The 144,179-nt window shown below is 37.3% G+C and overlaps 1 protein-coding gene across 1 annotated transcript; it reads left to right on the top strand.

Annotated features, from left to right (window-relative positions):
- Positions 1–23,579: 23,579 nt before the first annotated feature.
- Positions 23,580–122,133, top strand: LOC132649777 (cadherin EGF LAG seven-pass G-type receptor 2-like). Its single transcript, XM_060374217.1, has 22 exons — positions 23,580–23,647; positions 24,571–24,738; positions 34,285–34,455; positions 40,555–40,649; positions 43,030–43,152; positions 44,858–44,961; positions 46,527–46,672; positions 48,492–48,674; positions 52,941–53,032; positions 63,781–63,893; positions 64,597–64,742; positions 66,111–66,291; positions 72,072–72,228; positions 83,655–83,760; positions 84,324–84,545; positions 85,296–85,441; positions 104,923–105,064; positions 105,245–105,498; positions 119,333–119,463; positions 120,746–120,835; positions 121,474–121,543; positions 121,963–122,133. Exons 1-22 carry the CDS (start codon positions 23,614–23,616, stop codon positions 122,131–122,133), a joined length of 3,045 nt encoding a protein of 1,014 aa, XP_060230200.1. The 5' UTR covers positions 23,580–23,613.
- Positions 122,134–144,179: the final 22,046 nt, after the last annotated feature.

Genomic DNA, 144,179 nt, shown 5'->3' with positions numbered 1-144,179 from the left:
GTTTCTCCAACCAAGGACCATGTATGGATATAATCTAGAACCTTTACTCAGATGAAGCTCGTGGTAGCTCAATAACCAATTGGTTTCCCATAGTAAGAGGAACAGGGACTATCTCTGACAGGAACTCAATGGCAGGCTCTTTGATCTCCCCACCCCCCAAGGGAGGATCAGTCCTGCTAGGCCACAGAGGAGGACTTTGCAGCCAGCCCTGAAAATGCCTGATAAAACAGGGCCAGATGAAAGGGGAGGAGGTCCTCCCCAATCCGTGGACTTGGAAAGGGGCAGGAAAAAGCTGAGGGAGGGAGGGTGGGATTGGGAGGAAATAAGGGAGCAGGATATAGCTGGGATACAGAGTTAATAAAATGTAGCTAATAATAAAAACAATAAAAAAAGAAAAAAATGATGAAAATTTTTGTAATACCTTTTCATCTCTACCTCAATTAGGGTTGATGAGAAGGAAATAAGGCTAGATTTCTAACCTATGAGGTAAAGGTACTATTCATTTTCTGAAGATGGTAACCAATAATTAAAATTATATTTGAAGAATGGTTGATGCACTAATGGAAAAAGTTAGAGAGTGTTCTCAAGTGCATGGCATCATGGCTGTCATTAAATATTTTTCATATTCTAATGAAATTTTGTTAAATAACATACATACATGTAGAAAATATACCTATGTGTATAAAGCAACATGTTAATATTAAATGATCAGATATAGTCTATCCATTACCTAAAGGACTAATTTTTACTTGGATTTTTATTACATTTCTTTACTTTTTTTTAAATTTAAGCATAAAGAACAACTTGCAGGAGTTTTTGTTTTTGTTTTTGTTTTTCCTCTCTCCTTCCATAGTGTGGGTCCTAAAAATTTAGTTCATGTTGTCAGGCTTGGTAACAAATACTATTACCTACCAAGATACCTTGCTGGTCCATTTTAATGCAGCATAATCTCATGTTGTTAACATAAATAGTATATTTTCTGAGAAGATGTTTTTCAAAACAATGTAACAGGAAAACACAACACTAGGGTACTTTTTCTAAATATCCCAATATCTTCATTAATAGCACATGTGGGTCTTAAACCTGTTTTTACCCTTGGCCTGCAGGTAGGTACGTGGAAAGGGACGTTTTTCTGATACCTGTAGCTATATAATTCTTTGACCCAGAAAAAGCACTGGCAATAGAGAATCAAGTTGTAGGTCTTAAGTGTGCATTGCAGTGTGGAATGGAAACTGTAGTACTGAAGTTTGAAGCTCTGAACCCGGAGAGTCCCTTGTGTTCCATCTTGTTCCATCATACGAACAACGCATCTGACTCATTACTTCAGCGTCAGGTTATCCATTGAAAAGGCCATCTATTTATTTATTTTATGTATGGACATCAGAAGAAGGAGAAAAGAGGGAACAAGTCAGGTGCCTGACACAGAGGACCTCTGAAAATCTATGCCTTGCAGACTGTCAATGTAGATACTGAGACTTATGGGCAACATTTGGGCAGAGTGCAGGGAATCTTAAGAAAGAAGTGGGAAACAGTAAGATCTGGAGAGGACAGGAACTCCACAAGGAGAGCAACAGAATAAAAAAAATCTGAGCACAGGGGTATTTCCTGAGACTGCTATTCCAACCAAGGACTATGCATGGAGATAACCTAAGACCCCTGCACAGATGTAGCCCATGGCAGTTCAGTATCCAAGTGGGTTCCATTGTAATAGGAACAGGAACTGTCTCTGACATGAACTGATTGGCCTGCTCTTTAATCACCTCCCCATGAGGAGGAAGCAGCATTACCAGGCCACAGAAGAGGACAAAGCAGCCACTCCTGATGAGACCTAACAGACTGGGATCAGAAGGAAGGAAAAGAAGACCTCCCCTATCAGTGGATTTGGAGAGGGGCATGCCTGCAGAGGGTGGAGGAAGGGAGGGATTGGGACGGGAGGAGGGAGGGAACCATGGGGAGGGGATACATACAAAGTGAGTAAAGTGTAATTAATAACTAAAAAGAAAAGAAAAGAAAAGAAAAGGTCGCCTATCTGCACTGTGCTGCACTCTGTGCTCTACATGCGTCCATTCCTGGCCCCTGTGGCTCTGTTGCTGTAGCTCTGAATGTTGAAGCAGTTAGCCAAGACTTACTGCAGCTTGACAGTCTTTTCGGATGAGCAGTAGATCAGTCCCTCTGCTCTTGTCCTTAAGTTTGTTTCTCAGTTTGCATTTCAATGTAAGCTTTAGAACTTTCAGTGTGTGAGGGTTTGTTGATTTCTTTTTCATGCCTTTCAAGTGTCAGAGGCGGTCCTTACTCTCATGCCTCTGAGATGCCACTCACTAGGGCTGCTTAAAGCTGTGGGTTTATAACTGATAGTTTAGAAGACTGCAATTAACTTAAAATATGTTGTTTGTATATTTGAGATTATAAGACATCATTTTCCTTCACTGTCCTCCCTCCAAAATCTTTCATATATCTCTCCTCGCTCCCTTATAAATTCATGGCCTCTCCTTTAAATTATTGCTAATTGTTGCTACAAGAAATGAAACAATGCTTGAGAGTAGGAGGAATTGTCTTCCCCAGGGAAGAGCCCACCAATTAGTTATCCAATACCAAGTGGAAAGCTCTGAAAATATACACATAAGTAACACTGTACATATTGAGCAGGTTTTAAGTATTTATTTTGCATTATATATATATATATATATATATATATGTATACATGTATGTCACAGATAACTTTAAAAATTATTTTCACTTATTAGTGAATGTTCTACTACACTGTATGTTGTGACAAAAACTATGACCAAAAGCAGCTTAGAGAGGAAAGAGATTATTTTGGATTCCAGTTTCAGAGAAAGAGAGTCTTTGTTGGGAAAGTCATGACACCAGCCATAGCAGAAAGCAAAGATAGCACATCTCAGAAACACAAAAAACAAACAACTGGAAGTGTGAAAAGGGCTATAAACTAGCAAAACTTTCCCCCAGGGATGTACTTCCCCCAGCAAGGTTTCATCACGTAGCGATTTTAAAACCTTCCCAAATATCACAACCAACAGGTCGACCGGGCATTCATACACATAAGCCTACAGAGGACATTCCTCATTCAAACCACCACAGAGTGAGTGTGCATTTTATGCCTGTGTGAGTGTGGTTTGTGTATGTGGAGGTCAGGAGAGAAGTCTTGGGGGTTCCGTGGTGAGATCCAAAAATGGAACTTAGGTGGTCAGGCTAATGCAGCAAGTATTCTACCAGCTAGGCTGTATTCATTGGCCCTACAGTTAATTTTTTTTCTGTTGTGTGAACACCAATTTCCTTACCCATTTTAATGGTTTACTACAGATTTTGTTTGAGTTTCTCAGGCATGTTTAGATTATCATGAATAATAGTTATGGTGATCCATCTTTTCCATTAGGTCTTTGGATTGCTTAAAAAAAACAATTAGGAAACATCTGAAAAGCAAAATTTAAGTAGAAGTGATATTATCAGGCTTCATTGCCTTCTTCTTATATTTAAAGAAACAGTTTCCATCCATAAGTTCATGTTTACTACAGATACTTTTAGGAACCCCATAGTACTCCTGGTTGCCCAGGCTGTTATGTCATTAGTATGGATTTTAAGAAATTATTTTGACACCTTAACTGCTAATCTTCTTTTATGTTCTCTTCTACAATGAACAGTATGGATAGATTCTTAAATAGTGAAAGAAGCCTGCTGGCTTGGGATGAACAGTGCTTGCTAGTGATCTTACACACATCTCTGTCACTGAATTGCTGACATTCCATTTACAACTTGTAATTCTTCACGTATGGGAGAGGTTGGCTTGGAACTGGCCTTTCTTGACTGCTTTCCTGCCAGGTGTTGCCATTAAAGCTACATGATCTCTGTTCAAGTGGAAAAGTGTTACTTTTATTTTTCTGCGTGTACAAAGTGCACTCTTCTCAGCTGCAGAACTGGAGTTAGATCAATAAGCTAGCCAATAATACAGGTGAGAGAGATAACAAGTAAAAGAGAAAGAAGTCAACACACCTTTACTTGTAGATGACATACTCCTATGTGTAAAAGTCCCTACAGATCCACAAGATTATTCTTAAGCTAATAGACGTGCACCAAAGTGTCAGGGAATAAATTTACTATGGGAAAATCAGTAGCTTTTGTGTAAATAAAGACAAACATACTGAGAACAAAATCAGCATATATATGTAACTTTTTCAGTAGTTTCCTGATCCAAATATCTATAAATAAATCCAACCAAGAAGAAAAATAACTTGTATAATGAAAGTTTAAGACACCAAAAAAACTGTCTCTGACATAAACTGATTGGCCTGCTCATTGATCACCTCCCCCTGAGAGGGGAGCAGCCTTACCAGGCCACAGAAGATGACAATGCAGCCACTCCTGATGTGATCTGATAGACTATGATCAGAAGGAAGGAGAGGAGGACCTCCCCTATCAGTGGACTTGGGGAGGGGCATGCATGAAAAAGGGGGAGGGAGGGTGGGACCGGGAAGGGAGGCAGGAGGGGCTTATGGGGGATACAAAGTGAATAAAGTATAATTAATAAAAAAAATTAAAAACACAATAAATTTTGATAACAAAAGCTGAAAAGGCTTCTTATATTCATGGATTAGAAGGATTAATATTGTGAATATGGTCATTCCTCCCCAAAGCAATCTACAGATTCAGCACAGTCCCCATAAAAATTTTGACACAATTGTTCACAGAAGCTGAAAATGCAATCTTAAATTTTATGTGGAAACAGGAGGAATCTAGGACAGCCAAAACATTCCTGAGCAATTAAAATCTGAGAGAGGTATCACCAGCCCAGATTTCAAGTTATGGTATGGAACTATAGAAAACAGCATTTGACTTTCATAAACACAGACAATGATCAATGGAATAAAACCAAGGAACCCCATATTAGCCCATACTCCAACATCCGCCTGATCTTTACTATGAGGCCAAGACTACACACTGGAGAAAAGAGCACCTTCAACAAATGTTGCTGGATAACTACATATAGGAAATGGAATTCTTATCTGACCCTGCAGAAACTGAACTCCAAATTCATCAATGATCTCTTCATTAATCCAGATGTTTTGAACCCGATAGAGGAGAAAATACAAAATAAACTTAAATTCATTGTCATAGATAGGAAAGGGCTTTCGGAAGAGGATATCTATAATACGGGAATTGAGACCAGCAACTAGTTGGCTGCACCTAATTAATGTGCAGAGTTATAGTAGGAAACCACGCTTGCTCACTTGTATTTTAGAAAACAAGCCAATGAATGTAGTCTCCCCCCTGGGACATGGAGATGCTAGGAGGACACGCATGTTCTAAGTGAGATGCTTCATTGTTATCTGTTTAAATGATGTTATGCTTCACTGTTAACTTGACCTTTACACTGTCATTGTGAGGATGAAATGAGCTTGTTTTCCTAATTAAGACATATAAAGCATGTATGGCTAGCATGCGTAGTTACATAGCTAAAAATTCGTTGTCAGGTTTTTGATAGGTTCCAAGAAGCTATTCTTTGATTCCTTTTTTGTTGTAACTGAGTGTATTATAATTCTTTCACTAGTAGAATATGGTAGAAATAAGTCTATATAATGTCTGAAATACTCACGAGAGATCAAGTATTTTGTTTTCTAGATAAAATGCTTCTGGATCCTCGACTCCTAAGTTATAATGTAAATTGTCTAAAGACACATATCTGAGAGTACCCAAGACAAGTTAAGAGGACGCATTAGGAACTTTGATGGACAGTTGCAGATGAAACCATATTCCTAGAATTAGACTATGCATAACCCTAGAAATGTGAGTAAGGGAACTTCCGGATTATTAAAAATGTAAACCCAGTAGGTCAATTTAGGCACTTGAGTCAGCTCAGCTATACTGAGACCAAGTGATGGGAGCTTATTTGAATTTCAGTACTACTGGAGACATGGGTAAAATTGAAAGATAAATCTTATTTACCACTGCGTTTAGGCTGATCTGGAGTAGACTACTTAACTAGAAATATCTTACAATCACAAAAAACTTGTATAGTTTGGAGCTAAATCTAACTATAAATCTACAATTTATTTACTGCCTGAAATAAAGTAACTCAAATGGCATCTATTTTAATTTGATACACTTCTTCAAAAAATCAAAGATCAAATCATGAGTTTTACATACTCTGCAATGATTTCTAGCAATTTTATTTTCTTTAATGACTTTGCCACATGTAGGGCAAATGTCAAGTCAGTTACATTCCATTTATCTACTCTGGTTGTGGTTTGAGCCCTCCTTCTTTCCTTATGGTAGATTGTATCATGGTATTATAAGGCTCACAACACCAAATTAAAAACTTTTAAAACATGATTCTCTTTACTGAGAAAAGTTTTTCTTTCTTATATTTAGAAAAACACATATGAGTTTAATAACATGTGTGGGATAATTGTTTTCAAGCTTATTACCATGTTGAATGCTGTGTTCCATTTGTAACAGAGCACTAACAAGATTATGAACCCACATGTAAACATAAGCACAGGTTTGGGTTGATTGTCCTTATAACTGGTCATTTAATATCCAGGATATGAATGAATACGGTCGATGGGCTCAGAAGACAAGCCATGTTCTATGAACACAGTAAGTGTGACATGAACCCCAAAGCTTTATATTTTTGTGGCATTGTTGCTCAGAGCACAGCGTGTGCTCAAAACTGAAAAAGTATTTTTTTTTGTAATTGTGAAGAGGATTTAGACTTTGTTAGATATTTACCATGTCCCTGGCTTTCCAGTAAGAACTTTGCATAAATTCTCACATTTAATTCATATAATACTATCAGCCCTGCTCTACAGAAGAAGAAACTAAGGCATAGATAATTCAAATAATTTATCCTATACATATAAACTACATAGCCAAGATCCATTCTATCTGATTTTAAGCCACATCTCAGCAGTTTGCCGTTAAATTTTCCTTTCTTGCCATTTGCACAGATTTAAAATGTGAAATATTTCCATTCAGGCAAACTGTCCACTAAATGAACATCTCAAGGCATATTTGCTTTTGGATGACTGCCTAGAGTATTAATTGTCCCCAGAATTAAATTTGCATGAACATTGCTATAAGTGACTAAGATATTAGTCATAAGGTGCTTTTTGCTATCTCAAGCTTCTACTCTTCACCAAGTCTCCTGAGTCTTTATTCTGATCTCATTTTGCACCTCCTGGCTCGTACATACTTCTATGTTGAATATAAATTCTTTATGGTAAGAATGAAAAAAAAACATTAATTTTTCTGTAGGCTTAAATTAATTGTTTTAAATATTTATTAATGAATTTCAAGGACAAATACTCTGGATTTAAGAAACATGGTTTTCATAAATTGAGCAAGCCATAGTTCTAAGATTCTTTTAGGAGGGGTTTGAGATAGAGCCTCACTATGTAGTCCTGGCTGTCCTGAAATTTGCTCTCTAGACCAGACTGGCTTCGAACTCAGAGATCTGCTTGCCTTTGCCTCTCAAGTGCTGGGATTAAAGGCATACACTACCACTATCCAGCATTCTAGGATATTTTAACTTTCTGTAGTTATTAAGTTTTCTCTAATCAAGGCCTTCCAATTCAATTGTTTATGATTATTGACCAAATAGCAGACGCTGAGCCTAAGAATCCCCATAGGTTCATGATGTCATTTCTGAAAGCAAACTCTCGTTTGTTACATTCATCATCTCAGTTGTTTTACTCCATATATTTCAGCAACAGATTTCTAAATCTAATAGAAAGGAACTGATATTACCAACATACTGTTAGTTGAAGGTCATAAAGCTAAGGATCCCCTCCCCTGCTATCACAGAGCAGAACACCTTGATTTTCAGGGTCTGTGCTGCAGACATCCAGAAGGTCCCATTTTTCAACTATAAGAAGTTATAATATCAAATGGATACTTATGAATCAAGTTTTAAGAGTACACATGCACTTATGAAAGCAGGCTAACACGGTATGAATAAATGCAGAAAGCTTAATGCCTTTCTCAGTTTTTGTACATGTGAAGTAGTGAAAGCAAACCTAAGAAAAAGTTCCCGAAAGTCTAGTAACTTAATGAATATTTAGACACATGCCTGCCTAAAGCACTTAAATCAAAGGATACAAATTATATTATCAGGATAAATTAACAATAGCATTAAAAGAAGAGGTACTGGAGGGAACTCAGGCTGTTCAGGAAGTGCATCCATGAGCAAATGGATGAAAATGAGATGACTTTATTGTCTCATTTAAAATTTTAACTATCACTTGGAAAATAAGTAGAAATACTTAAGTTTTCCTATAGTTATAAAAATTAGATTTATTTTGAAATAATGACAAAAAACAATTAGGATCTTATTGACATTTTTCACTTTAAAAATGAAAAAAAAAGTGAAGATGGAAGCTGTTATATGGGAGAAGTTATTAAGTTTTTCTCTACTAGAAAATATATGGAGTAGTATTTTAAATAGACAAAACCACGAAGACTATGTTTTAACTCCAGACAGATATTTCAATAACTATTGACAGACGACCTTTTTAAAAGATAAATTATACATTTTGATAGCAATGACAACCCTTGATGGTACCTTTAAGATGTTAAGCTTTCTATAAAAAAAAAAAACAAAAACAGGAAATGTTGAGATGTTTAAATTAAATATAGCATAAAACACTATTTATCTGAAGTGGAAGAGTTTTATTTCCTTATTGAAAACTCCCAGAATGCATACTATTTTAAATTGAAGTAGTAATAAGTTAAAAATATTTGCAACTTTTCACTATCATTCACAAACTAAAGGGAACACAAATTGAGGAAAAATATTAGTAGAGAAGTTATGTCTTTGCCTTTTCCAAACAATACCAGAGAAAATAGCAAAGCCCGTTTCATAATGTTGCTACAAAATGCCCCTTAATTCATATTCCTCTGAGCCAACAGCTGGTTCTAATGGGTCATCTAAACATTCTATGACTACATGACATTGGCAGAGTGCTGTACAGCTCTGTGGTCTGGCACAGAACAGTCTTGGCTGGTATCAAGCTGGGAAAGCCACTGGAGAGACTGCCACAGGGTCAGGGTCTCACACTGCTGGGATATAAGAGAAGTCCAAACCTGTCCCAACAGGTATCACTGGCCAAGTTCAGCCAGCTGAATACATGTCTTAATAAGTTAAAAATGTTTAAATGGTAAAATCTAAACAGCTAACATACATGGAAGGGTGTGGTGGAGCAGTGTTCAGAAACAGTACTTTTGTTTTAATTACTAAGAATGAGATGGGAAATTCACAACAGAGGAGAGTAATCAGAAGGTGGCTGATAAAGATTAATGCTATGTGAAGGGAAAAACCTGAAAAACCATCAGTCTGAAGACTTTCCAAAAAGAATGACATCTTAGATGAAGGGTTTTTAGTAGGAAAATGGGGTGGGGTGAAAAGAATGGCTTTTGTTTCAACCTAGTAAAGAAAATTAATAAGCACTGTAGTATTTATAGCTCTTCTTACAGGATTTGCAGTGAAAAACTAACTACTGTGTATCCCAGACCATGGAAGCATTGCAAAGTGACTGATAGAGCAGTGTTCCAAGGGAAAATAATAACAATTTTTCTGTCAGTGTAGTGCTAGGACTTTTATTCATTTCAATATCCTTAGGCAAAGAATACAATTTTTAAACATCTTTTTTAGAAGTGCCTTCCAAATTATAGACTTAAACTAAAAAAAAAAAAAAAATCAAAGAAAATTTTGTAAAAGAAAACTATGTATTTTATGAGTTAAACTATAACTCCTGGGTTCCTAAAACAAACAAACAAACAAAAAATATAAACTCTTGCCAGGATTCTGCAAGACTTTGTCCTTTACACATTGGTTTATTCCCAAAGAAGAGAGAAAAACCTTTATTTTCTTATTATTTTTTTAAAAAAGTTATTTAAAAATCGCGTTACATTTCATCTTTCCATTTGCAAGTATATTTGATAAAACACTTCCATATAAAATACTCTTGATAAAATCTTCAGTATCTGTTTGTAGTAGCTATGGATGGTCCACCCAGAAGCTGCGCTGTCATTCCGAATAGATCCATCAGACTTATCACTGAAGAGTGAGATAGTTCCCTAGGATCAAACACATACAGATGTTTAGGACTTATGGTACAAATTAAAGGGAAGACATTGTTTTAAAACAGCCAACCTATTTAACATGCAAAGTTGTCTTTAAAAAGTCCTCCTTATGGAAATACAGCTTTCACTGAAGTTTTGCCTATGCTGGTAATCATTCTTTATGAGATTTGCCAACGTTCACTGTCTATCCCCACTGGAAAGAAAGAAAATGGATGTTTTCCATCTGCAGCAAAATAGAGTCAAAACAAATGTATTTAAATTGGAAACACTTGTGGCTGAAAGAACTGTTCTCCCTGAAAACATCTGGTTGTACTTTTAAGTCATTGCCAAATAAACGCATGCTGGAAAGTCTATTTTATGCCACACATGGTCACCCGTGTAGATGTGGCCTAAACCGGTGTTCCTTTGAGGTCAGCACCCTCTTTTAGGAAGAAAAGTACAGACTGGTGAGTGTGTAGTGATTTTTTAACAGTATTGCTGGAGTGGAAGTTACAGCAGGTCAACCTTCTCACAGATGGAGAACAGACGAAAACATGCCTGGACAGTTCTCAGGTAGACAATGCAAAGACTGAAGTAATGACTGTTGCGAGACAGCTCAAGTAACTACTTACTTGTGAACAAAGTCTGCTGTGGTGTCTGGTTTCAGCTAGCTCTGGCTGTTCTCTCTCTCTCTTTTTTTTCCTCTGTCTCTTATTTTCATAGATCCTGAGAGAGAGATTATCCACTGAAAATGTGTGAGCAAATGGTATTTCGTAATAGTTGGTTGTGTCCATTAGCTATGTGAAGTAACCGCCGAGGACCTGTGATGCGGCATTTGTTTAATCTCACTCCAGGTTGCAGCGGACATTTTTGGTTGGTGAGCAGCTTTGTACATTGTCATTCAGAGACCCGGGTTGGTAAGATCCTTGCGGCTCTCTCAGGCTGATGGGGACAGAGGTCTCTGAAGGTTCTTCTACGTTTGATCATCACAAAGTTTGTAGGTTCACAGACATATCAATGTTCACACCTTGTGGGGGATAAAAAAGGGAGGTCGGTGGGGAGGGAGGGACTTAAACAACAAAGAGAAAAGGCTCCAAGATGTCGCCTAGCTGTGTATGAGGGAAAACAGGACATTAGCACTGGTGAAGACGAAGTGGCTCTTGACTTAATCAGGAGAGTCGGGAGACGTGGGTAGAGAGATCTTCAAATAGAAAGTATTCGTATACATGCGTATATTGCATGCATATACACATGTACACTGAAGCATTTCCTCTCTCTCATGAGTATATGTGAGTGTGTATGTGTGAGTGTGTGTGTGTGTGTGTGTGTATGCAACATAATCACAATTATCTTATATGACATGCTCCTGTCCTTTTCCTCTCCTTATCACTAAGCTACTTGTATGGTAAGCTCCAAGTAGCCTTCTGGTCTACTAAGCCTTTGGTCTACTAAGCATCCTTACTGTCTCTTCCCACTATACACTGCTCCCTATTGGAAGTGCCTTCACTTGCTTTGGGGACCATCTGCCATGTTCTGTTGTGAACATTACAAGGCAAGGCAGGTTACAACTTAGAGATGCTTAAATCATGCAAAGCCGTGCTGCCAACCTGGGACAAGCCCATGAGAGCTGATTTTGGCGACGCTACCCTTGGGTTCCTTTGCGTATCTCAAAGACGTTCTCAAAACTCGACTGCCCTCTGCTTGCAACCTCCTCCTTGCTGTAGGTCCCAGGAATGTGTGCATGTGCAGACATGCCCAAATCCTTTTATTCTACTGAGCCTAATTATAAGTTGTACACATATATCATATGTAATCTTTACAATAAATGTGTGAGTATGTTCATACCACTATAACTGTTACTGCTCCCATTTCTCCAGTGAGAAGACTTAGCCTGGGTTTTGGTAGTTTCCAGAGTCTAGTGAGATTCTGCCTCAGATTTCTGAATCCAGAGTTCACATGCACACTCAATATTCTTCTCAGCTCCTTGAACATCTAGTTAAAAAAATTGAACTCTTATTTTTCTAAATATATCTTATTTTTACATAATTGCCCATTTCTTTCCTTCATATTGAAATGTCTACCACTTTTTTTTTTCACCAAGATGTTTAACACAATACTAATGTAGGATCTCATACAACTTTCAGAATCCTAGGTTCTGATTCATACACTGGAAATGAATAGCACATTGCACATGTAAGAAAATGGGGCCAAGACTGTGGTGTCTTGACTAGAAAATGCCATTAACCTGAGTTAGTGACCATCCTGTAGGATGTGACCTGCATTGCCAAATCTTAGGATGTTATGAGAGAGGCTGTGGTTTTAGACTGGTATTTACAATTATTATAATTTGAATTTTCTTTAACAAAGTGGGTTTCTCATCTGCAATGTGATCTTTTTGGCCACTTGATGATTTTATGCTAGAAAATAATGGGCTGCCTTATTCATGGCTGGTGACTTTATATAATATATATATATATATATCTTAATATATATATTATTTATATATATATTATATATATATTTATATATATATAATATATATATATCTGGTGACTTTATATAATATATATATATATATATATATCTTAATAACCTTAGCAGAGCAGTGGTGGTACACACCTTTGATCCCAGCACTTGGGAGGCAGAGGCAGGTGCATCTCTGTGAGTTCGAGGCCAGCCTGGTCTACAGCATGACCAGGACAGCCAGGACAGCCAGGGCTATTACACAGAGAAATCCTGTCTCAAAAAAGAAACAAAAATAATATAATAACTATTACGTATTTAATAGTTCATCCATACTTTTATTAAGCCACTCATTCAGCCCTATAATTTATAAGCCATTCATTATTCTATTATCCAACAAACTTCAAATTTATATATAAGGCACAAACCACAGAAAATGAAAATAAAATTATTACAATTTTTGGATATTTATAATTTGAGACAGAAAAGAAAAGAATCAATATACATTGAATTTTAGATAAATGTAACAGTAGTCAAAATTATAATGAGCTGAAGTGTAATGTATGTTCTTGACTCAAAAAACAACATAGACTTGAAATGAGGTTCCACAGGAAGCTGAGAAGTACAACCAAATTTGATTGTTTTTTATAATTGTCTGTATTACTCTGTTTTCGGCCAAATCTTCCTTTTTCTCTTTTGGGACACACTAATTAGATATATTTCATAACATATTTGGTAGCATGAGGAATTCAAGACCTGAATTATGAGATTTTTAAAAGAGCATGTAAGAAAAAAATGGAGAGAAGAAAAATATCATTTGCCTCAGTTTTCCCTCTTAATTGATACTTGCCAACAAGAGCAACACTAAGGAAAAATAAGATCAGGGGGTGCCTTTACAGTGTATTCTCCTTCTATCGAAGCTAAATTAGAAAGGTTTTCATGTGTGGTTTCTTGAAGAATTTTTGTACATTTCAGAATAAATGGTAATTAATTAAAAACACGCTGAAGAGCTAGATAACATTTAAATATCTGTAAGATCTCACAATCCTGCTCCAGTAAATTGTGTGCTCTTAAATAAACACATCAAGCAGGAAGTGGGAGGCTTCTTATTAAACATATCTTTTAGTCTGATATCTTATATGAGAGGATTCATATGATGGATGGGAATTTGTCTCTGTTGTGAGGTTAAATAATAATTCAAAGCCAATTATAAACTGCCATTTCCTCCAAAGGTTACCAAAGCCCTTGGTTCAAAAGGGCTTGTGTTCTTCAACTGGTTTTCTATTTCTTCAGGCACGCAACCAGTGACTCATAGGACAAATAGCAGAGCCAGCCCTCCTCTTCTTCCCTACTTTCCCCTGCTCTTCTTGGCTTCTAGAACACAGGCTAATTGGCTGTTTTTAGCATGGCCTTCTGTTGCTTATCTTAGTTTTTGACTTTTAAATCTGATTTAAAAATATTATATTCCAAAGAAACTAACAGATAATATTGAGAGGAGGAAAGATGTTTATTTGAGCTGTAGGTGTCATTTATTTACTTACTAAGGTTTCACATTTAAACTGGGAGGGAGTTCAAATACTTTTCTACTTGGTGTAAAGGCTCAGAACTACAATAGCTACTTTCTAAAAAATATTTAGTTTTTCATTTCATGAGGTGTACAAGTTGAAGATCCACAAAACTTTAATTTGTACATCTGAGTTATTTGAGGAAGTAGCCTATGAAACTTTTATGTTATAGCAAATATTTGTTGGGTACCTTTCAGACACCAACACATGTGTAAACACAGTGTGTATGTTATGGTTTGATGCACTGTCTCCCCTGGGCTCACACACTGAATTCTTCATCCCTGCCGGTAGCACTATTTTAGTAACTCTGGGAAACTTTTAGAGATGGGTTCTTATCTACAGAGATGAAAGGTAGGACCATGGTAGCCAGACCTTGAAGACATCTTGGGTCTTGTCCTTTTCTGACCATGTCTTCTTGTCTGCTCTGAGAACCCTGATCTACCACATACTCCATTGGCCATGATATGCATAAGTGCATGAGGCCACATGATCATGGACTGAACTACCTGACACTGTGAGACAGATGACTGGGTTCTTTTGAAGTTATTCTATGTGTGTTCTTTACAGTGACACAAGGTAACTACACATTTTAATATAGAATAAAGATAAAATACCCATGATATAAACCTGCAATTGACCTATCAATCTACTCTTTGTAGCATCGGTCACCTAGCTAGGTACAGTACATTTTGAATATATTAGAGTATCATAAATCACTTTTTTCAGATTTTCCTGAACCAATTTTTATATATCACACATAATACAATAGAATACAGTGTGAAAAATCTTTGTTATTGTTGTTTCCCCAATAATTCTTTTAAATGACTCTCCAGCCTAGAGTTCTTCCAGTTTCTAAAGATACCTTTTTGAAAAAAAGAAAAAAATCCTTCTTTAAAATAGTTTACATACTAGTGATTACTAACAGAACACAGATGCCATACTTTAGCAGTCACATAGTATGTTAAAAGACAATGAGTAATATAAAAAAAATAATCAGAGTGAAAGAAAAATAAGGAGACGAAATCACGTCATAAGGGTCACTGTAGGAAAGTAATAAATGAATCAAGCCCTGAAGAAGGTCAGAAATTAAGACTTGGGGATATCCAAGTTCAAAATGTTCCATGAAGAGAAAATGTTTAGTTTCAAAGAATGGAGGCAATAGTGTGTTTGATGTAATTTCCAGGCAGTTGGAGAATTTACTGTAAGATTCCATGTGTTATTATCCAAAGTTAAAAATTTATTTTTTCCATGGTCCATAAATTTTATTTTATTATTTTTATAATTATTTTTATTAATTACAGTTTATTAACTTTGTATCCCCCTGTACCTCCCTTCCTTTTTCCCTCCCAATCCCATCCTCCCTCCTCCCCACTCGTGTCCCTCTCCCAATCCACTGAAAATGGAGGTTCTCCTCCCCTTCCCTCTGACCCTATTCTATCAGGTCTCATCAGGAGTGGCTGCATTGTCTTCTTCTGTGGCTGGTAAGGCTGCTCCCCCATCAGGGGGAGATGATCAAAGAGCAGGCCAATCAGTTCATGTCAGAGACAGTCCCTGTCCCCATTACTATGGAGGCCACTTCGATACTGAACTGCCATAGGCTACCTCTGTGCAGGGGTTCCAGGCCATCTCTATGAGTGGTCCTTGGCTGGAGTAAAAGTTTCAGAAAAGACCCCTGTGCCCAGAATTTTAGGATCTGTAGTTGTCCTTGTGAAACTCCTGTCCTCTCCAGGTCTTACTATCTCTACTTCTTTCATAAGATTGACCGTACTCTGCCCAAAGTTCGGCTATGAGTCTCAACATACACCTTGATACCCTGCAGAATAGAGCCTTTCAGAGGCCCTCTGTGGTAGGCTCCTGTCCTGTTCCCTGTTTACTCCCTCCTCTGATGTTCATCCTCTTTGCCTTTCTGAATAGGGATTGAGCATCTTAGCCAGAGTGCTCTTTCCTGATTAGCTTCTTTAGGTGTACAGATTTTAGTATGTTTATTCTATATTATGTGTCTAATATCCACTTATGAGTGAGTATATACCCTGTGTGTCTTTCTGCTTCTGGGGTATCTCACTCAGGATGATCTTTTTCCAGTACCCACCATTTATCTGCAAATTTCATGATTTCCTTATTTTTTTTATTGCTGAGTAATATTCCATTGTGTAGATGTGCCACAATTTTTATATCCATTCCTCAACTAAGGGGCATCTGGGCTGTTTCTAGCTTCTGCCTATTACAAGTAAAGCTACTACAAACAACAAAATGTCTTTATTGAAATAAATGTTTAATTCACTTATGGCCTGATTTCATATCCCCCTCTCCTCCCAGTCCTACCCTCCTACCCCTTTTCTATCCCTCTATACCCTTATCCTTTAAGAAGAGGAGGGGACCCCCCCATGGGTACCAACCCACCCTGGTACATCAAGTCATAGCAGGAGTAGCCACATCCTCTTCCACTGAGACCAGACAAGGAAGTTCAGCTTTGTGAAAGTGATCCAAAGGCAGGCAATAGAATCAGGGATGGGCCCCACTCTAATTGTTAGCTTTACGAAGAACAAGCTGCTCATCTGCTACGCATATGTAGGGGGTCTAGGTCCAGCCCATGCGTATTCTTTGCTTGCTAGTTCAGTCTCAGTGAGCCCCCAGGGACTCACAGAGTTTACTCTCTGTAGATCTTCTTGGGGTCTCTTTGACCACTCTGGCTCTCTTGGTCCTTGCCTTGACTCTTCCACAAGACTTCCTGAGCTTGGCCTATTGTTGGCCTGTGTGTCTCTGCCTCTGTTTCTATGAGTTGCGGCATGAAGAATCTCAGAAGACAGTGGTGCTAGGCTCCTGCCTGTAAGGCCATGTAACATTAATAGTGTCAGGGATTGGCTCTCTCCCATGGTGTAGGTCTCACATTGGGCCAGTTTTTGGTTGGCCATTCCCTTGATCACTGTTCCATCATTATCTCTGTACTACTTGTAGGCAGGACATGTAATACTCAGCTATTAAAGCCAGGTACATCATGAAATTTGAAGGCAAATGATGGAGCTAAAAAATATCATCCTGAGTAAGGTAACCCAGAAAGACACGCATGCTATGTACTCACTTATACGTGGAGATTAGCCATCAAGTAAAGGATAATCAGGCTACAATCCACAGACCCAAAGAAGCCAAGTAACAAGGAAGGCACAAGAGAGAGTATGTGAATCTCACTCAGAGATATCTAATCTAAGAGGGGGAAATAAAATAATCATCTGAGGTAGATGATGGGAGGGATTTGGATGAGAGAGGGCTAGGGAGGGGAACAGGAGTGGAAGGCAGAAAGGCTGAGAGAAAGAAAATAGAAATCAGTGAGGGCTATCTCTAGGACATGAGGAAGTCTACGGGAGTGACCCTAGCTAAGACTTCCACCAGAGGGGGATCTGGAGCCTGAAAAAGTCACCTCCTGTAGCTAGGCAGGAGTTCCAAAGGAGGGAGGAGAAATTTATTATGGTGGAATTTAATCCACAGTATCATATGACACAGTTTGGTTGTTGCTGTTCAGTAATGACAAAACAAATAGAAAGTAAAACTTTTTCTTTACTGAGTCTTGGGGAAAATATCAGTTAAACAATAAAGACTCATGTACATTACTTATTACACTTCACTGACACATGCTTTCCTGTATGATAGGAAGAAGGCATTGTGATTTCTGGAGAAATCACAAATAGCTTCATGAATAAAGTGATGTTTGTTTTTCTTCCTAACACAATGAGTAAATTTCATGGGAAAGACATGAAAGTGAAGAGAAACACTATCGGGAACGTAACCATATTTGTGATTGAAAAATACATATAAAAAAGCTCTGATTTTATTGGTTGCATTGTACCTGAGAAGGGGAAAGAGGAAACTAGTGAAGAGAGGAATTCTATTTTCTGAGTTGTTAGGAGTGTTTTATCAGAAAAATATTTTTAATGGAAAAGGAACGGTGCCAGGTTTTCAAATTAGAACTGTTTGGTTGTGGGTATGGAGGGTGGATTGCATCATGCAGGCAACAATCTACAGTTACCAGTTATCCATAAGAGCTCCCTGCAGACACAATATAAAGAGCTTTTCATTATTTAAGGAAGTTTTATAGCATTACGTAGAAATCTCACTGCTATTATTGATATATAACAGAGCTCAGAATAAGATAGGTTGCTTCCGAAAATATTTAAAAGAGAATCTCATGGGGTATATAGTAGGAAGTACTACAGAATCCCACTGTAGAACTGGAGGTACTTAATGAGGTAGCCCAAGTGACTCCAACACAATAGCAAATGTTTGTGGAATGATTCTCAGATACCCGGTACTGTGCTAGCTTCTTTTATGCGTGACCTCATATTTTCTTCATAACAGCTCTGAGGACATTGTTTTAGCTTAGCATATATCATAAAAGAAGAAATTAATGTCTAGAGAGACTAAGCAATAAGCTTATAGATGTAAGAATGTTTTAGACTTAGGTACTTTTAATTGCATGCGTGCTCCTATGCTACTTCTTTGAAAATTTAACACATATTGGTATTCATTTTATTTTACCATGAAGGTATGGCACATATCTGATGTTTTCCTTCTTACAATTAAAAAAAAAAAAACTTTGTCTTTTGAGATTACAATATAGTTACTTCCTTTCCCATTCTTCTTCCTGCCTCCAAAGTCCTGCATACACCTACCTAGCTGTCTTTTAAATTCATGGATGGTTTTCTCATTAATTGTGGTTACATAATAGTCATACATACATATATACATATGTAGATGTTACTAAATATCTATGGACAATATGCTTATTTTCTATAATATGTTCATATGTTTTCAGGGATGACCCTTAGGTATTAAATAACCAGTTGGCTATTCACCACCAGCTCTCTAATTGGAACTATGGCCTATTAAACAAGAGGGGAGATTATTCTTGGCACTGAGAACCTAGCCAAATACCCATGAATATTGAAGTCATGGATCTTGAAAGAGAACCTACTACTTCCACTATAATAAACCGCCGTAATTCCTAATTGAAGTCTAAATATTTTTACAAGTTCTAGCCGGGCAATGCATTATGTACTGAGGTAATAGGTTCTTGTGACTAGAAACATACATTGGTATCTTCAATGCAAAAACCCATGAAGGCTCTGAAATTTTGCCCGGTTTTCAAGCTGAGAACTTAGCTTTCTGCAAGTATAAGACAGGAGACTCTTGAGTCATGTACAAAGGATATGATTTCTTATGAAAAGTGCAAAGGCGCTAATGTCAGAATTTATTGGTCCTTGAGTACAAGGCCAAATGATACATGGACATGCTGTGGAGTGATCCTAGGGAACCTGAACTTTTACAGGGATGCATTCTGGTGACTGATACATAGGTGCTAGACTTTCTTATTCTGGCCAATGAACAAACCACTTCCTGCCCAGGGGATAGCACTAAATCTTTCAAGATGCTCCTACAAAACTGTCTTTGAAGAGAGATAAGAACCAGCCTGGTCAGGTGCTGAGTTCTTAAGATTTGTAGAACTGGCAGAAGTCTGTGGAGAACTGCTTTCCAGCATCTCCCTTATATTGAATCTGTGCAAGATAATGGATGTAGAAGCCTACTCAACTGCTGTAACACTCTGCACCCCAAAACTCACAGAAGACCTGATACACACCATTTCCAAGTACTGCTCCTGGGTAGTTAATATAAGCCAAGTTCCAGCCGGCTGCCAGTGCCATATGGCAAGTTTGTTGATTTTATTATTGCAGGATTTTGGTATCTTTATTTATGGATTTTATTCAGGCATAGAATTTTTGATGTATGGTTGAAGTATGGCTATGTCTCAAAATATTTATAGCGCTGTGACAAGCTGAGTCAAGTGCTGCACCCTTGTCAGTGGAAGACTGAATCAGCAACGCGTTTAAACTATCAAAGAGCTTTGGCTGCTGCATCACCTTCCTGCTCAGACTGAAGTTCTGAGGGTCTTAAAAGAAAAAATAGAAAAGCCATCTTGATTATCTAAGAAATCAAGAAACTATTTCTATCCAACCTTGATAGTCTTAGATGTAGTTGCAATCTGGACTGGAAGAACAGGAAGCAAATCTCCTCTCAATACAGAACAGGTGTAGACTCCTGTATCAAGGATATCATGAGATGATCCGACACCTAGTAGGAAGAGAAATTCCTCATACTTAGACCAGAGCTCATAAAGGGAGCTTTTGGAGCTGCCAAACCTGCACATTGGTAAAACTGGTGGCAGCTTCAGCCTTAATAAGTTTTTCCCCCCTTTGGAGTAGGCTTGTGATTCGTCTGACTCCCTCCCAAGAATAGTTAGTTCCTAGAGACTGTAATAATCTTGCATGATCTAGCTGAGGGTCTGCTGTGGTGGCCATGGGGCTGTTTATGTCTGTTTATGCCACTGCATGTAGATAGGTTTCAGTGCCCCAGTGGGATGGACTTATATTTTGGCCTGTCACTTAAGTGGCTTTGTGGGGTTTGCGCAGCAGTAAAAACATGCAGAGTTTTGTTTCATTTTGGTTTTTTCCTCCTTCTTCTTTTTCATGTAAGACTCAGGATAGCAAAAGTCTGTATGGCAGGAGCCAGTCTTAATCAACAGTATCCAAACCTAGGGCAGCATAGCAGCATCTTAGAGCCCATTCAGAGAGGGTAGGGCCTGTTTCTAAGCAGAAGACTTGAAGTTGGAACTTAGTGCTAATGCAGTAAAGCCTTACAGTGGGCAGGTCCTGACAATTAATCCCTTTGAGGTGCTTGGAAACAGTCTCCAGCACAGTTCAGGTGCGGGTGGAAGGCGTATAGCCTCAGCTGATGAAATTTCTACTTTAGCCAGCTAATTTAAGCCTGGCTATAGCAGTCTGGAACAAAAGTGCCTTTCAATAGGAAGGTCTTATTATGACTCGAATACCATGCTCTGCTATGTAGGTTGTTGGCCCAGAGTAAGACACAGAAGAGGGATACTAGTGCCCACAGTCATAACATGGAGCCTGGGGTTGGTTTATCAGCAATGGCTGTGAGAAACTTATATTGTGACCACCGGCCAGTAATGCATGAGGTACTTAGGTTATTCTTTCCGCAATGCGAAGCATGTGAGAACAAAATTCTCTAGGTACTTTTCCTTAATTGGATACCTTATGTAGCCAGGCTGGACTTCCGGTGGAGGGATGGAAACACCAACCCACCCACAAAACCTTTGATCCAAAAGTGGCTACCATAAGTGCGGGATAAAGATGGAACAGAGATTGAGAGAATGGAAAACCAATGACTGACCCAACCCAAGACCCACCCCACGGGAAAGAGCCAATCCCTGACACTATTAGTGATACTCTGATATGCTTGTGGACAGAATCCCAGCATAGCTGCCTTGAGAGGCTTCATCAAGCAGCTGATGAAAACAGATGTAGAGACCCACAAGCCAAACAATAAGCCCAGCGCCAGAACTCTTGTGGAAGAGTGCGGGAGCGAGTTGGGGAAGGATTATGGGAGAAGGACACCACGAGAAGACCTTCAGAGAGTAAACTAACCTGGGCCCAGGAGGGATCACAGAGACAAAACCACCAACCAAAGAGCATGCATGGGCTTTATCTATGCCGCCTATACATACATAGCAGATGTGAAGCTTCTTCATGTGGGTGCCGTAACAATTGGATCAGGGGCTGTCTATGACTCCGTTGTCTGCCTTTGCATTCCTTTCCCATAGCTAGGCTGCCTTTTCTGGCCCCAGAGGGTAAGGATGCACTTAGTCTTTCTGTAGCTTGATGTTGTACACATAGGGGGATGGGGCTCCCCTTCTCTGAGGAGAAGGGAAAGGGGAACGGGGAAGAGGGGTGTGAGGGTGGAACTGGGAGGAAAGGGAGGAGGGGGCTGCAATCAGGCTATAAAGTGGATAAATTAAAAAAAAAATAGAAAAAAAAAAAGAAGTACCAATAGTGCAGATGAGAAAATTGTGGATTGCCCTCTAGTTCTGAAACCAAGATCAGACAGCTATAAAGACACCCACCAAATCTGAACCCAATTAAAATAACACTTTTATGCCGAGAATAAATGACTATTGTATATCCAGCTCTAAATGGATCATGTGTACCATCACTCCAACCCTAACAAAGGTCTCAGAGAAAATCACGGAAGAACGAATGTAAACAGTGTTAAGAACTGGATGACAGTGAAGAGTGCTAAAGAGTGCTGCTGTGGTGCCCTTCACAAGATCAAGCCAACACGTACAGTCAGCATCCCAACAGGCAACATTAATTGATCTCAGGGAGCTATGAAGAGGAGAAGAGAGAGAGAGACCACGAAGAAAAGGAGATACAGGATGTGTTTGGGACAAGCTAGGCTGGGGCCTGGACAAATGAGTGTTCATATAAGCAAAGTGAACTGTTTATATGTATCAAGTTGCTAAAGATGAAAGATTATATTAAATATAAAAATAATTCCATTAATTGGAATGTTTATTAATATTTAGCCTATCTTAAGGAATATAATGAACTATATTATCTTTGCATTTTATATGACACAAATATATGTATCCAATAAAATGTTTAGTAAGCAAAATTCTCCTTGAACTGTTTTAACGGCCAAAACTGAAGTGAGTTTTTGAAGAAATATTATTTGTTTTTTATTTACTTCACTCTTCATCTCATTAATATTATAATCACAGTTTATACCATAAATAAACCAATTGCCATAGTTGAGAGACAGAAAACATTTTAGTGTGACATATTTACATCATTTTCAATGTACTTATGATCATAAACGGGTAACAATGTAATGTAATACATAATTACATTAGTCTTTTAAATTTATTCTAGTTTTTGTAGATCATTCCAAATTATGCCAAATTGCATATGAATACTTTATAAATATGTAAACATGTAAATACTGAGAAGAGTAAACAAACCTTTTTATAATGAGATGGCTATCTGAAAACTTTGTTCCTTTAAAGATTTCCACATAATGTCACCTCTCCGAGGGTTTTCCTCCTTTTATAAGTGTTTCTTTCTGACCCAAACCTTCTTGTGTCTTCATTCACCCCTATTTCCCCTCTGAGAGGTATCATTACTTATATCCAGCCTTCGTGTTTGCAAGGTTAGGAGCGGGCTAAGTGTGCTCTTGCTTTTCCTTGCACCTCCTCGGCAGCTGTAAGTACAGAGGTGACTATACTTTCAGGGCCACGAAAATGCAGTGTCTCTGGCAGGGTTTGCTAGAGGGATTAAAGGAGAGATCACCTGGATTCTGGCCAAAGATTCTCCAGAGGAAACCACCCGTCAACTGGAAAGGTGTAAATTAAATGGGTGGCATCTAACGAGATCCTGACTCTGCTGATAATCTCACCAGATCTGCGAGGGAACAAACACAGGAGCCGAAACGTGACCTGTGCACATAATCACTCAGCTAAACAGAGCAATCCCACTGTCATCATGGTTAAGTAAGAGCTTATTGACTTGTTGGCTTAACTTGTATTAAGACTAAATGTGTATAAGTAGCTAAAGTTGTGCATTTGGTAGTGGGCCTCGGTGTGGGCATTGGAGAAGCTGGCCCGAGTATGGATATCTTCAAGATTTTGTTAATATGCAGAGGTGAGTTAAAGTTTGCTGGTCGATTGCCTTTAGGAGACAGTGGGTATTGAGGAATTGGATCTATTTTGGGATTCATTTAGTTCCAGTTAATATTTCTTAACTTCCTACTTATTCTTGTGTACATGAATAAGTGTACAAGTAAGGAAAGAACCTTGATATGGCTTTGGGTTATTTCATGCAGGACTCAACTTGATACTTTTCAGAGTCCACTTTTTTTGTAGCGCTATTTGCTTTTAACATCTTTTTTCTTTTATAGCAGCATCATATGGTGTATTTCTACAGTTTATGACTAATTTTCACACTGTGCTATTTCTCTTGATATGACATATGCTCATATATTATCCCTTCAGTTGTATTTCAGTTTGGGAGTGAGTTTAAAAATATTTTATTTCTGCTCTTTGCTGTGGAAATATGTAGTTACAAATCTATAAAGACTCACATCTAAAGAGAAACAGCATCTTTTGTCATGATGAAAAACATGGAAAATAATTAAGCAAATAAAACCAGAAAAAGTCATTCATACTGACTTTATTTGAAGCAGTGTTTCAAATAAAAACACAATAAAGTTTCTATTAAAATATAGTTTATGTGAGTGTACAAAATTCCTTGATTGAATGACCAAAAACAAGGAAGAAATTAGTGAAATTTCCTTTGGACATTAATAGCCATTGTACTTGATAATAGTTCAGCACCCAGACTGAATGAAGAAATAAATGAAAGCTAGAATAAGGATTGGAACATTGGATTGTTAGTTAGTCCAATTTTATTATGCATGGCCCAACAGAAAATATGTATTAAAATATCATTTAAAGGGAAAAGCCAATGCTGGTTTGGATTTACATGCAGCTTTTTCACCATCTGAGCACAAAAGTATGAAATAATCATGTAAAATGTTTTATTTTTATGTTATTCTACTGCTTTAGTGTTATCCTATGTCGGGGCAGAAATTCAGATGTTAATCAACCCTGTGAATTTGCCTGAAAATCAGCTTCCTGGAACAGAACTAAGCCGTGCTTATGACAAAGATGTGGCTGGAAAATCAAATGCCTACCGCTTTTTGAACAAATCGAAAGATTTTGTCATCGACGCATGTAAATTAATTTTAGCATTTCTGTATTTTTATTTATTTTATAATTGTTACTTTAAAGTATGACCCTGGAGATAATTATTTAGTTGTACTTCAATGGTACGTTAGAATGTTTGCTCAAACTTTGCTTCAGGTAATTACAGTTTCTGAGGTTTTCCCCTCGGTCTTGCTCCACTTTCAGGATTAGCCTGATGCTGCCCCAGGGGTTCTTTCCTGAGTAAACTAAGTTTTGTCTATTAATTAGCTTGAGACTTGCTTCTTCTTTCTCAGAGAGAGAGAGAAAAAAAAAGTAGCCCTTGAATAATAGATGACTTGGGATATGTCTTTTGAACCAAATTCAAGGAAAACAATTTGAAGATATTATGACCAATCTGAAACTGTCTCCATGAAGCTTATTAAAGTGCCAGTTAAGGCGGGGAGCACACATTGTTTCCCACACTCTGGCAGTGCCAACGCCTGGCCAGGGAGTCTGCAGTGTAAATGCTAAGTAACTTGATAAGAAGAGGAAACAGTTGAAACAAGGAAGAAGCAAAATTCACTTCTGCCTACAGTTAGCATGTAGTCCAGGCCCTCTTGAAAGTACAGGTGACACTTGTGATGACTGTTGAAAGAGCATCAGTGGAATTTTATACATAATGGTTTCTTTTTGTTCAAAACATGCGTTTCATAATTATACACGAAATTAGCTAAGTGCTAATTATAAGCTGATTTGTGTCCTAGCAATGCTATTATTTATATTTCAGACAGCTGTTGAAATGCATGTACATATTTACTTATGTATTATACTCAACAAGTATCAAAGCATTGCCTGGTATGATTTTTATAAAAGTCAGAGAATAGGTTTTAAAACTAGAAATAGTTTTGTGTCTCAGTGGCAAGCCATGGTATCTTCTTTAGAATGCCTATATTGACAGGGGAACAAGTTCTATACTCTAAAACAGTCCATTTCACAGAAGCCATTTCAGACTTCTGTTCATCAGACACCCTCCTTGCATCAAATTCTACTCAATCTCCAAGACTCTGAACTAAACCTCAAATATAGGATTAATTTATTCTGACTACAGTGAGATACTAGGAATCTTTTTGTGGCTATCGGGTCTCTGATTTATTCCTTTACCATTTATTTTATTTGTGTGTGGCATTTGTAAATGTGCATGTATAGGTCAGAGGTTCACACCTGGGGTCTTTTTCAATTGCTGTTCACCTTATTTTTTGAGATAGGATCTCTCACTAAGTCCGGAGACCACCAATTTACTTTGGTTGTCTAGCCAGAAAGATCCAGGAATAATCCTGTCTCTACCACTCTTGTTCTGAGACTAGAGGACATGTGAGTGTGCCCATATTTTATGTGCATATGAATACAGATCCTCATGCTTGTGCAGGAAGCACTTTGCCTACTGAACCATTTCCCCAAACTCATAGTCTTTGATATTTCCTAGTCAGATTTCAGCAAGACCCTCTCCTAAGAGTCTTTAAATTGGAGTATCGTACATTTCAAAGACCCCTGGACCCATTTTTTTTGTTCTGTTGCTCTCCTTGTGGAGCTACTGTTCCCTCCAGGTCTTTCTATCTCTCCCTTCTTTCATAAGATTTCCTGAACTCATCCCAAAGTTTGGCTGTGAATCTGCTTTGATACCCTGCTGAGCAGAGTCTTCAGAGGTCCTCTGTGGTAGCCTCCTGTCCTGTTCCATGTTTTCTCCCTCTTCTGATGTCCATCCTGTTTGCCTTTCTGCATGAGGAATGAGCATCTTACCCGGGTCCTCCTTCTTGCTTAGCTTCTTTAGGTGTACAGATTTTAGTATGTTTATCCTATATTGTATGTCTAATATCCACTTATAATTGAGTATATACCATGTGTGTCTTTCTGTTTCTGGGATACCTCACTCAGGATGATCTTTTCTAAACCCCACCATTTGCTTGCAAATTTCATGATTTCCTAGTTTTTAATTGCTGAGTAATATTCGATTGTGTAAATGTACCACAATTTCGGTACCCATTTCTCAGTTGAGGGACATCTGGGTTGGTTCCAGATTCTGACTACTATGAATAAAGCTGCTATGAACATGGTTGAACAAATGTCCTTGGTGTATACTTGAGCATATTTTGGATATATGCCTAGGAGTGGTATAGCTGGATCTTGAGGTAGCACTATTCCTCATTTTCTGAGAAAGCACCAGATTGATTTCCAAAGTGGTTGTACAAGTTTGCACTTCCACCAGCAATGGAGGAGAGTTCCTCTTTGTCCACATCCTCTCCATCATGTGTTGTCACTTGAGTTTTTGATCTTAGCCATTCTGATGAGTGTAAGGTAAAAGTTAAGGGTCTGATACTCCAACCAAAGACCATGCATGGAGATAACCTAGATTCCCTGCATAGATGTAGACCATGGCAGCCCAGTATACAAGTGGGTTTCCTAGTAAACAGAGCAAGGGTTGTTTCTGACATAAACTCAGTGGCCAGCCCTTTGATCACCTCCCTCTGGGGGGAGTACAGCTGTACCAAGCCACAGAGGATGAAGATGCAGTCAGTGCTGATGAGACCAGTAGGCTAGGGTCAGATAGAAGGGGAGGAGGACCTCCCCTATCAGTGGACTGAGGGTGGGGCATGGAAGTAGAAGAGTGAGGGTGGATGGTATTGGGAGGGGTCAATGAGGGAGCTACAGCTGGGATACAAAATGAATAAACAGTAATAATAAAAGAAATTTTAAAAGGTGATATTCACAAGCACTGTCCTCAAAAAAAAAAAAAAAAAAAAAAAAAAAGAGTCTGTAAGTTCCTGCTATTTGGACCCAAGACATTCTTTTTTCTATTTGCCCTTTGCTAAAATGAGAGTGTAAATCTTATTTGAATCCTTAATGTATCCCTTATGAACCCTTCCATATTCCTTGCACACCACTTTTAAAATATAATTTGGCTATCTCTGCACATAATTATAGAAAACATATGCACATGTAATCTCATCTCCTGTGGTCCTTGGTATTGCCTAAGTTAGAAGCTCTTGAAAACAAGGGCTTTCCTCTTGCTCATCGGTATCCTGCTCAGCTTCTTCAGGCAGCCTTGTTTACTCCAGGCCTTCATTTCTGCCCCCAACAGATGCTTCTTATGAAAAAATCAAGTTTTTAAAAGAATCCTTTCTTTCTCAACCTATCTTGTGACATTTTTTCTACCTCTTGGCTTTTACCAAAATTTCCCATTTTCAGGGAAAACCGTAGCATGTCTCCTGGTGATATTACTCACACTCCCACACATCTCCTATCTCTGGGTCAGGAAGTGGGGAGTCAGCATACTTCTCAGTCTGTAAAACTGACTCCTGAGTGTGGCTTCGGTCCTCTTCGGAATTTTCTCCTGCTTATTTTCAGCTCAGGATATTTTACTTCTTCCCACACCCTAATAGTCATGTCCCTAGGAACTTGATTATGTCATTCATACTATTTCTTTTTACTTCATGTTCTGCCACAGCGTTTGTTTGTTTGTTTGTTTGTTTCTTTGATCTCTCCTATCCAGTGTCTCAAATGCTGAATCCTTTCTGTGAGCTAGTTTAAAACCCTGCACTTAAAGTAATTTGCTGTTCATACATTCCTATTGTTGTAGCCAGAATGTTATCAACAACCAGAAAAATGTTGTTTCTGAATTCATTTTTCTTTGTATATGTGTGGCATGTGGACACATTTGTACACATGCTTATAGCTGGATATATTTGTACAGATGCTCATTCTTATATGTTGAGTGGGCAACAGTTGACCTTGGCTATCTTCTTTCATTGTTTTTGACCTATGCCTTGAAGCAAAGTCTTTCACTTGAACTCAGAGATAACCAATTTTAAAAATCTAGCCAAGCAGTTTCTGTCAGGAATCCCTTTTGTTTACCTTTCGAGAGATGGAATATAGGTAGGCCATATCTGCCTAGATTTTGTATGGGTGCTGGAGATCTGAATTCTGCTCCTTGAGCTTGAACAAGTTCTTTTTTTCTTTCTTTCTTTCCATTTTTTTATTTTAATTTTTATTATTTAGACTTCATTCACTTTGTATCCCCCTGTGGCCCCTTCCTCCTCCCCTCCCAATCCTATACTCCCTCCCCTTCTCCACTCATACCCCTCCCCAAATCCACTGATAGGGGAGGTCCTCCTCTTCTTCCTTCTGATCCTAGTCTATCAGGTCTCATCAGGAGTAGCTGCACTCTCTTCCTCTGTGGCCTGGTAAGGTTGCTCCCCATCAGGGGGAGGTGATCAAAGAGAAGGCCAATCAGTTCATGTCAGAGACAGTCCCTGTTCCCATTACTATGGAGCCCACTTGGACACTGAACTGCCATGGATAACATCTGTGCAGGGGTTCTAGGTTATCTCCATCAATAGTCCTTGGTTGGAGTATCAGTCTCAGAAAAGACCCTTGTGCCCAGAATTTTTGGTTCTGTTGCTCTACTTGTGGAGCTCCTGTACTCTCCAAGTCTTTGAACAAGTTCTTAAACCACTGTGCAAACTCCCAGGCTCTTCTCTTTTCTACTTAGCTTCAGAACTCAAACTCAAGTTATTTTTTCTCTTTAAACAAAACTACTAATCATTTCAGTAATCGTTTAAGCTATTCTTATCTTAATAAAACTCACATGTCCCTACAAAACATCTCACTTCTCATTAAATTGTTTAATGTTTGTAAAGAATTCTCCTCAGCATTGTTTTTAACTCTGACCTTTATTACATATTTAGTTCCGATATCATTCTGCTTTAATGATAGATGCAAGGACATAGTTTGGTCCTTGCCTCATATAATTTTATTTTTGTTGTTGCAAATTATATTTGCCTTTTAACACACATGCATTTGTTTTTTAAATTTTATTTATTTTTATTTTCTGCCTATGGGTACTTTGCTTACATGTATGTCTGTGCCCCATATGTGTATAATGCTTCTACAGCCCAGGAGAAAAGATGTTAGATCCTCTGGAACCGGAGGTACAGGTTGTCGTTAGCTACCACATGAATGCTGTGCCTTGAACTTGGGTCTTTCAGATGAGCAGTCAGTACTGTGTTCTTAAGCACTGAAATATCTCTTCAGTCACCACATTCATCTCTGGATTTCTATAACACTGTAGTCTACTGAGTTTCCCCCACTATACTTCTCCTCCACCCCTTCTTCTTCCTCTCAATGCCAGCATATTTCTTGCTTATTTTGTACATCATGTTATTCATGCTATATTGGTTTCCATGGAAGGTTATTCAACCTTACATGCATCCCTTAACTAAAACCCCACCTACCTACAACTTTACCACAGTCCAAAGCATACAACACACACACACACACACACACACACACACACACACACATACACACACACATAGCTCAAACATTATGAGTAGACTGTAGGTCAAAGAAACACCTTAAGTTTCATTATTTAAATCTGTCTTGATTACCTTTTCTTACAACATTTACTTAAATCTTTGAGGGAATCCAATATATGAAACCTTACCCTCCTAAGGCAAAGCATCCCAGTACAAGAACATACAACCTTCAAGCACTGCATGGCCTTAATGGTCTACCACTTTGTAGAACATCACATACATGCTGTGTTTTACACTTGCTACTGTGTGCCCTTTAGAAAATGTCTGACAAATGTGGACTGCAGATGCCCCTCCCCCAAGCTCCTGTCTGATTGAATCCATCTCAAATTGCTTGGTTCCTAATTCTTTGGTACATAATCTTTGTCTTTAAAATCACCATCTCAAGTCATTTCATATCACATCTCATCTATTTCATACCAGTATCCACAACAGTTTTCTTGTCCCCAGGTTTCTTTCACTACTTTTTCTTTATTGACAGAACTTTTATTAAAGAGCAAATATGGTCACTTACTACAATACTTTGATACATATCCATGTTGGGTCACATAATTATTCAATAAGTTACAATTTTCCCAACATAAAAGAAAAACTCCTTAAACCAATTCATTAGTCCCTTTAAAATGTGGCTCCTTTTAATGCTTCTATGTTCAAAGGCAACACTGTTGGTGCCATGTATTTGTTTTATGTATTTGTCAAATCTCTTCTGCACACCCTTCTTTCTCTGGACCTTGGGATGTATTATGTCATCTCTCTTTATTCTTCTCCTGAACAATACCTTCATATCTTTGATTTGGAGGTTGAAAAATAAGTTGAAGACATCATTTTAGAACACAGCCTGGTCTCAACTTAAGATAAAATGCTCCCTCATCTGTTAATTTCCCTCCTCTCATCCCTTTCTCTCTCTTCCGTTCCTTTCTTCATTTTTAAAAGGAGATTCTATATATATAGTCTGAGTTAGTCTTAAGTTAGTAAACTCTCTGTCTCAACTCTGGGGGTGTTAACATTATGGTGGTGTGACAACATGCCTCATGTGCTTTAGTCTTTCTTTACCATCCTCTATTTCTGATTTTTTTTATAAATAAGTATATAAATGCCATGCCTTTGACTCTTTAGCTTATGTTCCTATTCTACTAAACAAATATTCACCTCTTCAGTTCTGCATCCTCATTCTGTTTTTTTGATTCTGCATAACAACTCATTTCAATTTAGATGCCTCAACCTATGCTGCTTCCTTTCTTATTTCTGTAAGTAGGCTGAGTGACCTTTCTATTATCCTTGTATTCAGTCATAAGTATGAATTTAAAAAGTTTATTCAAATCTGTTTCAAAGAAAGAGTTTGGTCCATCTCTGACATGAGTCTGTCAATATTATATAAACATTCTTTCTTAGTAAAAGTTCTGTTGCTATGAAGAGATACCATGACCCCAGCAACTCTTATTAAAAGAGCATTTAGTTGAGGGTGGCTCACAGGTTTAGAGGTTTAGTCCATATTTATCATGGCGGAAAGAATGGGCACATGCAGGCAGATATGGTGCTGGAAAAGAAACTAAAGGTTTTATAACTAGAAAGGTGGGCAGAAGGAAGAGAAAGCTACTAGGCCTGGCTTGAGCATTTGAAAGCTTAAAGCCCACCCCAGATGACATATGTCCTCCAACAAGGCTACACTTACTCAAAGAAGACCATACCTCCTAATAGTGCCAATCCCTGGTGACCAAGCATTCAAATCTATGAACCTAAGGGGGCCATTTCTCTTCAGACCACCATACATTCTTTATTTTCGCTAGTATGTTCAGGCCTGTAAGGCTCTTAGACACTGTAGATATGGGTGTCAACAAAAAGTAGCCCATGTTAAAAATAATCCCTGTTCCCCTTATTAGGGAAACCCACTTGGTTACTGAGCTACGACAGGCTACATCCGAGCAGAGGTTCCAGGTTATATCCATACATGGAACTCAATAGGGGGCTCTTTGAACTTCTCACTTCCCAAGGGAGGAGCAGCCCTGCTGGGCCACAGAGGAGGATTTTGCAGCCAGTCCTGAAGATACCTGATAAAACAGGGTCAGATGAAAGGGGAGAAGGTCCTCCCCTATCAGTGTACTTGGAAAAGGGAAGAGAGGAGATGAGGGAGAGAGGGAGGGGTTGAAAGGGGCTGAGGGAGGGGATACAGCTGGGATACAGAGTTAATAAAATGTAACTAATAATAATTAAAAAAAGTAGCTCACTTCAGGAGTAGAGAGGAAAAAAAAGGTGGGTGGTTAGGAGGAGAGAAAAGAGATCATGGAAGAAAAGAAAGGTTTGGCTCACAAAATTTGCTTCTAGAACACTTCCTGATAAACTGAAGATTGTCAAACGTCCCCCACTTTTGAAGAATTCATCACCTCCTGATAGCACCGAGTTAGAACCTAGCCTTTAACACATAAAACTGTATAGAACATTCTAGATTGCTAGACTGAAAGATTCAAACTATATCAGATGTTAAAGTTGTTTTTTTGTTTTTTTTTTTTATTACAACCTGTCATCAACAAACATCTAAGACTACACTGGGACCAATACATGAGCTGTTATGAATCTGCTTCTTTTGGTTGTTAAGCTTTTAAATGCCAAATGCAACCAGATATTGTATGTTAATCTAGACAGATATAAACAGTCTTACATCGTATCTTTAACGCCAAAATCTTTACAGTGAATCAGGAAAGACCCAAAGGGTCATTCCTTTAAGGTTAGTTCATTCAGCCTAACAAGATGAAACTCATTAGAAGACACCATAGTGAACAAACCCTGTCATTATTCCTACTGATATTCCCTCAAGGTTGGATCTAGCACCACACTTTAAAAGTACTTCTTGGCTACTAGGAAAAATAGATAAGTTCCATTTCAGTTTGAGTGATGTTAGGTCAGGTTATGTTTGTCTTTTGCTGTGACCGGAGTTTATCTGGCACTTAACATTCCATAGAACTGAAAAGAAAATCTGTAAACACTCACAGGAAGTTTGTTTTAGGAAAATGTACTCTTTGTCTTCTTAAACTCATAAGCTAATATCTGTAAGTGTATATGTTTTAAAAATAATATCTGTTCATAATAGTTAATTTCTCAGAATTTATAACAGTCTTCTTTCTTTTCAGTAGGTTTCTTTATAAGATGGTATCATATTTACTTTTTAAGCAACTTATTTGTTGAAACATGCTTATAACTTTTTATAAATATACAGACTTAATAAAACTGGTATGGCTAATATCAAAATTGTTGGAACTGTCTATAGTTTCTTCATTTCATGTATACTAGCTCTCCTTGCCATAATTTAATTATTTTTAATGCTGAGAATTAGTCTAGCCCAGCAGAAGCAATGTATCCTCTTCCATAACACAGAGTTCTTGGTAATAAATGTTATCATAGTTTCAGACCAAAATTCTGCAAAACACAGACTTCAGGGGCTGGATAGATGGCACTGCTGATAAAGGACTTGCAATACAAGCATGAATATTTTGAGATTAGATCCTTTGCACTCATAGAAAAGCTAAAAGTGGCAGTGGTTGTCTGTTATCGAGTGCTGGTGGGAAAGGGTAAAGACAGAGAGACCCAAGGTGCTTGCTGGTCAACCACTGTATCCAGTCAGTGAACTCAAATAATGAGAGATCCTGTTCCAAGACAAGGTGATAAGTGATTGAGGAAGACGTCAACATCCACTTCATGTAACATGTGCACATCCCAACACGTGTGAATTGTACCACTGCCCACACCCACATTAGCACATATCAAAAGACCTTACAGTACAGTTATTGTAAATAGACTGGATATAGCTAGACAATCTACTTTTCTTTTTACCGGCAAGTGAATAAAGGTCAATGAAATCTCTGTTACTGATAGCCTCTGTGACGTCAGAAATGATTTTCAGTGAAAATGTTTCAGGGAAAACAGTATATTAGAAAAAAGAAAACATCTGAATCAGTTATATCTACTTGCCTGTATTTCTTTTTTTATTAGGAATCTATTGCAATACTTATTTTCTTTCCAATCCTTCAACAGACTGTTGATTGCGCAATTCTGGATAGATCATGTCAGTATCAATTTAATTCATTTATATAACATTATTTAGCAATTACAATTTCTGATTTTAACACATTTCTAGATATCTTAACTTATTTTTATAGGTAGGAATATAGCTAGGTAGCCTACTAGCTATATTAATAGAGGGTATTTATGATTTGACTTATCTCTTTATTAGACTCTGGTGTCATCACATCTACAAAAGTCTTTAATTATGAAACAGATTCAACCAGATTTCTACTTATAATTGATACTGGAGGAGTCAAGAGACATGTTTTGACCGTTAATATAGTTGATGTTCCAGAACCTCCAGACTGTACTGTTGACCCCCTCTTTTCTTCTGGCTCAGGTATGATTCTTTTTTTTTTTTTTTTTCTGTTGCTTAGTTTCAATAAAAATCCACAGTGAAAGAAATGAAAGATGCTGTTTAGTATAAAGATATTCAGGAATATTTTGTTAGGAAGAATGTAAGTATATATAGATATTTAATTATACAAGCATATGCCCGTATACACGTGCATCAGAAAACACACAGATGCTCACAAGAATAGATTGAAAGGATGTTTGTGAGGTAGAAATTTCCACTTACACTTGTGAGCTTACACATTAAAATTAAGAAAATAATATTCTTAAGGACATTTATAAAAATTAGTAATACGGGAGGGCAGGAGTGATATGTCAGTAAATGTCTTAATGAAGGGCTCTTCTTTCTTGGCTAACAAGTGACTTTGGCTATATTTTCATTATTATTTGTTTTTTATAACAAATCTATTATCATAAAGTGTTTCATCTAAAATATTCTATTTTTGCTCACAATTATTTTTCAAGTAAGTTATCGTGATCAGTGCTTAGTCTGTGTTCTTTGTCACGAATCAGAGTTTTTTTAACTATCAGATATTGTTTAAAAAATACAATTTTTCTCCAAAAAATTTCAGTGACAAAATACTTCACATGCCTTAAAATTGTGTCAGTTACCCTACATTATTTTCTGATTATAAAGAGGGTGTGTGACAAATAACAATAAAAATTATTGAGGATTTGGTGCCTGGTGCTTACAGTATAAATTGATGGGTGTGCCATCACTCAAATTTGTTCCTGTAGCAGAAAATACAACAATGCACAAACAACAGCAAGCAGGTGTAGGAATGTTATTTATGAATACTGAAATTTCAGCTTCTTACAGCTTTTTTTGTATCATAAAATATGTCTTCTTTGTGCTTTTATATCACTTAATTTTATAGACGTTATTTTTAGTTCATAGATCATAGAACCACTGATAGAATTCTAGATGTAACTCATGAATAAGTTTAAAGATATATAGAACAGACCAAAAAAAAAAAAAAAAAAGAGCAGCCAACAGTTTGTTTCAGTAATCCTGGCAGGGTATGGTACATTTTGGACAAAGAATGTGATAGAAATAAGTGGAAACAACTGACTTGATATTGCTTAAATACTAAATTAACCTGATGACAAAGTAAACAAAAAGGAAGAAGGAAAGCTTTCAGGTGTCTTACTGGTAAAACTGAGGCAGAGATCCTCAAGCATAAAAGGGAAACCGAGGAACAGACATTTGAAGAGAATTGTGGGCTCACTTGGAATTTGAGTTGTTTGTAAGGAGTTAGGGAATAAATAAGGACCAAAACATGATAGGCAAGCAATCTTCCACTGAATGACATTCCCAGTGCAACGTATCATATTTGATATGCCTTCACTACATATATCAAAGGAGGGATTTAAGTTAGCAGCTGAGCTCAGAGGTCTTACATAGGGCTATGAAGGTTTTGTAATTGAAACCATGTATTTGGATGAAATCATTCAATCACAGTGGGGCCTTAGAGTAAAGGAAGGCACAGGGCCAAACCTTGAAGAAATACATTTAATGACATCGGGAAGAAAGTTAGCCTGCCAAGAAAAGAAAGAGCATTCAAAATGGTGGTAGCCAAAGAAGAGAGTTATGCCATGAATGACAAGGGAAAAGAACATTCCAGGAGAATTACAGGTGCTTGCTTAGTATTCTACAGTTAACCTAAATGGTTATTACATTGCCTGTTGCTTCCTGCACAAACTGTAAGGAAACGTTAACTATTGAGTCTAGAAACTATTTTACCAAGTCATAGGTGAAGCCAGAGTGTTGCAAGCTGATTAGTGAGTCTTTGAAAAAGAGAACCTTTCTTTAAGCAGCTTAACATGAAATTGGAGAGAAGGCAGTGGATGGGTTATATGGGATTGCAAGACTCGTCTGTTTTCTTTTTTATTTTTGTTTTTGTTTTTGTTTTTTTTTTCTTTCAAAAGGAAGACATCCGGGTACTTTCATAAACAGAGAAGATTTGTTTGACTGGTAGGTTGAGCTCACACCGAGGAAAGTGCAAATGGGGGGACAAAAGCACAGCTGGGATGAATGACACATCCATCACTGTGTGCATCTCTCTCCCGAACAGTTACAGGTTTTTATCATTTGATTTTCTGAGTTTATCAAATTAAAAAAGGCCTTGAAATTTTATATTTTCTCCTCTCAAATTATACTTTTGTACTCTATATTCTGAAAACATACTAGATACCTGAGTGACTCAGCTTGAGTGTCTACTTGAAAGACATCTTTATCACTGCAATTAAAGCGGCGTTCCATGAAAGTATGATTTATTATACCACAATTTTCAAGACCGTTAATTTGAACTATAAATTTCTTTTGCAAGCATGAAGTAATTTTTAAATACATAATTTTCAAGTTTGAAATGTACAAAGCAAATCAAATGCTCAATTTACTCAATGAATACATTCAACATTTTTAAATGATTATTAAAATAAATTAGGATTTTTGTGTATGAAAGTACCTCTAATATATCGTGCTTAACTAACTATTGCATATACTTCCTCTGGAATGCTGAGTGAGTTTGGAAATGGACTGTGTATTCCATAATGTCAATACAAAAGTAGCCTTTTACTTACTTTTACTATTATGAAAAAATGTTTCCTGACAATATATGCAGTTTGTTCTCACAGGAAAGGAAAGCATGGTATACGCTATAGAGTTAACTCAATAAGTGGGTTCTATTCATGCTTCACTTTTGTTTCCTGTGATGGTCAAGTGCTGAGGTGTCAGATTATCTCTCCTGATCTCCTCTGACCTCTTGACCCTTTTCTGGATCTCAGACTCCTATAACTCCTGAGTACCTGCCTCTTACTTTGGAGGACCTTCTTGTCTTTGAGAAGACAATAAACAATAAACTTGAGAATGACAGATAAGGGAGGTCGTCACCAGAGACTGTGGGTTGTTAAGACACTGTTGGACACAGTTTGGAAATCTGTAACAGGGCTCTGTCTTATCAAAGAACTTAAGAGCTATTCAGATTGTCAACTTTGATTTTGCAGTAGATGTTTTCCACAGACGCTGGAAGTTTTGGAGCAAACCCTTCCTAGTGGTACTCTTTTACCTGCCAAGGAAAGAAAGAACAGTCACTTATGTAAATGTCAACGGGAAATCAATAACATGGACACCAATTTTGGTTCATTTGTCTAGCAAGCATCGATGTACAAATACGTTTTGGGAAACTTCCTGCTGTAGAATGGATTTTAGATTGAGTAGGAAGTGAAAAAAATGATATAAAGCTTGACGATGAAGAGTAAGACAGAATTGGGACCACGAGTAAACAGTGCTGGTTCAGGTGTGATGTTTTCCAGAAATGCACGTGTTGACACCCTAATGAGTAGGCAGGCTTGAAAGGGCCGTTGACAAAAGGAGAACCAAAGAGCAAAGGAGACACAGCACAGTGATGAGCTTTGTCCCTTGTGGAGAAGTTCTTTTCTTTCACAAGAACAGGACACAGGGATATAAGTGGTGAGGAAGAACCTTTGGTGGAAGTTCAGCTCTTTTCAGCCTAATTGGTTGTTTACTCTGTGATATTTTGATAGCTCTGCTATGAACTTCAAGATAGATGAGAAGGGGTTAAAAGTTTAGGGGAAAAGGCAAACTGAAATAGCGTTTAAAGTTAAAGAGTACACTAATGGAGAATTGCTCCAGAACACTGAGGGTCCAGTACGGTTAAGCCCTTAATAATTCTCTTTGTAGATAATAGCTCAGGCTCATAAAGACTCAGAACAAAACATCTGACAACTGGCCAACAGTTGGACAATTCAAAAGAATCTTAAATCTAGTGTTCTGATCATTTGATTCAAGCTGAATTATAGAAGCCTGTGTCTGTCTAGTTATGCTTTACTTCATTTTATTTTAAATCTCACTTATTATGTAAAAGTAATTTTGTTATTACTTGTTTGACTTTAATAAAAAGAAAAAAATTCTGAGATGTCTTTTTAAGTGTTTTTGTCCCTCCCTGCACTACTGTATACTCATGATGCTTCAAAGAGAATTTTCTGGTTTTGCACTTTGAATAGATTTAATTTTTCTAGTAACAATTCACAGCATAATTAGACCTAATGTTAGCATTTTTTCTCTTACAGTTTTTCTGGGTTAATTTTTGCTTGACATATGGCTTCATAGTAAAATGAAAACTTAAAACATTGATTACTAAGTTTATTAAGATTTCATTTTTCATATTATTAATTCACCCAAGTTATTTTAACATTTGATTATAATCTGTCTTTACCTTATGCTCAGGCAGGTTTTTGTGTATTGATATTATTTCTACTTCTTTTTTCTCCTCGTTCTTCTTGCATTGTTTCTGGAAAAAATATGAAAAGCACAATCCTACATATAAGCATTAACCTCAGCTTACACCAAAAAATTTTTAGAGGTTTCCTTTAAACATCACAAAGATTTAAATTTAACAATCTTTATGGCAAGAAATCTTTATGGGGACATCTTTATTACAAGCTGGAGGCCTAAGGCAGGGCAGGCTTCTGGGAAGACATGAGGTTGATTCTAGCTGCTACTCCTTTTAGCAGGGATCATGAAGACTGAAGAAGACACCTTCAAAATAGACAGGTCTCAGTGGGAGATGGGGAAAAACAACCCCCTCACAAAATTTACCCTACCTACAAGATGTACAGGGATAAAGATAGAACAGAAATTGAGGAAATGTCCAACCAATGCCTGACCCAACCTGGGACCCACCCCATGGGAGAAGGCCATGTCCTTACATCGTTAACGATATTCTGCTATGCTCACAAACAGGAGCGTAGCATAGTTGTCCTCTGAGAGGCTCCACCCAGAAGTGAATTGAAGCAGATGCTGAGACTCAGAGCCAAACATTCGGGGAAGCAGAGGGAGTTTGCAGAGAAGTGGAAGGAAGAATGTAGAGGAGACAGAACTCCACAAGAAGACCATCAGAGCCAAATAACCAGGGACCAAAGGAGCTTGTGGAGGCTGAAGCTCCAACCAAGGACCATGCAAGGATTGGACCTAGGCCCTCTACACAGATGTAGCCTATAGGCAGCTTGGTCCTAATATGGATCCTTTGTAAGGGAAGTAAGAGTCGATCGACTCTGACATGGACTCTGTTGCCTGCTTTTCTATCACTTTCCCCTCTTGGGGCTGCGTTTCCAAGCCTCATGGAAAGAGCATGAGCTCTGTCTTGATTTGATTTGATTAACTGGGGTGGGTGGGTAGAGGGCTCTCCCCTTTCTGAGGAATAGGAGAGAAGGAATGGAGAAAAAGGAAGAGGGTTGGTGTGGAAGGAGAGGAGGGAGAGGGCTACAGAAAGATGTAAATAAATTAATTTAAAAATTAATTTGGTTGAGTATTTTGATAAAAATTTGATTCTATTATAATTTTAATTTAGTCTACTTGTTAGATAACAAATAGGAAATTTTAGAATGCTTCGTCATTGACCTTGAGATCATGTTTCAATAAGGTCTAATGGAACAACACATAGATACCCACAGACTCACACACAGACTCACCCAAACATGTGCACATGCACAGACTCTCTTAAACACGCACACACAAGTACACACAGAGACACATATATGTGCACACATATCACACACATGCACATGTGTGCATACACACAGGCATGCATGTGTACAAGTGTCTTCATTTCAAAACATCAAGAAAACAATTCACTTAACCTGTCTTTTACTGAGCCCACTCTGTTACTCTATGCCTGTATTCAATACGCTTTGTGTATTTCTTAAAACGTTCATTCAGTTTTGTAAAAACATGATAGAACATTTGCGAGAGTTGGAGGTTAACTATTCTCTACCCACATACTTCTGGAAGAAACTGACCCAAGTAGACTTAGAAATGTTTTTGGAACCTTACTGTATCCTCATGTCATGTTCTTTCTTACTAAGCTATAGTTGCTGCCTGTAATGATACAGAGTAAAGAAAAGCATCACGTGGGATAGGAAAGAGAAAGAGAGACATAGAGAACCAGATCACTGTCCTAAATGGTTATCCCAGCCCCACAATAATCTAAAATTCACTTTAACATGATTAATATTTGATTTTAATTCAATGGTTTTCTTTTTTTTTTTTCTTTTTTCTTCACAGCTACCTTTGAAATTGCTGAGGACTATCCACTCTTTCAATCCATTTATAAAGTGACTGTCACAGATGAAGACATTCCACATGGTGACAAAGTGACAGTAGGTCGTCATTGGGAGAGATACAGACATTTCTGCAGGAGGCATACAGGGCAAAGCATCTGAGACAGTTCAAAAGACTAGAGAATGCATTTTTATAAGTGTGTGTATGTGTATTTGTCTGTGCATTTATATGTGTGTGTGTGTGATGTGTGTATGTGTCTGTGTATGTGTGTGTGTATACTTTGCCTTACTAATTCATAAGTATATAATCTAAAGATTTTTTACATAACTGATTATAAAGTTTATAATTATAACTTTATGATTATAAAATTTCTCTTTTTTGATTTAAATTTTTATTTATTGCTATTTATTCACTTTGTATCCCAGCTGTAGCCCCCTTCTTCCTCCCTTCCCAATCCCGCCCTCCCTCTTTCTTCTTCTCCCATGCCCCTCCTCCAGTCCACTGATAGGGGAGATCCCTCTCCCCTTCCATCTGATCCTAGACTATCATGTCTCACCAGGAATGTCTGCATTGTCTTCCTCTGTGGCTTAGTAAAACTTCCTTAACCCCCTCAGAGGGAGGTGATCAAAGAGTTAGCCACTGAGTTCATGTCAGAGACAGTCCCTGTTCCCCTTACTAAGGAACCCACTTGGATACTGAACTTCCATGGGCTACATCTGTGCAGGGGTCCCAGATTATCTTTATACATGGTCCTTGTTTGGAGTATCAGTCTCAGAAAAGACCCCTGTATCCAGATTTCTTGGTTCTGGTGTTTTACTTGTGGAGCTCCTGTTCACTCCATGTTTCTGTCTTCCCCTTCTTTCATAAGATTCCCTGCAGTCTGCCCAAAGTTTGGATATGAATCTCAGCATCTACTTTAATATCTTGTTGGGTAGAGTCTTTCAGAGGCTCTCTGTGGTAGGCTCCTGTCCTGTTTTTTGTTTTCTCCCTCTTCAGATGTCTGTCCCATTTGTCTCTCTGAATGAGGGTTGAGAATCTTTCCCACGGTCCTCCTTCTTGCTTAGTTTCTTTAGGTGTACAGATTTTAGTAATGATTATCCTATATTGTATGTCTAATATCCACTTATAAGTGAATATATACCATGTTATTCTTTCTGCTTCTGGGATACCTCACTAAAGTTTCTCATAAACTTTGCAAAAATAAAACTTCTGAAGTTCTATCTTGGGAGTGTACTGCCTTTTAAACTTTGAGAGTCCTCATGACTTCCTGGAAGCTGTTCCTTTTGAATACATACTGAAATCCTTTTCTACCAGTTCAGTAACTCTATCAGTGAAGGAACGGAGCACCAACTGATGCTGGGCTCTTCGCTGACCTGGGTGGTTTTGAATTTTCCCTAGGCTAGTGGCATGACATGGGAAAGTCCCATAATCTCCTTGATTTCCGCAATTAACAGGCATTTCTTTTTCTTTCCCTACTCCTCATTGACATATGTGTTGTTGTCAGTCAAGGTAGTAAAACTCTCTGTGGAATAGCAAAAATTATATTGTTATAGGCTATATATAGCCTACAATTGTCAATAAATCTGAGATCTTTCCTATTAGATAATGTCTTTTCAGAAGATTGATGAAAAATAACCAGGCTGGAGAGATGGCTCAGAGGCTAAGAGCAATGACTGCTCTTCCAGAGGTCCTGAGTTCAATTCCCAGCACCCACATGGTGGCTCACAACCATCTGTAATGATATCTGGTGCCCTCTTGCAGATAGAACATTGTATATATAATAAATAAATCTTAAGAAAAATAACCTCTGGTCCAGATGAAAATACTTATTGCCGGTCTGCTATTCATGGAAACATGAGAGGGAGCAGCGAGTGATAGTTTCAAAATATAATATTCTGAGAATTGGTTATATTGCTGGGATATAGAATTCATACCCTTTTAAAAATGAATTCGCAACAGCAACTGTACCTTTCCCAAATTATTATCTCCTTTAACTTTCTTGTCGGGTAGTTTTGAGAATATCTTTATCTAATTTAACCTCTCCTTAAATCACAGAAGTTTTAGTAAAGTTTTTAAACCTGCATATACCATTGTATTAATATCTGAAATTTAAAATGTGTAGAAATCTTGAATGTTTTAAAATTTAAAAAGTGACAATAAGTTCATTCTGTATGTATTTCCTTTCATATATAGAATCACTGGTAGAATCAGAAACGGGCATGTTTAAATTATTTTAGGAAAGTGTGGTGTACAACTCCATTAAATATTTGCAAAGGGAGTGTAAAATCAGTAAGTGACACTATTGTTCTCTACTGCAAATAAGACTATGCCACTGATTTTATGCCAGCTAGACAATAAGATTGGGAAATATAAATCACTAAGGAACTTTCTACATGTTTGTCTCATTGTTGTACATTTATAAATCTTCTGTGCCTTTTCCTTTATTTTTGAGTGAGTAACTTACATCTTATTTTCCAGTACAACATTGAGACAGAGTTATCTGGACCAAAGAGGGGAGCAAACTCCTTTGGAGTAGATCCTGTAAATGGTGTTGTTAGCGTAAGAGGTGAAGATGTCTTGGACTTTGATGCTGGATATCATGTAATTTAATTTTATTATTCCTCTATTAAGAATAGAAATTAATTGAAAAATTAAAGATATTTTGTCATTCCAAAGGGTAATATTTTGTGAGATTCATTTGCAGAGTTTTGTAGTTAACCAAATGTCTAGACCTAATCCTTAGATTTACCAAAATGTAGAGATTGTGCCTTTACTATATAAAAGTTTCTAAAGTAATTTAAGAGAAAATTATCACATATATCCTAGCTAACTGACCATTGGGATAAATGAGTGTGAAAGACAGATGAATATATACCTTTTGGCTGTTATGACTGCTATTGAAAAATATTCCTGTTTTAGAAATACATCCATTTATGTTAACTCATGATGCGGTTGAGAAAATGGGTAAGTTGAAATGCAAGACTCTTCAACCTTCCTCATGCTGCAACCCTTTAATACAGTTCCTTATGGTGTGGTGACCCTCAACAATAAAGTCATTTCATTGCTATTTCATAACCTTATAATTTGCTACTGTTATGAATCATAATAATAATCATCATAGTGGTTATGATCCATAATCATTAAGAGCAATAACTGATGTGCAGGATATCTGATATGTGACCCCCAAAGGTATTGTGACCCACAGGACGAGAACCACTCCACTGCTCTAGAACAAAAACGAAGTCACTGACAATATTTAGGAGGAAAATTGAAGATGACTTCGATTTTCTAATCTGAAAAGGAGGTGGGGCAAGGAAAGCCAATGGATCTTATTTAACCTTCAGTTTGGAAACATTAAGAGTTGCAGAATAGTGGGGCTGGCAACAGCAGACTTTAAGGGTACTCTATAAATAGAGTACGTTAGAGAGAAAAAGAGGTGGAAGTTAGCTAGACTACCTCCATCTGCATGTAAGTGGTTCAGAGCTACCTTTCTGGGACTCTCCCTTTCATCTTCTGTCCCTCTATTCACACATTCTCCACAGCATATGCAGGCTTCTAAAATTTCTTTCTTTCTTTATCCTTACTATACACTCCAGCAACTAATTTTATATGATTGAGCATAGGTTCACCCACATAACCACTGCCATTCACTCAACATGGAAGCTTCTATGTTGTAAGCATTTGTTAATATTTGTTAATGACCTTTTGCTGTGCTAGGAGTGCTTTGTTTGTGTCCCCAAAGTAGCACTAGATAGGAATCCCATGACATCCAGGGGGTGAGAGGAGGGATAGGCTGACAAGGAGCTTACTCAATTCTAATAACATTCCTAGTCCTTCAGAAACCACATCATGTTCTTATCCTAAAGAATAGCTTGAAGTCCTGTATCTTGGGATCAGCCCCAAGCAGTCTGGATCTTTAAGAGCATCACTTCATTATATTTTGTGTTTATGGTTAAATGTAGAATTCATTCATGTTTTGTTTCTACTGCTTCTATATTTAGGCCAGTAGCCAAGCTCTAAAGACTTCTGAGTGAAATTTTATAGCATATTAAATGAATCTTTTTTGAAATTTATTGTGAGTTTAGTTGAAAAATTATTAATGCTTATTAACACTATTCATCAAATGTATATCTGTATCTAAATATATTATATAAGTATAAATATATATATAATTTATAAATTTGGAGAAAAAATATATATGCATATATTTGAAGAAAGCTACAAATGTAGCATGGGACATTTAAAGTATATATGTATTAACAGTTTTCAAAAAGTATATTATAATTTTTCAAAACCTCTCTTCCAGACGTTCCAGCTTTCAGTAAGAGCAACAGATACAACGGGTTTGTTCTGTCAAGGGACACTAATTATCAATATTAGAAACACAAATGATGAGACGCCTCAATTTGAGTAAGCACATTCGTTTCTAAGTGTAAGCACAGGAGATTGGTAAAAACACAAGTTTTTGTATGCAGTATAAATGACAATAAAGAGCCTTTGATAACGCGGAAAACGATCTCAGGTTCTTCTCTGTCAAAACACATTAGAATATGCCCACAACCGATGCACGTGAGAACAATGTACAAAGTGTATCAGAAAAGACACAAAACAAGTTTGGAAATTCTCAAGCTGTAGTGTGATAGAATGATTTGGTTGTGTTTCTGTTTTCATTTCCCAAAAATAAAGCTAGTACACTGATTTCCAATAACTGCATTGACCTTTAAAAGTCTAAATATTTAAATATTTTATTTTCATATTTCCACGTACAATGTAACATTAGGAAATATATGCAGATTATGAATTAATATTTTCTATACTTCAAAATGTAGTGATTAAATATATTATAAAAGAAAAGTAATCAAATATAAAAGTAATCAAAGATAGAAAGTAGTAGTGTAAGGTTACTTTCCTTGTGTTAGTAAGTTGTATCTCCACAGATGATCACAGAGAGCAGTTTATTGAGTTCTTGAATTCATCTGGTTGCAGTATCTGAATAACTGAAACAAATTTGGTGGTTCCATAATCCCTTATTTCTAAAAATGGTCAATCTGTACATCTACCTTTGTTTGTAGTGAAAATTCCATTATGATTTAAGAATAATATTTTGTTGTTATCATTACTTAATAAACATAAATCAATTCCCCATGTAGCAGAATTTATTGCTAAGTATATGTGAGCCATGACCAAATTACTACATAGTTCCTAATTTTCTTTTCATTTATAAAGAGACACAGAACATTAACAAAATAGGGCAACAGAAAAAAAAAGGTGATTTAAAGTGTTCTAGAATATAGCTTTTTATATGAGGCATTTTCTTTATTATACTAGGTGTGAAAGAAAGACCAGGTGTGATGTGACCAAGAGTGCTACCTGTAGGCATAGCATGACTCAACATTTTTGTCCTTGGACCTCACAGGCCACATAAGTTATCAGTTAGGTATGATGTCTAAAAAAAATTGCCAAGTAAAGAAACTTACATTTCAGATATATTCTGGAGACTGTCAGGTACATTGTGTGACTCGCAGAAAGGTAATACATAATGTTGCAGAAATTGACATTATACTTTGCTCTAAGTTATATCTTTGGAAAGCAATACATCCTCCAAGATTACAAGATGAAAATGAATATGTTTAGTGTTCATTTTTCAACCATTCCATGCATTGGCTGTTTGGAAAAATGGAGATGCATTATTCCATTTTGTTTTTCATTTTTCACCTCTCTTATTCCATTCTTGTTCCTTCTAATCTGGCTGAAAAACGGAGATAATATGAAACAAAAAGCATATTAAAAATAATCCATGTAACTTTATGATGCAAAGACCTTTTCCCAACATTTGAATATGTTTAGAGCTCTTAAACTCTTGACAAGAGTAAATAGCATTAATAACTTAGAATTCCTTTGGTTTATGAATCAGCATTTATATTGTACAGTTGTTAAGTTGTTTCTAAAGTTTTTCTTCACAATTTTATTTTTAGGCCATTTCCTATGGATTCAATTAATGTGACTGAAAATAAACCCATTGGAGATTTTGTAGCAAGAGTAAAAGCCACAGACCGTGATGAAGACAGCACCATTGTGTACTCCTTTAAAACCCAGCAGGAAATATTCGGTTTAGACCCTTGTAAGTTTTAGATAAATACTTCTAGAGTACTTTAGCTAAACATAAATCAGTCTCTACACTCGTTTTGGATTTTGGACTGGTAAAATTACTCTTTAAAAATTAAACAGAGTAGTAAACATAGCAGAAACATGTGACATTTATTCTTACAACTTTCCTACTTGTTCAAATAGTCTTGTGAAACAGAGAATGATATAAAACTTTGACTCTCATTGTAGAATATTATCCTTCACAGATGATTTGCTTGAATATATCTGTGGTCATATTTGTAAAACTTGGGGCTTTTACCAGGTGTTTTACTCTTAAATATTGGATTATAGATAGAACTTTGTCTATGTGGAAAAAAATAGTTACTCTGAAACATTGTTCTTGTGGGTATACGTTTAATCTGGTATCATTAAGTGTGATAATCAAGTAAAGAAACAAAAGCACTAAGAGTACGTTCTGGAAGAGCTGGCGATGCAGTTTTAGATGGACTATAGTCTCCATCTAGTTCTAGAACTTGAAGTCAGGAAAAAAAGGTACACAGAAAGTGGAAACACTTAGAGTAGATTAGAACACGAAAGAATGAGTGGGATATAATCAGGATAATTTGGCCAGCAAGAGTTCCTGTCTCTCACTTTGACAGTGTTGGTGTCCTGAACAATCTGGGTCTTTCTGTCTCAGAGTTTAGTAGGCACACCTAACCTAGAAGTCAGAAGAACAGAAAGATTTCACAGGTTGGCCAATCTGAGGTTCAGTATAGCCATGCATATGGCAACACAGAATAAAAAACCTACTTAAAACATTAAGACATTTGTATGTATCTTTGTGTCTCTGTGTGTGTTTCAATTTTAATATAACTCAACTACATCGTTCTTGAGCATGAATTCTGTAGAATAGAGTGTGTTGCAACAGTGTCCAAAAGTTGAAAAGGCTGAAGAAAAAAAATAAAATATTTACAAATTCAGTTGTAGCTTCTTCATTTCAGAAGCAATACAGGAGAGCAGCCAAATATATGTATAAACTAAACTACAACATAATAAACTAAAAGACTGCTGTTACCTTTCCAACCTCCAAATTGACCAGGCATCTCCTTGTGGGCCACCAAAATCCAAAACAAATGAGAACAGACTTGTCAAGTTGGCACATTGCAAAACCATCATACTTAATCATCCAATACTTGAAAAAATATTTAAATTCATAATTTTTAATCTGTTCACAAATCTTCATATTTAAATATTAGTGGAAGAAAAAAGTAAGAAAATGTCAGTAGACTTGCAAAGCCTTATGAAAATTCTGAAGACATACAGGATAATCCCAAGGTAGATCATTTCAAAGCAAAAAGAAAATTCTTAAAGGAAAAGTAAGTTGTAACACCAGGGATGAACAGGCACCCCATTTTAGCAAACTTTTCTTAGTTTAGTTTAACACTTTATTTGTGTGTAACTACATAACTGAAACTTGTTATCAGAAGCAATGAATAATTGGGATGAGTTTTTGCACTCACTACTATGATACATTATACTTAATATCAAATGTGACCTCTTATATTTGGTATTTCAGAATAGGAATGCTACTTCCTGTGTTTGGTAAACAAATACATGATAATTGAAAATATCTAGAGGAAATGTGATGAAATGAGCCTTAATATGGAATTATTTTAAAATAAGTATGTAGTAAAGAAAAAGTTTTAAACTTTTTGCAGTGGGTATACACTTGGTGAGCATCACGTTCTTACAAATGGAAATTATATCCTTATCTAAATTTAAACATCATCAGTATAGACTAACCTAGGAATAAATATTCTGGTTTAACCGCTTTTATTTATTTCCTTCCTTAGTCACAGGTACAATCACTGTGCTTCAACCTCTGAATCTTGACAATCCACAGAACTCCAGAATCTACTCTTTGGAAGTTGAAGCCACAGACGATGGCAATAACACTAGCTCCTATATGTTCACAGTTTTTGTGGAAGATGTTGACGATCCTATTTACTGTGATCCAAGGTTTTCAACGGGCGCAGGTACGTAACAAGTCAATTTCATTCAAAGATTCAAGAAGCATTGTCTGTGGTAGAACAAGTACCATGGAAGCATACTCGGTGATTTGATTTAGGGTGAAGAATACTAAGGATTGAACCCTTGACCTTATGTATTAAGAGGCATGCTCCATCAGTGAACTATAATTCTATTCTAGAGGATTTTGTTTATTTGTTTCTTTGTTTGTTTGGCTTGTTTTTGTTTTTAAATTTATTTAGTTATTCACTTTACCTCTTTCCTGTCCTCCAGTCTTATCCTCCCTTCTTTCTCTATGCCTCCTCTCTTATTCCTTATAAAAGGAGGGCCCCACCTCCTTGACCAACCCACCCCAGCACATCAAATCACATCAGGACTGAGCACTTCCTCCTCCAGGGTGGCAGGGGAGGTGATTAAAAATCATGTGACAGAATCCATGTCAGAGACAGCACCCGTTCCCCTTACTAGGATATACACATGAAGACCAAAATGCCCATCAGGTATGTACATGTAGGAAGCCCAGATCGAGTCCATGCATGGTCTAGCAAGCTTGCTACTTCAGTCTCTGGAAGTTCAGGCTGGGCTTGAATTTGTGATTCTACTCTGTCATTCATCCAGGTTCACCAATCTTGAATTGGTTTATAAACAACAATCAGTGAAAAAAAAAATATTTTTGTCTTGAATATGCAAGCAAACAAGGACAGGCATATGGGAGAGTTTGTAGAATGAAAAAATAATAATATTTTAAAATTAATTACACTTTATTCACTTTGTATCCCCCCTGTAGCTCCCTCCCTCCTCTGCTCCCAATCCCTCCCTTCCTCCCCCTTCTCCATGCATGCCCCTCCCCAAGTCCAATGATAGGAAAGGTCTTCTTTTCCTTCCTTATGATCCTAGTCTATTAGGTCTCATCAGATGTGGCTGCATTGTCTTCCTCTGTGGCCTAGTAAGGTTGCTCCCACCTCAGGGGGAGGTGATCAAAGAGCACGCCAATCAGTTCATGTCAGAGACAGTCTCTGTTCCCATTACTATGGAACCCACTTGGACACTGAACTGCCATGGGCTACATCTGTGCAGGGGTTCTAGGTTATCTCCATGCATGGTACTTGGTTGGAGTATCAGTCTCAGGAAAGACCCCTGTGCTCAGATTTTTTTTTTTTTTTTGGTTCTGTTGCTCTCCTTGTGGAGTTCCTGTCCTCTCCAGATCCTACTATTTCCCACTTCAAAAAAGAATATTTTTAAAGATTTAAAAGCTATATAAGGGAAAATAGGTTAAAAAGTAAAATAAATAATCTGCATAAGTCAGATTTCAATTATAATTATTTGCTTGGTTGATAGAGGAGAAGGGTAATGGAAATAGTATTTGAAATGCATTTATAACATATGGCTTAATATGTTCCTCATAATTTGTCAAATGTATAAAAATCTAAATAGTAAGATATAACTCGTATGACTGCGGAGAAAAGTGCAGTCAATAAAGTGAGTTTTGCAAGCGTAAGGACCTGTGTGAAATCCTCAGAACCCGTGTTTGAAAAATAAACAAAACCCAACAAACTAATAAACTAACAAAACGCAGCTGGTGTAATGTGCTTGTAATCCCACTGCTGGTGCGTCAGAGATTGGTGAGTCTCTGGTGGACCTTGGCCAGTCAGCCTTGTCAGTTGGTAGGCTCAAGCTTAGACAAAGAACTACTGGCAACCAAGGAATACTGAGAGCAGGGGAAATAGTCTTTCCCAAGGAGAAAGCACAGGAATTGGTTACGCCAGGCCTGATGATCATTGCTGAACACATATAAACAAGGAAGATTACACCGACACTAAAGGTAGAATTTATATGTTTATAAACCACACACACACACACATACGCACACAAACCAGCAATGAAATAAAAAGAGGCCATAAATTTGAAAGAGCCTAAGAAGATAGAAATATATAGTAGTAGTTAGAAGAAGAAAAGCGAAGAAAGAAGATGTTGTTATTATAGCATAATCTCAAATTTTAAAAAAATAGTCCAAAATATAGCAAATTTACAAGGATCTGGGTGTAGACTTGCTTTCTGTCTTAGTGTTCATGCAGATATTATCTTTTTGGATGACTATGAAACGATTTGATGTTCTTGTTAATTTCATTTTAGTGTCTCCACATTATAGTAAACTTTTAAAAGATGCACATGGATCTCAAGGTCATCCTGACCTGATTTCTACCATAGACTTGGCTGAGCTGCTAAGGCATGTTGGAGACCAGGAAGCCCTTGTCCCATCACATCCAGTGGTTTTCCTAAAACTAAGGCAAAGCATGAAGAATTCACTTTAAACAATGGTTCAAATTCTGTGAACTTTCCCAAAAGACATCATTACAATTTGCATGTTGCCCATTTGACATTCATGAAATCAGTTCACTTACTGCTTTTATTTGCCGAGACTTGACAACTACCCAGAATGAGTCACTAAACAAGATACATTCAGTGTAAAAAAGGTTGACAAAGTTAACCAATCTTAACTAATACAAAAATTTGTTCCACAAATATCCTTAGAAATACCAAAGACCATACGGATTCTGTGAGACTTCCAAAGTAAATTATGAACAATAGCCACAGAGTTGGAGGGATTGCTCAATGGTTAAGAGTACTTGCTGCTCTTGCAGAGGACCTGTGTTTGGATCCTAGCATCCACTTGATGGCTCACAACCACCTTCAACTTCAGGTCCAGAGAACATTCTTTTGGCATCCTGTGGTCCAGTCAAACATGTGATGAACATGCCTAAATTCAAATACTTACATATAAGCATGAGATAAAAATAAATAAATATCTTCAAAAAAATCCATCAGACATGGTTCCAAACTCATGTGTGCAGTAAGGAAGGATCCTCAAGTAGTGAATTCTATAAAACATTTGAACATATTAGGACTTTACAGATAATTAGGTCTAAGCATCAGAGACCAATTCATTTAATTCTGGATGGATGTCAGCAATTCTGCATTCCTCTGCATTTTTTCCTCCCCATGTATTTCCTATTTGTTCCTTCTTTTCATGTTTGTGTGTGTGTATGTGGGGGGGTGACATGCATATGCATGAAGGCATGAATGTATCACATGTTAAAGATGAATCAGGTTTTCATCAGATGAAGAAATTCTCAATGCTTTACATACCCATGTGTGCATCTGTCTTGTTTTATTTTGGAATGAGACAGAATCACACTTGATTACATCAGAATGAAAATAAAGATCTGTGTTTGCAAAGAGTAGCATTTGTTCAGATATGTGAGATATGAACATATTATACTTACTTCCCAGAACCACACTAATGTTGAAATGTATTTTATCCCTGTTGTACAAATAAGAATGGGGATGTAGTACTAATTAATTGGACTAACTAACTGTGTGATAATACAGTTTTCTTTACTTCACTGTTTACATACATTTTTATACATTTCTGTGGAAAAGAATAAAAATTCAATATTCTTGCAGATGTGACTCTAAGTGGAAATGTTCTTGCAACATCAGTTGCAGACGCTGAGCAGTTACATCTCATTCCTCACATCAACCAAATATTTAAATTTAAAAAAAAACCCTGAATTGTGTTGATTTTTTAAATATCAATATCTAAAAGCAATTATCTGGGCTGGATGATTTCAGGTTAGAGTCCTACCTATTTGGGAAGTTAAGGGAGGTTTTCTTCAGTTCATTCCTTGGAGATCAGCATGGAAAACTTAGTTAAATCTCATGTCCTTCTATGTAAGTAAGGTTCATGCCCTTCTGTGTAAATAGGGAACAGCAGGTGGTTCCGTGTCTAAGCTCTGGGTGTGCATGTATGTTAACCTTGGCTACTTCCCCAGCACATGCAGCAAAGTTCTGTGTTACAATGCCCATCACCAAACCCACTTACTGGAAAGATGAAATAGAATCCCAAGGGCTCACTGACCGGGGAGTGTAGCTGAAAGTGAGAAGTCTCTTAAATAAGAAAATTTGTCTCAAATATTAAGGTAAAGCAATGATTGAATAAGACATCAACATCAATCTCTTGCCCTCTCATGTGCTTGTGTGGGCAACTGGACCAGTGGACGTGAATATGCCTCCACTCCAAGATGTAAATAAAGTTAAAGTAAAAGATCAACATTGATTTTCATGTGAGTAAACATGTGTAGTGTCTTCTAGAACAAGTATTCTTAAGGAAATTACTCAACAGAGACTTTTACAGCCCGATGACTTACACCAGCCGTATGACGCAAGAGGGATGTATCGTTTAATTACTGTTAATGACTTATGTGATTGTGTAGGTGTGTCAGTGTCTGTTGCCGAAAATACCCCTTCATCTGCTTTTGTATACGCAATTCTTTCAAGAGATCCAGATCTTGGACAAGAGGTTGAAGTAAGTCTATCATTATCATTTAAGTTTTTCCCAATGTGTAAAAAGTTAGAGTGCATTGCTTAATTTTCAGTGAGCAAATTTTTTCCCTCAGGTTTTAATTGAGCTAGTCTTTGTATCTTACGGGGCTTACTGAAGTGAGAGAGAAAATTAAACCTTTAGAACACAATAGCAAGATTAAAATGTTAAAACAGACAATGGAAGTCATAGACCAAAAATGCTCTGAAAACACTCAAGAGAAGTGTCCCATTGTTCCCATTTATCTGATGATGCTTATGCATTCTAGAATGTTCTCTTTCACTTATTTTATTTCATTCATATTTTATTAGATCCTGAATTTACGTAAAGGATGTTTTAGAGCTTCATATTATTTTGGTTTCAGCAATAATTTGTAGATAATCAAGAATTAATAAGTAAAAGATGATGAAATAGTTACAGTTTAATGGGGGAAGAAATTTATCACTGTTTTCTCAAAATTTTTATGGTGCAACACAACTCTAATTATATTTTAAAGAAACAAATTCAGTTTTTGATAGTATAATAAATCATTAATATATTGGGATAGTCTTTCCTAATTTTAATGGTTTAGCCAATTTCTTGAGGGAATGGGCAAGATTTTTCTAGTTGCTCATGCTTATAAACTTGGGAATATGGCTAATGCTAAAGTTTAAGAGGATTCCTCTCAGGAGACCTTATTCTTTATAATCTGAGGAAACCACACAGAAAAATATAATTCCTTCTTCTTGGACTCAAAAATCCCATTTGTGAGAGTGTATTGTATTGGTGGAGGAGAGACAGTAAGAGCATAAGCTTGTGTACTTGAGATTGTGGGGATATCCATTTATATGTGTATTTTTATTTTGTAAGTAAGTGTAAACATGTATATTTTCTGTAAATAAAATTATTATAATGTTTGAATCATAAGTCATTAAATTATAGAGAGAAGAAAGGTTTTGCACGTAATAATTTTTAGCAAATCTAAATCATCATAGTAACAGAAGAAATAAAAGATTTTTTTCATAAAAATGTTTAGTGAGTTCTAATCCAAAGTAAGATAGCTTTCAGTGTTCAGAAACAGCCAAGTAAAGTAAATCAATATGTCCATGAGCATTGCTGCCATGTCTCTCCCCGAGATTTAATCATCACACCTCCCAGGTTTTGTTATTTCTTTGAACCAAAATTAAGATGTATTTTTTTTCTCTTTTTTACAATTTAGCCTCTTAATAAATTTTTATGCCCTATAATATTTATCTTAAGCCTGGGCCCATTATCCTGTTATAAGTGTGGATAATAACAATGGAGAATACTATGTCATTGCTCATAAAAAAACTATTAGTTTAAAGCTTTATTTTAATTTTTTCATGCCTAAAATCAATACTGGGACGAGAATGAATGCTTTCTTTCAAATAGTTTGCGTTGTGTCCCTCTTTGGATACATGTCTTCAGTGTACAAGAGGGAATGGGTTTTATATTAAAAAAAAAACTGTCTGTGTAACACTTGAAAGTAAACTAATTGTGAAAACAATGACAGCTCTTTACCAAAACACCCTGGTACTTTGGTACAAAACAAAATATGGGGAAAGTACAGCTGAAAATGTGAAGGAATGTTTGCCTTGTTTTTGAAGTCAGGATATGAAAGCAAGTTCAAATTTTATTTATGGGTACTGTCTTCACAAAATGAAGCTGGGAGTAGTTTTTGCCAAATAATCACATCAAAAAAATGTCAGTTCAAAATTCATGCATTTACAATAATATATCAGCCATGTTTGTGGGTTTTGTTCCAGTTTTTAATATTAAATTCTTCAACCAATGCCACTGCCTACTTTGCTTTGGATTCACATAGTGGTGTCATTTCTAAAACCACGGATCCTCTTCTGGATTATGAAACAGATCCTAAGGTGAGAACAACCAGTACTTTAAAATAATGAATGCCTTCACTTTACCCATTTAATTAAAGTGGTTGAAACGTGCTTAACTTGAAACAAAGCACAAAAAGTCATTTAATTCATCTAGGTCGATAGAAAAAAAAATTAAAACATACTGAGAACATTTGATGCTTTTGTTACAGGCGTTTTGGGATGAAGGATGGTTATCTATGTGTACCATCTAGCACATTTTGTAGGATGGAAAAAAAGAGAAAAGAAGGCCAATATGGAGAAAGTAAAAGTGACAGGAGAATGGGAAAGACACAAATTCCAGGAAAGTGAGGGTTAGAGACGCATCTAGAGGGCCTTAAGGATAGGATAGAAAAAGAGAAAAGAAAACACAAACTTGGTTTGAGCAGACAAACCCAATCCTAAATTGGAGCTGCTGGGGGCTCTGGTCAGACATCTATAGGATCGTTGCCCTTCCTTTTACAGAACTCTCTCCCCTTCTCTATCATCAGTCCCGCACAGGGGTCTCTTGTGTTGTGGAACATGAAAGTTTCCCTAATCCTCCTTCACACTGATATTGATGAAATAATTTTTAAATTAAATCGGAAATATTTGACGTTTGTAAACTTTTCAGGACAATCAATGTTTGAGACAGAGAAACCCTGTCTCAAAAAACAAACAAAAATCAATCAAACAAACAAAAATCAAAAGCCAAACAACCAACCCTCCAAAATTAACACCAAGCACATTTAAAGACTTACCTACCAATTCTTTTTTTTTTCACTCTCTCTCTCTCTTTATAAGCTATGTTTTTTTTTTTCACCTTACATACTGGTCATAGCCCCATCCCTCCCCACGTCTCAGTTCCACCCTCCCTCTCTCTCCCCATCTCCCTTCCCTATTTCTCAGAAAATGGGAATCCCATTTCCCATCTACTCCAGCTCATCAGGTCTACTCACGGCTGAGTGTGTCCTCTTCCTTTGTGGCCTGAAAAGGCAATCCCTCAGGAGGAAGCAGTTGAAAAGCTGACAATAGAGTCCTTGCCAGAGAGAGCCTCCGATTCCCTTACTAGTGGACTCACATGAGGCCTGAGCTGCCCATCAGTTACAACTTTGTAGGGAGCCTGCGTCCAGCCCTTGCAAGGTCCTTGGTTGGTGCTTCAGTCTCAGCAGGCCCCTCTGGGCCCTGGTTAGTGTCCCTGTTGGTCACCTGCAGGCTCCTACGCCATACCCAATGTTTGGTTGTAAGTCTCAGCATGTGTTTCATGTGTTTAGAGGCCCTGCTGGGCGAAACCTCTCAGAGGACAGCTCTGCTGGACTCCTGTCCTACAAGCCTAGCAGAGGATCATTAAAAGTGTGAGGAGTTAGTTCTCTCTCATGAGGTCTTGGGTTGGTCCAGGCATTGTTTGGACCTTCCCTCAGTCTCTGCTATTATCTGCTCTATCTTTATCCCTGCACATCTTGTATGCGGGGTAAATTTGAGTCGAAGTTTTTGTTGGTGGGTTTGTGTTCCTCTTCCTTCACTACGAGACTAGTCTACTTCGAGGGTGTCCTTTGTTGTCTCCATGACCCCTCCTACTAGGAGTCTCTGCTGGAGTCCCTCTCATATTCCCCCAGGAGCCTACACTGATTTAGGGTTCAGGCTTGTCAGAGAGATGACTTCACCCCAGGTTTTCTTTTCTCTATAGGCCTTTTGTCCTGCTGCCCCCGCTCACCCCAGGTCTAATTTCCAACCTCATATCTCTCTGTGTTTCCTCTCCTACCTTGTCCCCTCTCTTCAACCATTACCTCAGTCTATTCTATACTCTTTTCTGAGAGAGATTTAAGCATCCTTCCTTGGGTCCTCCTTGTTCCTTATCTTCTTTGGGTGCATGCATTGTAGTACGTTTATCCTGCAGAATATGGCTAAAATCCACTTATAAGTGAGTACATACAGTGCATCTGGGTTTGGGTCCTCTCACTGAGGATGATCTTTCCAAGTTCCATCCATTTGCCTGCAATTTCCATGACTTCTTTGTTTTTAATAGTTGATTATACCATATACATATACCATAGTATATGGTATAAACTATATACAATTTACTAAATTGAGTAAATGTACCATAGTTTCTTTATCCATTCTTCTGTTGAGGGACATCTGGGTTGTTTCCAGTTTCTGGCTATTATGACTAAAACTGCCATGTACATGGTTGAGCAAATGTCCTTGTTGTATGATAGAGCATCTTTTGGATACATACCCAGGAGTGGTAAAGCTGTATCTTGAGGAAGAGCTATTTCCACTTTTTTGAGCAAGTACCAGATTAATTCCCAAAGTGGTCATACAAGTTTGCACTCCCACTAGCAATAGAGGAGTGTCACCCTTCCTCCACATCCTCTCCAGAATGTGTTGTCACTTGAGGTTTTGATCTTAGCCATTCCGATAGGTGTAAGATAGAATCTCAGAGTGGTTTTGATTTGCATTTCTGTCATGGCTAAGAACACTGAGCATTTCTTTAAGTGCTTCCTGGCCATTCCATATTTCTCTCTTGAGAGTTCTATGTTTAGCTCTGAGTCCTATTTTTTTTTAATTTAGGTTATTTTGTTGGTCTTTAATTTCTTGAGTTCTTTATATATTTTGGATATTAGCTCTTTGTCCAATGAGGCATTGATGAAGATCATTTTCCAATCTGTAGACACTTGACAGTGTCCTTGGCCTTACAAAAGCTTTTCAGTCTCAAGTCCCATTTATTAATTGTTGATCTTAGAGCCTGTGCTGTTGGTGTTCTGTTCAGGAAGTTGTATCCTGTGCCAATGAGTTCAAAGCTCTTCCACACTTTCTCTTCTAAAAGATTTAGTGTATCTGTGTTATTTTGAGCTCTTTTATCCACTTGGACTTGAATTTTATTCAGGGAGATAAGTATGGATCTGTTTGCATTTTTCTACTTGTAGACATCCTGTTAGATCTGCACCATTTATTGATGATGCTTTCCATTGTGTATTTTAGCTCCTTTGTTGAAATTCAGGTGTCTATAGGTGTGTGGGTTTATTTCTGGGCCTTTGATTCAATTCCATTGATCAACTAGCCTATTTCTATGCCAGGACCATGCAGTTTTCATTACCATTGCCATGCTGTATAGCATAAAATTAGGGATGGACATAGTTCCAGAAGTTTTTTTATTATATATGATTATTTTAGTTATTTTGGGTTTTTTTTTGTTTTACATGTGAAGATGAGAATTGTTCTTTAAAGATCTTCAAAAAAAAGTATTGATATTTTGATGGGGATTGTATTGACTCTGTAGACTGCTTTTGGTAAGATGGCCATTTTTACTCTGTTAATCTTACCAATCCATGAACATGAGATATCTTTCCATCTTCTGACATCCTCTTCAATTTCTTTCTTTATAGACTTGAAGTTTTTGTCATACCAGTCTTTGACTTGCTTGGTTAGAATTACACCAAGATACTTCATCTTATTTGTGGCAATTGTAAAGGGTGTAGTTTTCTTAATTTTTTTTTTTACCCCATTTGTCATTTGTATACAGGAGGGTTACTCATTTTTTTTTAAATATTCTTGTATCCAGCCACTTTGCTGAAGGTGTTTATCAGGTGTTGGAGTTCTCTAGTAGAATATTGGTGGTCACTTATGGATACTATCATGTTGTTCTCCTCCTGCCTGGGGACTGTCTCCCACCAGTTCATAGAATCAGGAGGAGCCCGAGACAGTGAGCATGTCTGGAATGGCTGGTGAGCACTGTACAGGGATCACACACCCCAGGATCCACTTCAGGGAGTGAGTTCAACTTTAATTCCAGAGAACAAAGGCTATACACCCCTTGGGAACTTGGGTGGGTGGGGATCCAAGGAGAGGTGTACATAATTGGTTAAAACTAGGCACTTTAAGAATGCTTGATTTGCCTTAAAAAGTAAGCTCCTATAATATGAATGGAAACAAAGTACATAGCACACAGAGGGGAGAGCTAGCAGGGAGCTGTGTCAAAGGCCATACATCAAATGTGGTTAGGGGCATCTGTGTCTAAAGATACTATAGAGTTGAAGTCAGACAGAGAGCAGGAGGCCCTCCAGGGGAAAGGGAGGCCTGCACCTTAAGGACAAGCTCAGAATGGCTATTTGGACTAAGAGAAGTGCAACCTCAAATAGCAGGGTCCTTCCAACAACTATCATATCATCTGTGAATAATGATACTTTGACTTCTTCCTTTGTAATTTGTATCCCCTTGAACTCCTTTAGTTGTCTTATTGTTCTAGCTACAATTTCAAGTACTATATTGAAGATATATGGAGTAGACAGCCTTGTCCTCTTCCTGATTTTAGTGAAATTGCTTTGAATTTCTCTCCATTTAATTTTATGTTAGCTATCAGCTTGCTGTACATAGCATTTATTATGTTGTATTTTGTCAAAGTCTGTTTCTGTATCTAATGAGATGATCAGTTTTTTTTCTAGCTTGATTATATGGTGGAATATATTAATGGATTTTCATATGTTGAACCATCCCTGTATTCCTGGGATGAAGCCTACTTGATCATGGTGGATGATATCTTTGATGTGTTCTTGGATTCAGTTTGTGAGTATTTTATTGAGTACTTGTGCATCAATGCTCATGAGTGAAAATAGTCTGAAACTGCCTTTCTTTGTTAAGACTTTGTGTGCTGTAGGTATCAGGGTGATTGCGGCTTCATAGAATGGGTTTGGTAATGTTTCTTCTGTTTCTATTTTGTGGAAGAGTTTGAAGAGAATTGGAGTTAGCTCTTCTTTGACTATCTGTTAGAATTTTGTGCTAAAATCATCTGGCCCTGGGCTGTTTTTGGTTGGGAAACTTTTGATGACTGCTTCTGTTTTATTGGTGGTAATTAAAACTGTTTACCTGATCTTGATTTAACCTTGGTAAGTGAAATCTATCAAAAAAAATCATCCATTTCTTTTAGATTTTCCAGTTTTGTAGAATACAGGCTTTTGATGTATAACCTAATGACTTTTTAGATTTTCTTTGTATCTGTTGTTTTGTCTTCCTTTTCATTTCTCATTTTGTTAATCTAGATACTCTCCCTCTGCCTTTTAGTTAGTTTGGCTAAGGTTTTTTTCTATCATTTTTATTTTCTCAAAGAACCAGCTCTTGGTTTCATTGATTCTTTATATTTTTTTTTCTTTGTTTCTAATTTATTGATTTCAGCTCTAAGTCTGATGACTTTCTGTTTTCAACTCTTCTTTGCTGTGTCTGCTTTTTTATTCTAGACCTTTTAGGTGTGCACTTAAGTTGCTAGCTAGTATGGATTCTCTTCAATTTCCTTATGAGAGTACTTAGTGCTGTGGACTTTCCTCTTAGCGCTGCATTCACTGAATTCCGTAAGTTTGGGAATGTTGTGCCTTCATTTTCATTGAATTCTAGAAAAATTCTAGAAAATTCTTTCATTTCTTTCTTCATGTTCTCTCTGACCCAGTGGTCATTGAGTAGGGAGTTGCTCAGTTTCCATGAGTCTGTAGGCTTTCCACTGTTTCTGTTGATGTTACATTCCAACCTTAATCCATGTTGGGTTATTGCCGGAGCCCACCGGCAGAGTCAAACAGTTCCTGAGTGCGGAGTGAGGATTGAGAGAAAACTTTAAAAACCAAGACACTACACATGGGATCTGTTTGAGAAGGCTTCTAGTAGAAACTAGGCGCTCAGTTTATTCCAAGTCCCTTTTTATAGTCAGAACAAAGCACTTTGATACAATGAAGGGGTTCATGAAGAAGTCAAACTTTTTACCTCAACCTCCTGTCTGTGTGATTCTTACACAAACGAAAGGAAGTGAACTTGGGAAAAACATGCTGCCTACTATCACAAACAAGAGAAAGTGAACTTGGCAAAACTTCCTGTCTATCCCTGTCTCAAGGTAAAGGCCAGGGTGAAAACATAGTTTTTTGTTGAGAGATCAATAACAAAGCAGCCTGGCAAACAAGCAGCTCTCCACAGATTTTTTTCAATTTTCTTGCATCTGTTGAAGGGAACAAACACTCTTCCTGAGGACTATATTTTAGATCAATATTGGTTCAGTAAAATTTCAAACTGGCTTTCATGTATGTAATGTCTTTACAAGAATGTATGACTATAAAATGAATATTCAGATTATGATAACTAATATTCCTGTTTCCATGGGAAACTCTTATTGGATTTTAGTGCATTTTTAATAGATCTTTGCATTCATAGTTAATCCTGATGATTATAGAATTAACATAAATAAAATCTAAAATCAGACTTTATCAACTTACTATTATCTTGTTATACTATATTTCACAATTGTTTGGTTGTGCTAGAAATCAAATGTTAAGAAATTTGGCATTTTTTAATTGATAAGTCTATGAGTTACTAATATTTTCTAAAAGTACAATATGCTTCAGATTTTTCTCTAAATAATAAGAATTAATTTACTATTTTATTTTGATACTTCAATACATTTATTTTGTATATTTTGTTACAACATAATAAAGTAACATTTAAAAATATGAACTCAATCAACAGTAATTAGAAGATAACATTCATTGCAGTAATATATATATATATTATATATAGCAGAAAATCCTTTCAACAAATGTTAAAGTAATTAGGAACATTAAATGCCTGTGTCCAGTCCTTTTTTTTTTAATTCCATTTAAAAAATATTTTCTGGAATAGTTTGGAGAGAATTGGAGTTAGCACTTCTTTGAAGGTCTGGTAGAATTCTGTGCCGAAACCACCTGGCTCAGGGCTTTTTTTGGAAGGGAGATTGTTGATGACTGCTTCTATTTCTTTGTGGGATATAGGACTATTCAGTTTTTCTACCTGATCTTGACTTAATTTTGGTAGATGTTATCTATCAAGAAAATTGTCTATTTCCTTTAAATTTTCAAATTTTGTGGCATATAGACTTTGGAAGTAAGTCCTAATGATTGTTTTGATTTCCTCGGTGTCTGTAGTTATGTCCCCCTTTTCATTTCTGATTTTGCTGATTTGGATAGTGTCTCTCTGCCTTTTAGTTAGTTTGGCTAAGGGTTTTTCTATCTTGTTGATTTTCTCAAAGAACCAGCTCTTGGTTTCCAAACTATTTCTTTGAATAGTTTTATTTGATTCTAATTTATTGATTTCAGCCCTGAGTCTGATTATTTCTAGCAGTCTGCTCCTCTTGGGTGTATCTGCTTCTTTATTTCCCCCCCTAGGGTTTTCAGCTGGGCCATTAAGTTGCTTGTATGAGATATTACAAATTTTTTCTTGAAGGCACTTAGTGCTATGAATTTTCCTCTGAGCACTGCTTTCATTGTGTCCCATAAATTTGGGTATGTTGTACCTTCATTGTCATTGAATTCTAGGAAGTCTTTAATTTCTTTCTTCCTTAAGCCAGATGTCATTGAGTAGCAAGTTGTTCAGTTTCCATGTGTGTGTAGGCTTTTTGCTATTTCCATTGTTGTTGAGGTTTAGTCTATGATGGTCAGAGAGAATACAGGGGGATTATTTCAATCTTTTTGTATCTGTTGAGGCTTGCTTTGTGACGAACTATATGGTCTCTTTTGGAGAAGGTTACATGAGGTGCTGAAAAGAAGGTATACTCTTTTCAGTTTGGGTGAAAAGTTCTGTAGACATCTATGAGGTCCATTTGATTTAGGGTCTCTGTAAGTGCCTTTATTTCCCTATTTGGCTTCTGTCTAGATGATCTGTCCCTTGATGAGAGTAGGGTGTTAAAGTCTCCCACTATTAAGGTGTTGGGATTGATGTGTGATTTAAGCTTTAATAATGTTTGATTTATGAATGTAGGTGCTCTACCACTCCTAGGCTTATATCCAAAAGATGCTCAAGTACACAAGACATTTGATCAACCATGTACATAGCAGATTTATTCGTAAGAGCCATAACCTGGAAACAACCCAGTTGTCCCTCAATGGAGGAATGGATACAAAAATTGTGGTACTTTTACACAATGGAATACTACTTAGCAATTAAAAACAAGGAAATCATGAAATTTGCAGGCAAATGGTGGGATCTAGAAAAGATCATCCTGAGTGAGGTATCCCAGAAGCAGAAAGACACGCATGGTATATACTCACTTATAAGTGGATACTAGACCTATAAGATATGATAAACATACTAAAATCTGTACACCTAAAGAAGCTAAACAAGAAGGAGGACCCAGAGTAAGATAATCAATCCTCACTTAGAAAAACAAATGGGATGGACATTGGAAGTAGGAGAAAACAAGAAACAGGACAGGAGTCTACCACTGAAAGACTCTACCTAGCAGCTTATCAATGCAGATGCTGAGACTCATAACTAAACCTTGGGCAGAGTGCAGGGAATCATATGAAAAAAAGGGGAGTTAGTATGATCTGGAGAGGACAGGAGCTCCACAAGGACCAAATATATGTGAGAACAGGAGTTTTTTATGAGAGTGTTTCTCCAACGAAGGACCATGCATGGATATAACCTAGAACTCCTGCTCAGATGGAGCCCATGGCAGCTTAGTATCCAAGTGGGTACACTAGTAAGGGGAACAGATACTGTTTCTGACATGAACTCAATAGCTGGCTCTTTGACTCTCTCCCACCCCCAAGGGAGGAGCGGCCCTGCTAGGCCACAGAGGAGGACATTGCAGCCAGTCCTGAAGAGACCTGATAAACTAGGGCCAGATGGAAGGGAAGGAGGACCTCCTCTATCAGTAGACTTAGAGAGGGGCAGGAAGGAGATGAGGGAGAGAGGGTAGGATTGGGAGGGATTGAGGGAGGGGGCTACAGCTAGGATACAAAGTAAGTAAACTGTAACTAATATAATAAAAAAAAATTTAATTAAAATATTAATTTTAATGTAAAAGAAAATTGTATGTATTAAGCACTCAAGGTGAAAAACTTAAAACCTTCTTTCTTTTGTTCTTAGCTTTTCCAGTTTGTAATTGCTGTGAGAAATAGGGACAGCTTGTCTCTGGAGTCATGCATTGGCACCATTACTATAAACATTCAAAATGTTAATGATGAGAGTCCTGTTCTGATGTAAGCAATGCTTAATCTAAATATTTAAATGCTTTTTTAAATCACTAGATCTTTTTTTATAGCAGGGTAAATATCAGTGTTTTACTATCATTTTCATTACAAAATTTCTTGTAATATTCAAAATGATCTAGAAAACAAAGTTTTTTGAGCTTGGTACCATTGTTACTTTGTTTTTTGCACATGCACTAAACAAAATCAACTCCATTTGTATTTTGCTCTTGAAATTACAGATAAAATGACCCATTTTTTCATGGAATTACATTTCTCATTATTCTGCTATTTATAATTAATAAGAAAATGTTAAAAAAAGAACACTGATATGTGTGTATTGTTAGATCAATGTAGCCTCTCAAGAAAATTTGGGCAAAAGTAATTTTGACATGGATATGTGCTCAAACATACATAAAATAAAAAGTCATTGCTGAAGTGTTTGCAGTATTTTCTTATGTGTTATAATAATAATTTCTCAATCAGTTTAAGGATTAAAGAAAGAGAACAGATAAAATATTGTTGAAATTCATTTTAAATATATCAACAATGGCTAATGTGTATATATATATATATATATATATATTTACAATTTATTTGCATTCAGAGGCTGTAAATTCTTACAAAAGATGCAATATATGAAATTTCAAATATTTGCTGTGACAGAGATAGAAAGAGACAATTGTTTACACTGAACTTCTTCTTTTTCATTTAGATACAGACCAGATGCACCTATAAATATTAATGAAAATCTGCCTGTTGGAACAAAGTTGGCCAAGTTCACAGCAGCAGATAGAGACATAGGAGATGCAGTACATTATGAGTTCATAGGACCACAGAAAGAGTTTGCTATAAATGAAGGTATAATACTTTTTACGGTTAATCATTTCAGAAAGCATACTATAAAGTATTTTGTTCATAAATTAAGCTCTGAAGTCGTTATATTAAAATGAAATGATATTTCAAATATGTGGGAGAGCACTTTACGTATTCTTACGGAGGAAATGGCTATCCTTCGTTCCATTTTAGAGGTATGGACACGTATTCAGTGTTGGTCTGCTCTGGCAGACATTTCAACAATTCAGAGCTGCAAGGTTGCACTGGAAACTTGCTTTACGAGTTTTCTCGAAAAACTATTTTCCCGTGGAAACCAGAATATTAGTTATCATAAACTGAATATTCATTTTATGCTGTACATTCTTGTATGAACATTACATACAGAAAAGCCAGTTTGAAATTTTACTGGAACAACCTCCATCTAAAATATAGCCCTCAGGAAGAGTTCTTGTCCCTTTCTCCCATCACCATGGAGGGGATCAGAGGCCTTGTCATGCTAAGCAAGTGCACTATCCCGGAGCTGCTCAGATCTCCATCCGAACTGCACAGCGTGAATTCCCGTGACACCGATAAACTTGGTTTCAGCCTGTTTGCTTATGACACCTGTGACTTTTAGTCCATTACACATGCTCAGGGATTAATGGGCTCTGTGCCCCTAACAATTTAGGCATAGAGTTCAAAGACGGAGGGAATAAATAGTTCCCCCTCTCGTAGGAGGGAGCACACCCTTTTACACACGGAGAGAGTAAGATTATATGTGCACTGCCCGTTATCTCAATACGAGGATTTCCACGCACGGAGTCTCGTACTTACATTCACTTCGCTAGGACATACCCTCACTGAAGCTTTGATTATCATAAGCAAATTAATTAATCTTTAACAAAGTTTTCGTCCAGAAAAGTAATGACTCCACAGAGGAGAGCAGACGTGAGGGAATGGTAACTGATAGAAAAGCAGTCTTGCTGGGGATTTACCAGCATGACAATGATGAATATCAGTATATCAGTTATTTATATACCTATAGTTGCAAAGCAGTGCATACACTTAGAGCTTGAATGCTTCGAGAGCGCAGACGCAATATAAGTATTTAGAAAGTCATTCCCACCTAAAATATCCCCGTTACTTCTGGTTGTTTTCTGACAGATGCCATCCCAACACCACCCTTCCCCAGAACTCCTAATTTTTACCTGCCTTTCTTGTGTTCAGTGTTTCACATTCAGCCTAAGCTTCACTGTGTGTGGCAGTTAGTATGATTTTTCCCCTGAGGGGACCTGTGTAACACAGGAGGCTCTGTCTTCTGTCACACATTCAACCTCACATTTCTCACATGTGCACAGTTGTGACTTGTTTGTGATTTCCTGGTGAGCACATCTTAATCTGCCTGCCTTTTAGACTTTGGAGAAGTCACTGTCGCCTATCCATTAGACTATGAAGATGACACCCTCCCGAAATCTTGGGTATTATATGTTAGAGCTTACGACAATGGGCGAACACATTCAACAACCGGGACACTCACAGTGATTCTACAGGATGTAAATGACAACGCTCCTAGATGCTCACAGGATATTTATGTGTAAGTTATGTTGGCAATTGATGGTTCTTCAGATATTTGGATTGAGAAAACTTAACACAAATGAGTAGGTAGGCATCACTTATCCTAGAACAGAGGCAGGGTTCTTTCACTCTTCTCTTACTTTATTCTCATATGAGCAGCCTTTTTTTTTTTTTTCAACTTCCTGGGACAAGTTGACTTGCTTCATTTTTTGTCACAAAGGATAAAAATCAGACTGAAGTGCTCCAAAATCTGGAATGTCTAGAAATTCAGCGTAATGACAGATAAGGAATGTTCCATCTGTGCACAGAAAACCCAAGGGAAAGTTAGAAATGTCTATTCTCAACATCCAAATACCAAGTAGAGAAAATAATGCCAACTATTTACAATGGAGTGTAAATAGTCTTGTAGGCTGAACCATTAGCAGTTCTGAATGCTGGAAAGTTTCACTTTGATAGCACAAACAATGTTTTAACACCTTGCATTGGGTTTAAAGTAGTCTTCCCTTGAATAACTTGTCTCTCACTTTGGGGATTTGAGGGAGGAGGCTTCAGTTGGGATATATAATAAATAAATCCTGAAAAAAATAAAATTAAAAATTTTAAAAAAAGGTGGATTGCTGGTAAGTGGCAGTGGTGATCACAGCGGGACAATCAGCACTCTAAAGCCTGCATCCCCAACCTGGGAGGAAGATGCTGATTAAAGTGAAGACTGACTGGAAAAGAGACTGAGGTTGACATTGAACCCACAGACAACGGAAAGCGAATCAAGGAGCTTGTGGAAGAGAAAGAGGGAGTCTCCGTACAAGAGTGGCGGCTCATCAAGAGGAGGAGGTGGTCTTGGGCAATGGTGAACCTTGGTTCCATTTTACTTCCTCACCGTGTCACTCATAATGAAGCATCACATATCCTCTCCCTCTCTGGGACGCCAGAACTATTTCCCTCGGATGCCCAGTCTTCTGGGTCTACTGGTGGGAGAATGTGAGGCCTCTAGGGTGCAGTGTTCTTGGCCCAAATGGCCCTTGCCGGCTATTGGGTTTTAGTTTGCAGTCCTGAGTGCTTCCCTCTCTTAGGGCTGTGCCCTTGGATGTCAATAAATATTTTGTGGCCAAATATATATATACAGAACAGTCTGAAATTAGCTTCAAGGGTAAAAAGACTTTCACAAATATTACTAAGCTATGGAGTTTTTTAAAACAGCAATAGTGCTTCATCCATTCCTTTATTTGTAGTGCCTAACTGACCCACACATGCTCAAAAAAGCCCAGTGACTCAAACAGCCTCACCTTTAAATACACCTTTTCTGAGTGGAGCGATTGCTGCATTGAAGATCTCTTCTTGTTCAGTAGAGGGGTCAAAGACAAAAATCGTAGGTAAATGATTTATCAGTAGTAACCACCCCCCTGCAAAAGGCAAGAGACAAGGCAAAGGGGGAGGGGAAAAGACCACGCCCCTCGCTTCTGTCAGCCCCAGCATGGAGAGAGCCGTGATACTCATCTGAAGCTCTCTAGGTTTGATTACCCGCCTGAGGCTCTGCGGGCACAAAGGAAGGGCATGTCTGGCCGCCCTCACTATTCCCTTTAGAGACCAGGGGCCGGATAACACGGTGCCACTCTTACAGAAATTCCCTTCACCTCTTCTTTCATGGGACTAGCTGAGCAGGTGTCAGTGGGCAGTGAAGCTGGCTCTCCCAGGAGCCTCCGGAGGCTGGCAGCCTTGAAAGGCCCTTTCCACTCAGAACTCAGCAGCGCAGCTTTCCTCCTCGAGGAATCACTGTCTCTGGTCACTCTCAGACACGGCCACTGCCTAAAGATCTGTCCGTCGCAGCAACACAGCAGGGCGAAGAGGTATCTGAAATTAGCAACCCCAGTGGAGAGAGCAACTGCACGCCAAAGCCCTCAAGTGCTAGAAAGGCAGAAGCCGAGCGAAAGCATTGCCCTGTCACTCATCAAACTAAACGTCTCCAGTTGAACCTTTAGGCGCCAAGATTCAAATTGACCCCGGAAGCGCCAGTCAATCAGAGTGCGTACAGCCAGTGAGAGGATGGCAGCTTGGCCAGAAACGGACACCGGGTTCTTTAGGATGGCTTCCCATTGGTGTTCCTGCCTGCCTATGAGAATCCTCCAGCATGGATTCCTGCTCATGAGAGAGTGTACCACCCAGACTACAACAATGTGCCGACCCGGTTTCTACACCGAATTGTCACACTGAAGAAGCCTCTTACCAAAAGCAGAAAGACACACATGGTATATACTCACTTATAAGTGGATATTAGACGTATAATATAGGATAAACATACTAAAATCTGCACACCTAAAGAAGCTAAACAAGAAGGAGGACCCTGGGTAAGATGCTCAATCCTCATTCAAAAAGGCAAACGGGATAGAGGGAGAAAACAGGGAACAGGACAGGAGCCTACCACAGAGGTCCTCTGAAAGACTCTACCCAGCAGGGTATCAAAGCAGAGGCTGAGACACATAGCCAAACTTTGGGCAGAGTGCAGGGAATCTTATGAAAGAAGTGGGAGAGAGTAAGACCTGGACAGGACAGGAGCTCCACAAGGAAACCACAGAACCAAAAAATCTGGGCACAGGAGTCTTTTCTGAGAGTGACACTCCAACCAAGGACCATGTATGGAGATAACCTAGAACCCCTGCTCAGATGTAGCCCATGGCAACTCGGTATCCAAGTGAGTGCCCCTAGTAAGGGGAACAAGGACTGTCCCTGACATGAGCTCAGTGGCTGCCTCTTTGATCACCTCCCCCTGAGGGGCAAGGTAGCCTTACCAGGCCACAGAGGAAGACAATGCAGCCAGTCCTGATGAAACCTGATAGGCTAATAGATGAAAGGGGAAGAGGATCCCCCCTCTCAGTGGACTGGGGTAAGGGCATGGGAGGAGAAGAGGGACAGCAGAATTGGGAGGCTTCAAAGGAGGGTGATACAGCTGGGATACAAAGTGAATAAATTGTAATAAAAAGAAAAAAGAAATTGAAAAAAAAAGGCTCTTGGTGCTCAGTTGGGATTTAACATCCAAGGAGGAAAGACCCCCCAGTTAGGCATCTTCATATCAAAGGTGATTCCAGACTCTGATACACATGGATCAATACTTCAAGAAGGGGACCAAGTTATGGCCGTAAATGATGTGGGTTTCCAAGCTATAGAGTACAGCAAAGCTGTTGAAATCCTGATGACAGCATGCGAAATCAGCATGCCTGTGCTCTTCTTTCCCTTCAGTCATCGTCGCCAAAAGAGAGGACTGTGCACTAAGAGATTTGCAGCCCACAGCCTTCCATGTGGAATCTGCCAGGGCAGGCTAGCTAGCCCTCGGAGAAGCCAGTCAGGACAGCCTACTCTCAGCACCTTCCTGCCTTAGTGGCTGGGAGGATGGGGAGACAGCACACCTGCTGTATTATACATGCCCTGTACTGTAATGGCATTTCTAGTTTGCTAGGTGAGTTTCACAGAAGAGAAACATGATGATGTCTAACCTGTGGGGAAAGCCAGCTAGAAAGCAACTGGTATTTATCAGGTACCATAGAACGGTCACATCTACAGCTTACCATTTTATTCATAGAAATGGGTGGAAAAAAGAATCTTGGGGACCTTCCGTTTGATTTTGCTGGCCATGTCATCTGGTCTTTGTACATATACTTCGGAGTCTTTTATGCTTGGAAGACTCCAAAGAGACACTGTTTTTGCTACTTCCTCCTCATCTCCCCTAAAGTAAAAAACACAATACTGAATAAAATAAAATACAATAAAATAAAAAGAACACCTTCCATATAAATAATGCAGGCATGTCTTGATTACTTAAGAATAATAGGACACAGTACAAGCCTCCACATAAAGCTAACACCTCTGCTCTGTTGAGTTTCAAAATCAACCTTTATGATCTGCCAGATGTGAATAATTGACTGACGCTGGAGGCCTGGGAGCATGGCAGGATGGAAGCAAAGATTTGGAGGTGCTAATGCAGAGTACGGTGGTACAAACTTAAAGAATGTAATTTAAATGCCATCAACATAAATCAATGGTAAATGCTTAACAAGACAGATGTGTTCAACCTGATAACAGAACAGCTTTCTAGAACAATCTTCCTCTTAGCAAAATATACAATTTATCTTTCATTTCATTATTTGTTTTATGCTAAGGTGATTATTTTAGCTTTCTTTAATTTGGAGGTTTATAATTACAACATTTCTCCCTTCCATTTCCTTGGACCTAACCCTTCAATCCTTGCTCTTTTTCACATTCGTGACCTCATTTTTTTCATTGTTATTGCATGCCTATATTTATATGCATATATATTTCTAAATACAAGCTGCTTATTCAAGATAAAATTACTTGTATCTATGTTTTTTTAGGGCTGACCTCTTGGCGTGCTCTTTTTTAGGGATGACGATTTGTGTGACTAATTGATGTGTTCCATGTTAGGGAAGACTATTTCTCTCACTCTCTGCATTTCTTAGTTGCTTTGTAAGCTCTTTGTGTAGGGTTGGGGCTCCATGGCCTTTTCCTTGACAACTTTGGCATGTCTACTGGTGACACCCTCATTCAGGTCAGATATGAGCCACATGCTGAAGTGTAGTCCAAAGTTAAGTTGAAACAGCCTCCCCGAACTGACAGGAAACACCACTGTAGTTGTTTTCAATACCCAAAGAACTTACCACTGAATTACTGTCAACAATGTATCTTCAACCCAATCAGCATTTTTCACGTTCATGAAAAGTACAGTAAAAATCTTTATACTCTATTGTGATCTGTTACTCAAGGATTCTTGTTTTTTCAGGCGTCTTGTTATATTCTGCTTCTATTCACAAGTACAGAAGGGAGAAACACATGTTGATGGCCCTGCACATCATAATCATGTTATCAGGAAATATGATTTAACCCATCTATATCCATTCCATTTGCCAGTAGTCCTCTCACAAGCCATTTACAGAGGCTGTAGGAAATTGAGCTCTATAGAGTATAATGTGAATGTTATTGTAAGTGGAATTTCTGTAAGTGGAACAGTTAACATTATTGACTGTGAACTTTGGTGGTCTCACACCACCATGGAGACAGTTACTGAGCATGTATGACAAGGAGTTTCTGTCATATATTAATTGATATAGACATATCTTCTTCCTCCACTTCTAAAAAAAGTAAACATTGGGATTCTGGACTGAAAAAGGAAGAAAAAAAGTGCTGGCAGCAGCACTCATGGCTGTGTCTGACTCACTACAGATAAGCCGTGACTAGATGCATTACACTCCTGCTCCCATGAGTGCCACGTCATAATGGGCAAATCCCCTTGAACTTAACCTAAAGCCAAATGAACCCTTCTCCCATAAGTTGCTTCTTGTTTTATCTTAATAAATAGGAAAGTATTTAATATAGAATCAACACTCGCAGCTGTCTTTTAAGTAAACCTAAATAGTAATTCTTTGTTTCTTTATCTTTAGTGTGAGGAGAATGACATACTTATATAACCAGTTTAAAGAAACAAGTATGACCATTTCATAAGATCACATAGAATTTTATGATTTACAAATATCAACCTCAGGAGGAACGAACTATCATTTGCTCAATATTTATGGCTTTAAAAAATTTTTTTTTCAGAAATCTAGCATAAGAATAATGCCATTTCCCTCGGCTTCATCACAAATGCTAAATCATGCAATTTTATTGGATACTATGAAATACTTATGGTCAAAGAGCTATTTAAATTATGAGCACATTTCAAATAATTTATTACATTAAAATTAAATCAAGTGGCTAAACCAAGTTCAATATGTAACTTTTTTTTTCTCATTACAGAATTGAACTTCCTGAGAACATTCCAGTTGACACCCATTTAATCTCCCTAACTTGTACAGATCAAGATGGAACTGCTCCCAATAACAACATAAGTTATCATCTGATTAAAGACGCTTTTTCAAACAGTACCTTTACTCTCACAAACACTGAACTGAAAGTAAGTATCGCAAAGTCACTCTGACTGTGGCCTCGTGATTAATCTGAGATATAAAAATACATTTATTTTGTTATTATAAAGTTATTAATGAACTGCAGTAGTTCAAATAGCTGGTGGCAGAATTTGTTCCTTGATTTCCAACTGAACCTTAAATTGCTGAAAGCATAGCTTGCTTCAGAATGAATGCTGGAATGCAATTTTGATCTTGACAAATGAACTATGAAGGTTACAGATTTCTTAGAACAACAATTTTAGGATAAAATATTATGTATTCAATTGGAATGTGTTGAAATATGTTTGATAAATATGTTAAATTACTTTTGAAGTAAATAGAACAAGCATGCATACTACTTATCCTATGGTATGAAGTAGCTCAAAAATTTTTGACTAGTTTAATATATATATATACACACACACACACACACACACACACACACATATACATATGCGTGTGTGTATATGTAGGTAAATAGATAGACAGACAAATAGATAAGTAAAGATAGATAGCTATATTTTATTTCCAATATATTTTATAGTCTAAGTCAGGCTAAATGTAGTTATATTCACTCAATTTAAAAACAGATTAGGCAAAGAGAGATTGGTCATATGGTAATTAAAGGTAGCTCATCTGAATCACAAAGAAGCCCAGGTTCTCTGCTTGCTAGGAGGGAAGTCGCATGTGCATCCTTATACTGTTTTGGTATGGGTTTCATTGCACGGAAGTTCTATCCAACACACAGTTCGTACAAACCCCTAATATCCTGGGCTCTCTCCTGTTGTGTAAAGGAGGTGCAGAGAATCACATTTATGATCATAAAAACAGATGTCTTTCAGTTTTGAAATTTGCACTGTTCATAAAGCTAGAAAACCTCTTAGCTTTTATGTCTCCATTACCCAGCTGCTTTCATGTAGCTTAATAGGTTTTGTATACTTTTCTCATGTGAATCCGCCCCTGACATTTCTTCTGCCTTGTATCTGTGTCACATGTTTCTCCTTCAGTTCTCTCAGCATTTTGTGTCTGTCCCTCTGTAGCACTAATTAAACACTCCATGTGTTCCTAGATAGAAAATGAAAGGAAAAATTGAATAACAAATCTGGAGCGTGTATAGTGCTGATGAGAAGTCTGTAAAATGATGGCTGAATTCATGAGGAATAGCCACGTGAAACTGTAGGTGTTTGTAGTGTGTAGTAACACATTACTTCCAAACGTCTCCATGTGACAAATTCATAACTGGAAATGATGATGAGACCAGAATTGAAAAATAGATCTTTACAACCTAAGTGAATCTATAACCTGAGAATGATGGGGGAAATATCATACTAATATTCTTCAAGTAGAAAATATAAAAAATCATTGAAGTGTTTGCAATTTTTTAAATTATTTATATCCAAGAAATTCTAACAAGGGATATGAAATACATGAACAAACAGCAAAATTATTGTTTTGGATCTGTTCTAATTTTTGCTAATTCTCTGAAAACAGTCACGTAAACTTTGTGGAATCAAAACAATTTAACCAAATATAACAAGCTAAACACACTGATAGATTACATTTGCTATATAATTGGAAATAGAGCATAGAATTTTCCTCAAACGTTAATTAGTTTTGAAAGGTTATTAAAATGCCTAAATTTTTATCTTTCTATAAGGCAGGGAAGAGAAGCCATATAAAGAAAATGACCACAATTTAAACAGTTAATGAAAGAAATATTTATTATAGAAACATAGAAAGAAAATATACATGAATTTCCAGCAAGACTCAATTATTTAACTAGAAGAGGATAATTTACAAAGTTTTTAAATGTAAAACTAAAACTTACCAGCTACTTGATAACTCAAAATTGTCATATATGTTACAGAAAGATGGGAGCAGAATTTCATCAGTTATTCAAAACTCAGGTTGAGAGTAAGCACTAAAGGTTTATGTTAAAATAATGAATATAGTTTTCGTAGGAGCCAGGAGGGTCAAAGACACCAGGATAACACAGCCCACAGAATCAGCTAAGCCTTTCTCATAGGGGCTCACAGAGACTGGAGCAGCAATCATGGGACTTGTGCCAGACAATCTGTGGTTGTTTACCTTAAAGTTTTTGTTGGGCTCCTGACAGTGGTAGCATAGATGTCTCCTGACTCTTGTCTGTTGCTGGGACATTTCTAATACTGTGCTGCCTTTTGAAGAGTTGTGCCTAGTCTTACTGTATCTTGTTATGCTCAGATGACAAGGGAGGCAGAGTGGATCTGAGGGAGAGGAGAGGTAGGGTGCCTGGAAGGAGGGAAGAAGGGAAGGCTGTGGTCAGGATGTATATTATGAGAGGGGACTAAAGAAAATGAAAAAAAAATTCATACAAAATTTTTTGATAAAATTAGTTGCCTTCTAACTCTTTCAAAATCTCCCCTCCCCCTTCTTATTCTGCCACTTTCATAGTCTCTCTCTTTCTCACAAAAGTTAAAACAACACAAAGTAAGAACAAAAAAAAATCGTATTAAAAGAGTTAATAAAACAAACAAACAAACAAAAGCCCACCCCAACTTAACCAAACCAAAACCAAAACAAACCAACAGAAAAAAAAAAAAAAAAGAAAGAAAGCTGTCTCATTCTCCATAAATAAAACTCAAAAACAAAAACAAAACAAAAAACCATGAAGTCTTTTTTGTTGTTGGCCAACTACTACTCACAGAGGACCTGCCTTGGAGTGCAAATACGCGGTGACACTGGATTGGAGAAAACTGCTTTTCCCTTTATGATCACATACCTATTTAACAGCTTGTTGGTTAGCCTGCAAGTTTGTATCTGCTTACTCTGCTTCATGCTGGGATTTTCTCTAGACCTTTACTATGCAAACTCTGTTAATCTGTGGATTGACACACAGATGTCTAAAGTTTAAAATCCACATCCACATACATACAAGGAAAACATTAATATTTGCCTATGGGCTCTTCTGGGTCACCTCATTCACAATGATTGTATTTTTAGCTTTGTGTAGTTATGTTCAAATTTCATTTTTCTTAGCAGGTGAATAATATTCCAGAGTATAAATGTACCAGATTTTTATTATCTATCCTTCAGCCTTTGTACATGTAGGCTGTTTCCAGTTTCTGACTATTATGAAGGAAGCAGAAATGAGCATGGTGACCAAGTATCTCTGCCATTATGTACTGTCCTTTAACATATACCCAAGAATGGTACAGCAGGATCCTGTGGTCGATCAATTTACAGTTTTTTGAAAAGCCTCTATGCTGATTTTTATAGTATTTGTACAATTTTGCATTCCCACCAGCAATCACTTTGCTTGCATCTTTCTCACTGTGTGCTGTCATTTGTTTTATTGATTTTGGCCATAATGATTGAGGAAAGATGAAAGGCGGTTTTAATTGGCATTTTATTATAGATAACAATGCTGAACGTTTTAAAAATGTGTCTGAGCAATTTGTGTTTAGTCTTTTGGGAACTCTGTTTAGTTTAATACCTCATTTTTAATTGTATTGTTTTCTTGATGTTCAGTTTATAATTTTTTTGTGTTCTTTTAATTATTTTTTAAATTCTCTCCATTTTTTAAATTAAATTTTTATTTTTAATATTAATTACAGTTTATTTACTTTGTATCCCAGCTCTAGCCCCCTTCTTTATTCCCTCCAAATCCCACCTTCCCTCCCTCTCTACTCTCTGGCCCTCTCTAAGTCCACTGATAGGGGAGGTCCTCCTCTCCTTCCATCTTACCCTAGTTTATCAGGTCTCTTCAGGACTGGCTGCAATGTCCTCCTCTGTGGCCTAGCAGGGGTGCTCCTCCCTTGGAGTGGGAGGGAGGGTGTGTGTGTGTGTGTGTGTGTGTCAAAGAGCCAGCCACTGAGTTCATGTCAGAAACAGTCCCTGTTCCCCTTACTAGGGTACCCACTTGGATACTGAGCTACCATGGGCTACATCTGAGCAGGGATTCTAGGTTATATCCATGCATAGTCCTTGGTTGGAGAAACAGTCTCAGAAAAGAACCCCTGTTCCCAGATATATTTGGTCCTTGTGGAGCTCCCATCCTTTCCGGGTTTTAATAATTCCACCTTCTTTCATCTGATTCTCTTTGTATTTTCTTTTCTTTCTTTCTTTCTTTCTTTCTTTCTTTCTTTCTTTCTTTCTTTCTTTCTTTCTTTCTTTCTTTCTTTCATCACTTTAGCTCAATCACAGATATCTCCTGTTCTCCCAGTCCCAACTTCATATCCATTCCTCCATTCTCCCTTTTCTTCTCAGAAAAAGGAAGTACCCCATCAGTGGGTACCAACCCACCCTGGCGCAACAAGTCCAAGCAGGACTAATTGTAACCTTTCCCACTGAGGCCAGACAAGGCAGTCCAGCTAGGTTAAAGGGACCCAAAGACAGGCGAGTCAGAGATATCCCCTGCTCTCATTGTTAGGGGATCCACATGAAGAACAAGCTGCACATTTTCTACATATTTGTAGGGGGTCTAGGTCTAGCCCATGCATGCTCTTTGTTGTTGGTTCAGAGTCTGTGAGCCCCGATGCACCAGGTTAGTTGACTCTGGAGGCCTTCTTATGGTGTCCTTTACTCTTCCAGCTCCTTCAATCCTTCCTGCCACTCTTCTACCAGACTCCTCAAGCTTACTTACTCTTTGGCTGTGGGTCTCTGCATCTGTTTCCATCCACGGCTGGATGAAGCCTCTCAGAAGATGTTTATATTCAGACTCCTGTGTGCAAGCATTGCAGAGTATCAATAGCGTCAGGGGTTGGTTCTCTCCCATGGGATGGGTCTAAAGTTGGGTTATTACCTCAATCCCTGCTCCATCTTGATCCCTACATCTTGCAAGCAGGACAAATTTTGGGCCAAAGGTTTTATAGGTGGGTTGGTGTCCACTTCCATCCTCTGAAATTCTCACATGGCTGCAGAGAATGACCACTCCAGGCTCCATATATCCCTCTTCTAGGAGTCTCAGCTAAAGTGACCCTCAAAGACTCCCAGAAGTCCCCCCATCCCAGAGATGACTGCTGATGATTTTCATTCTCTCTCCAAGTCCCTCACATTCTCCCCTTTCCTGTTTCCCTCTCCACACCGTCTCCCACCCAGTTGCTTCCCTCCATCTACTTCAGGTATCTATTTTATTTCCCCTTCATAGAGAGAGACAAGAATCCTGCCTTCTGCCCTTCTTGTTACTAAGCTTCTTTAGGTCTGTGGCTTTATGGCTAATATCCACTCATAAGTAAGTATATACCATGCATATCTCTTTAGGTCTGGGATACCTCATTCAGGATGATATTTTTTAGTTCCATCCATTTGCCTTTAAATTTCATGACTTCTTTGCTTTTAATAGCAGAGCGGTATTCTATTGTGCAAATGAACCACAGTTTCTGTATCCATTCCTCAGTTGAGGGACACCTACATTGTTTCCAGCTTCTGGCTATTATGAATAAAGCTGCTAGGAGCAGAGTTGATCAAGTGTCCTTGTGGGGTTAATGGAGCATATTTTGGTTATAAGCTCAGGAGTGGTATAGCTGGGTTGTGAAGTAGAACTATTCCTAATTTTCTGAGAAACCACCAGATTGATTTCCGAAGAGGTTGTACAAAACTGCACTACTACCAGCCTATCAGGTCTCATCAGGACTGTCTGGGTCCTCTTTATCTGTGGCCTAGTAATGCCACTCTGCCAGGAAGAGGTGATCAAAGAGGAGGCAACTGAGTTTATGCCAGAGACTGTCCCTGCTTCCCTTACTAGGATGCCCCCATGGAGATGGTACAGCCCATAGGCTACATCTGAGCAGGGGGTCTAAGTCTTCCCATGCATAATCTTTGGTTGATTCATCAGTTTCTGCAGGACACCCTGGGCTCAGAGTTTTTGGCTGTTGGTCTCTATGGAATTCCTGTCCCCTCCACTTCTATCACCCCTTTCTTCCATAAGATTCCTTCCACTCTGCCCAAAGTTCAGCCAGGAGTCACTGCATCTGCTTCTATACCCTGCTGGGTAGAGTCTTTCAGAAATCCTCTGTGGAAGGCTCCTAACTTGTTCCCTGTCTTCTCCTACTTCCAATGTCTATTCTGTTTGCCTTTCTGAATGAGGATTAAACATCTTTTCTAGGGTCCTCTGAGTTGTTTAGCTTCTTAAGGAATGTAGATTTTAGTATGTTTATCCTATATTATGTGTCTAATATCCCCTTTACCCCTTATAAGTGAGTGTATATCATGTTTGTCCTTCTGCATCTGGGATACCTCACTCAGGATGATCTTTTCTAGTTCCCACCATTTGCCTGCAAATTTCATGATTTCCTTCTCTTTAATTGCTGAGTAGCATTCTGTTGTGTAAATGTACCACAATGTTTTTAATCTATTCCTCAGCTGAAAAACATCTAGAGTGTTTCGAAATTCTGGTTATTAGGAATAAAGCTGCAGGATCCAGGCAGTTATGATGAGACTTGATAGGCTAGATAGTAGGGGAGGAGGACCTTCCCTATCAGTAGACTAGGGGAGGGACATAGGGTGGAAGAAAAAGAGAAGTGGGACAATGAGGAGATGAGGGAGGGAGCTACATCTGGGATACAAAGTAAATAAATTATAATTAATAATAATAATAAAGTAGAAAAAATAAACTAAGAAAAATTTGGTTTTATCATGGATCATTTTGTTTTCTCCATCTATGGTGATTAACATTTTCCTGGATATAGTAGTCTTCCCTGACATTTGTGGTCTCCTAAAGGCTGCAATATTTCTGCCCAGACCCCCCACACACACCCGGCTTTTAAAGTCTCTCTTGAGAAGTCAGGTGTAATTCTGATGGGCCTGCCTTTATGTGTTACTTGGCCTTTTGCCCTCGTGGCTTTTAATATTCTTTTTCGTTTGGTACATTTAGTGTTTTGATTATTATGTGGTAGAAAAGATTTTCCTTTCTGGTCCAATATAATTGGTGTTCTGTGTGCTTCTTTTATGTTTTTATGCATCATTTTCTTTGGGTTGGGGAAGTTTTCTTCTATGATTTTGTTGAAAATATTTTCTGGTCCTTGGAATTTGGTGTCTTCTTCTATTTCTATTATTTATAGGTTGGTCTTTTCATATTGTCCCAGATTTATTGGATGTTTTGTGTCAGGAATGTTTTAGGTTTAACATTTTCTTCAATTGTATCTTCCATGCCTGAGAATTTCTCTTCCATTGTTTGTATTCTGTTGGTGATAGCTGCATCTGTAATTCCTGTTCTCTCCACTAGGTTTTCTTCTCCAGGAATCCTTCAGTTTGTTTTTCTTTATTGCTTCTATTTCCATTTTTAGGTCTTGAACAGCTTTATTCATTTCTTTCACCTGTTTGCATTTTCCTGTATTTCTTTACAAGATTTATTCATTTCCTCTCTAAAGGCCTCTACCATCTTTAAAAGGTTGGATTTAAGCTCATCTTCTTATGCTTCAGCTATGTTAGGATATTCTGGGCTTACTGTTGTAGGGTAGCTGTATTCTGGTCCTGCCATATTGTCTTGACCCTTGTTGAGCGTGTCTTTACAGTGGCCTTTAGCCACCTGTTTGTCCCTGGTGTCGGCTGAATGTTCCTGATGCCAGCAGGAATGTTCAGGGAGGCAGGTAGAGCCTTGTGGCTGACAATGGAGCTCAGGGAACAGCCCACTGCTCACCTGGATTAGCTGTGTTCCAGGTGGATCTGAATGTTTCTAGGGCCCAGCAAGCATCCTTAGGAAGAGAGCCAGACTTGTGGTTCTGACAGTGGAGCTCAGCGGACAGAGAGCAGATCGCTTCTGCTATTTGTGACTGAGGTGGCCAGGAAGGCAGGGAATTGGCCGGGATGTTCCTGGGTCTGCACAGGCCTCCTCACTAATACTGATGATGGGATTTGGGTAGGAGGTAGGGGCAAACGTGCAGCTTGTTGTTCAGTTTTTAAATTATATATTTTTAAATTCTTTCTATATTCTAAATACTAACTCACTGTCAGTTGTACAATTTATAAATATTTATTCTCATTATTCCCATTATATAGGCAGCTATACAGAAGTCTTTATATTGTAAATAAAAATTTTAACAAGTGGACTCTCAATTTTACCATTTTCAAAATGCAAAGAAATTGAGAAAAATAAAATTTCTATTTATCCCTTTTTTGTTATTTAAAATATCAAAATCTTGATCTGATAGTCATTTTTCTGTAATTACCTTCAATGCCATTGCTGTCATGCACAAGTTTTGTATAACGTTTGCACCAGCCTTAGATATTTTCTGAATGTAGCTATAATTCGTTTCAATGTTTAAATTATTTCTATTTTCATATGATCAAACATAAATAGGGTTATCTTTAGCGGAAATTTTAGTGGAACCCTGCCATTTTGCGCTAACTGCAACATTGATATCTGAGTTATTAATGTTATTTATTTCACCCATCTTCATCTACTTTGAATGCCAACTATAGAATTTTAGCAGTGGCATAACTTTAGATAACACCTAACATTTTCATTAATTCCTAAATAAACCATTTTTCTGCCAGTTGGTTAATGTCCATAGCTTTTCTTTCTATGAGTCTTGGAACACTATAGAATCCTTAAAAAGAAACATATTTCTGTGCCAACTAATTACTTGATTGCTACACATTACTTCTCTGAATAATAAATGTTTACTGTAGAGAAAATAGCTAATGTGGACAGGGCTGCAGCATGAAAAGGACCTCAAATAAGTTGGAAAAGCCAGAAGCAATCATGTGCTTTTCTTACTCTCTTGGAAGGTCTCGGGTAAATTCTAGGCTGTGAGAGCTGTAAGGAGTGTATGACTGTGCAAGAGATGTGGACAGAGGACTTAGGCTGTTTTGCCTGTACATTTAATGTTACCAAAACCCTTATAACATCATGTGTGCCCTGTACATCAATCTCAGGAGAGTAAACTATAGACCAAAAATATGAGATGCTTAAATTTCATAGTAGAGTTGACTTAAGTCTTGTATCAGCATGATTTTGAAGCTTGAAGTTTACACTTGATTTTTAGAGGTTACTCTCATTAATTTTAATCCAAATTATTTCATTGTTTTGTGGGAGAAGGAAAATAAGTTTATTATAATATGGTTGCAAAAAAATCTTAGATACATAACACATAAAATCGTGATTTCAGTTGCTCCTCAGCTTAATACAAATATATTCCAATTAAACCATTCCTAAACTGAACATTTCCTAAGTTTCTGTAATGCATGGATCATCAGACTGCACCACTATGGAGCACCGCAGCAAGGTAGCTGTTTCCTTTCATGACGCTACGGCAAATGGAGGACTGGCCACATACCACTGTACAGCATCACAGAGACAGAGAGACACAGAGAATTTAAGCTGTCCTGTGGAAGCCAGTAGCTAGCATACCCTTGACCACCTGAGATGCAACTTTTTTCAGTTACACTGCAACTGGGAAATAAGATTCTCTATCAGATTACTAAAAAAGTATATGAATATTTAGTGCTTTCCTCTTTTCTTGCTTTTTGAAACAATACTGAATGAAGTACTTTATTAAAATTAATTACATATGTTTTAATTTTTTTTCTTTTTTATTATTTTTTATTAATTTTTTTATTAATTACACTTTATTAATTTTGTATCCCCCCCATAAGCCTCACCCTCCTCCCCTCCCGATCCCACCCTCCCTCCCATTTCTGCATGCATGCCACTCCCCAAGTCCACTGATAGGGGAGGTTCTCCTCTCCTTTCTGATCTTAGTCTATCAGTTCTCGTCAAAAGTGGCTGCATCCTCTTCTGTGGCCTGGTAGGGCTGCTCCCCTCTCAGGGGGAGGTGATCAAAGAGCAGATTATGTCAGAGGCAGTCCCTCTTCCCATTGCTAGGTAACCCACCTGGACACTAAACTGCCATAGGCTACATCTGTGCAGGGGTTCCAGGTCATCTCCATGAATAGTCCTTGGTTGGAGTATGAGTCTCTGGGAAGTTCCCTGTGTTCAAATTTTCTTGTTCTGTTGCTCTCCTTGTGGAGACCCCGTCCTCTCCATATGTTTTAAATTTTAAGTGTGGTTTTCTTAAGGCTAAAATTACGTACAAGGTTGTGTTTGTGGCTCATAGGCTATTCAACTAGACAATAGTATTGTAAAATCACACTTTTATTTATTGGTTTACTATCTTCACTTTGGATTCCCAATTCTCGACAGAGGAATATTGAATGGCAGAAAAACACTTAAAGAAATGCTCATCCTCATTAGCCATCAGGGAAATGCAAATCAAAACGACCCTGAGATATCACCTTACACCCATCAGAATGGCCAAGATGAAAAACTCAAGTGACAACACATGCTGGAGAGGTTGTGGAGAAAGGGGAACCCTCCTCCACTGCTGGTGGGAATGTAACTGGTACAACCACTCTGGAAAGCTATGTGGCGCTTTCTAAGACAAATCGGAATAGTGCTTCCTCCAGACCCAGCTATACCACTGCTAGGTATATACCCAAAGTTTGTTCAAGTACACAAAAAGGACCCTTGCTCAACCATGTTTATAGCAGCTCTATTTGTAATAGCCAGAACCTGGAAACAACCCAGATGTCCATCAACGGTGGAATGGGTACAGAAATTGTGGTATTTTTATACAATGGAATACAACTCAGCAATCAAAAAGGAGGAAATCATGAAATTTGCAGGCAAATGGTGGGATCTAGAAAAGATCATTCTGAGTGAAATATCCCAGAAGGAGAAAGACAAACATGGGATATACTCACTTATATAGACCTATAAGATATGATAAACATAATGAAATCTATACACCTAAAAAAGATAATCAATTGAGCGGACATGGGGTAAGATGATCAATCCTCATTTAGAAAGACAGATGGGATGTGCATTGAACGTATGACAGGAGTCTACTGAGCGCATCTGAAAGACTAACTAGCAGCGTTTTCAAAGCAAAGACTCATGACCAAACCTTTGGCAGAGTACAGGGAATCATAAGAAAGAAGGGGAGTTAGTCTGATGGGGAAAGGATAGGAGCTCCACAAGGACCAAATATATCTGGGCACAGGGTCTTTCCTGAGACTGACATTCAACCAAGGACCATGTATGGATATAACCTAGAACCTCCACTCAGATGTAGCCTGTGGTAGCTCAGTAACCAATTGGTTTCCCAAAGTGAGGGGAACAGGGACTATTTCTAACAGGAACTCAATGACTGGCTCTTTGGTCTCCCCACCCCCGAAGGGAGGAGCAGTCCTGTTAGGCCACAGAGGAGGGCTTTGCAGCCAATCCTGAAGATACCTGATAAAACAGGATCAGATGAATGGGGAGGAGGTCCCCCCTATCAGTGGACTTGGAAAGGGGCACGGTGGAGATGAGGGAGGGAGGGAGGGAGGGACTGGGAGGGAATGAGGGATCGGGACATGGCTGGGATACAGAGTTAATAAAATGTAACTGATAAAAAAATAAAAAAATAAAAAAATAAAACAAAAAAAATAGTATATTATTTTTTATTTACAGATTGGACCTATGCATCTAGATTATGATAGTGTGATTTTTGCAGGAATGGACTTTAAACACACATTGCTTGTAACAGTGTCTGATGGAGGAATTCCTGTACTCTCAAGTAAGAAGCTATTAATTCAATGTATTAAAATAATTTGAATTATGTATGATACATAGTATCTTAAATACTGGTTCTTAGAGTTTGTCATAGTTAAAAATGTTCCAATCAGAAGTTATAGTAATACATATGAGTAGTTATAATTAAACTAATTCATTTAGTCCAGGGATAGTATTATTTAAACATTGAAAGACAAAATAAAACTGGAATTAGGTTGAGATAATATTCTCAAATGTTTAATAAAGTACTTTGTGGTCAACTTGAAGACAGTTTTAATGTAATCTTTCTGTAATATTTGCATACTTAAAATATTGAACAAGGAACCAGTTTATTCTATGTTGGAGAATATTTAAAATCATTTAATAAAGCATCTTATGCTAAACTTAGTTTTAAGTACTGTTTAACTAAAAGCTAATATTTTACTAATAAAACATCAATATAAACGTGCCTATAAAATCTGTGCATAGAGAATCTAATATGTGTTTGTTATAAAGGTAAAAATAAGAATTGTTGAAGAGGACATAACATTGCTCTATCTATACTTCAATAATTTGTTTTCTCCGCAGCCATTATTAGAATCATATTAAGGGTAAGCCGTATAAATGAAGTGAATCCTATTGGATCTATGATGCCATTTGCCTTCAGCATATATGAAAACAGTCCAACTGATTCACTAGTTGGAAAAATTACATTTACGGATGGAGATTGGCCATTTAACAATATGCAATATACCATTGTCGGAGGCAACTTTGGGACACCTCCAAAATTTTACATCGAAGCAGATACAGGTAATGTAAGAACACCAATATCACTTTATAATAAAAGGGAAAATCGGCTTTCCCCAGGGACAAGTTAAGCTACATGATATGTTTCCAATTTCTAAATTGTCAACTTCAAGCACATATACATTCATGTAACACTAACTGGATGTGGTAGTTTGTATTATGTACTATGTGATATTACATATATGTACACATGTACGACAATCATAGTTATAAAAGAAGAGTTCATGAATTCAAGATGGTTATGGAATGAATTAGAGGAGGAATAGGGAAGGGTTGGAATTATGCTAAAGCACTATTCATGTATAAAATTATCAAAAATTAAAATAAAAAATAATACCTTGTTTGGATATATTTTTTTCAGTATTCATGGGAATGAAAACTTTTTATAGGAAAGCCTTCTCTTGAGTTATATAATGTTCACCTTGGTTTGTTAGTTGTATCCATAATTCTTAGCAACCACAGAGGAAGCCCTGGGGCTTTGATCTTTGATATATTGAAGTTCAGCAAACCTTTGCACACATGTGTTCTTCCAAATACCTAAGAATGTACAGTAGGTGATTAATGTACGAATTAACATCTGCCATGATTTAACTGTGAAAGTCATCACATGAAAATGTAACAGAAAATGATTATATCACGTAATATCTATTTGGTACTGTCACAAAGACTTCATTTATATAGGTTGTAATTTAGCATTGATTGAAACTGTTAAGTAATGCTGAGATAGAAAATTTTCTGTTGTTTTTGTGCTAGGAATGATAAAGCTGTTGAACTTGCTGGACCGGGAAGTGTCTTCTGAGTATAAGCTGGCTGTGAGAGTCACAGATGTGGCAAATGATGCTCTCCCTGATCCTCTCAGGCAGAGAAGCGCTACAGCTCAGGTGACCATCCATGTTCTGGTAAGAATGCGTTAATGCTTAGGGATTGCTATCGCTTAAGAGACATCATCTCAAAAACTGAAACAAAGGATAGTTGGGAATACTAGTACAGACTTTCAGCATTGACCCAAGTTCAGCGTGAGATGTGTGGTCCAAATATACATTTTAACTGTAATGAGCAACGATAAAATTGTTAGTACATGCAAAATACCCTGTGAATTCTGAGTCATACAGACAGAATTTGCATGAAGAGAGATCCTGGCACCACAAGTTACACCTAATTTATTAAAAATACAATGCTACAAATAAGTGTAATTTTGCTAACAAACAACCATACTTTAAAGATTTTGGAGGCTACTGTGATGCATTTTAATTTGTGTATTCTTGTCATAATGTTCCTTCCCTATGTCACTTTCACTGAGGGAATACTTTCATATTTTAAGTAGTAAAGACAAACATATCCATCAGAGTTTCATAGTATGAAACAAAGACTTCGAAATATTCAATGTTTCTGACCTTTCTTGTTTGAGCGTTACATCATTATAATCAAGTGCACCATTGTCAACTGTGCAAAGAATTTTTTTTTTTTTTTTTTTTTTTACATAGAGCCAAACTCCCTTTATCAAATGATTGCATTACTTTTTGCTGCTTGAGAACTGTAAGGTTTTCAACTCTGGATCCCAGAGAAAAAGGCAATAATTTCTAAACAAATGGTGATTTAGAGCTGCAGACATTGAGCGGAGCCTTTGCATAATGCTTTGAGGTGAACATTCTCACATATGCTGTGGTGAGCTGATCTCTCAGCGGTGTCCACGGCTCAGTGCTGTAATCCCCACTACAGCCTCGTTACATCTGGAAAATACAATAACCCAGGCCAAAATCTTTTTAGAGAGAAATTTAATGAAGTGACTTGAATGGTTTCAACCATGACTCAAGGATGTCATGAATTAATGGAACTTCTTCACTGTGCAAGTTTCCAGCAATCCACCTAGATACACTCATACTTTAGTTTCTCTGTTTGTAGAGGGCCTGAATGCTAGGACTTCTAAAGCTGTTATTGCCGTTTTGTTCTGTGTGGAAATGCCTAAGATCCATTAGGTAGGGTGAAAGAGTTAGCTGTATTCTTCATTGATTACTCATTCATCTCTTTCTTTTTGGAATTAGAAAGACACAATTGGGAAAAAAACTTGCTACCTTGAGATCAGGCAAAGCCTGTCCATTTCTTAGAACTGTACTCTGAAAACATTGCAAAGAAAACCTGGGGTGAAAGTTTCCAATATTTTATTAAGAAAGTTAAGTTAAAAAAAAAAAAAAAAAAAAACAAAGAAAACAACAACAAAAAAAAACAAAACAAAAAGTTCCTATGTTAAGTCTTCATCTCCAGAGTGATTTGTCCGGAGTTATTTGCATTTGTTTTCGGAGGTAATTAGATACATGATGTCAAGAAGGTGCTGCCCAGGTCTGATGGGATCAGTATACTTAGAATAACGAAGAAGCAAACAAAACCCTCTAGGGAGTATTTCCTCTCCAACATTGAGAGCTTCAGAGAGAAACTGGCTGCAGCAAAGCACTCAGGAGAACAAAATTCAGACTAGCCAGTCCCTAAAAGTGTGAGAAAGTAAACTTCTGTTATTTAAGCTGTACAACCTTTTGTATGTTATTATGGCGGCCTAAGAAAGCTTGAAGAAAATATTTGAAGGATATAATATTAAATCTATACACTTAGCAAACACCTGGATACATAACTGGAAGAAGATTAAATAATAAACTGGTATGTAAATGGGTAGAATAACTAAACATTTTGGAAAATAACAACCACAGAAGGACCCTGTCCTATGAACAATGAAATAGCTAATTGGCTCAAGGCTCCTGTCTTGCCAGAAACCAAACTTGTATCCATAGCACTCAAGGTAAGCGAATCAATCTTTATCCCAAACGTTTGTCTGCCAGGGTCTGAAGCAAAACAAAGGCAGATGCTTTTACTCAAATAAGAACAAAACAGAGTGAAAAAAATCCCCAAGCAAAAATCATTTCAAATAGCGTGATCATATATTGTGTATTACACCATAATGTACTTGCTGACAAGAATTTGCATACAAAACTGAAGGCTGTTTTGTCTCCTGCAAAGAGCATGATCAGTTTCCTCAGAGGACAGTTTCTGAATCATTGCTGTCTCTTTTGTGATTCTTTTTGAGAGAATTGTTACCAAACATGTATCCTTTCTTTCCAGACTGAAGTATAGCAGCTCTGCTATGCCAGATGCATGCTCCGTTTCTGGAACATATAAAGATTTACCATCCTCTTTACATCTCAACTAATAGTTGAGTAATGGCTAAAAAATGGACGTCTGTCCTTCCTTGAAAGTGTCTTTCAGAATGGTCACATCCTTGAAAGTGTCTTTCAGAATGGTCAAAGTCTCAAAATACGTTCTTGTAGGAAGGAATTGGTCTGAAAGCTTGCAACGTCCACACAAAACTGGTCTGGTTTTAGGTGGGAACTATCTATTTATGAAGAGCATTTTAGTAACTTTTCTATTTAACAGAAATGACCCTCTGAAGCATGAATATTTACACATGTTTTCTTACCTTTCTGCCTGTGAAATGCATGCAAAGATCTTTGTCTTGGAACTATTAGCTCCAGAAGCGGTGAACCTAAATGATGTGGAATGATGTGCGCATGCTCGGTGTCAATACGTCACTTAATTTTACTTATACTTGCCCCAGCAGGAAGTGTGATTTTTCAAAGGCTTACATTGGATTAGAATCCCAGCCTCTCTGGTTACTATTGTTAATGTAGGACAGGTTATTGAAACATTCTAAATAATTTCTTTATCACAAAATGATGACGACATCCTGTAATCCTGTAGTATAACCACATTTTTATTGTTGATTTTTTTTGAGACAAAGTTCTTCTCTGTAGCCTTGAACTCACTTTGTAGACCAGACTGGTTCTTGAACTCACAGATACTGATCTGCCTCTGTATTCCTGAGTGCTGGGGTTACAGGTGTGTGTCACTGCGCCCTGCTGTATAACTGCATTTTAAATGTGGCTTTCTGTAAAGTACTCAGAAGTTTGTAACTGAATACCATATACAGCCTTCATAAACAAAGTAGGAGAACTCCACAGATGGAGGAAAATATGACTGACATGGTTACTCTGTTTGCTCAATACGTATTATTAAGATGAAGATTTTTATCATTTCTTCCACAAAACTATTCAACTATGACTGATAAACAAATTTAAAATGTTCTTGCTTTTATAGATTATGGAATTAAAGCTAGAGAATAAATATTCCTCATCTTGAATATTTTTAAAAGCACAATGTTCCTTGAATTGCTTATGTTAATATAAAACTGAAACTGTAAAAACTGTAAATCAATTTCTTTCATGCGCTAAATATGGCAGAGTTTAGGGAATTTTAAAATATACCATAAAGAGCTAACCTACTACAGATTTTATTTATAAGTTGTGTAAGATCACATTTGGAGGGGAAAAGAATGCAAACTGAAGGAGACAAAAGAAATACCATACACTCTTTCAGGAGATGTCGAGAACTGGATATTAACCATTCTTTTCATTGTCCCCAGGATTTTCCATACTTATATTTTATCATTTAAATCTTTCTGGACTAAATTATAAAATAATACTTATAATTTATTACATTGTTCAGTTCATGAAGGCAAAATTCTTTCTGTGTTTTTTTTTATCTAATAATCACAGTTTTTCTTTAAATATTTACTTACCATAGTATATTGGAAGTGTGGCTAGAAAGTTTGAGTAGAAAAAAAAAAGTACCAATCCCTAAATGTTATCCCAAAGAAAGAGAATTTTAGAGGTAAAGAAACATATTTTTTCTCCCATTTACCCACTGAACTTAGACATAGCTCATCTCAGTACTCAAAAACTATGCAGTTTTTGATGTTTTTCTATGTGTTCATTATAACATGGAGGGCATGACGATTTTAATCTCAGGTGAGACTTATTTTCTGCATGAACAAGCTTTTAACAGTTCCTGGCTACCTTTCAGCAAGACTGTGTCCATGTCAAAAGGTTACAGAATGAAGAGTTTAGCTGAACCCAGCACCAAAAATTTTGCCTAGTTTGCCTTTGAATGGTTGTTTTGAAGGCCTATCTATATACAGTGTGTGTGTGTGTGTTTGTCTCTGTGTGTGTGTGTTTGTGTGTGTGTTTGAGTGCTAGCGTTCCTACTTCTGTGTGTTCCTGTGTGCGTACGAGAGGTCAATGTTGTATGTCATTCCTCAGGAAATGCCTATTTTGTGTTTTAAGACAGTCTTTTTAATATTCACTTAATAAGTGAGTATATATCATGTGTGTCTTTCCGCTTCTGGGATACCTCACTCAGGATGATTTTTTTCTAGATCCCACCATTTGCCTGCAAATTTCATGATTTCCTTGTTTTTAATTGCTGAGTGGTAGTATTCCATTGTGGAAAAGTACCACAATTTTTCTACCATTCCTTCATTGGGACATCTGGGTTGTTTCCAGATTCTGGCTATTATGAAAAAAGCTGCTACATACATGGTTGAGCAAATGTTCTTGTTGGATACTTGAGCATATTTTAGATATATGTCTAGGAGTGCTATACCTGTATCTTGAGGAAGTACTATTCCTAATTGTCTGAGAAAGCACCAGATTGATTTTAAAAGTGGTTGTCCAAGTTAGGATAAATATATTAAAATCTGTACACTTAAAGAAGATAAGCAAGAAGGAAGACCCTGTGTAATATAATCAATCCTTATTCAGAAAGGCAAACAAGATGGACATCAGAAGAGGGAGAAAACAGGGAACAGGACAGGAGCCTAACACAGAGGGCCTCCGAATGACTCTACCCAGCAGGTAATGATGGCAGATGCTGAGATTCACAGCCAAACTTTGGGCAGAGTGCAGGGAATCTTATGAAAGAAAAGGGAGGTGAAAGACATAGAGGAGACAGGAGCTCCACGAGGAGAGCAACAGAACCAAAATATCTAGGTTCAGGGGTCTTTTCTGAGACCCCTACTCCAACCAAGGACCATGCATGGAGATAACCTAAAACCCCTGCACAAATGTAGCCCATGGCAGCTAAGTGGGTTACCTAGTAAGGGGAATAGGGGCTGTCTCTGAACTCAGTGGCTAGCTCTTTGATTACCTCCCCCTGATGGGGGAGCAGCCTTGCCAGGCCACAGAGGAAGACAATGCAGCCAGTCCTGATGAGACATGATAGACTAGGGTCAGATGGAAGGGGGAAAGGACCACTCTTACCAGTGGAGTGGGGGGAATGGGGAGAGAAAAGGGAAGAAGGGTGGGATTGAGAGGGAAGTAGGAGGGGATTACAGCTGGGATACAAAAATGAATAAATTAAGAAAAAATATATTTTAAAAAAAAGTCTTTCACTGACCTGGAATTGTTTTTCTAATTGTAAAGTTCCTGGCCAGCCTGTTCCAGGCTCCTAGCTGTCTCTACCTCCTCAGAGCTGGAATCACTAACATAAACCCCCAAACATGGATTTGTGGAGAGCAAACTTGTCCTTCATATTTATAAAGCAAGCCCTTTACCAACTGGAAGACCTTTCCAACCACTGAAACAATGCCTTTAAAAGTGGAAAAATTAAAGTGTAAAAAACATGAATTTCTAAGTCAATGCATAAAAACTAGCCTTTAAAAGTAACTAACATATCTGATTGTGACACAGATGAAATTAGTGTTGTTTTCCAAGTATAATGAGTCATGTTTCATGCTTATTTTTGACACTACATGGTCTAGTCCATTTTACATACTGCAGACTTTTCCTGATTTCTAATAGTATTCCCTCAATGGTTAGAATTCTTACAAACTTATTTCTATCTCTCTATTTTCACGGTTTGAGAACAAACAACCATTAGTTATATAGCTTACATGAAAATACAAACATTTATTTAAGAAACTTGTCCTCAAGGAAAACCATTGTTACCACTTTTTATCACCTAATATTTGGGGGTGAGAGTGTGATTTTTTCTAAGTATTTGATAATTTTTCTGAATAATACAACACAGTAAACCAGAATATTCTAGTAAAATTTAATATGATTTTAACAAATAAAAGTTCAACAATAATAAATATATTGTTCTTAGAAAGTCCCAAAAACATTACTGAAGTATCTCTATGGTTCTAAAATATTTCCATGTTGGTATTTTTATATCAGTATTAGTGATTTATGGAAACAAATGCCTCAGATGAATATTCTTTCTGATTTTCATTTTTACTTTTATTGAAAGACTATTGTTCAAGTTATAATAACTTAAGTTTATCATCTATAATTACAATAAGACAATGTTTCTTAGATAACATGCAAAAATCAAATGCATACAGATGTATGAAGAGATGTATGCATGTACATTTGTATCTCTGTGTGTCTATAGCATAAGACAAAATTTATGATTACCTAAAATAAAAAAATACAAAGATGACCATAAAATGTAATTTCTGAGCTGACATTTAAAAATTCCTTTGTAAGTTATTCCTTCATCAAATAGAGGTAGAATTAATCACAAAGCTGATTCCCAACAAATATGATAACACAAAGGATCTTTGTAATTAGATTGTTCTTTCACAGTTTAATCCAAGTAACACATTTGGATCACACTCTTCTCTCCACTGTCCTTTACCCCCTCTCTCATACCCTTTTCCCACCCATTAAGTATTTCCACTTTAATGCCTTTTTGTGTAGTTTTTTTTTTTCCTTTTCATTCTTTGTTGTTGTTGTTGCTGCTTTGGTTTTTGTTTTGTTTGTTTGCTTGCTTGCTTTGTGACCCATCGGGTTTCACCTGACTACTCACGTGGGCGTGACTAGGAATGTGTCTAATGGAGCATGAATAACATAGTAATGGCTACATCACGGAAGACAATGATTTCTGTTCTTCCGGGAGCCCTCCACCGTCGCTCACAGCTCTGTGCGTGGCAGGGCCCCATGATTCCCTCTTGTATCTAGGACTAAATCTTTGCTATCTCAGTGTTGTGGAGCTGTAGGTAGGCAACTGAAACTGCCATGTCTTCTGAGTGCTCAGACATATCATACTCACGGAACAGCATTTGGAAGCTACTCTCCCTCCTATGTTGCTCTCTACTCATTCTGTGCCCTTCTCCATGATGCTCCCTGGAGTGTAATGTGTGTAGGGCACACAATAGTCACATATTCTCCGTACTTGTGCGAACAGAAGCCTTTACATTAATGGCATTCTCTGCAAAGAAAGTTTCTTTGGCCAGGACTAAGGAAAACACTAGTATATAGAAACAAAATAAACGTTAGGAAGCAGTGTGACTACATGTCCATTTTTCATTTTTTTGTTTTCCTCACCAAGCAATATTTTGTTATTAAGAATTTACCTAGCGATAGGATAAATAATGCCGATTTCTACTGTAAGTGAAAAAGCAATATCTCAAATCTTGACAGTACCTGTTCAAAGTATTATACTCTTAATCAAATGTCTTTCTTTAAAGAGAAGAGATTTCTGACCCTTGGTGTAATCTATAGGGCCAAAGATGGTGGACAGAAATGCTGTCCATCTATGAAAGCATTGCTTTCCTTGCCTCCAGGGAATGTACAGGGCCCTGTCTTGTTTGTAATTGAAAATATTATTAGCATGATTATCTAGTGTTTGGAGAATAGTGTCAGGAGCACTTCATAAGAATTATTTGTTCTATTTGTGAAAAGGAAAAAATGAGCATTTTTTTAACAAGCTAACAAAATCACATACCAGATGCAGATAAAAAAAATTCAGAGAAAAATTACAGAGCAACACTTCTCAAAAATATAGAAGCAAACATCTCCAACAAAATATAGCCAGCCATATCTAAAATATGCAGAGATACTTTCACATCATGATCACATCATTATTCCTGCTATGCGAGGATGGTTGAATATTTTTAATAATTTTCATCAGTCTACCAGGTTAAAGGAGAAAACTTGCACAATTACACTAATAGATGGAGAAAAAAAAACATTTGATAAAATCAAACAGAACTTCATGACAAATATTCTAAACAGAGTAAAAATAAAAAATGACTTGACTTGATAGAATAAATCTAAAAAGACAAAATTTTCAAACTAATGTTCTATTTAAAGGCATAAGGATGTACTTTCTCATCTTAATTTTGACATGATAACAGAAGCCCTAGTTAATGCAAGAGAAGATAATAGATTTATTTATTTGAAATAAATAAATAAAATTATTGTTGTTATGTAAGATATTTTTATATATGAAAAACAGAAAGAAATAAAGAAGAGTCCCAGAATTAAGAAGCTATTGTAACAAGCTTACCAGAGATTAATATGATTTTCTGAAGTTTATTTTTTCTAATAACCCACAATGAGGAAGTAGAACTTGAAAAGCAATCATGGATAGAATACTACTCAAAGAAAAAGTGTAAAAATGAATCATCGTGTATAAAGCCAACAAAATAGGTCCAATGCATAAAGAAAACCATAAAATTCAAATGAAGAAAATGAAAAGAAGTACATGGAGAGCAATTTTACATTCTGGGACAAACAGCTCAATATTGTTAACATATTATTATTTACGATTTGTTATATGGACTCAATGCAATTCAGTAAAAATTCCACATATGCGCTTTATGGACATTGACAAGCAACGTGAAAGAGCCAGAGGCTCTGGGTGAAATGCTGAAGGATATGAACAATGTCTCCAAGACTATACAGGAGGGTCTGTAATTCACCTGGGAGACACAGAGGATTTCCATGAATTTGGGGCTGGTTTGGTCTACATAGCTACCAAATGAAGTGCTGACTCAAAAAAGGAAAATTTTCCAGGGATTAATATGATTTTGAATTAGTGAAAGAGGAGGTCAATAAACCGATAAAACAGACATAGGGACAGAAATCAAAGCGCTCAGCAGAGACAGTGTCTCCAGTGAATGGTTCTAGAAAGACATCAGGCAAAGACCTGAGTGAAGCTCTTGACAGACTTCACTCAGTGTGGCTTTAGATCTAAGTGTGAAACGTGAATAGTAACCCTCCTAGAAAATTCCAAGACATTTTTAGAGTGTTTTTAGTACCCAGTTTTTAAGATACAGCATGGAAATATGACATAGGAAAGTTCTGACCAACTGGACTTGATAAAAATTCTAATTTTTTTTGTTTGTTTTTGAAAAATGATGTCCAAAAAATTTAATGACTAGCTACAGTGTGAGAGAAAGTATTTGCAAAAGATCTGCCTGGTTTAGGACTATTCTCAAAAGTATTCTATGAATGTGAAAAAAAAATCTACAGTAAGAAAAGAAACTTTATTAAGGCATGAACAACAAAAACAACAATAATTTACTAAAGATTTGTAGGTGAAAACAAGCATAAGAAAATAAGCTCAATGGCATTGTCTTACACACATTAAATAATAAAACTACAAGGAATAGACATGCTACTAGAATAGACATGCAATTAAATGGTAAAGAAATAAAACATGGATACCACCAAATGCTGTCAAGGATGTGAGACAATAGACACTTGTGTTGCTTAACAGAATATTAAGAACAGTGTGTCTGTTTTAGACATTTTCAACAAAATGTCTAAAATAGTTCAACATTTTTTAACAAACACAAAAATATTCAGCTGTACCATCTGGAAGTTATGCTCCATAACATTTACTTTCACTAGCTGAAAACTGTATGTCCACCTCAGAGCCGGCATTTAGATGGCGGTAGCATCTTTGTTTATAACTGCTCAAATTTAGAAGCAAGTGGGATGGTCGTTAGTTGGTGAACAGATAAGGTTTTTTTGAGAAATCATGTTTTAGAGAAGGAAAGAAGTAACACATACATGTTATTGAAATTTTATTTTAAGGGATAAAAACCTAAAAAACTTATTCTTAAAAGTACTAACTGACTTCATTTAAAAAAAAAAAAAAGAGGGGACCATAGTCTAAAAATGAAGAAGAAAGGGACCTGGGAGAGATTGGGACAAATGACTGCTGAAGAATCCCCAGTAGTGATACTATTTTTACTCTAGTTCGATCACTGGAGGTCTGCCAGACCATAACAAAGCAGGTTCCAGATTATGATTAGCATATACTCTTGTGTTGGCTGCAGTGCCATTTTGCTGTCTGTCAGCATCCATACCATCTTGCATTAGAGCAGCGTGTCAGACATATAACTGCACTTGCCATGGAAACCAAGATTTCTCATGAGATTCTCAACACTGGGACAACAATAACATCGGATAGTCTAGCCACATGAGTGATTTTCTTTCTGAGTCTTCTCTTTTTTCTTTGGCCAAAAGCGGAAAATGAAGAAACAAACCCATAAGTGGGTTGCTTTTGATTTTTGTCATACTTTTTAACCTTGTATATAAGTTTGATTCCATTTTCAATGTTGCTGTTGTTTCAAACAAACTATTTTGCTTGTCATTTTTCCAACACAGCAAATAACCAAAGCAACAATGAAAGGAAGAAGGGGAAGCAGTATTAATATGTTTTCATTGTTATTTGGATCAAGAATGGTTAGTGTAAGAAAAAAGACAGGGAGAAAATGATGTCTGTTCCCACCCAGAACTGAAAGGCCTTCCTAAGTAAGTAATTAAAGCTCAGCCTGCGTCCAGAGGCTGTATGAGTATAAACCCTAGAGATAACATGAAAACAGCCTCCGGGTGTCCTCTGAGACAGAGGATGTTCACCCAGAGTCCAAGAACTCAATAACATATGTTTTACAAGGGAGAAAGCCAACATACAAACTTTCCTGTAAGTACTACAAATACCATATGGAAAATTGATCCCATAAACTAAGAAGAAAAACATAATAAAGGAATGAGTTTTGAATCCCACTATGCCAGTTAAGGGATATATTCTAGTCTTTTATCTTAACTTCCAGAAAATATGAACGAATTGTGAAGTGTGGGATCTGACAAGAGTTTCAAAGACCTTTTATGATTTTTCTTTTTTTATTAATTTATTTTTTATCAATTACAATTTATTCACTTTGTATCCCAGCTGTAGCCCACTCCCTCATGCCCTTCCAATCCCACCCTCCCTCCATCTTCTCCTCCTATGCCCCTCCCCCAGTCCACTGATGGGGAGGTTGTCCTCCCCTTCCTTCTGACTCTAGCCTATCAGGTCTCATCAGAACTGTTGCTTTGTCCTCCTCTGTGGGCTGGTACTGATGCTTCCCCCTCAGGGGAAGGTGATCAAAGAGCCAGCCACTGAGTTCATGTCAGAGACAGCCCCTGTTTCCCTTTCTAGAGAAACCACTTGAACAGTGAGCTGCCATGGGATACATCTGTGATTATCCTATAATCTAAGGATCCTAGATTATCTCCATGAATGGTCTTTGATTGGGGTATTAGTCTCAGAAAAGACCCCTGGACCCAGACTCTTTTGCTTCTGTTGTCTCCTTGTGGAGCTCCTTTGCCTTCCAGGTCTTTCATCTTCCCTTTCTCTCCTAATATTCCCTGTACTCTGCCCAAAGTTTGGCTATGAGTCTCAGCATCTACTCTGATACTCTGCTGAGTAGAGTCTTTCAGAGCCTTTTGTGGTAGGCTCCTGTCCTGTTTCCTGTTTCCTCACTCTTCTGATTTCTATCCCGTTTGCCTTTTGGATGAGGATTGATGATCCTACCCAGTGCCCTCCTCTTGCTTAGCTTCTTTAGGTGTACAGATTTTAGTATTTTTATCAGATATTATAAGTCTAATATCCATTTATAGATGAGTATATACCATGTGTGTCTTTCTGCTTCTGGGATACCTTACTCAGGGTGACCTTTTCTAGTTCCCACCATTTGCCTTCAAATTTCATAATTTCCTTGTTTTTATTTGCTGAGTAGTATTTCATTGTGTAAATGTACCACAATTTCTATATCCATTCCTCCATTGAGGGGCATCTGGGTTGTTTCCAGATTCTGGCTATTATGAAAAAAGCTGCTATGGACATAGTTGAGCAAATGTCCTTGTTGTATACTTGACCATGTTTTGGATATATTCCTAGGAGTGGTATAGCTGGACCTTGAGATAACACTATTCCTAATTTTCTGAGGAAGTACCAGATTGATTTCCTAAAATGGTTGTACAAGTTTACATTCCCACCAGCAATGGAGGAGGGTTCCTTTCTCTCCACATCCTCTCCATCATGTGTTGTCACTTTTAAGGTGAATTCTTAGGGCCATTTTGATTTGCATTTCCCTGATGACTAAGGACGTTGACCATTTCTTTAAGCATTTTTCTGCCATTCAATATTCCATATCCCATTTTTTAATTGGATAACTTGATTTCTTGCTTTTTAACTTCTTGAGTTCTTTATATATTCTGGATATTAGCCCTCTATCAAATATAGGGTTGGTGAAGATCCTTTCCCAATCTGTTGGCTGACATTTTGTTCTGAGGACAGTCCCTTTGCTTTACAGAAGCTTTTCAGTTTCATGAGGTCCCATTTATTGATAGTTGATCTTAGAGCCTGTGCTGTTGGTGTTCTGTTCAGGATGTTGTCTCCTGTGCCAATGAGTTCAAGACTCTTGCCCACTTTTTCTTCTAACAGATTTAGTGTGTCTGGTTTTATGTTGAGGTGTTTGATCCACTTGGACTTTAGTTTTGTGCAGGGTGATAAATATGGATCTATTTGCATTTTCTACATGTGGACATCCAGTAGGATGTCTTTTTTTCAAATCTTACATAACTGCCAGCATTGTCTTATTACTTGCAAGAACAAAACAAACAAACAACTTGTGGAGAGAAAAAACCAAATAGACGAAGGCAGAGAATCAGAGAAAAGACAGAGACAGAACAAAGACAAGATAGACATTATTGGTCTTCTATATTATATAAAATTATAGTTAGTTTTTTTTTTCAAGTGACATTGTTGGATGGTAGTGAATTTATTTAAATTTGTAGATCGCTGCAATGAAGAGAACATTTTTTCTATTTGGGAAGCTATCCACTTACAGTGCTAACTTTTATCTATCTATCTCTGCCTGCCTCCCTGCCTGTGTACTTGCCTTTCTCTGTTTACTGAGTGAGTGAGTTAGTGTGTATGTGTGTGTGTATTGGTATGTGTGTGTTCAGTGAGGCACATGTGTGCATGCCTGAGCACAACACATGACATCATTTCTGTGTGAAGGTCAGAGGGCAACTTATGAAAGTTGGTTCTTTCCTAACATGTGTTTCTAGGGCTTGAACTTATGTTTCAGGCTTGGAGGCAAGAACTCTTTCCCACTGAACCATATCCCTGGCCTCATAGTTTATAATTATTTAAAGAACACTAGATACAAGTGCTTTGATCAAAAACTACAAGCAGGGTAAAAACATTTAAAGTGGCAGCTTATATGTCTTTCTCTTATTTTGAAAATATAAAGTAGTTATATTTTAATAAAAATTTGAATTATTATGAATGTTTTAATATTTAAAATGTTATTCTATTCAATTCAAGTATATTTATGTTTCTTGTCCTTTTATGAAAATTCTGTCATTTCTTAGAGGACTGTTTATGATTTATAATTTTATATCCTTACTGTTTTCAGGTTTTCCATGTTATAATGGAAAAGAAACTATCTGGGTCATAAAATTGTATCTGTATATCTGGTTATCTTTCTGCTCTTCACTTTGTGAATATCATGTGTTGTGGATCAAAATTTATATTCCATTTCTTGTTGAGGTTTCCCAATATGAGAATAGGACAAATTTGAACTCAGAGAGGAAAATAAATATCTGATCTTGAGATGAAGTTAACAAAACCTTTCAGAAACTGTGTTTCATATTTAATTTACTCCTGAAAACTCCATACTATGGAAGAAAAGCTAGCATTACTAGTACCACCATCCATTTAGCCCCAAAGGCCTCATAGCCAAGGTTCGGGATGGGGACATTCAAATTAAGTTCTCAAGTATCAAAGCAAAATAACCTGGAGCTTCCATGCCCCAAAGAAGTAGAGGAGACTCTGGTCTTTCTAGCCCAATTCTTCAGTGGGTTAAACAATGTCCAGCCTAATGGTTGGGCTGTTCCTTATTACAACATCAAACCTGTGATGCAGTTGTTAAGCTCTCACAGCCCTTCACAGAGACACCTAGAAATGCTTCCTTGGGTCTCTAGAAACTCTTCAACAGTTTTTCCAAGGGGACTTGATCACTGTATATCTATGTAACCATGAGGTGCAAGAAACTCAATTCTTCTTCTTTGTCCTTTGGTACTGTCAATTTTATTCTAACCACTGTGGTTTAGCTTACATTTCCTCATTGCTTTGTGACGATGATTGACAACTTGTAGGGATATTCATTTAAGTGACAAAATGGCTGCTAGCCATAAATACAGCAAAAAATGCTTTTATGTGCAACATTGGCAGCATTTCTATATGTTTTTCCTTTTTAACCAATGCTCTTATACTTTTGTTTTTAAATATTTTCTATATAATTTTATGGCTTATGACTCAATATTATAGTTGTGTTTAAATGGCAAAGCAAGTGCCTTTACATTCATTGTGGTTGTTAATGTGTTTGTATTTATTTATTATTTGCTTTACATGTTAACATATAATATTTTGTTATATGTTAACAATATAACAAAATATATTCATATATTAATATATTCATATTTTCTTTCCTACACTTCTCTTTTTCTGTTGACTTTTTTTTCCTGCTTGTTTTGAGTTACATTACATTTTTATCAGTGGCTAAAAATTTCCTGGGAATAAATCAAGAAGGAATGAAGCACATGAAAGCCCCATTCATAAAAATGAACATTTAATGTAAACATTTAATATATTTTTGTATTTTATACAAGTCAATTCAAATATATTATGTCATTAATCATTGCTAACTAAAATAGAGATCACATTATTAGATATAAGACATTCAGTATTGAGTTAAGAAGTAAAATATAGCAGATCATTATTAACTACCATGGTGGTAAAAGAAATGTCAAGTGTTTCCAAGGTAAAAAAAAAAAAAAGTGCTCACCTCAAGGCACTGGAGGAGAGAATAACACCAGCACTATGGGATGATGTTCTATGACCTTCTCAGATAACGACCATCTCAGAGGAAGAGTGTGTGTCTGTCATGATGCCTACAGCAAACAGAAGAACAAAGCCTGGAGCATGCCTGTCATCCTAGCACTCAGGAGTGAGGCAGGCAGAATGTGCGTTCAAACACAAGAAAAAAAGATAAAGAGTGAAAAGAAGTTTAGCAGAAGACACAGACTGAACTGGTCTATAGAATAAAGGCAGAACTTTCTGGGGCAGCTGGCTTGTCAACAGTCCATGGAGGCTGCTCAGAACACAAATGGCACCTAGAACATGTCCTGCACTGGGACCTGCGAGTGAGGAGAAGATCATGGGAGAGGTTACTGAAATCTGGGCAAAAAAAAATGTTAAAAGGTACATTATATTAAAAATTCTCTGTCTCTATCACACACACACACACACACACACACCATACAATAGGAAATACAGAGCTAAAACTTGGGAAGGAGTATGTTGATGCTTAATAGTGTAACTCTGAGACTTTGCTATGTTAAAACTTTCCAGAATGTCATGTAGCAGAGAGAATTCAGTGAAAGAGTGTTCCGGCTCTCATTTCACATAACATGAGAGACAAGCATGAGTAATGACTGCAAAACTTAATAAATACTAGCACTAGCATCACTATTGAGAACTTTTCCTAATCAACTTAGGTCTATAAAACTTGAAGTTATTCTATTTATCTCTTTGATGTGCTCTAATCTCTGGCATTTTACTCAGACTATGTACTTATTTTTTATTATTAAACCTTTAAATATAAATGAGCATCGAGCTCTCAGTCTCACATTATTTTCTTGCTTTATGTTTTATTTTTATTTAATTAAGTGTATTTATTTATTTTATGTATTTGTGTAACTTGCAGGAGTTGGATCTCTCCTTCCTCTGTGTGCACCTTAGGAATAGAATTCAGGTTATGACACTCCATGGCCTTTACCCACTGTGCAATGTTGTCAGCCCTGTCTTATTTTATGTAAAAATAATGTTTTAAGAAAGTGTCTCAGTCTCTTTTGTTTGTTGCTGTTATAAGATACTCTGACAAAGCAACTGAAGAGAAAAAGGTTTAGTTTGGGCTCACAGTCCCAGATAGAGTCTATGAGGGCGGGAGAGTCAGAGACAGGAGCTATCCACATTGTATCCAATGTTATGAAGCAAAGTAGACATTTAACAATAACCATCAAGGTAATGAGATAGGGTTTCAGTAGCAATTTGTTTGTGTTCTATCATCTTATTTCAGAAGTTTACCTGTGCTAGATATCCTCTCTTGAAATACATAAATATATTTTAGAACTCAGGAAGAACAATAGTAAACATTTTTTTGTTAGTTTGTTTTTTAAGTCTTGGCTCTTTCTTATCTATCTATTTATTTATTTATTACATTTTATTCAGTTTGTAACCCCCTCCCCCGTTTCTTCCTAGTCCCACCTCCTCTCTCTTTTTACCCTATGCCCTTTCCCTAATTCCCTGATATACAGGACCTCTTCCACTTCTATCTGACCCTAGCCTATCAGGTCTTATCAAGGCTGGTTGCATCATCATCTGTAGCCTGGCAAGGCTGCACCCCCCAGGGGGAGGTGATCAAAGAGCTGGCCATTAAGTTTATGTCAGAGACAGTCCCTCCCCCTCTTACTAGGGAACCCACTTGGAAACTGAGCAACCTATGGGCTTCCTCTGAGCAGGAGGCCTAGGTCCTCTCTATGTATGGTCCTTGGTTGGAGTATTCATCTCTGCAAGCCCCATGGGCCCAAGTTTTTTGGTTCTGTTGTTCTCCTTGTGGAGTTCCTGTGCCCTCCAGGTCTTTCTATCTCCCTCTTCTTCCATAAGGATTCTGGCACTCTGTCTAAAGTTTGACTATGAGTTGCAGTATCTCCTTCGAAACCCTGGTGGATAGAATCTTTCAGAGGTCCTCTGTGGAAGGTTCCTCTCCTGTTCCTTGTCTTCTACTTCTAAAATCTACCCTGTCTGCCCTACTGAGTGAGGCTTCAGCCTCTTCCCTAGAGTCTTCCTTGTTGTTTAGCTTCTTTAGGACTATAGAATTTTAGTATGTTTATCCTATATTATATGACTAATATCCACTTATAAGTGAGTATATACTGTATGTGTCTTTCTGCTTGCTGAGGGTCATACTTATACAAAAAGAATAAAGATCATTAAGGATAGAAATGCTTTCAACATGCCAAATCTGTACCAACTATGACCATTTTTTACCATGTATTTTGCATTTCCTCTTTTAAATTATTTTAAAACTTAGTTTTTGGGTATGATGTATTTTTATCACATTCCACCTACCCCAAATTCTCTAAGATCCTCCCTACCTCCTTATCTATCTGACTTAATGATCTCTCTCTCTCAACACTAATATTAAAATCAAGAGAAAAAAAGAGCAATGAGACAATAAAACAAAACAACACACACACACACACACACACACACACGTACACACACAGAGCAAAACCCAAAGTACATTTTGTGTTGGCAATACTCTTGGACATGGGGTCTGTCTTGGAGCATGCTTGGTACACCTCGTTTCCTCCGCTGGAGAAAATCGATTTCCCTTTCCCAGCAGGTTTAGCTGCAAATAGGTTCTTATTAGGTGTGGGAACCTGTGTCAAATCCCCTTTCAGTGCAGGGACTGAGAAAACAGACTTTCAGCCAGCACTAATCAGAAGAGGGGTATTACATCCCCTTTCAGGAAAAAAAAAATCCACAAATAAGACATTACAATTCCAAACATCCATGTGCCCAACACAAGGACACCAACTGCATAGATGATTGACTTAGTATTTTTGTTTTTAATTTAGAATTTAGAGTATAAATCATACTAGACAAATGACCCACAGCTTCCCCAAGTGGCCCAAATTTGCCCTATTTGTATTTAAAAACATAAAAAATTACTTATTTATGTTTATGTAGTTTGTGTTTATTCATGTTTGCCGATCTGTACACACACCAGGTGCATCCCTGGCGTCCCAGGAGGTCAGGTGAATGTGTTTGAACTCCGAGAACTCCAGTTACAGATGGTTGCGACCTGCCATGTGGGTGCTGGGAACTGAACCTGGGTCCTCTGCAAAAACAGTGAATGCCCTCAAATGCGGAGCCTTTCGCCAACTCCTGCAGTTAAAAACTTGATGGATTTCTGCATAAAGACAACCTGTTCTATTCCAAATAAAAGAAAAAAAATGTTGCTAAATTATAATTTATGTGTTGAGACTACATTTTATTTATTAGGAATCAAGAAAAAAAATTAAATAGTGTGTTTTATTTAATAACCACCTCAGGTAATTGCATAACAATACAGGGATTGAAAATGCCTTTCCAGATTACTTTAAGATAATTGCAACTCAATTTATTTCTCTTTAATTGGGAACAGGTCTTAAAGAACTCACCAAATGCACTGGCTAAGTTTGTTTTTATTTATTGAAATTTAGTTAATAAATACATATAATAAAATTTCAGAGTATGTTTGTTCCAGAATTATGGTGATTCTAATTTTTAAGGTATATAAACAACTTTTTTTGCTTTCTTGTATACTTTGTATTGGTCAGATTTCCAACAAAATAATAATTTACTAGCATGAGTATGCCATGCTCTAATGTAATTGGAGATCCAGTTATTTAAGAAAATGATGGTCTTTTGCCAAAATTAATTCTGGCAAGCAAGATTGGAATGATATATTAAATTCCAACCCATATAAACGGCACCTCAAAATAAGAAACTGATGATTCAAGGTTGGCAGTGTCCCCTTTGGTTAATTTAAGAACAAGTTAAAAGCTGGACATAATAATTTTGGGGAGCTAAGAATTCCTTCTTCCAAAATGTTCCCAGAGCTTCAAGATGAAATAGGAATATCAAAATGATTGTGGAGAATTACATTCAAGGGAGTTTATTTAGAGAGGTGTGCTTGGCATTCCCCAACAAACATTTTGCTTGGCTCTTTATTTATCTTTTAAAATGATGTTTACTTATTTATACTTGTTAATCTTCATTAAGAACATAGAATAATTTTTAAAGGTAACCATGATCTTTCCAAATTTGTAAAAAGTTTAAATCAATTAATTGCTTTTCATCTCTACCATTTTCACTCTTTTTCTTATAACATGAACTTTTCTGGTTATCAATCATAACTTTTAAAAGACAGCAGTGTTGTTCATGAAGACGGTCTCACAGGTTCAAACCAGTAGTATCAGCCTTATTTCTCAAGTTAGTTACTTGAGAAAATAGAAAAAGGTGAATGAGTAAGTCAGTAGAAAATATATGTGCTGAAATAAGTTTTTGATAAAGAAGCACACTGGGAAAAAGTGCATAGGTGAGAAATTTTCCCTCATTCCTGCTCTCTCTCTCTCTCTCTCTCTCTCTCTCTCTCTCTGTGTGTGTGTGTGTGTGTTTGATGTCTATCTATAATTTGCTTGAAACTATCTAGGGCAACAATATATGCAATGAAAATTCGAAAAGAGACTAATTGTCTATGGAAAGGAGAAATTTTTGGAATATGATTTAACCTAAGAAATTACCTTTTTTTTTTTTTTAGAATGTTAATGATGAGCCTCCTGTATGCACACCACCACATTTAGAAACTCAGATTTATGCCAACTTTAAGGGTCCTTTCATTCGCCTCAATTGTGTAGACAAAGATTCTCCACAGGATCAGCTAAGCTATTCAGTCACAGAAGGTAAAGCATATAAATTCACATTGGCCTCTTCCATGCTGTTTTATAAGATGCTCATGTCAGACATTTTGTAGCTGGTGGGAACATATCATAAAATATATCTTCAATAAAAACTTAAGCATGGAAATGAAAATAACCATTCACAATGCAGTTTCCATTGTTTTATTACCTCATCATTCTTAGGAAATACAAACAATCAGTTCACACTTTGGAGAGAAGGTGCTGAGTTGCCATTTCTGGCCACCGCGCAGGATTTCCAGTATGATCTGTTTCAAGGAACGCAAGATGTGGTGACTTTCCAGTTACTGATTGAAGTCACTGATGAATTGGGTGGGAATGAAGCTAGTCAGCTGACAGCCACTATGACAGTCGTAATTCATGTGCTTCCCTGGACCACAGCACAGCCAACGTCTTCCACAAAAACAGCTACGACAACTGTAAGTAAAATGATGACATGCGATTCTGAAGTAGTCTGAATTAGTCTCCTACAATGTTCTTGAGAACTCTCATAGGAGTTTTTCTATTGTTTTGGGATTGAAAGACATTCAATGGAACGATTACTTTAATGTAGTTGAATTCTCATCTTCCAGGAAGGAGAAACCGTGGTATCAGTTAGCTGTCAGTGTTAAAGTGAAGTAAATATATCAAGCAATCATTTTTGAGTTCTTAGCTCTTAAGAATTCCTAACAGTTCTTATCAGAGTATGTTTTTCTCTGCTTAAATTAATAGTCAGGAATCATTTATTACAGTGAGAGCATCACTTTTTTTGCTTAGAAAAAAATATTTAGTAGCTTTCTCTTTTAGGAAGCATGCAGACTCATGGGAAGGCAAGATGCATGTGTTGTCTTGGTTGGTTCAAGTAACAATTTGGTAAAACACAGCACAAACACTTAAACTAGACTAGGCCAGCCGGAGCTACAAAGGAAGTTCCAGGACAGCCAAGGCTCCACAGTGAGGGCTTGTCATAAAGCAGAAAAAAATAAAAGGATTTACTTCTTACCACCATGTTCCTACATAGTAGGAGGAGGACTAGAGAGCTTTCTCAGTTTTACAGTGAAGGTACAAATGGCATTCGTGGAGGTTCTACACCCAAAACTTCATCACCTCACAAAGAAGACACTACCAAACTTCTGGCACCATTTTTTTTTTTTTTTTGTTACTTAGGATTGCAACTTACACATTTTGAAGAAACACAAGCATTTAGTTCTTTCTTAACACACTTATCTTATTAAGTTTAGTATCATTTACAAATTCTACACAGTATCAAATTATGGTACACTTCTTTCAACATTTGAGGTTGAAAATAAGGTATGTTTTCATGGGAAGTCTTTAGTTCTCCACTGTAGAGGAAAATTTTAAAAAGGTAATTTTTTTAAAGATATTAACATTTACATGCAAAGAACAGAAAGATTTCAAGGTATAGACATCAATTATCCCAGGAAGAGTATAATAAATTTCAAGGAAGTGATGCAAAAGCTATTTTTCCTCTTGGAACAAAAAGTAGCTTATTGATGAAAAAAAAATGTGCCTGGTAAATAAGTAAAGTATCGAAACATGGAATGTATTGAAGATGAAGGGTCGGGTGTTAGGAAAGACCTGAAGTTACAACAATTTCACAGCAGAGAAGAAAAATCCATAGTGTTTGGTACATTTTAGTAATGTTCAAATAACATGTCTTTAACGCTCTCTGTGTAAGAATGTTAACCCAAAGAGACACACTTGAAACAAGTTAGTTATTTGTTGAATAAGTTGTTAAAAATATCCCATTTCTTGACTTTATACTGAAGTTTTGTTTTAGCTATCAAAAACATAATACAAAATTTAATGCTCTAATCTAAAGAAAATAAACTAAATTATGATAATACGGTACTGGCCACTCTCCCAAATGTTTAATGAAGTGATGTGCTTTATTAAACCATTAGTTTTTAACAGCTTGAATTTTCCTTCACATATTGCCTTTATAGTTTCCCTCACTGATTGAAGCTTTGTCTTCTGCTTCAGGGATTCTAGTCATACATTTTATTCAGCGAAACAACATCAGTTACAGTTTTAAATAGGAACATTTTTCTGCTCATCAGCAATTAATTTTTAGCCTCTCTCCTAACTCCAGGGGATTCATACCCATTGATTTTTTTGGTATCCCATGAATATGTATTGAGTCATTTTAATCATTCAGGTAAACATTGCAAAAGACCTATCTTGTTGATAATGTGCTCAGATTAAGTTAGAGTAGCATTCCAAAGAGTTTCTTCGTCCTAGGTCAACATGGACCTCATCTCCTTGTCATTTTATTCTGCTGGATCCTGCTTCTCTGTTGGAGATTATTTCAGCCTACATTGTTAGGGGGGCATAACTACATCCCTCACATATTGGTATCTCCATCCATCACGACTCCTGCCAACCAAAAGGCTGATTAGGAAGGTAAAGTTTAGCAAAGGAGAAACTATTATGTTAAAATGTAACTGGCAAAATAAGTTCTGTAGCAAAATAAATAAGAATTTTTGTTTTTAGTTTGGAGTAGAGCTAAGTGGTATTGTAATCCACACACTTTCCTTGGCAAGGCACAATGGGCTTTCTAACAGAGGCAGGGCAGTTAAAACTGCCTGGACATGATTACCAACTTGTGCCTTTCAATGCTATTTCCATGAAATAAGTAATATTTCCCTTACAACTATATGGTTTGTATGAGTACATACATAACACCTACATCTCCACAGGAAGATATGTATACTTCTCTTTACAGAAAAATGCTACCAAACTAGTAATAACTTTACAAGCTCTGTATTTCAACTTATAAAAGAAGAAAAAAAATGCTACTCAAACAATTCTAACTTCAAAATGCTTGCTTGAATGTTAGTAAGCATATATACAAAAGCAACTACATGCTATAAAATAGTTCCTAAAAATAGAATATTTCTAAAGGTTTGATTTAAAAAAATCACTGACCAGCTACTGTTTAATTTAAGGATATTATAAAATTATCAGATAAAATTCATCTGTGTCTTATTGTCTGTTTATTTAACTCCCAAGAAAACTAGCTGCTGGCATGCAATATTAAATACATTAAAGAAAAAGAGACAATGAAACATTTGACTAGAAGTAGCTTCCTTAACAGAAATTTGTTTCCTGAATTGTAGCAGAATCATGCAGAAACGTTTTGAAAGGTCTGTGCGTCATCCTAAGGAATACAGACTCGATTTTTCATTATGGAGACTCTACAGATGGGGGATGAGATACTTGCGCCAGACAAAATGTTTCTATGTTTGATAGTGATTAATAAGGCCCCACAGAACACTGAGTGAATATTGGCACATTGTGAAAGAAACACCCACAGTTGCAATTAGCCATTTATAGTGATGATTTCGATGAAGACCATATTTAATAAGGCTTTGATGGAGAAATGCATGGCCATTTTATACACACACATACATATATTTCATATATATGAAATAAAAATTTTCATGCCTTTTTCTCAAAAAAATTCAAAGAATATGAATATAATACATAACGGGAATAAGAATTTTTCTTAGGCCTTAACAATTATTATTATAAAATATTATCATGAATAATAATATTATTATACAATCTTCCTACTTAGAATGTTAAATAAGATATGAAAATTTAAAACTATTTTAAGTGGTCGAAGTACCCTGTCAGAACTTTATCTGCTTTTAAAATACAACTACAAATACCATTATAAAAATAGAACATTCTTAAAACAGATTGCTAACAATGTTTGCCCATGAGCTTTAGAAAAATGAAGTCCTAACGATAAAAAGTTTTAAGCAATTAAATTTTATTCAACTATATTATAAATACTATAGAATGCATCATCAGTCTGAAGTTCATTATAAATGCATCATCTTTCTCTGTGGCCTGACAAGGCTGCACCCCCCAGGGGAATGTGATCAGAGAGCCTGCCACTGAGTTCATACCAGAGACAGACCCTGCTCCCCTTACTAGGGACCCCAATTGGATACTAAGTTTATGGGCTACATTGGAGCCAGAGTTTTAGGTCCTCTCCCTCTATCGGGGTAGTTCCTTGGTTGAGGTATCATTCTCTTCAGGGCCAGGAGGGCTCAGGGTTTTTTGTTGTTATTTGTCTGTTTGTTTGTTTTTTGGCTCTATTAGTCTCATTTTGGAACTTCTGTCCCCTCCAGGTCTTTCTATCTCCCCATTCTTTCATGAAATTCCATGCATTCTGCACAAAGGTTGGTTATGAGTCTCAGCCTCTGCTTCAATACTTCAAACAGTAGACTTTGATAGAGGCCATCTGTGGTAGGCTCCTGTCCTGTTCTCTGTCTTCTGCTTCCAATGTCTGTCACATTTGCCCTTCTGAATGAGGATTGAGCATCTTCCCTAAGGTCTTCCTTGTTGTTTAGCTTCTTTAAGAGTATAGATTTAAGTATGTTTATCCTATATTATATGTCTAATCACCACTTATAAGTGTGTATATACCATGTGTGTCTTTCTGTTTCTGGGTTACCTCACTCAAGATGATCGTTTCTAGTTCCAGCCATTTGCCTGCAAATTTCATGATTTCCTTGTTTTTAATTGTTGAGTAGTATTTCATTGTGTAAATGTACCACAATTTCTATATCCATTCCTCAGTTGAGGGACATGGATTGTTTCCAGATTGTGGCTATTATGAGTAAAGCTGCTATGAACATGGTTAAGCGAAAGAGGAACCCTCCTCCAATGCTGGTGGGAATGTAAACTTGTACAACCACTTCAGAAATCAATCTGGCACTTTCTCAGACCATTAGGAATAGTGCTACCTCAAGATCCAGCTATACCACTCCTAGGAATATATCCAAAAGAGGCTCAAGTACACAACAAGGGCATTTGTTCAACCATGTTTTTATCAGCTCTATTCATAATAGCCAAAACTGGAAACAACCTAGATGTCCCTCAGAGGAGAAAAGGATACAGAACTTGTGGTACATTTACACAATGGAATACTACTCAGCTATGTCACTCTTTTTAATTGGAAATCTATGTTCCTTTTACCCAGAATAATATATGCATTGCATAATTTTATATTCCATTTCAGAGACCTGTAAAAAAAAAGTAAGCCAGATTACAAACCCTGATTAAAACAATAGTATATAACTGCCTCTGAATTTGTAAAGATAAATTAATTAATTAATAAAAATTAATAAAACAAAATGTTTTCATGAACAAGTATATCCCCCTTGGTACAAAGTAAACAAAGAAGATAAGGTACATAGCCACTGAGAACACTATAAAACACTCATTAAATGTGTTAACACTTGAAAAGATAGATATTAGAATAAAAAACACAATCTCTGAAGGAACAGAAGCAAGATGGAATCACTTTAACAACAAAACAACTTAGTTAAAAGCCTAATAACAAATGAGTCTAAGTAGTTACTGATGAAAATAAACAGAAGCTTTGTAAAGTGTCTCCTGGTCACCCTGTTCCTCCTCATTCAGAACTTCTTTCCTGGGGCAGGTAGGGAAGAAGAGAGACACTAAGTCATCCTTCATGAACTGAATTAAATTCTCCAGCTTAAATGTATGTTGTCTAAAGAGACAATGAGGTAACCGGCTAGACGCTGTTTCCTGCAAATACAATTCCCCAAAGGAAACATGAATCAAAATTCCAGAGACTGTGTGCAGCAAATTGAGCCCATAATAAAAATTCCAGGACGAAGGTCTGTTTTGACAGAAGAGAAGACGGTAGAAACTTTAAATCATCCTAATTTGTAACTACAGTTTTTATTCTTATTTCAACATAAAGCACAGAAAGGAGAAAGTCTGTAAATAACTGTCCAAACTTTTCATCAGTTCTTCTGGGTAGCATATCCATATTTTATGATGCAAATCAGTATAATGGAAAGGATTTTATCCTATCTGAAGAACTGAGGAGACATTAGTTGCAAGCAGTGGTTAAAATCGTAGTTCTTTATTGACTTTACTGAATCTGAACTTTAAAAGTGAATTCTAAGGCTATCTTGGTTACACCTAGCTCTGTGTTCCTGCTCCCCTACTGTACTCATGGACATACTACTTTTCCAAGGCTGTTTTGTAACACCAAAAAAGTAATACTTGATTATATGTACCTCCTAAAATAATTTGCTGTGAATTCATTTTAACCTAATTAAAGCCCAGTATAAAATTTCAGAAATATATATATATAATATGTCTCTGGTATATTGAAGTTGATCACAGTGTGGGTGCTTATACTACAGAAGTAGACAAATGCCACATCCCAGGATTTTGTTTCGCTTTGTCTTGTTAGAGTTGGTCTATCAGTATGTTCTCAGGCCTGTGCATCTTATTCTTTAGAGAGTTTAAAGCATAGAAAACGTTTCAAAGCAAGTGGGATTCATGGTTACATATAATAAACAAAATAGTATTAAGCCACCAAAATGGATGAGAGCATGTAAGTTTTTTTGTTTTTTTTTACAGTTACTCCTTTTAAATAGTAAGGCATAACTAAAGCCATTTGGAAGGACAGTATACCCATAAAAGCAACAGGTAACATGACTCTCGTCATTTTCCTTTTATGGTTTTTGGTTTGGTTTTGTCTGATTTTTAATACAGGTTCTCCTGTAACTCGCTTAGCTTGACCTCCATTTGTAGCCAAAGCTTGCCTGCTACTTGCCATCTTCCTGCCTCTACTTCGTATATTTTGGAGTTAGAGGTATGTGTCATTGAATTCTGGCCTTTTGTTTTTATTTTGGAATCAGGGTCTTACTGTATGTCACAAGATAGTCTCAATTTGATGCTGTCTCAACTTGCTTCAAAAGATAAAGTACTGGGATTACAAGTGTGTGCTCACGGATAAATGTAATCTTTACTTTTATGAAGCAAGAGCAGAGATAAGAGAAATGTATGAATTGCTGTGAGCTATGCCTTAAATGCACTTTGCTTTAGATTAGAAAGTAGAGCTCTCTGTGGTATTTGTTTGATCACTGGCTATCTCTACACATTGAACTAAATTTTCCTTGTTATTTCTGTTTTCCTAATATAAAGGCTAAACTATTAACATAAGAACCATGGTCATAAATGACCATACATTAATTGCCCAGGGGTTGCTATGAACTCATGTAACATTCTTATATTCTTCACTAAAACCCTAACTATGTAACATTGTTCCAGAGACTGGTCTATACAAACAAAGACATAGCCATAACTCCAGTTCATATCTAGTGTCAGAGTCCGTGTCTTCCTGTTTTTCTGCTAATTTTGCAATTGTAAAACTCCTTTAGTTTCTACACACTTAAAAGAAAACTTTTTTCTGACACCAAGCATTGACTAACATTTTAATGAATGATAAAGGAAAATATATTAAATTATAATTTATTTTTGTGGCATGGTAAATTGACTCTTGGGCACGACACATACTCTGCCAATAGGCAACACCCTGATTTCTTTTTACAAAGTGTTTTACAACAAGGTCTCACTAACTTGCTAAAGCTGGCCTTGAACTTGTGGTCTTCCTGCCTAGCCTTTTGAATAGCTGGGACTAGAGAACTGAACCAAGAGGCACGGAAAAGCATAATAACTTCCTAGTAAAATGAAGCAACTTACTTATAAAACAAACCATTAAATGTTGAACAGTGAACTGGTAACAATAAATATAGAACCTTCATTGTTAGTTAGCAATTAAAGAGCCTGTGAATCATCAGTTTGAAGAGAATCATGTCTGTTTTAACAACTGTTAACAAGAAGCAGGACACATGCATTTTTCAGTCAGTCTTTTCTTTGTTTCAGTACTCATTCAACTCTCAAAGGAAATAAATATAGAATAACTGAAAGGATGTATGAAAGGTACTGTTTGGTAAGGCATTGGCAACAATGAAGAAAAACAAGCAGGTTTATATCTGCCTGTTGTTTCATGAAAGAACTACATTCTAGACAAGAGAAATATAGTTTTCTTTCTTTTTTTTTATTGTACTTGATTACTCCTGAGCCTAAACGTACAAATTAAGCCTCATTGGTCACCTAATTTATATGTGTGTGTGGCTAGTTTTTAAGAAAAGGAGATTCTTTCTTAACATAAAGAGAAAGAACTTTCACTATGTTAGTCTGTTGGCTTACACGCTTTAGAAAACCATCTTGAATGTAAAAAAAAAATTGGAAAGTGATACATGGGGAGGGTTGTAGAGGAGAAGGGAAAAGAATAAAGTGATATAATCATATTATAATCTCAAAAAACTAAAAAGAATAATAAAAAATAAAATAATTTATTAAATAAAATAAAGGAAAACAATAGTCTTCTCACCCAGTAAGATTATATTTGGTTATACCCACTGAAGTCAGTAATGTTTAATAGTGTTAAAAATACATAGGGCTGCCATTGGTTACCTATGAGCAGGGTTTCTAGGTAATAATGGGAACAGGGACTGTCTCTGAGATGAACTCAGTGGCTGGCTCTTTGACCTCCTCCCCCTGATGGGGGAGCAGCCTTGCCAGGCCACAGAGCGGGACAATGCAGCCAGTTCTGAAGAGACCTAATAATCCAGGGTCAGATGGAAGGGGAAGAGTAACACTGCTATCTGTGGACCTGAAGAGAGACATGGGAGGAGATAAAGGAGGGAGGAGGGGTTGGGAGGGAGTGAGGAAGGGGGCTACAGGTGGGAATAAACTGTAGTGAATAAACTGTAATTAATATAAAAAAAATAAAAATTAAATTGAATCAAAACCACAAGGAAAAAAATACATAGAGCAAAGTCTCATGGTTTTCAGTGATGATAATGTGAGTAACTACAGTGGTTTGAAATGGCCCATAATTTGAATGCTTATTTGTCAAAACATGGCACTGTTTGAGAAGGATTAGGAAGTGTGGCCTTATTGGATGAAATGTGCCTTTGGAAGTGGGTCTTGAGATTTCAAAAGCCTATGTCAAGTCCAGTCTCTCTCTCTCTCTCTCTCTGTCTCTCTTTCTCTCTCTCTCTCTCTCTCTTCCTCTCTCTCTCTCTCTCTCCTAATCTCTCTCTCTCTCTCCTAATCTCTCTCTCTCTCTCCTAATCTCTCTCTCTCACGTACACACTCACTAGCTCTTGCTGCCTGCAGATCATGATGTAGCTTTAAACTACCTCTCCAGCATCGTGCCTGCCCAGGCTTCTACCTTTCTCCTGCCATGATAATGAGGAACTAAGCCTCTGAAACTGGAATCAGACCCCAATTAAATGTTTTCTTTTATAAGAATTGCCTTGGCCATGCCTCTCACAGCAACAGACTAAGGCAGTGACCAAAGTGAGACAAATCAGTGACCAGGAAAATATAGGAAATTAATTCCTTTTACATTATTTAAATTTTTATTTTCCTTTTTGTACAGCATCTTCTTACTATAGTCTTATTTTTTTTTTCATTTTAGAAAAAAAAAGAGGTGATTCATTGTTTTAAATGTTTGTTCTGTGTTTGATTTTAGACAGAGTTTTGCTGTGCTGTTTAGGCTGGCTTCAATTTCTTTTTTAGATTTATTTTTTTATTATTTATTTATTTATTTTTTGTATGTGAATTGTAGCTTTGGCTGCATGTTTACACGTGCACCACCTGTGTGCCTGGTACCCATAGATTTCAGAAAAGGGCATTGGATCTCTTGGAATTGGACACAGGATGGTTGTGAGATATCACGTAAATGCTGAGAAATGAAACCGGGTCTTGCAAGACAACAAGCCTACTAAATGGCAATGAATTCCCTATGTGAGGTGGGCTGCCTTGAATCCATCTTAGCCTCCCAAGTGGATTACTGGTGTGCAGTACCACAAGGCTGTCCAAATGGAGTGGCTGAGTGTAGCCTTAGTGACGAGGCAGGTCCTGGCTTGCCTCCTAGCTCTTCCATCTCCAGGTAACCCCGTGCTGAGTCACTTACTATATTGAACCTCAGTATCCAGTCTGTCAAGGAGGATTACTAACGGAGGTTTCCTCAACCCTTCCTAGCACACTGGCCCTATCACAGGATGTTATTAATACACTGCATTACCTCATAAGTGTTTTTTCATTGACTGAAAACATACAAAAATAGATTGTTTATTTTTTCAAAGTATTCAGCACAGATCAGTTAGTTCTCATTTACAGTTCCCTCTAAGTAAAAAAAAAAAATTCTGTTTTCTTTATATTATATTTTTCTAATATTAATTTTGTAATTTCCAGTATCTGTAGTAAGTTTCTAAGAATGTAAAAAAAAAACATTATTTCTGCTTAAATCAATTTTACTCTTAAAGGCTATTTGACATTTTCATTTGGCATCTATTCTGTAATTAGTAAAATATTTGAGAATAAAAATTAAATAAAAAATTCTTATTTACAATATTTTTAAAGTCTTCTTCAGCAAGAGGTGAATGGGTTAATATGAAAGGCAATAAGTAATCTAAGTTGAACTGTACTCCAATATACCCTGGACACCTGTTGTGACTCCAAACACCGATGAAACATTCCATGACAAGGAAGATTATTATTATTGTCTTTTCTGTAAAGTATAACAAGTTAAGCAATTAAGGCTATGAATCAGATTAACTGCATGCAGCAGTAAGAAGTTTAGTTAATGACCAAGTGACAGAGGGGAAATTCCTCTGTTTTCACTAGTGATTTACCTAATGGCGAGATAAATGTCTGATGACATACAGCGTCTGCCAGTTCAGAGCAGTTGGTCTCATCACTCCTCGTGTCCTTCATGGTAGGAGACACCAGTGTCTGAGTCCACAGGGGCCTTTGGGCTGTCTGCTCCGAAAAACCTGAAAGCATTTGAGAAATGTATCACCCTACATTTCAAAGCAAGTGTAAACGGCATAGACTTTGCATGACAATGAACGCACAATTTAAAATGAGTTCTATGAAGTTCGGGGTTTAATAATTGAAGTCAATTTCCTTGAGAACATTGTGCAGCTAATACTTGAACAAGATTTCTTACCTAGTAGTCAAATATAGTCAAATTTAGGTCTTTAAATGCATCTATATGAGCTTTCGCATTAAAAAAGTGATTTGATTTAATCAAATTCAAAGATCTGACTGTTTTGTCACATTACAAAGTTAAAGACTAAAGCACTGAAAGTCCAAATTCTCTTCTCATGGTTAAATTATTGTTTTAGGGTCACAGTCTTACTAAATGATACAGCCAGAAAGGTCATTAAAAGAGCAGCAAGGCTTGAAGTTTGAGGAATCATCTGAGTAGTGTCGGTATAAATAAGGTATAAAATAGAAGAAAGAGCCTCCAGAAATGAAGCTTGAGAAGTTCCAGTAAGCACAGAGGTTGGTCTCCAGTAAATTAGGTTACAAGTCATTTTGACAAGTGCTGTAAAGAATAAGCAAATGTAGGGTAGATGTCGTATCAAATTCTGATTTGAAGCATCTGAGAAAGTCCCAGAAGAGAACGTGGAATTTTAGGTAGGTTCTGATAGACAGAATGAGAAGCTTGGACATTAAGCAACAGCAGCCACAGTTGATGAAATGTAGATTTGAGGGCACATGGTTTATTCTTTGTAACAGGAGAAAGATGAAGTGTGTCCTGAGACAGAAAGTGAGGTTGGCTGAGGCAGGGATAGTGAAGAAATGAGGTAGATTGGTAAAGCTTAGGGAGTAACAAAAAGAAACAAAACAAAACAAAATAATAAAAACCCACAGGCAAGGAAGTTAGACAGGCAGGTACAGGAGGCAAGCATTGACCTCTGTCATGACTCCTGTGTACTGGAAACACCAAACAGACTTGAAAACAAAGTGTAAAATAATAGCTTAACAAGCCCTGTAAGCTGTGAGGATGTAAAATCCCACACCTAAGACTGTCAAGTTGTTTGGAACCATGAGAGGGAATTGTGTAGGAAGGGGTCCAGCCTACACAAAACACACATTCAAATATTTGTTCAGTGTTCAGGATTACTAGGTGGATTAAAATAATTCAGTGTGCTGTACAGAAGTTTTTATTAGGATCAACTGAAACAAGAGACATGAAAGGTCTTGTAATACACACGCTATACAAATATGAGCCATTTATATTGTGTTAATACCTGGAGAAAGATTTCTTATCTCAGGAAACTTCAATATTTGACAAAGAAGTTTGGCTTTTTTAAAAATAAAAAGCGCTAGATAAATTTTATGTGAGCACATGAGGAAACAAAAGAGAAAAAAGCCTCAAAAAGCTCTTTGCTTGTTGTCAGGTAGGAGAAGCACAAACAGCAGGTGGGTCTCAAAATGAAAACACACACACACTCACACGCAAGAAAGTTAGACCGGAAGGTACTACAACAAATGACCACACAAGGGCTGTCAGTCAGCTCCCTACAGCTGGGTAAGTGTATGTGCGAGCTCCATACTGAACTTTTTAAACTTAAAATGGTCACAGTACTCTCAGTCTGACAGTATGTAGCCCAGGGCACTGAAAGGAATATGGTTGTACGGACTCCATTTCTGTCATTTTGGACTTTGCACCGTACAGGATGCTCCCAGGAACCGTTCCTCTCCACTCTTCCTTTGCAGACTAGCCATGGTGAGTGAGGCCTTATCCACTGAGATGGGAATCCAGAGCCGAATTCAAGCATGGTCCACAGCGGTTAGTAAATAAATGCTGTGCCTGAGATTCAGGATTCTGTATGACCGTTACATGTTGATTCCCAGAGTACAATGAATATTCAGTAAATACTTGTTAGAAGGAAGGAAGGAAGACAGAGAGAGAGAGAGAGAGAGAGAGACAAACAAGTGCAGAATAGATTCTGTTTCCTTATATTTTGGCAAATGTACTTGAGAAGGTATTTTACTGTTAGTATTAGTAGTTTAGTTTTTTATTTTATATATTTATTTATTACAATTTATTCACTTTATATCCCTGCTGCATCCCCACCCCAGTGCCTTGTCTCCTCCCAGTACCGCCCCCGCCCTTTCTCCCCATATGCACCTAGAACCCTGATAGGGGAGGTCCCTCCGCCCCTTCTGTCTGACCCTAGCCTATCAGGTCTCATCAAGGCTGGCTGCGTTGTCCTCCTCTGTGGCCTGGTAAGGCTGCTCCCACCTCAGGGGGAGAGGCTACTGAGTTCATGTCAGAGACAGCCCCTATACCCCTTGCTAGGCAACCAACTTGGACACTGAACAGCCAATGGGCTTCTTTGGAACATAGGCTCTAGGTCCTCTCCACGCATGGGGCATGGTTGGAGTATCAGTCTCTGCATCCCCCCTCTTCCCCCCTGGGCCCAGGTATTTTGTCTCTGTTGGTCTCCTTGTGGAGTTCCTGTCCCCTTCAGGTCTTTCTATTACCATCTTATTCCATAACGATTCCAACACTCTGCCCAAAGTTTGGTCGTGAGTCTCCGTAGTTTAGTTTTTGAGAGGGAGTCTTATGATGTTGCCAGACTCAACTCCAACTCCTTAGCTTTAGCAACCTCCAGCCTCAGCCTCCACAGTAGCTGGAGCTCCAAGGGTGTTCCACCGCACCCAGCTATTTCTTAGTGATCTGACAATAAATGCTGTATTTCAAAGTGACAAATTGTCAACATTTTGATCTATTATTATTTAGAAATACAACACAACAGTATTTATTTATGAAAATTAGATCATAGCATTTAAACTGGCATTGCTCAAGCTTAATCTGATTTCCCCATCTTTCTTTGTTTGGACATGCCCACACTTGTGTATTATAAAGCAGAATGGCTAATCTTAACAACTACCCAATGCTTAATCTTAATCACTACTCAAAATCAACACAGCTAGGAATCCTTTCGCTGAATTTCATAGGCAATGAAATTTCTTCCACCACTCCTGCTGACTGATCCCTTTTGCAAATGTCTCCCTTCGCTACCATTTTCCCCTTCCACTTCTGTGAAACTAGCCTTATAGATTACATTACCTTAAATGTCTGACCCCAATGCATGCATCTACAAATTTATCCTATCTTTTGCTGCCATCTGCTGGATGCCACTGGTCCTGAGGCAAGGACCTTAGTCACAAACCACAGAAAGCCTGATGTTACTTAGTTGTTTCTTAATGGTCACAGTTAAGCTAGTAATGAAAACTTACATGTCTGGGGGAAGAGGGCAACGTTGTGATTCTTGGTAGGAAACATAAAATTCCAAGAGTATGGTGCTCATTTTCAAATAATACTTTCTTCTGTAAAGAACTTGTGCCCAGCAATATTTTCACAGAATACACAAAGATACATAAGAAACAGTCCTTGCTCAGGAATAGTTTACTTCCCAGCAGGAATAATCACAAAGGAAGTAAGATATGAAAAAGTTCTTTCAGGGTGTTCTGTGCTCCATATTTTTTGTCACTTGCTCTGCTAAGGAGCAGTAAGCATTTATTGTGTTTTCTCAGATTACCACCTCCGTCTTAAGGAAGATCTCATACTACTGGAGGCCTGACAGCTGGTTTCCAGCAGTGCTCACTCTGACAGCAGCTCTCTTTGTGGCTTGTCTCTACGCAGTTGCCTGGTGCCTCTTCAAGGAGTAAGATTTCAGTTGCTGTTCTCTTTTGCATTTTTTTTTTCATAACGAAATCAACCTGGGATATGCCTTCAAAAGCAGGATAAAAATGAAGACAAAGGCTTTGGGAAAATATATCTCTCTTGTTTTTCATTCTTCATCTTGATGGCAGCTTTTCACGTGTATTAAGGAAACCTTCTGATCTGAAAGCCAGTACTTATTACCAAAATGGTTGATTGGATGATTCTAGCTTAAAGCCATTTTTTTTCAATGAGCATAAATACTATTTGAATCTATCCATATGCATAATCAAGATCAGGATTTCTGATTGTATTTGCTTATTAAAGGATAGACAGAAGTCACAAAGTAAGAGACCAAATAGCCTTAGGAGTAATCGGATAAGGGCTGAAATGATCCAGCAGTTATCTTGTGATCCTCTGGGTTGAGCTATTGTGATAGGTAAGCAGAACGCAGAGACGGTAACAGCAGTGTGCTTCACATCCTTCAGTAGAAAAGGAATTAAGATCACAGAGAAGCGTGATAAGCGGACGGCTGAAATGCAAGCATCTTTCCATGGCTTTTAGAATTCTTGTCCAGAGAGATTGGCAAGAGAGAGTTTTACTGAGAATGTGCCACTGCAGAGGGCTTTTGAAGAGTAAATGGAAGCAAAACATAGGAAAGTTGCTGAAAATGCTTTATTTATATCAAGGGTAACTCTTCTTTTTATAAGCATAACGTGGAAATGTGTTCAGGTGACTCTCTTAGCCTTCTAACCTTGATTCTTATCCTGAAAGATAGACTTCAGATTCTGAATGGTAAAATGGCAAGATCCAAAGGTAAAGGAACAGTTAGAAAGAAGGTTTTTTCCACAAAAGGAGAAGATCATTGAAACGGTTATAAGAGCCATTTGCTGGGCATCATATGACAATTTTGCATAGTATCAAAGGCTGCATGCACAAAATCAAGCCAGCCAAAATTTCATCAGGGACGGGGGTGGGAGGAGTGAGGGGCTCATGATCTCTTACCTTTAGCTGAGGAGCTATTGGTAACTGACTGACTCTGGGATTGGAGCAAGGTGTCTATGTCCTCAGGGATGCAGCCTTTGAAAGGATATCCAGATTCCAGTAGATTTCCCTTCACTCATGTAAATACAGTAACAATAGGTGGACTGAATGTCTCCAAGAAGAAGACTTGGAATTAGGAAGGAAAGCAGTAGGGGGATAGGGAAAAATAGTTACCTCTGAGTTTATTTAATGAACGCGCGCGCGCACACACACACACACAACCTGAATTTGATTCTTTCCAGGGTTCCTGCCTGCTCAAGACTATTTCCTCACTGTCACAGGCATCAGAGTCAACCAAGTCTCACTGAAAAGCAAGCTGTACAGGAACTGAGGTAAAGCAGATCTGATGTTTTAAACAAAGAAGTCTGAGGCTCTACAAGTTTGGTCATAAGTAATTCAATCTATTTAAAATTTAGATATATGTAATATCAATTGGCACTTTGAATGGTTAAATCTTGCCTTTAAATTCTACATCAATTTTAAAGTAGCCTTATTCATCAATGGTTATTGATCACACAATCCACTTTTAGGCCTTGGATCATAACTGACTTGGAGTGAGAATTATAATCCAGTGCTGGTATTTTGCTTCTGGTAACATTAAGGCACTTTTTAACTCAAGTTGTTTATTTAATGATGAGGAGCAGACAGAAGAACAAGAACAAATACAGTACTTTGCAGAAATTTCATTTAGCATAGCATCAAGACACATTATTTATTTCTAGAAGTTTTAATATTAAATACTAACACAGAGACTATTAACCTGAAATTTAAAACCTAGCCAGTTATGTGTTAGACTATATTGGTGGTTATTCAAGCTACTTTGAGCTCTATTTAACTATAGCATTATGTGGGATAGGCATACATATTCATTTATAAATGTTATATCATTTATTATTTGTTCATATTAGCACTGAAATACATATTTTGTGTTAAAAATTAAAATAAATATTTCAAATATGTTCTGTAATAGGTTTGAAAATTCACTGAGTGTTGGCACCAAACAAAACGGAAGACCAAACTTGCTCCCTGGAAATGATAAAGTAAGAACAAAGAGGAAAAAACAAAACAAAACAAAAACAAAAACAAAAAACTATGCTGTAGAGTCCAGAATGCCTGTTTTTGTTATTTCACAGAATCTAGAGAACAAAACCACTTGTGAATAAATGATGGTTGATAGTACCTCATAAATATGAGAGCGTTTATCCAATTCAATTCAAAATGGAAGAAAATCTTGAAGAAGGTAGAATTGCCACCCACTTTTGAAGGGTTTGACCCTGATGTCTGTGAGGAGTCAAGGGACAGTGATGTTATATGTGGAGAGGGAGAAATGATGGTGGGCATTGCAGGGATAGCTTTCAAGTCTCCTTTGCTCATTCTTTAGGTAAAATTAAATTACTTAGATAATCCGTGGGGCCACTGCTAAAGTAATTTTTCTGTCTGTTTATCTTTATCAATTCAGTTACGCAGGGAATACTTGCCATGTGTCAAACTTTCTCAAAAGAGGGCTTCTGTTGATGTAGTCATTGAGTATATGTCCTTTGTAATGTATCTGCTATTGTTTACGGAAGAATTTTATACCCACAGTCAATGTGTTTTATCAAGCCCATCCCCTCCGTCCCCTCTGCTCTAAATCCTCATCTCGTTCCTTCCCTCCTGAACGTGAGTATTTCCTCTCAACCTAACGTGATTTTCCCCTTTATCGAATCCACTTAGTGCTCCCTGCTTGGGTGTGTGAGCGTGTAGGGATATCTGCTGGAGCCTGCGCAGCTGCCCTGAGAGCTGCTTCCTTAAAGAAAGATGACTCTCTTCCTAATGTCTTTGTGTTTGGTTTGGCGGCAGCACTCGGTGGCTTTTCCAACCTATTACAGAAAATAGCTGAAACATTTATTTGAATCTTTAGCACAAAATATGCATTTCAGTGCTTTCCTGAGCGTTTTCAAAAGGACAGACTTTTTCTCTTCCAGAAACCATGGATTGCCAATAGCTCCTCAGGTAGGGGAGGGACTGCAGGATTACCTTCCCTGTCCATGCTGGAAGTTTGTCTGGCTTTATCTTGTGCGTTCTTGTGTGTGCTTTCTCGATTGCTGTGATTTTTGTATGTGAAGCTGTGCTCCCAATAAACACTGTCTTGTCCTGGTCATCCTCCTCCTCCTCCTCTTACAAACTTTCCACCCTTCTTCTGCAATGATCCCCAGTCCTTGGGAGTAGTCAAGTAAAACAATGACTTCAAACCATGATACTTTTGAACAACAGAACTAGTTTTTTGGGGTGTTTGTTTGTTTCTAAAACTGCATTGACTCACCATCTTTGGCAAATAAAATATTTTCTAGTGAACACTGAGACAATTAGGACTTATATAATGTTAATGAATTATATTAGTCCAATGGACATTTATTCATTATTTAACTAGGCCATATTATAAAGTATATCAAAGTATTTAAGAAAGAATTACACGGATTTCTCTATTTGTATGTCCCTATTTTAGCTAATACAAGTAAAATATTAGAAGAAATAATGCTTGTAATTGATAAGATTCTCAAAATGTTCATGCATGTAGTAAGTACCTTAAGATTTCAGAGACCTACAAAGTCTCTGCAGCAGAACACCCAGGGAAACTGCAGAAGAATGAGCACGGGAGGTCACATGAAGAAGCTGCATTGTTTTATAAATGGGAAATGGAGGAAGGTTGCACGTGTTTATCTTGGCACTGAGCATGGTTTACAAACTCTGTGATGTTTCACAACCTTTCCTTCCGTTTGGACCAGCATTCCTCTCTCTTTTGCCTTTCTCATACTCGAGGAGTCTGCTTACATGGACCCAGAGCCTTGGTGCCACCTTCTCCAATTCTCCTCCCTAATCTTAGTTAAATACTTCCAAGATGAAGCCTGCTCATACTTCATCCTTGCTCTGCCGTGTAGTATAATGGGCATATGCGCTTTTTCCACTACATGATTTCTTTTACCTTCCTCATTAATGCAATTTTTTGCTGGTCTGTTTGTTTCACTTGAAGAAAATTATCACTGAAGTTATGTTTGCACACAAAGATTGTGCAGGCAAAAAGTATATTACTTTTTAATCCCTTTTCCACATCTTGTGTACATTTTTTTCTTTCTCCAAATTACTTCATATTTGATGCAGGCACTATCATACGCTTTACAAACACTACCTATGCTAAGCTCAACACTAAACTAATTGACCAACTTACTCTCTTGGCCCCGAAGAGTCTTTCTCAGTCTGTCTTCTAGTATCTGAACTTTCTGCAACATGGTCCACATATATCATGACCTTTAATTCCTTTGTTCCTGTTCTTCCATTCTCCTCATTCTAGACATGTTTTCCCATGGCAACCCTCAAGATTTTAATGTCATGAAATTTTTTAATATTTCAAAACTTTAAATTACAAATATTCACTTCTGGTTATTTCTCAATTTGATTCAAAATATTTAGATATTTATCAACTTACCCCAGTGGTTTTATGTTCACTGTCATGCCTATATTTCTTTTTTTTTTTCTTTCTTGTGTACAGTTCACTTGTTTCTGTCTCTCTTGACCGTGTCCAGGATTTGACTGGGTCCTAGAGATGCAAGTTTAGGTCCTCCTACTTGCCTACAGGACCTTACCCATGAAGCCATCTCCAGAACCTTGTGCATTTTCTTTCTCCATTATCCACCTAATGTATCTTGCTTCTATCTGCCTTAAATACAATGTCTAGAATCATAGCTCCACTCACAAACATTTCACTTTCTTCTCTCACTATCTCTGTAGACACGCTTGGGGGAATTCTCCAACCCCAATAAAACACCCATCTCATTTATTATATGATAACATTAAGTTGCACTGTGTTTCTTAGGAAAATAACCTAATTTTGTCTTCTGGACTCACTACAGCTCATGACAGTGCTTTCAAATGGCAGCTCAACATAACCATGCTAATTAACTTTCCAACTTTGAATGAGGGTACTAGACAGCTCTTCCATTTTCTTCCCCTCGTTTCAAACACACCCCTGTCTTCTCACTTGAACTGTGAATTCTCTGCACACTTCACAAACAAAAACACAAGATTATATTTAAAATTCTCTTGGATGTGCTTGGAGAGATGCCTCAGTAGTTCACAGCATATGTTGCTCTTGCAGAGGAAGCAGTTGGGTTCCCAGTACCTACAACCATTGGCTTACAACCAGCTCTAGGAAATTGGGTGCCTCTGGTCTTTATGGACACCTACATAAAAATGCATAAACATATATGTATGCAGGCATGTGTGCGCACACGTACACACACACACACACACACACACACATACAATTTTAAATAAATAAATCTTGTAAAAGCTCTTAAAAACCTACTGCAGAAACCTTCTATTCTGTCCCCCAGGTACCAAGATATCTCTGTTACCATGTCAGTGTTCGACTCCTGTTATGTAATAAGCACCCCTCTCTGATAATTTCATCAAAAATATTTTTCTGCTCTGTTTCTGTTGTCTAATTTGCACGGCCTGACATGGAGAGTCACTGTTGTTTTGCTTTTCTCAAATTCTCGTCATTCTTCTTTCAAGGTACTTCTAGTGACACCATTCATCCCTTCAGCAACCATCATAACTCTTCTTAATAAAAAACATTGACTAGCTGTATACAACTGCTATCCTTCAAATATTTATTCAACTCAAAAGAGGGTCCTCCTAAAATCAATATTTCATGATATGCCTCTTAGTCAGGTCCCTATACAATTTAGGGAGAGAATTGGACTAATTAGGATGTCTCCAAACCTATACTTATAAATCCAATAGGAAGGTGACACTAAATCCTTCGCTTTGGTATCAAGCAACATGATTAATCTGTTGTCAGATTGTTTATGTATAAAGGATTCTAGGATAATTAGAGATATTTGTAAAACATTATTTTAATTACTATGTATAAGGTAATTAAAATGTCAGCATCTGCATACAGTGATAAAAACTTGTAATAAAATAGTAATTGTAAATTTGTTTCTTCCAGACACCAGTAGTTTAGGGTGGACACACAATTGATCCAGGTAAGAAGCCTATTGCATCATTGCTCCTGTTTCTAAAACATAGAAAACTTTCATGACACCATGGAGAAGCAATATGATGTGATTTATAGTACATTGTCAAGGTTTCATTATGTTAAAGATATTAATTAAGAAAACTATAAATGCTCATTTATGCTTAAAGTTCCTTGTGTATTATAAATTATTGTACTCTTAAAATAGCCATTGCTTCTTTTTTGTGATAACAATGATTCACAGACTAATTCTTTTAAGTACTTCTATTAGCTCTATTAATCTCCATCATTTCAATAATTAATAATTTTTTCAGGCCTAGAAATTGCCCCCTAATTTGCCTTACTCTTTGTTTTCTGTATTTCTTAGAAACTCAAATACTGTATCCATTGCTATTGTATAATGATACAAACGTTTATGGATGGAATTGTTCCAAGCCCAAGCCCACATGAGCAAAAAATATTCTAATGTCCATTCCTCATGAGTTTATAAGGACAGAAAGAATAATATTTCATTTTTCCTACTGAAAATAATTGTTTTGGGGTAATATTATATTGTCAAGACTTGAAATGGACATATTTCCACTGTCCTTATATAGAACCCCATATATATTTCCTTACTTCTGATACTGTAGTGCCATCTATAGTTTGTAACCATGTCACAATGTACCAGGTCTTTGTTCTTTTGTAAAGGACATATTGACATACATGTTGATTATGTAGTTTTCAAATTTTAGGCAATTTATGACCCATTTAACTCTTTCTCAGCTAGCTAACCCTTATTTCCAAAGAAGACAGAATTCATATCCTTGGATAAACTCTGCTGCATGTGAATACTCCTATTGTGCTTAGGAAATAATTACCAGCATGTAGAATAACTCTGATCATTGCTACCCTTACTAGAAACTTATTTGAAGACAGCATGAAATACCAGTGGGTTCCATAGTAATGGGAACAGGGACTGTCTCTGACATGAACTAATTGGCCTGCTCTTTGATCACCTCCACCTGAGGGGGGAACAGCCTTACCAGGCCACAGAGGAAGAAAATGCAGCCAGTGAGAGACCTGATAGGCTAGGGTCAGATGGAAGGGGAGGAAGAGGGCTTACCTTATCAGTGGACTTGGGGAGAGACATGGATGGAGAAGGGGGAAATAGGGTGAGATTGGGAGGGGAGGAAGGAAGGAGCTACAGGGAGGATGCAAAGTGAATAAAATATAATTAATAAAAATAAAAATGAAAAAAAAATTGAAAAGAAAAATTCCTAATGAACTTCTTATGTTCACTGAACTGTCATGTGTGTTCACCCTTAGAAGCCACTATTCTACAGATAAGGGGTGATAGTACCTAAGAAGGAGGGGGAGTGAGGGTGGGCCCTGGAGGGGATGAGAGAGGTAGCCAGGATACAAAGTGAAGAAATTATAATTAATATTAATAAACATATTAGGCAAATGAGTCGGCTACCAAAATATATTACTCAGCACTTATTTCAGGAAAGAAATGGAATAAAAGAAAACACTGATAATGAATCCCAAAGAACAATCTATGTGGCAATTGAGCTACCTCAACCCCATACTTTTAATATCTTTAATTCCAGGATGTTGTGGGTTATTTATTATTGATTTATCTTTTAGTTAATCTGCAGTCATTCCTAAACCAGCTATAAACCCAAATCACCACACAGAGACTAGGATTTATTTAATTAACCTCAAGCACAATGCTGGGCAATAGTTACTCCATCCTAAACCTCCAAGCCTGCATAGTTTCCTTCCATTCAGATTTCCCACATTATACTTGCCTTTAGTAATATCGTAGGTCCAGTTCATCTCTCCTCACGGTTCCAAGACCCTCCTGCCAATCTCCGTTCTCCTCTTCCTCCCCCTCTCTTCCTTCTTCTCCCCACCAGACCACGATGTCCCACCCTATTCTCTTCCTTGCTCAACATTGTGGCTGGTTGTTTTATTGACAATACAGAGAACAAATGCTAGCATGTTTTCACTAACTTGAGACAAGTGATGCTTAAGCATCACAAAGCAATGTCCCGATTGAAGCCAGATTGTGGGGTAGAGAAATCAGAATTTGAATGAACAAGGTTAAATTTTATACATTCCAAAAGAACATTATACCAATACTAGGACCATGTTTCCTGTACTATATCCTAAATTCATTATTAGAAAGTACAAAAAGAGAAAATTTCTCTTCTAATAGGAATGACAAATCTGTAGAGTTTTTAATAATTTTTGTAAAAATCATATATATATACACTTCTTTAAGTTTCACAGCCAATCTAGGAGCTAAGTACTGATTTACCTGTCCCACATTGAAGATATGATACAGAGTAAAGTCAAGAAACTTGTACAGGCTTCATAGTTGGCAAATACAGAAATGGATCCAAACAGACCCACATAACAAATATCATGGTTTATCAGCCAGCAGCCATAAATGTTTGCTTTCACCTTTTATGATGGATTTTGGGAAGTAGCTTTAAACTTCTGTATTTGCTGCTTTCAGCAAATTTTACATATGTCTTGCTCTGGTTTAGGGCTACAGAAGAGTACATACTTTAGATTGCAGCTATACATTAGCTTAGGTGATAAAATTTGACTGCATGGATGTCCAAAGAAGGTAAGGTTGGTTGTTGCAGTGTTCTCTCAAAGGCAGGTCAAGCAAGCAGTTTAAGTACACAAAACTAGCAGTCGTGACTTTTACGTGACTTCAAGGTGTATTACCAACTCTGGTTATAAGCTTCAGCAAAAGTTCTGGTCTCTTAGAACATTAGAGAGATTTTCAGAATATCACATGGTCACAGTTCTCACTGTTAATTTCTCAGTGAGAATGCTCCTCAGAGTCTAGAAAAGGGGAGTCAGTAGATGTTAGTAGCAGTGGAGATAAGAGCTCCTCAAAAGAACAAGTGACTCCATGAAGCTTCCTATGAGAGACTGAAAGAATTTCGTTGGCAGAACGCAATGATAAGAAGAAACCAATATACGCTTATTAGGAGTTTTTGAGTCAAATAAAGTTAACTTAAAACCCTCATCTTTACTCTTTTCTCATACAGTATACAGAATCTGATAAACATATACTTGAGACTATTTGGTTAATTATTAGGAAACCTTGTATTCTGGGGTTCATTGATTTCACTAAAATCAATAAGTTCAGAAACATGGGGCAATAAAAGCAATAACAATTATCTTAACATAGTACAATATTTTCATTGGTGTTACTTTTATTAATTAAATAATATTTTAATGCTTACCTTAATATTCAAATATTTAAGATTTTAATCCAGTATTTTTTTTTCCTTTCTCAGTGACAGTAATGTAATATCTATTTAACAGTGAGACAGGGGATGTCAAGATGCTGAACTATTAAGAAAAGAAAATTATTCCAAAGGAAGACATTTTGACTTGAGCCAGAAGAAAGGTCACCATATCTTCATGTCACTTGCTTTATTTGAAAAGGTCTTTGAAAACACAGCTTTTTAACAATAAAAGAGCACCAGGGTTTTGCAACATAACCTGCTACTTTTGTGTGATCTGTCGAATGCTTTGATGTGCCTGAATTTTACCGCTGCATTTATGCTGAAGTTTATATGCCATAAAGATCTAGGTGTGAACAGTTAAGGATCTGCTGTGCCATAACAATCACCACCTGTAAGTAAAGAAATAAAAACTGAGCTGAGATTGTGCTGATATCTCAATAACTAGTTGTAATTGGTAGTCATAGGAATTAATTCAGAACATAAAATACATGCAAGGAGACTAAATTCTTCATTAAGCATGAAGAAATATTTTTTTTTTTTTTTGCAAGACAAGGCCCAATGGGTACAACTATTTCCTATCCTTTAAATAATGAGCTTCCCTTATTAATTTGTTTATATTTCTGTGTATGGATGTATTGACTTATCTGTGTGCTCAAGTGCCTTCAAAGTACTGAAGAAAGTGTTACATCCCCTGGAACTGGAGTTACAAGCAGATATGACCCATCTTATTTGGGTGCTGGGAAATTGTCGGGAGCCGTGACTCAGCGGCCTGCTTTGATACTTAAATCTCAGCTGAGAGATGGCTTTTAGCAGGTCTTTACTAATGGCAGAGGAGAACTTGCAAGTCCATCTCCTTTTGTTTGTGACAACAGGTGGGATAGCTTGTGAGGGTTACACCCCTTCCTCAGGCTCCTTGTGCAAATTGACCTATTGTTCTGAGATGTTTTACTGGCTAAAGTAACTCTTCAAAAAATAAAGTGGTCAGAAGGCTGGAGGCAGAGGATGAGGCAGCACTGGAGACTGGCTGCTGGCACTGCTTGCTGCAGCAGTCTGCCTTTTGCAAAAGCTGTCGAGTCCGGACCTTTAAAAAGTTTCCTGTGTGCTGTGTGTTTATTTTATTAATTTTAATCCTCACACCCAACTCAAGAACCGTTCGACTCTGCCCGGCTGGCCCCGGCAGATTGGCACCCAACATGGGGCTTGAGATACAGGGAATCAGTGAAGGACACCGCTGTTTGGCTGGCGAGCTCGCATTAAATAGAAGGGGAGCGGTGAGTAAATCCCAGAATAAAAATGGGACAAGGCATTAGCCTAATGTTTTCTTTATGGAACTTAATTAAAGGTAGTCTGTATAAGCAACAAAAAACTGAGAAAGCTAAACTTTCAGGCTCAGAGAGAAGGAGGTTAGAAAGATGGCAGGCTTCAAGAAAAAATGTTATTATACCATCAGCTCCTCCAGAGGAGTTGTATTGCCCTTCTGATGACAATAATTTCTTGCCAAAAGGAGACTTTGAGGAAGACTTGCAACCTAATGAGGTTGCAGAGCTGGAGAAAAAACCAGATCAGCACTATTCTGAGAGATACCCTCCAATTCAGGCTATGCATGTTAAAAAGTGTAAGCCTTGGCAAAAAGAAATTAAAAGACTGGAGTATGGCTTGGAGGAAATAAACAGAAAAATTGGAGCATTAACTACTAGGGAAAATGAGGCTCAATCTCGTACTCCAACTCCGTCTTTGGTGGAAGGCTTAGGCCCTCCTCCTGGGAATGCTACAGTTTCAATGGCCCAGAAGGCAAGAGGACCTTTCCCTTTGTCCACTGTATGAACATCTGAATCTGCTTTACAAGCTTCTTTACAAGAAGCCAGGCAGAATGGAGAAGACGTATCTGAGTTTTATAGTTTTCCAGTTCTAGAGCAACCCGATGGACAAGGTAATATGGTGAAAGTCCATGCTCCTATACCTTTAAACAGATAAGAGAATTAAAATCTGCATGTTCCCAATATGGTCCTACAGCACCTTTTACCCTGGCTCTGCTGGAATCCATGTCTACTGAGGCTCTCTGCCCAGGGGACTGGAAACAGTTAGCAAGAGCATGCTTATCAGGAGGAGATAATTTATTATGAAAGTCAGATTTTGCAGAACATTGTCAAGAGCTCAGCAAATTCCTATAACTTATGACATGCTTGCTGGAGAAGGAATCTACAGGGAAATAGGACAACAATTGGATTTTGATGTGGCCGTTTATGCTCAGGTCAATACTGCTGCCTGGAGGGCCTGGAATAAGCTTCCACAAGCAGGTAGACAGGTGGAGGATTTGTCTAAAATTTATCAGGGACCTGATGAGTTATTTCAAAATTTTGTGGCAAGATTAATACAAGCAACAAACAAACTTATAAGTGATAAAAAGTCTGGATTGTTATTAGTAAAACAATTGACTTATGAAAATGCTAACAGTGCTTGCCAAGCAGCCTTGAGACCAAAGGCCAAGGACTGGGGTACTATGTTACAGACAATAGTACTCATCCAAATAATTAGGTAATAACAGCTAAAATTCAAAGCTCTCTGGCTGCAAGGTATTTGTCAGTTCCTTCTGGTAAGGGTCCGCCAATTTATTAAAACTTCAACTAAAATAACCAACTGGGCTTTGTTTGTTACAACATAAATTGGCTAAGACCCCATTTAAAATTAACAACAGGAAAACTAAAACCACTTTTTGACATTTTAAAAAGAGAGGTTAATCCTTTGTCAAAAAGGAAACTTACCAAAAAAGCTCATGATGCTTTACAAAAGATAGAATTAGCTATTGATAAACAACATGTTCAATATATTGATTATTCAAAAAAATGAGGTGCATATATTTTGGCTACTGTTCATACTCCAACTGCTGTATTGTGGCAAAAAGGACCATTATTATGGTTGCACCTGCCTGTGTCTCCTGTTCGAGTTCTGACACCATATTATAAAGCAGTGGCTAGTTTAGTTCAAATGGCTCGCACAAAATCTCATAAATATTTTGATAGAGAGCCCTCCTTAATTGGAGTCCCTTTTACCAAACAACAAGTAGATTGGTTATTTCAAAATGTAAATTGTTGGGCGAACAATTGACACTTTTTCAGGATTTATCATGGCAACTCCCTTAACAGGAAAAGCCATCAATCATGTTATAAGTCATTGCTTAAAGTGTCTTGCTGCCATATAATTTCCAGGGCCAAAATATTATAAAATAAGCCCATGGATCTCTTAATAACCAATTGCAAAAAAATAAAAAAGGGGGAGTCATATCTCCAAATATTAATTATGCTCTCTTTATTTTAATTTTTTTAAATGTGGATACACAAGGCCGTTCTGCGGCTGATCAATTGTGGCATCCTTATACCAAAGATAATTTTGCCCAAGTAAAATGGAAAGATCCAATTAATGGATTATGGCAGGGCCCCGACCCTGTATTAATAGGGGAAGAGGGCATGTTTGTGTTTTCCACAGGACGCAGAGGGAGCCAGGTGGATCCAGAGAGGCTGGTACGGTTTACAGTTGTTCCCCAGAAAGAAGATGTTCCGCTGCAGACAACCGTAAACTCTGCCCTGACCTAGACTGAAAAGCTGCATTAGACCTGCGCTCCTGACCCCGCTCTTGCTTCATTCTGCTCCTGGGAGAAGACATCATGAAGAAAAACCTCTTATATAATAAACTGGACTTGACTGTTTTGCTACAAACTTCAACAAAATCAAGAGAGAACTAACTGTAAAACTTTAATCTGGCTCTGGTTTTCAGCAGAGCAAAACAGACTTGCTTCAGGAACTCTTGGGGGGGCCTGTAACTGCCTATGTAAATTCTCCTTTTGTTTTGCTGCTTTGAGATGTTAAGCTTTCAAATGGTTCTGTTTACTCGACAGCCTTTTACTGTGGTTCCTCTAAATGTTTCTCAGATTTGGTAATTTGCACAGGGAGTCACCTGCTAGTCACTTTTGGAATGTTACTTTGGACTTGGCTTGTGGTAGGAGACCGCTCCTATCAGTGACAACTAAAATCTGCCTGAAGGCCTTTTGGTGTGTCAAAGCTGAGCTGATCTGCACAAGATCATATCACAGTGTCCACCCTAGCAGAGGTTGGTAGTCAAAGACGGGTAAGTTTTCTCTGGGGTGTATGAAAATTCATGTACAAATATCGACCCAAAAATGGGGACATAAATAAAAAATATATACCTTTCGAGAAAAACAACCTAAGACAGGCACAATCTTCTGCTCCATAACTATTAAGTTATGGCCAATTTTAATAATATAAAAAAGGGGGACATGTCGGGAGCCATGACTCAGCGGCCTGCTTTGATATTTAAATCTCAGCTGAGAGATGGCTTTTAGCAGGTCTTTATTAATGGCAGAGGAGAACTTGCAAGTCCATCTCCTTTTGTTTGTGACAACAGGTGGGATAGCTTGTGAGGGTTACACCCCTTCCTCAGGCTCCTTGTGCAAATTGACCTTGTTCTGAGATGTTTTACTGGCTAAAGTAACTCTTCAAAAAATAAAGTGGTCAGAAGGCTGGAGGCAGAGGATGAGGCAGCACTGGAGACTGGCTGCTGGCACTGCTTGCTGCAGCAGTCTGCCTTTTGCAAAAGCTGTCGAGTCCGGACCTTTAAAAAGTTTCCTGTGTGCTGTGTGTTTATTTTATTAATTTTAATCCTCACACCCAACTCAAGAACCGTTCGACTCTGCCCGGCTGGCCCCAGCAGGAAATAAGTCTGGGTCTTCTGTATGGAGGACAAATAATAATAAAAAAAATGAATAAGAAAAAAAATAAATACCTAATGGTAATTCTGGCTCTCTAGTCAGCTGTGTGAGCAGCGATCAATTTTCTGCTGGCATCCACATACCACAAAGATGAGTGGATGAGCAGACTTAAGCTCTGGAACACCTCATGTAACTGAAGATAGACTATTAGGCCATAGTGTGGAGGCCTGGGTCACCAAAACACGTAGCCAACTTGGGTCCTCTGACAGTAGCATGTTTGCTTTAGTTATATTGATACTTAGGTTTTACCCTGTATTGTTGTTGGCTTCACATAACTTTTGCCTCAGTTGATCTGTTAGAACCAACATGGTGTGGACACATAGTCATTTAGTAAATTCTGTATAAAACATGTCATTATTCGTATTTTAGAAATAGCATTTTTGTTTTGTTTTCTGAAGGACTCTCTGCTGAAGATAGCTGGGAGTCGCCATTTAGCCACACATGTGCATTTAGAAAATAGACCAGTTTAGTATTTAAACATGTTATTTTTTCCCCCTTAGTAAATAGGGAATACAAAATGGAATAATTTTCCTCGACTGTTTTAAGGTAGCATGACAATATGCCATAATATACAGGAACAAAACAAAAATAAAATACAGAGGTAACTCTTCTGTGAAGTGGGTAGATTTTACTCCTCCCAAACTTTTATGATTGCAACTTATCAAGCCCTATAGCTCCCTTACTTTGCACATCTGCATGATCACTGTGATCTGCAGATACAATGGAACAATGTGATGCTATATCCTAACAATCATGGTTCTTACTATGGACAGAAGTGTGAGGATTCATTCAACCCAAACAAGACCACAGCCACTTATTATTGTCTATTTTTCACCAAGAATCTTTTCTCACGGGGATAGAAAGAAAGGTCTGTTCAAATAATCTCTTAATGTGCACCTAGAGATGTTCTCTCTAACACAGCTGCTACGTTGAAATGTTGAAATTGTGGCTATTTCTGGGTAGAGTTTGAGGTTGTTTTCTTTTATTCTGATTTTTGTAAGGGAAAATCTTAAGTTTATTCAGGAGCACCACCAAGGTCATGCTCTTCTATCCTCGAATTATGATGTTTTTAATATACTGTCTTTGTCATGGAGCAGGTAGCTTCAAAGCCACACATTTGGCCTTTGTTACAGAATTAGATACTAACACTGTGAGAATTATGTCCAATTTATATGTGATTAAGTGTCAGAGTACTAAAAATGTTCAGCAAATGGAACATGAATTGAGAAACTCACCATTAAGTTGTTCTTAGACTAACCTGGATTTGGTCAGTCTGTTCATTTTACCTGACTTCCAGGATCTAATTTTTGAGATCAGGGTGATACCACAGACTCTATGAACCAATTTCAGTATGATGCCTATTTCTAGAAGTAGTTAGACTATGGTCTTCTTCACTTATAATCATCACACAGAAAAGAAAAAGAAAGAAAACCAAACCAACCAATCAAACAAAAAAACTGACCTGATTTTCCCTTGGGGAAAGGTTTCCTTGCAGGAGTATAAATGTTGTTTGTTATTTCCTCAGATGAGGGGATGTGATGAGAACCATTCCCAAATCTTTCTAGCTAGCTCTTTCTGTACTTTCCCTGGCTGGTTCAACTCAGCTGTCCTAGCTTAAGCCCCACCTCCACCCTTTCTGCTTCTAAACCTACTGACTGATTCAAACTGGCTTCTCTTGGATTCTGACTGAATTGCTCTGCTTGGCCTTAAACTAATTCTGGCAATATATCTTAGCTCATTCTCATTCTCTGGCTCATTCCTATCTTCACCTTTGTCTAGCTTTTTCTCTCTGCAACCTGTCTCTGTAAAACTGTTGTGGTACAAAACTCCCAGTAAATTTTTTTCTCTCTCTCCCTGCACTGCTCTTAGGTAGCCTCTCTTTTTTGTCCTGTTCTCATGAGAGTTGGGTGTATCCTATTCATCACTCATTCTGTCAGACCTTTCTCTGATTCATCTCTTTGTCTGCCCGTCAGTCAGAGTTCACTTTCAAACGTGGCTGCTTCCTTCTATAAACTAACCTTACCTTCATTTCTTGAAATTAAAGGTGTATACTAAGAGCATGCATGTATTCCCACCAGACCATGCTATAATCCAGAGCATGTTTTCCTCCCAGTGGGATCACATAGGTGGAGAAGGTCTTTGAATGTGATCCCTTGAAAGATCAGCCATGTTGCTGGATTAAAGTTCTCTACAGAAGAGGTGTTATTGAAATTTTCTCCTAATGAGAACTACTCTACTAAATGAATGATACAAAATACCTCAGTATTTATTAATTAATTTCACATCCCAATTGTAGCCCCCTCCCTCTTCTGCTCCTAGTTCCACCCTCTCTTTCTCTCCTTCCTCTATCCCCCTCTTCTCCCCACTCACCTACCCATCCTAGTGGCTTGGCAAGTCAGCCCTGCCTCAGGGAAATGATTCAAAAGCATGCAACAGAGTCCTTGTCAGAGACAGTCCCAGCTCTCTTCACCAGGAAACTCACATGAAGACCAAGATACCCATTGGGAGTATATGTGTAGGGGGCCTAGGTCCAGTCTATAATGGTCCTTGGTTGATGCTTCAGTGTTTGTAGAGGTTGGAGGGAAACACCAACACACCTGCAAAAACTTTGACCCAAAATGTACCCTGCCTACAAGATGTGCAGGGATAGAGCAGAGACTGAGGGAATGTCCAACCAGTGCCTGGCCATGCATGAGAGAGACTCAATCCTTGACAGCATTAACTGCCATGCTGGCAGAAGGGAGCCTAACATAGTTGCTCACTGAGAAGGCACCACCCATCAACAGATCAAAATGGATGCTGAGACTCAAAGCCAAATACTAGGCAGAGCATAGGGAGTCTTGTAGAAGAATCCAGCTCTCACTGTGACTATGTTACTCATAATGGTGTTTCTAAATCTTGACTCTTTAAGTGGATTTTTTTTCTTATTAGTATGCTCTTTTTTTATTTTATTAATTACACTTTATTCATTTTGTATCCCCCCCATAAGACCCTCCCTCCTCCCCTCCCGATCCCACCCTCCCTCTTCTTTCTGCATGCATGCCACTCCCCAAGTCCACTGATAGGGGTGGTTCTCCTCTCCTTTCTGATCTTAGTCTATCAATTCACATCAAAAGTGGCTGCATTGTCCTCTACTGTGGCCTGGTAAGGCTGCTCCCCCCTCAGGGGGAGGTGATCAAAGAGCAGGCCAATCAGATTATGTCAGAGACAGTCCCTCTTCCCATTATTATGTAACCCATTTGGACACTGAACTGCCATGGGCTACATCTGTGTAGGGGTTCTAGCTTATTTCCATGAATAGTCCTTGGTTAGAGTATGAGTCTCTGGGAAGTTCCCTGTGTTCAAATTTTCTTGTTCTGTTGCTCTCCTTGTGGAGACCCTGTCCTCTCCAGCTCTTACTATTTCCCACTTCTTACATAAAATTCCATTCACTCTGCCCAACAGTTGACCATCAAGCTCAGCATGTGCTTTGATAGTCTGTAGGGCAGAGGCTTTCAGAAGCCCTCTGTGGTAAATCTGTGCATCTAAAGAAACTAAGCAAGAGAGAGGACCCTAACTAAAGAGGTCAATCCCCATCCTGAAAGGCAAAGAGGATGGACATCAGAAGAAGAAGAAAACAGGAAACAACCCAGGAACCTTCTACAGAGGGCTTCTGAAAGCCAGAAGAAGAAAACAGGAAACAAATTAGCATGCTCTTATCCACACTGCAATTTTGATCAGCACAATTTTGATAGCCTAATGATGAAGATGTCTCCTTTCCCCTTTTTCCTGCTCTTCTCTCCAATCTAGTGTTATAGGATTGGGAGGAAAGAAGGAAAGGGATGGAGAAGGTGGAAGAGAGAAAAGAACCCGCAAGCTCCAGCTACATATATTAGTAAACTATTGATTGTTCACTGTGATTTGTGCCAGGTTCTTAGTTTCCACTAATATACTGATGAGTTCTGTAATCAGTTTTATGTCACAGAAGTCTAGATCTGTAAAGTTCAAGTTCAGCATCCTTGAATTAACCCATAAGTCCTTTTGAAGCTCCTGCTCGTCAATGCTTGCTCAGTTTTGTAACTTAGATGTAATGAGGTCCTCTTTTCATGGCAAAATCAACTTTACTGCTTTGGATTCATGTTGACATGAATGAGTTAATAGTAGTCAGGACAGAAAGTGAAAATTAAGACTTTGTAGTGCTCTATTTCTTAAACTCTATTTTTTTTAGGGTATTTAGGTCTCAACCTCTCTTCCAACCTCCCAACCCTTAAGTGTGAGAGAAAAGGTTAGTGGGGAGAGAAGGCCCAGACCCCTTTACTTCTCCCAGCTGTTGAGGGTCAAGGAGTTCAATTAGGGTTATGCCAATCTCTGTCAACCACAGAGACAGCAGTCTCCTCCATGTTGCTGTGCCCTGAAGCGTTTAATTCCATCTGTTTGCTCCAAACTACCACACCCTCTCCTGTCTCTGGTCTTTCCAAACTGTTACATGCAACACACCAACACAGAGTACCACACCTTCTCTTTCTTGGCTCTCATATTTATACTCTCAGAATCCTAAACTAGGACCCTCTCTGTGCTGCAAGTGGAAGGGTGTTACCAGCTGGCAGGGATCACGCCCTGCACGTGATAATTAACAGGTCTGGACAAACTAAAGCCCAACTAATTCTGCACTTGGGATTAAAACAAAAGGAAGACCTCACCTATCAGTGGACTAAAGGAGGGACAAGGGCAGGGAGGGAGGGGAGAGAAGGTGGGACTGGAAAGAGATGAGGGAGGGGTCTACAAAGTGAATAAATTCCATAAAATACAAAGAAATTGAAACTTCCATTACATGACTTACCTTTAAAAATAAGTTTCAAGGCATTGCTTTTGGGTTAATGGAGAAAGATAGTCAGTTACAGGGTTGTAAGAGCCACTTCCACGGTGCCAAGGAGCTCAGAAAAGACGGGGATTCAAGCTGAGTATCTTCTTCCAGATGGCTTGATTCCAAGTTTCACTTCTTTTTAATCAATGTCTTGATTATGGTAGAACAGATTTGCCAAAGCTGAAAACTCAGGTTTTACTGGAAAGCCACACCCCATAGAGTAATGTCTTGGTCTTGAGCCTGCTGTTTTGTTTTGTTTGTTTGTTTTGTCTTGTTTCCTGACCCTTGGGGTCTAGAGATAGGAGCTCAAATCTCTTAGAAATGCACTTTACTGACTTCCCTTCCTTTTGTTTTTCTTCTTTCTTTGTGTCCATATCTCAGGCTCTCAATGTAGATGAAATGCCTCTGTGCTTCAGGCTTGTGTGAGATAATAGAGAGATCACGAGAAAGCATATGCAAACTCAGACATGAAAAGAAAAATATTATAACTGATAAAAATTAAAAATATAAGAAACTATTACTACAAATTATCTAATTTAGAAGGAACAGATACGTTTCTAGAAAGATTTTTTAATCACAAAGGGAACACCTATGCTGTTCAGTAACAAGTAGAAGATTGGATCAGAATAATAATAATAATAATAATAATAATAATAATAAAAATCTTACCAAAGAACAGCCAAGGATCAAATGGCTAAATGCTGACTTCTACCAAACATTTAAATAATTAATACCAGTACTTTCCAAACTCTTCCAAAAGACTGATGAGAAAAAACAAGTTCTCAGAGGTCTGAGGGCAGCATTGCACTGACTCTGAAGCTGCCCAAAGACACTGTGAGATGTGAAAAATTTTGTGCAGAAATCCATAATAGGAGTCATAATGATGTTTCCATGATTAGGAGAATTTCAGGTATAATCATGAGGACTGGAATTTAGATTCCAACACCTGTATAACAAGCCAGCTATCCCTGTGTACATGTATTTCCAGTTCTAAGGAACATAGAGACAGGAATATAGAGAGCCAAGGCTTATTTGTTTCCAGCTTAGCCTAGTAAATTTGATCTTCAGGTTCAGGGACAGACCCTATTTTAAAGGAATAGAGAGAGACTGACAAAGGAGGCCATCAAATGCCTCCTTCTGCCCCCAAATCCTGCACATCAGTATATATACCTGTGTACCCACAAACATAGACACACACACACACACACACACACACACCAGCAACACACAAAAAGAAATGCACATTAAAAGCAATGGAATTTATCATGATGCAAGAATGCAAGAAATGTTCTTGCATCATGATAAATTAAGAATAGGGTGAACCATACTAGCAAAATCTGGGATAAAAACTGTAAGCTCATCTGAAGAAATACAGAAAAAGATGGTGATCTAGTTCTGGAAATAAACTGTTCCTTACAAAGTAGAGGCAGAGGAAACTGACCGCAACATAATAAAGATATGGGTAGCATAGTATTTGAAAGTTAAAATCCAAAAATGTTTTCTCTAAGATTTAGACATCTACTCTTACTACTTCTACCCAGTGTAATGCTGGAAATACTATCCAAGAAATCAGTTAAAAATATATATATATATAAATATAATGTACTCAAATTGGAAAAGAGGATGGAAAATTATCTATTCATGAATAAAGCAAACCCTTCTTATATTAAGTGAACATAGAATAATGTTATTACTATGTAATTTTATTTCACTTTAAAAATAAGAGCAGCCTAATCTGCCATCTTTGAGAAACTATTTAAATTCCATTAATATTTAAAACAATGGCACAATTGTGAAAAAATGTAAGCTGGTGAGAAAATAAATACATTTGGTATGTAGGAGAAACAGTAAATCTTTTCCTTTTTTTATTTATTACTGTGTGTTTATTGAGCACCATTATAGGAAGATGCTGAATATACAAGAAAGCTTATTCTAGAAAGAATCAGGCCATAGTACTAACTTGTTTTGCCTTTTTTCTTTTCTCGATTTAAAATATGTATATTTAATTTATACATATGTGTGTTGTTTTAATCAGTATAATTTTGAAATGGGATGATTGGATCAAGAACACAGCTCAATATGAGATTATCAGCTCATGTCTGCCACCTACTGGCAATGGAAGATGTTTCGTGTACAAACGTCATGTATTTATGAGTATGTATCTATACATATATATTAGTTACAACGTAATTGTTTAATTTTTCTCGGTCCTTTTATTTAATCTAAAATGTTTCATATAGACCCTTTTCTTCTAATGTTCATATTTTCTTTTTTTCATAATTTTTGTGATATATATGTATATGTATACACTCATAAATATCCTAAATACATAAGTACAACATGCTCAGTCTGTATGTTACACACACACACACACACACACACACACACACACATATATATATATTTCAGATCGTTTGGTAGTTGGTAACCAATTGGTGTGCTCTTCCCTAGGATAAACTATTTTTATGCTTTGGACATGGAGACTCTAGTTGTGTAGCATGAAGGCTTCCTAGCTCCCCCTGTCCTGGCCCAACAAGCATAAGCCCTTATTACATTCTAAATATTTGCCATTATATCCATATATGTGTGTAGTCCTCACCACAAATCAAGAGATTGTTACAGAAAACCACAGCTAATCAAAATGCATAGTTATGCCAGTCACAATGGATACTTCTACAAAACAAGCCTGCACCTAACGCTCAGAGGTCACTGCGGAAGAGTTATCTGAACTATTTATAGAGCCAGGGGATCAGGGGGTTTTCTGTGAGACCGTATCTCCTAGGGATGCTAGCACTACACCCATGAAGTCTCACCAGCATGACCACCGAAACATGAGCTGAACAAGAACACCGCAACACCAATAGACATGCTAATGTATAAAGTTCTGAACATACATACTACTTTGTCGTACTGCACTTACCAGTTTATTCTTTTGAATCTCTATATAACTCATTCCTGGGGTACAGGATAATCTATCTAAATGAATTCCCATGGTTTCTCTTTTGCAGATGTCTAACAACTACCTTTTTCTTTGTTCGATTTGTTTTTTGTTTTTGCAAGAAATGTGAGAAGATTAAATGTTTGTTGCCATCAGATTATAATATAATCTAGTTTACTCCAACATTAGGACCCATTGCCAGACCCCTAGATTAATGATGCTAGTCTTTGTTGTACTGTAGGGGAAGCTAGGAGATAAAAGTGTTCATGAATAAATATAACTAAAATAAAAGAGATTTAGGTGTACATCAAAATAAAGCTAGAAGGAAGTGTCATTTCATTTTGGGTTTTAATTCTTCTAGACAGCCATAAAATTTGTTGTTAAAAATATGAAATACTTTCGAATGAGTATTGAGAAGTATGTTAACTTTTTGAGAAATATCACTTATCCAGTTGGAGTTATTACACCCTTTTTAGTTCCTGTCTCAGGAGCTGGTCAAGGACTAGCTGTGTAAGCAGGAAGCACACACTTGAGCAATGTTTGCTATGGTACTAGGCTGAAACAATGGAATCAGAGAACTCTACATCTGGAGCAAATTAGGACATGTTCGCTGTAGCCTTGAAGAGTGTCTACAAACAATAACATCAATGAATCACCAAGAAAACAGGGCCCCAGATGTTAGCAGAACTGACTCCATGATGGAAGTACCATTCAAGCTGTAAAACTCAGCAGACACAATACCACCTGCCAAAACTAAAACAAAGGACACATCCATTAAAGTCCATATAGTTCTGGAAAAGTTCATAAATGTACTAACCTTGCTTTTTAGCTTCTGTAGTTACACTTCTGGCTAACTGTTCTTATTAACTGAAGTATGTCAACCCAGAACATAGGTTTTGTGCTTAACAACTCACCCTGACAAAGGCTCAGTGTTGCATTGGGATTCTGAACACCCAGTATAGTTGCCAACAGCTAATAAAGACTTTCTATTGTCTTAAACCCATGTCTGAACAGTCTTGTCTGCTGAATACCCCACAACAGAAACCTCTTCTGATTTTGATGACATGCATTATTTTAACATTACTACTATAATTTAAAGCAATGAACACAAAAAAACAGATACATATCCTGTTTTGCCATTTTGATGTTAAAAAACTGTAACCCAAACCATAAATGTTCTAAAATGTCAGTAAATATAAGAATACTTTAGCTCATCTGTTAAAAATTATGCCAATGTAATTAATTTTTCCAAAAATTATAAGCAGTATTTCATGTTGTAATAAAACAACATTTCTGAAAAGTAGTTTGCTAAATAATCTGGATAATAATTCAGTAGAGTTTTGCAGTATTTGTAAAGTAGATTATGAAAGTATCACTGATAAATAATGGCAAAAATATTGGTATGTAGGCATGCAGCCTAACACCTGTCTGCAGACTGCTTCCATGTCATCTAGAGGCAGTGAGAGCCACAACATTTTATGGAATGTAAATAGTTTATGGGGTTATATCAGGTACAACATAATTCAATGTCTGTAAGATGAAAATGTCAAGGTAAATTTCAAATGTATGCTTAAATATGTTTAGATCATAATTAAAATATGTTTGCCTATATGTTTTCATTTTCTCAGTTGTGCAGTGGCTATATATTATTTGTTTGAAACTGATCATTTTTATAGGTTAAAATTTGTCACACACAAAAAAGAAATTTCAAAGGGTTCAAACTGATGTTTCATAGTTTTAATTCAAAAGCAATCACCCTGATGGGCTTTTATCTTTTCATATACAAGCACAGAAGCTATTAAAAAAAAAGAGGAAAGAAACTAGAAGATAAAGACCATTTAATTTGAAACTGTTCAAAAGGCAAAGCATATATATATATATATATATATATATATATATATTCCCTAATTATAGAGTTAACTTTACAGGAGCCCTGTTGTTATTCACAAAATCACCTTTGGTATTTGAAGCTCCCAAGATTCCCTTTTCATGTGAACAAACCTTTAAACATGAATTAGATTTATCTTGACTTCTATCCTGCTCATGGGATATTCACTATCATCTTCTTCCAATAACAGAATTTAATTATTCTAAGTTCTGTGAATGAAGCTAATTAACACATTAGCATAAAATAATTGAAAAGATAGACATAATAATTTCTACCCAAGATTGCTTTATAGCCATGGTAGATTTTGTTTACATGAGATATTCCAAAGGTTAAAAAACTTTAATGATACCATTTTATTAGATATTTAGGTATCTGTAAAGCAACAGCTGAATCATATAGCAAATGTTATAGTGTTGAACTTTAGATCAGTTTAATGAATTGCTAAAATAAGTTCTAATTTGGCTAATTTGACCCTCCTGTTCCATACTATTATACCTTATTTGACAGTGCTTATTGAATTTTTTTCCAGTTAATACTCATATATGGAATCTAAAGTAGCCAAAACAGAGTAAAACAGCAGTTGCCAGGGACCAGAGCAAGGGAAAGTCTATTGGAAGTAATGTTTACAGCAGTCCAAAAGAGAAGTGACAGAAGTAAAGCAGCATGCAGTCACAACAACTGCAACAATGTTATCAAGTTATTGAATTCCTAGTTTCTGAGTTTCACTTGTATAGACAGGGAAGCAAACAGGAAATAGTAGTAAGACATAGTAAAAGAGACACAGATAATGGGGGAAAAAACAGTGAATGAATACACATTTCTCAGGATTTTCTTGAATTTTATAGTAGCTATTTACTAGTTTTGAAATTATGTCATAACAACAATTTACCAAAAAATGAAATAATGCATTTTTCAAAAGGGCTCACTTTCTGTGAATGATCCAAATTATC

This window comes from Meriones unguiculatus, chromosome 21 (assembly GCF_030254825.1).
Source record: "Meriones unguiculatus strain TT.TT164.6M chromosome 21, Bangor_MerUng_6.1, whole genome shotgun sequence".
Taxonomy (NCBI): domain Eukaryota; kingdom Metazoa; phylum Chordata; class Mammalia; order Rodentia; family Muridae; genus Meriones; species Meriones unguiculatus.
The sequence above is the reverse complement of the archived record's forward strand: the minus strand, read 5'-3'. Positions and strand labels throughout refer to the sequence as shown.

Excerpts from the sequence above, each read along its gene's own strand:
- LOC132649777 (XM_060374217.1), top strand. The coding sequence starts at position 23,614 with ATGGATATCTTCAAGATTTTGTTAATATGCAGAG. Across the intron at positions 64,743-66,110 it reads AGAGTTTGCTATAAATGAAG|ACTTTGGAGAAGTCACTGTC; the intron begins GTATAATACTTT and ends CCTGCCTTTTAG. Across the intron at positions 72,229-83,654 it reads TCACAAACACTGAACTGAAA|ATTGGACCTATGCATCTAGA; the intron begins GTAAGTATCGCA and ends TTTTATTTACAG.